Genomic DNA, 123479 nt, shown 5'->3' with positions numbered 1-123479 from the left:
CCTGCCCCCACCACTGCTGTCCCAGAGCCCCAACGCAGGAGCTGCTCTGCCTTTCTGGAAGCTGAGGGAGGCTGGCCCAGATCCCTGCTCTCAAGAGTTTCCTCAGTTCCCTTTACAGCGCTGAGGGGCTCCCACGGCTTGTGTCGCAGCTCAGTCCTCCAGCGCCAGCCTCCCCTCGGCCCCTAGCCACGCATGCTGCACACCGGGAAGATGCTGCACGGCACAGGACACGGATTGGCTCTTCCAACAGCATCGACTTGGGCTTGGAAGGAAACATTTCCATTGGCCCTGAGACTTTGACACACACTGATACACAGACACAGATACTCATATACAGGTACACCCACACACACGGATACACACACACACACACACACTGATACACAGACACAGATACTCATATACAGGTGCACCCACACACGGATACACACACACACGGATACACACACACACACACACTGATACACAGACACAGATACTCATATACAGGTACACACACACACTGATACACACACACACGGATACACACACACACACACTGATACACAGACACAGATACTCATATACTAATACACACACACACTGATACACACACACAGGTACACACACACTGATACACATACACAGATACTCATCACATATAGATACATACACACACAGAAATACTCTCATATACAGACACACAGACATAGATACTCTTATACAGCTATAGACACACACAGATATATATACACACACACAGATACACATCATATACAGATACACACACACTGATACACACATGCACACACTGATACACACATACACTGAAACACAGATACACACACAGATATTCATCATATATAGACACACACACTGATACACACACACGCACATGGATACATACACACACACAGATACACACATGCCCATGGACACACACACACACGCACATGGATACATACACACACACACACAGATACACATCTACAGATACACACACGGATACATACACACATACACAGATACTCATCATATACAGATACACACACATACTGATACATACACGCATATGAATACACACACAGATACACATACAAAGATACTCATATACAGATACACACATGTACTGATACACACACGCACATGGATACATACACACACATATTCATCATATACAGACACACACACACAGATACACACAGGTACATAGATACATACACACACAGATACTCATATACAGATACACACACACTGATATACATGCACACAGATACACATACATAGCTGCTCATCATATACAGATACACACACTGCTACACACAGATACACATACACACATATCAAGCCACATACACACTCATCATATACAGATACACACACACACAGACTTTGACACCTACCCACTCCTGCATCCACACTGCAGAGTGGTCGTGTTAGCAGCTGACAGGTTGGGCTCACTTGGGCTTTACCATCTAGCCCAGCCCGAGTGCCCAGCACCACTACACCCAAGGCAGGGGCTTGTGTGTGTGGACGAAAGGCGAGTTGCCAGACAAGCTGACTTTGCAGTGAAGCCAAGCGCACTCCCAGACGCAATCACACTAACAAAAACCACACACGTAAAACATAGAATCACACAAGTGTGCACACACAAACACACTCACATGCATACAATCATGCATGTAAACACAATCACACACATGTAAACACACAATTACAAGTGCATGCATGTACAATCAGATGCATATGTACACACGCACAAGTCACAGGTCTCTCTCGCTCCCTCTCTCTCTCACACTCACACACGACCCTGCCATGGGCACCAAACCCAGTCACTGCCCATGTGGGTGAAAGCCAAGTGCTCATATTCATTCCTTTCCTCCTCTCCAGCTCCGGGCCGTTTGCTCTGAGGTTCTCTGAGCTCCCCCCGACCCGCCGCCCATTTGGATCCTTCAGCCAGGCCAGGAGCCCCCAAGGAGACAAGCAAAAGGGACTAACCCAGAAGTCCCAGGGTGCCAAATGGGGAATTTATTTACAAAACCAGCAGTACATATAACAAAAAGAATAGGCATATACATCTATATACACATAGATAGGGAGCTCTATATACACACACATTTACAGAACATACACAGGACAGGGAATCCCCGCCACTAACTCCAGAGACTACCCCCAAACCCCTCGGAACCAAAAATGCAACAGAATTGCCCCTCTGAAATCGACCTGGGCCTGGGCTTTCAAACCTGGTTTAATTTCCTTTCCCAAGACAATTTGAAGGTAAGAACCACTCTCACGCTTTGGGCGCCAGACGGCAGGGGTCTGGAGGCATGGCACAGCTGGCTACACGCACAAGAGCTTGTCTTTAGCTGAAGGATCAGGTATTGGCCATTGGTGGAGGTGGGATGTGGGGCATGGAGTCTGCACCAATAGTCCCAGAAGTCAATGGAAAGTTGCCCAGTGACTTCAGTGGGCTTTGGATTGGGGCCTAGAAGAACCTGTGGCCTGATCCAATCTCACAGGGGGTGAGGAGATGGGATGAGACAGGCCAGGCGTCTGAGCCAAGGCAGCAAACCCTCTGTTTCTACACCGTGGAAAAGCCCCGTCCCTACTCCTCCACTTTCCCATCTCACTCAGATCCCGCAGGGCACAGCCCCGGCCCCTCTTCCCGCTGGCCAGGCGGATTGGGAGCATTACTTGCGTGCCAAGCAGGACTTTCCTGGAGCCCTAAATCCACCCCTGCGGGGGCTTTACTTCGGAGCCGGGTTAGGCCAACGCTCATTGCTTTAGACCTCGCCACTCTAGGTCTTTCTTGCCCTGAGAGTGGCCCATGGAGGGGCAGCAAAACATAGAAATAAACCATACATAAAAACGTTATAAATATCACCACCAGGGGGCAGCAGCATTCCGCACCAGGCCAGACTGGGCCTGGCGTATTCTTGGTCTGATTCCGGGTACCCCCTGCCCCCAGGGACCAGGAGCCAAATCCGTCCCCGGCACCCCTCCATGGATTTCACGCTGCAGGAGGTTCCACACGGCCTGACACGAAGCCCAGCCACTCCTCCGGGCCAGATGTGCTCTCCTGCTGTCGGGGGGAGGGGCGGTCTGCTCTGGAGGGGCCCTCCCCAAAATATTGGACGTGGGGCAAAGAGGACACAGAGCCTGATCCAAAGCCCTGGGGGATGAGGGGGGTGTCAATGGCAAGGCTCCGGTTGGTCCCTCCGTGGAGCCACGAGTTGCCCTCCTGTGCAGACCTGCAGCATCAGCGTCCCGTGGGGATGAACCAGCCTCTGGTTGCCAATGACCAGATGGGGGAGAGGGCTTGCAGCCCAGGAGAGGTCTGCCACTGACTCCGAGGGGAGCATGGTGGGGCCACCTTGGGGGAACCGTGGCCCAGCATCAGCTGAAGGGTCACCGGGCCGCCGTTCTGTTAAGGATTTAGACAAATGGCCCTACTCCTCCCTCCTGCCAAACCTTCACCCCCTGGTGAGTGTTGGGCCTGCAAACAGGCCCCTAGCCCAGCAGGAACGAGACCATTTCTGGGCAGGAACAGCCCTCGTGGTTCAACCCTAGCTGCTCTGCCAATGCCAACACCCTGCATGGGCACAGAGGAGAGCGTGACCGGGGGACACGATGATCTGGCCGTGGGGCTGTGTGGACCGGGACTGGGAGAATGCGCTGGGCCCAGGTTCAACCCTGCTGGGGTCCCACTGGGGCTCAGCCTGTTTGTACTCTGCCAAGGAGAGAAACCCCAGGGAAAGAATCAAACCCAGCCCAGCTCTGTAACCCAGCGGGTGTCACCCAAATCCAGCTGCTGGGCCCGGCCATGCAGCGCCTGATGCTGCTCAGGGGTCTTCTCCTTTTGGTTCGCACTCGGCCTGTTAGCTCTGCAGATCCCCAGTTCAATCCCTGCTCCCGAGCCCACGCTCAGCTGTGGGGGCTGGGGCCCCGGACATGGCTGCCCCTTTAACTAGAAACCCAAGGGTTTAAAATACTTGTGCATTACACTGAGGTGGGGGAGAGGGAAGCCCCATGGCTTTAAACAACCAGGAAAAAAACCTTTGGTGAACTTCAACCCTCCCGAAGTATTTGGAGACCCTCAGAGCCCCACTCCCTGCACCAGGATCCCAGTCGCCCCAGGACCAGAGGAATTTTACCTCCATTAAACCACCCAGGGCGAGAACCCCTGAACCCCGGCTAGGCCCAGATTAGCTCCTGGGGCCGGGCCCTGTGGCGTTGGGGAGCCGGTGAGGCCAGGGGGGCAGCGCTCTCTTGTGTAGCTGTGGGACCCAGGCTGGGACCTAGAGAGCGGAGAGAACCACAGGGTCTGTCTGTGTCCCTCAGTCTTGGTCCAGACCTTCTCACACCCCAGTGTTCATTGCAGCCCGGCCACAGGGGTGCCACACCCCTGCCTTACCAAGATGCCAAGCCCCATGGGGCGGGCTGTGTGCGTGGGGCTGAGGCAGGCGCTTGGGTTCCTCTTGCCCAGCAGGTGGCGCCGATTCCCCCACCCCAAGTGCCCCTGCTGGGGTGTCTCCGCGCTCACTTGCCCTTGACGCTAGTCCGCCCGCGGCCACTGGTGGGCACCACAGAGCACAGAGACATCCCAGGAATGGCACAGGAAGCCGGGGGCTCTCCAGGGAGGGCCTGTCCCTGGGGTCGCCCAGAGGACAGACTCGACAGAGGGCTGGGGTCCCACCCTCGCACCGTGCTGGGGGCGTGGCTCCGAGCGCCACCTGGGCCAGACGCAGTGGCTCTGACAGTGCCCCCTACAGGAGGCAGCGTGACCCCACAGTTGTTACCCCCAGTCGGGATGTAGGCAGCTCCCTGAGTCATCAGAGCCGCTTCCTGGCTAGTCCTGCCTCTGGGATAGACAGGACAGGGTAGGCAGGTACCACATTCTCCAGCCCCACTGCAGCGGAGGTCAGAGGGAGGAGCATGCATGGGGCCCTCGGGGCCAGCCGGGCAGGAAACATCCCATGCAGAAAAGCTAGGAGGCTTTTGCAGGAAGCAAGGACCAATGCGGGGGCAGGGGACCCCCTCAATTGGCCAGGGGCCCTTTTGCCCCACAGTGAACCAGATCTGCCCTCTCCAGAAATCCAGAGCCAGAGCAGGCTGTCTGTACAAGGGCTCAGTGGGTCAGTCCCAGCGGGAGGGGCTGGCAGGCTGCAGGGGGCATCTGTGTGTCCAGGGCCCGGCCCTGATCGGCACCAGGCCAGTCTGTGCCCGTGGCCCCGGGCTCACACCAGGTGGCCCCGCCCATTGATGTAGATGCCGTTGGTGGTGGGCTTGGCCCGCAGCGTGCCATTCTCCTGCACAAAGTGGGTCATGGCTGCCTTGATGGTGTTCTCCTCCCGCTCTTCCTCCTCCTCTTCCTCCTCCCTCTCTTTCTCCTTCTCCTCCTTCTCCTCCTCCGGGGCCAGCGCTGGGGCCGGGGGCTGCTCCGTCTGTGTCTCAATCTCCCGCACCGTCGACAGGGTGGAGTAGCTGCGCCCCTCTGCCTCCTCGCTCTGAGCCGGGGGAGACAACAACTGAGCTGGGGGGATGGGGGCAGAGCAGGGAGTTCCCCTTCCCAGAACACGTCCTCCCACACACCCACCCTCTGGCTGCTAGCTAATCCCTGGGGAGATCCCGGGGCAGCCACTGGGTGGTGCTGTGGCTAGGGAGAGGGCAGTCTAGCCACTGGCTGAGCAGAGCAGGTCAGGACTCAGAGGAACAGCATTTCCCCCTCACACACACACACACACAGCTGCTGGGAAACTTTCTCCCCTCCTGGGGAAAGCCATAGGAGCCTGAATATCCATTGTCAGTGCATGACTTGTGGTCCTCCCTGCCCAGGCCAGCAGGGGTCAGCGTAACCTCAGCCAGGAGACCTGCTCTCTGGGGGCTGGGTGCCCCGGCAGCTTCCCTTTGCTCTGCCGGGGTTCAGGGCCCGAGGCACCAGGGGTTTGCTCTGGGCTGAAATGCGATAATGGTGAGCGTGCATGCACATGGGTCAGTGTGGGTGTAGGCTGGGCGGGTGTGCGGGCACCAGAGGGCGGCAGGCTTGTGAGTGTGAGATGCACGAATGAGTCCCCAATCGGAGAGCTGTGTGTGTGTGAGCATGGATGAGCTAGCGGGTGTGAAGACGTGTGTGAGGAAGGGTGCGGGTGAGGGTGTCCAGGTGTGAGCTAGCAGGTGTGAGAATGCGTGAGCGCATCCACATGTGTGCCAGAGCAGGGAACCCGTCTCTGCAGGAGCCCACCCTCAGCAGCCTTGGCCAGGGGGAGCGGTGGGGGGGGGGTGCATCCTGGGGGCCTGGACCCTTGCTTTCCAAGGCAGCCTGGGCTGCAGTAGCTCAGGCCAAGCCACCGGCTGCAGGGGCTCCAAGGGGTGGGAGGGCCCCCCCCCGGATGCCAGTCCCCGTCCGACTGCTGACCCCACAGGACTCTGCAGGGGGCTCCCGCGGCCACCTCCCCAGGGGCCGCGACTCCGAGCTTCAAGGGAATCAGCACAGGACAGGAGCAACGGGAGCCGCCCTGCAAGGCGAGCTGAGAGCCCCGCCCCGCGCCTCACCAAGACGGAGCAGATGCTGGTGCCACGCAGGCTGTCTCCCCGCAGGCTTCCCTGCCGGCTGTCCCCCCGCAGGTGCAGGGTTTCCTCTGTCTGAAAAACGGAGAGCGAGGGCGGGTGACCAACCCCTGGTCCCGGCAGTCTCCCTCACGCCCCGCCAGGGCCAGCCAGGGCAGGATGAAAGGGGCAGTTTGCCCCAGCCCCATGTTCGAGAGGGCCCCCGAGCCCATGGGACAGGAATCAGTGGCGCTGCGGCACTGGGTGCCAGGGCACAAGGCTGCTCCGTGGGGCAGGGGCAGCCGGGCCAAAGCAGAGCAGGGCTGCGACCCCGCGTGCTGGGTCCCCATGCCCCACACAGGGAGCCAGGCCCAGGCCCGCAGGATGGGTGAGTCACCTCCCCTCACCTCCCGCCAGTGTCTTTGCACCCACAGCCAGAATTCCTTTTGTCTCCAGGGTCATTTTTGGGAGGCGGGAGGAGCTCAGTTTCAGATTTTGCCCTGGGGACCCAAAAACCTTTGTGCAGCCCTGCCCCCAGTTACCTTTATGGGGCTGAGTAGCTGCCCCCAGTGACCCTTATGGGCTCCGCATAGCCGCCCCAGCTATCCCCCATGCAGCCTGGGCAGCTGCCTCCAGTTACCCGCCATGGGGTTGGGTTGCCCCATCTACTGTCTCCTAACAAGCCCCAAACCTCACTCGTGTCTTTCCACACGTTCCCTGCAGGGGAGGCTGGGTTCTTCACTGAGCCAGCTCCCCTGCAAATCGGATGGGGAGAAAATTCAGCATAATCGTGGGAGGGGGAGGGGGCTAAACATCCCCACCAGGGCCCCACTCCCTCCCCATTGGGCTCCCCCCACTCTCCCGGCCCCCTCACCTGGTTCCGGGTGCTGGTGCTGTGGCTGGAGTACAGGCGCCGGATGGAATTCTCCCTCGTTATGGTCAGCTCCTCCTCGCTGCCAGGTAGAGAGACACCAGGGTGAGCAGTGAGATCCGCGTCCCGGTCAGCCCCGGGAGCCCCGTGGCCTGGCTGAGCTGTGTGCTCTCCTCAAACCCCATGGCTGGTCCTCCAAGGCTGCTCCTGAGACCCGCTCCCAGCCTCTTGTATCCTGGCTGGCAGAGGTTAGCGCAGTGATAAGGGAAGCCTGGGGCTCAATTCCCACCGGGAGCAGCCTGAGGCAGGATCCGGGTGCCAGAGTTTGGGTGGCTGCCTAGTCAGGGGCAAGGAGGGAGAGGAGTCTGTCTGCAGGGCCTGCATCAAGGTCTCTCTAAGCAGGGCCCAGGTCACAGTCAGTCAGCACCTTCTACATCTCCAGGCAGGGCGGAGGGGTTGTACGCCTGCAGGGGCTGAACCGACCCGGTAAAGCCGAGCGCTGGGTCGTCACTGGGGTGAAGGGCAGCATTTCAAACCACACAAGGCCCAGTCGGGGGCCAAAACGACTCCCAGGTGGCATCTGACGTGGTGCCAGAAACGCAGCACAACCCTCGCGGGCAGTTTTAATGTCACCTTGACCAGCTCGCAGGGGTTAAAACTATAAGTGCCTGGACCATGCTAGGACTTAGTGACGGGGGGAGCCCAGAGCTGCGATAGCAGGGGGCTGCGGGTTGGGATTGAGGGGCACCAGCAGAGCTGTAGGGAGAGCCCAGGGCTGGGATAGGAGGGGGCTACAGGTCGGGATTGAGGGGCGCTGACAGAGAACTGGGGGCAGGGCTGGGATAGCAGTGGGCTGTGGGTCGGGATTGAGGGGCACCGGCAGAGCCCAGGGCTGGGATAGCAGGGGGCTGCGGGTCGGGATTGAGGGGAATCGGCAGAGCTTGTGGGATGCGGAGGGGGGGCAGAAGCTTGCCCAGCCACTCTCTGCAGCAGACCCCGCTGTAGCCAGCACCATCCGTCCCACGCTGCCCACTCGGCCTCCCATCCTCTGCTGCTCGCTCAGCCCAGCCCAGCTCGGGAGCAGGGTCCCCAGGCCTGAGGCTCAGCACCCAGCGAGCGACGGTGACGCTGGGGCAGGCTCCCTGCTGTAATGATTTGTGCAGGAGCTCAGCTCTTCTCTATGTGGGTCCCGTGGATCCCGTCAAGGGACTCTCCGGAGGCAAGGCAGAGGGGCCAGGTGAGGGGGGTTGGTGTATCTCCAGGGCGGAGGGGGGCAGAGGGTGCACCAGGCAGCTGCCCCTCCCCCCTTGCTCCGTCTCTTACTATTTCTCGGAGATGCGCCTGGTTTTCCGTCGGTGGTAGAGGGTCATGAACACAACAACCAGGACCAGCACGCAGAGCAGCACGGCCGCGATGACGCCCACCACCACCACCGAGGCCGAGACCACGTTCACCTTCTGCAGCTCACTCTCTGCTGGGAGGGACAGACAGGGAGAGGCTGAGACTGTGGCCGGGGGGGTGGGGGTACGGCACAGCTGGTGTCCGAGCGACAAGGGTGGGCTGGCAGGAACCCGGACTCCGGGGCTAAAGGGGCATCTGACTGGATGGACAGATGGATGGACAGACAGATGAATGGATGGAGAGATGGACAGATGGATGGATGAGTCGACAGATGGACGGACGGATGGATGGATGGGTGGGTGGATAGACAGATGAGTGGATGGATGGATGGGTGGGTGGGTGGGTGGACAGATGGATGGATGGATGGGTGGACAGATGGATGGGTGGACAGATGGATGGGTGGATGGGTGGGTGGATAGACAGATGAGTGGATGGATGAGTGGGTGGGTGGGTGGGTGGACAGATGGATGAGTGGACAGATAGATGGATGGATGGATGGATGGATGGATGGATAGACAGATGAGTGGATGGATGGATGGGCGGATGGATGGATGGGCGGATGAGTGGACAGATGGATGGGTGGGTGGACAGATGAGTGGATGGATGGATGGGTGGGTGGATGGATGGATGGATGGATGAGTGGATGAGTGGATGGGTAGACAGATGGATGGGTGGACGGACGGATGGACGGATGAATGGGCGGATGGATGAATGGGCAAATGAGTGGACAGATGGACGGAGGGACAGATGGATGGCTGGATGGACAGATGAGTGGATGGATGGGTGGGTGGACAGACAGATGAGTGGACAGATGGTCACCTGATGTTTAGTTATCAGCCCCAGTTGGTGCTAGCTCTGAAGATCCAATCTGCTTCTGTATGGCTAAGGATTCCCCACCCTGCTCCCTGCAGCACAGCGCCCCAGCACCACTTGGGCTCAGCACTCGGAGCGCTGATCCCTGCCTCGTGCGGTGCTGGGCTCTCCAGGGCGGGCTCCCTGCACAGGTGCTGACCCAGCCAAGCCCTGACGCTCTCCTGGACTCCGGAGCCCCCCTGACGCTGAGCAGCGCTAGGCCCTAGAGCAATTGCTGGGCAGAGGGGACAAGACGGGCAGATTCCCCCAGGAGAGCTCAGACCCTGGTGAGGGGTGGGTGCCTGAACCCAACGGGGCTGGATTTGGACCCACATGAAGAGGGCCCAGGGCGAGCCCAGAGCCAGCACTCTGACTGCACCACCATCCGGTGGGCAGGGTAACCCACAGCCCCCTCTCCAGCTGCTGGCTCCAGGACGGGACTGAGGGCGCCCCCATGTGATGACACTGGGCATCACAGGTGGGGAGCTGGAGAGCCCCAGGGAGTGCCTGCATCCAGAAGCCCTATTCTATCCATCAGAGCCAACCCCACCATCGCAAGGGGCCTTATCAACCCCACCACAAGGGGGCGCTGCCACCCCGCCTGCCCCAGACTCTACCTTTTATGCTGATGCTGGCCCGAACCTCCTTGGCTGCAAACCTGTTGGCAACCTGGCAGATGTAGACGCCAGTGTCGTCGGGGGTGAGGGGTCTCTGGAAGAGGAGGGTGGCCCCCTTGACCTTCACTCCTTCGGGCATGGGGCCGTTGAGCCTGGGGAGTAGAGGGGCAGAGTCAGAGGGGGGAGCTAAGCGGGGAGGGCAAGGGGTTGAACAGGCAGGGGGCAGCGATCCCACTCGCTTTAACCAGGGTGCTCTGCAGCAGCTGTTCCCAACTGCCATCACTGCCCTAGAGCAGGGGTCTGCACGGGGAGGGGGGTCCAATGGAAGGAGGTGCTAAGGGGGGCCCTGTGGGACAGGCTGGAACCCCTGGAATAGAGGGAGACATGGAGACACAGCGAGACACATGGATGGACAGGAGGGAGCCACACAGAGAATGTCTCACGGCTCTCCCCCCCTCCCTGCGCCCCATGGCTCTCCCTGCAGCCCCATGGCCGCCGGTTGCCTCCCCGGGCCGACGTGCCTGGACGGGCGGCTGTGGTGGGCGGGGCGAGCCGGGACACCGTGAACAATAGGTGCTGAAATCAAAGGGCTCCCTGCCTTTTCCCACGGTTCCTGCGCGGCTGATCCGCTGCCAGAGCCCAGTGCCGGGGCCTGCCCAGACACAGCCCGGAACGCTGCGCGGCTCCTTGCGTCACCGCACGGGGGCTGAGTCGGCATGACCCGGGCCACCGGTTCCATCCCACACGCCAACACACGGACACACACACACATGTCAACAGAGGGACATGTGGACACACGCACACAACACGAACCCATGCCCAAACACACACACGTAAGTGCCCCAACACATGCACGTGTACACACACACACGTTCACATAGACACCCAAACACAAGTACATCTCCCCAAACCCATCTACACAACGTATAGTGTCAAGGTGCACAGAAACACATGCCTATCCAGGCACCCACCCTCCAATTTACACACCCACGGGCACAAACACAAGGCAGACACATGAGCACAAATACAAAAACACGTCCACACGGAGCCACACAACCAGACCCCAAAAACAAACGCACATGTTTGTACACAATATCACATCCATAGACCCAGGCGTATACACACACACAAACAGGTACATATAAGAATGATCACCTTAGCACAAACACGCCTGGGTACACACATACCCAGGTACACACACACACACGAACCCAGGTACACCCAAGAACGATCAAACACACACACACACACACACTCACACACTAATTCTTGAGTAGGGACCTGCACATACTCCTAGGCCCAAACACATGGGCCCACACACTAAGACCCCGTGGGATGCCACCCAAATAGGACCCTTCCTTTTCCCCTCTGCAGAGCTCGCTGGCTCCATTAACCATCTGGCTGCCGCTTTGGCTAGGAAGCACGTCCCTTTGGCCCCGTTTCAGGCCCCACAAAGCAGGATCCAGGGGTTCAAATCATAGAGTCTCCAGGGGCTTAGCCCCTCGGCCCCTCCCTCGGCTCGAGAAATTCCCCGGGGATGGGAAAATGCCTGTGGAGGGAAAAGAAAGGGAAAAGGAAAAGGGGGGAGGGGTGTTCCCCAAAGCCCCACTGTGTTTCGTGCCTGGCTTTCGGGGGGCAGTGTGGGGAGAAAGCTCCAACCATTGATTATGTAGCACGCCCAGTGCAGTAACACCTGGAGGCTGACCCAGGCCAGCGTCCCATGGTGCCAGGGGCTGGCACATGCCCTCCTTTTAATAGCAGCGGTGGCACTGTGCACAGGCCCTCCTTGCCAGCCTCTAGGCATCCCAGTCAAAGGCCCTCTCCCCGCAGGGCCTGGCCAGAGCCCCAAGGGAGCCTCGCTCGCCCCACGTTCCCCCATGCTGCCCCTTAGCCTCTCCTCCCTGCGGGTGCATGAGGCCCCGGGCTGCCTCCAGCGACCTACAGCATGTCCCAGCCGGTCCCTGCCGCCCCAGGGCTCCCAAGACAACAGAGATGGCTGGGCGATGACTCAAGTGTTTATGGAAGTTAAAACTTCCCTTCGAATGGCTCCGTGGGAGCTGTGCACTCCAGCCGCCTGGATTCCAGTCTCTGGGATCACGAGCGTTGTTGGCTGGGAATGCAGCCGCAGGTCTGGGACCAGGCTAATGGGCACCCAGCCTGGGCTGGCAGGAAGAAGACGGAGGTGAAATTGATTTTGTGGCCTGGAGTGGGAGGGCACTGCTCAGGGGAAGCTCGCAGCCTTGCAGTCCCAGCTGCCGGAGGCTTGCCCATGTGAAATCACAGCTGGTACAGGCAGCACCTGGCAAACCTCAAACTCAGCTGGGACTGACTGGCTGACATGCAGAGTATGCCACGCAGCTAGAGATTGTGAAGAGCAGGTTAGACAAACCCCTGTCAGGGATGGTCTCAGATCATACTTAGTCTTGCCATGAGTGCAGATGACCTCTCGAGGTTCCTTCCAGTCCTACGATTCTATGTCACCAACTCGCTGGCTTTGAGGTAGCCAGGAATGAAGACAGGCCTATGGCTTGGCCAGGGAGGACAGCCATCGACCGGCACTTTGACCCAGAACACAGCCCTTCTTGGAGCTCCGCCCCACAGCCCGAGCTGGTTGTCACCAGGATTCGAACCCTGGACCTCCAGAACTAAAACACCAGCTGCTGCCTCCTGCTGCAGGAGTAACTCCACTAACTGGCACCTGTAGTAGGCTCTTGTGTGGGTCACACCAGCTCCTCGTGCCCATATTCTGGCTGGAGGCGGGTGGGGAATGGGCACTCCCTTGGAGTCTGCAACCATGGCAAACTCCCCTATGAGACCCAGAGCCCGGTCTGGCTGACCCTCTGAGGCTGGGCGGCGAGTCCAAACCTGGGGGTGCTTCTCAGACCGGAACCCCCGCAACCCTCCAGCGCCAGCCCCCGATAGAGGCACAGGCCAGCCCTGCCCCCTCCTCTGCCCCCGGAGCTGTGCTGGGAAGGGGAACTCTGCCTGCAAACGGTGGGCTCACACTTACCGGGTCCAGTTGTAGGTGGGTGGGGGGTTGCCCTCGCCGAGGCACTTCAGCGAGACGCCCTCCTTGCCCGCCTGCCAGTCCTCCTCCTCCTCGTGCCCTCGCACTGAGGCGTCCGAGAGATCTGGGCGGGGGGAGGGCAACGACCGTGAGGAGGGGGAGAGAGAAACGCCCATCTGAGCCCCCTCTTCGCCCCCCAGCCTGTGCCCTTTCCATCACTGACCCCACGCTCACCTTGGTCTGTGCAAACATGTCCCCCGCCCCAAGCCCCTCAACTAAACCCCTGGGGCCCCATCTGATCTGGGGTTCCCCTTCAGCCCTCCCCCACCAGGGGGTACATGCCTTCCCACTCCGATAGCTGCTCCCCTTGGGTGTCTCTGCTCCTCCCACTGCTCCACAGCACCCCCCAGTGGGTCTCTGCCCCCCATGACAACCCCTCAGGGGCCTTTGCCCTACTCCATGCCCAGCCCTCCAGCACCTCCATGGCAGGCCCCTAAGGGTCTCCACCCCACCCCCATGGCACCTTCTGGGGGGATCTCTGCCCCCATAGCAGCTTCCCAAGGGGTCTCTGTCCCTCCCCCATATCACCTCCTGGAAGGGATCTCTGCCCCCCACGGCAGCTTCGCTGTGGGTCTCTGTGCTTCCCCATGGCAGCCCCCGCCCACCCCCCAGGGCTGTACCCCCCATGCCACCCTCCGGGCTGGGACGTACAGGCGACACTCAGCACGTGGGTGATCCTCTTCTCGTGCGGCAGCCCCGGGTGGCTGACGACGCAGGTGAGCGTCTGGCCATTCATGCTGCGCCCAGGCACCAGGAAGAACTCGCTGGTGACGGAGGCTGAGCGGGGGTGCGAGGAGTGGCGGGTGCTGTTGGTGCCACGCACCTGCGTCTCCCAGGTCACTGTGGGCATGGGGTTGCCCTCGGCCGTGCAGGAGGCGGCCAGCGTCCTCCCCTGCCCCTCCTCCAGCGGGGGGCCGGGGTTCAGGGTCGGCAGCGGGGGCACTGCGGGGAGGATGCAGAGCGGTGACGGGGGTGTAAAAGGCAGCCTCCCCCGGGACCCCACGCCGTCTGGAATTTGCACCCCCCCGCCCCCCAGGGCCCCACACAGCCCAGCATTTGCACACCCCCACGGGACCCCATGCAGGCCAGCTACTGTTCCCCTCCACAGGGCCCCATACAGGCCAGCTACTGCCCCCCACCCCCATGGGGTCCCGCGCAGCCCACCCCCTACCCCCCGGACCCTGCACAGCCCAGCTACTGCCCTGGGGATGAGCGGTTTGGGGTGCAGGAAGGAGCCCCAGACTAGGGCAGGGGTTTGGGGTGCAGGGGAGGGGAAGCTCCGGCTGGGGGTGCAGGCTCTGAGGTGGGGCTGGGGATGAGGGGTTTGGGGTGCAGAGGATAAGGGGTTTGGGGTGTGGGAGGGGGCTCCAGGATAGGGCAGGGGGTTGGGGTGTGTAGGGGTGAGGACTCCAGCTGGGGGTGTGGGCTCTGGGGTGAAGTCGGGTATGAGGGGTTTGGGATGCAGGAGGGGGCTCCAGGATAGGGCAGGGCATTGGGGTGCGTGGTGGTGAGGGCTCCAGCTGGGGGTGTGGGCTCTGGGGTGAAGTCGGGGATGAGGGGTTTGGGGTGCAGGAGGGGGCTCCAGGATAGGGCAGGGCGTTGGGGTGCATGGGGTGAGGGCTCCAGCTGGGGCTGTGGGCTCTGGGGTGAAGCAGGAGATGAGGGATTTGGGGTGTGGTAGGGAACTCCAAGCTGGGGCAGAGGGTTGGGGTGTGTGGGGGGGGGAAGGCTCAGGCTAGGGGTGGGGGGTCCCGGCGGCACTTACCGCAGCTCCGAGGAAGCGGCCGCCAGGTCCCCGCGGCCTCTAGGCACATGGGCGGGCAGGCGGCTCTCTGCACTGTGCATGTTGCCTTTGTGCCCGCAGGCACTGCCCCCCGGCAGCTCCCATTGGTCATGGTTCCTAGCCAATGGGAGCTGCGGAGCCGGCACTCGGGGCAGTGCACAGAGCCTCGAAGTCCCTGGCTGCCCAGTGTCCCAGCGCCTAGGGGCTGCAGGGACCTGGTGGCCGCTTTTCCGGAAGCCGCGCAGAGCCAGGGCAGGCAAGGAGCCTGCCTTAGCCCCAGGCCCCTGCTGTGCCGCCGACCGGTGCCAACCAGAGCCGCCAAGAGCCCTTTTCGACCGGGCGTTCCAGTCGAAAACCAGACTCCTGGCAACCTTAGGCCCCACGCAGCCTGGCTACTGCCTCCCCACAGGGCACCACGCAGCCCGGCTACGGCCCCCCCCACGGAACCCCACGCAGGCCCAACTCCTGTCTCGGGGCGCCCTGCCCAGGCCCTGCTCCTGCCCCGCGGGGGCCACTCAGGCCTGGCTCCTGGCCTCCAAGGGGCTCGCACTCCAGGGGGCCCCGAACAGGCTCAGCTCCTCCCCCAAAGGGCCTCACGCAGACACCCTGCCCACCCCTCCAGGGCCACCCTTGCATACCCAGCTCCCCCTACACTCACTGTATCGCCCCCACCCCTTCGGGGTCCCTCTCCCCCAACACGGACCTGGCCCGGAGACCAAGCGTTCAGGTCCCCTGAAGGCTGGGGCTCAGGGCTGCTCCCATCCCAATGGCCGGGGCAGCCCTGCGTGCCCCCAATCTCTGCAGTGGCCTAGCTGGCTGGAGTGGGGAAGGCAGCTCTGCCCACGGCTGGCCCAGCAGAGCCAAGGGCACCTGTAGGGCAGAGCAAGGCAGCCCCGGTGCCCCGTGCCCAGACCCTCACCCAGCACGCTGAGCGTCATGCTGCCCTCGAAGTTGCCCGAGGGGAAGGTGATAAGGCGGCATTCGTAGGCGCCCTCGTCGGCCTGCACGGCGTTCTTCAGCACGATGGCGCCGTCCTCCAGCGGCCCTGGCGCCTGCCGCAGCACCCGCCCCATGTAGGGCTCCTGGATGTGCTCCCCGTACTCCAAGTTCAGCACGGCGATCTCCACGTTCTGCCCCTCGGTGCCCTGCTTCAGCCACGTCACCTGCACCACCTTCTCGCCCTCCTGAGCCCGGTAGCGGCACGGCAGCACCACGTCCTTGCCCAGCACCGCCGTGACGCTGTGCTCCATTTCCAGCACCCCTGCCAGGGACCCTGTGGGCACGAGAAGGGGAAGGGTTAACCCACGGCCCCCAGGACGGGAAGACCGCCCCCCTCCCCAGCCACTCAGAGCCGGCTGGGACTGTGTCAGGATCCATGAAGGTGAAGTCCTCTCTTTGCCCACAGAAGAGCACAGGCAAGCTCCCCCCGCACACACAAGCCCCCTGCCTGGAGGAGCCCTACACACAGTGGGGTCAGCTCCCATAATGCCATGGGCACACCCTAAAGCACTCATGATAGATGGACTTTCCAGGGATGCGGCCATCTGAGCTGGTCCAGAGGCAGAGCAGGGGCCAGTCTACCCAACCTCAGGGGATGGGGACCCTCTGGGGTCAGCCCAGGCTAGACCAAACTGGGCCGGGGGTCCCGCTCCACAGACAGGATCCCAACCCCTTATGGGATCAGACGTGCCCCAGAAGGTCGGATCTTGCAGGACCGCAGCGGCACTGCCACAAGCCCACGGCTGTGAGTAGCAGGCCCCTGAGAGGAGAGGGCAGTCACTAGTTCCCCTTCCTGGCCACAGAGACAGTGGGGGGCCTCCTGGGACGTTCCCCCGTACTGGGAACAAAGCTCTCTCAGGCAGGCACAGACGGGACAGATAGTGCAGTGGACTAGGAGTCAGGACCCTGGGATCTATTCCTGGAGCTGCTACTGATTGGGTCCGAGACCTTGGGTAAGTCACATCGCCTCCCTGTGCCTCAGTTTCCCCTTCTATGAAACGTGGATGCCTCAGCCTTGCCTCCCAGCACCCTTACGAGGGATGAATTCCTGCTCCGAGCCCGTCAGAGGGCAGGCGGGAGAGAAAGGGAGAAGACTGTCATTTTGGGGCGCTTCTGTCCAGGGGAGACAGTTCTCTGAGGTCAGTATCATCATCCCCATTTGACAGTGGGGGAAATTGAGGCACAGGGCGGGGACATGCCTTGCCCAAGGTCACCCAGTGAGTTGGCAGCAGAACCAGGACTAGAACCCAGGAGTCCTGACCCACGCCTATGCTGTGCCCACAAAGCACTCCTTGCTCTTCCGACCCCCAGCACCATGAGCCCCTCAACACTATGCAAACACGCACCACTGAGCGGCTGTTTTGCCAATAACACTACGTGGGCATCCTCGCTGTTCCCTGGCACTGGGCTGAGTGGGTTCCCTGGGAGTCGCGCCAGCTACATGGTGGGTACTGTACCCCTGCGACCTGACTCCTCACTCCCCATCTCCTTCCCAGTCCTGGGCACCATGCCAGCGCTCAACAGGATGGGAAGGGAACGCAGGATGGGGGTCAGCGAGAGCAAGAGGGTCCCAGCATGGGTGGAAACATTTCCAAAGGATCCAGGATGGTCGCCTCTTCACCCAGGAATTGTTGCACCAGGTCAGAGCAGCAGTTCCTCCAGCCTGGCATCCACCAGCATCCAAGGCCAGAAGGGACCCTTGTGATCAGTGTCTGGCCTCCTGCCTGGGACAGGCCCAGTGCAGTGGGGGACTTTTTACCATTTTCCGAAGCGCCAGCTGGAGGCAGGATAATTGGCTCCATGCACCAACCGGCCAGTCTGATCTGACAAAAGCTGCATTCCTATTACTTGCCCTAAGGCCATGTAGTCAGACAGTCACCCAACTGGGACCGCTACTTGGGCCCCTCCTCTAATCACAGGATCTCCCTCCCCTACAGAGCTGGGAACAGAACCCAGGAATCCTGATGCCCAGATCCCTGTGTGCTAACCACTAGCCCCCACGCCATCCCAGAGCTGGGAACAGAACCCAGGAGTCCTGACGCTCAGTCCTGGTGCACTAACCATACTAGACCCCTGCAGCCATCTCAGAACAGACCAATGGGCCATTCAGCCCCCTATCTTTTCTCCAAGTTTCATTGACCTCCCCTCATCTGTCTATATCCAGCTGTTGTCTCTTGACTTACACTCAGATTGTCAGCTCTCGGGGCAGGGGCTGTATTTGTACAGCACCTAGCGCAGTGTGGTCCTGGCCTGTGACTGGGGTGCCCAGGTGCTACTGTGATACATCTAATAAATAACGCGCCTGCACCATGGGGCCTGGTCCACGGCTGGGGCTACGGTAATGCAAAGAATAAATAAATAATAAAGGATGGCAAAGAACCCTCAGTCCTTCCTGACCCCCAGCTGGTATCAGCCCCCTTCCCTGAAGCATGCTGGTGGATAGCCTATGCGACTGTGCGTCCTTGCTGACGAGTCTGATGGAATCACCTCCTGCGAGGAAGGCGCTGACTGCATTTCTGCGGGGCCAGCCCGCAGCGCACCCCTCTGCAAATGGCTGCCTTGAGCAGCGGGAGGGCGTGCTGTGCTCAGACCTGGCCTCTCTCCAGCCAGAGCCACGGGCTGAGGAATGCTGCTCCCTCCGCGGAAGCAGACGGGCCAGCGAGTCCAGATAAACCGGCCTGCTCAGATACCAAGGGCCGTGCAGCAGCTTGTGCAGATTCCACTCCCGTCCTCTCCCCACATCCTCCCCTTCACCCCCACTCGAGGAGGGGCTGGCGCAGTTGCCTCAGAGCTGGGCGAAGGCAGGGAGAGCCCTGCCCCACTGAAGGGGGCTCAGGTACTCCCCACCTCCTTGGTGGCTTCCCCAAGAATTTCGGAATGGGGCTTGATGCATTTCCTCTGGTTCCCCAAGGGCTCTCAGGGGGAGACCACAGCCTGTCCGACTTCACAGCCACCGGCACTGGAGTCTTGCCCACCCCCACCATTCCCAGCTGAGCAACTGACACACACAAGACGGAAAGGGACAGGTCCCATAGCTGGGCCAGTAGCTCGGGAGTGCTGGGGGCAGAGGAGTCAGAGCCCAGCGTCCCCCATGTGACCCTATGGCTGCTCGTGGGAGCTCTCTCCAGGCCAATGGGCCCCCAGGGAGGGGAGAAGTTGCTCTGTTACATTTAGAAGCCATTGAAAATAACTGATTGGAGAGTCACCTACTGGGAATCAGGGGCCAAGTCCCCAGCTGGTGTAAATTCAGCATCTCTAGCGCGATGCTCGTTGACACCATTCGGGTCTGGCGTCCTGGCATCCGGATTTACCCACTGAACAGCAGGGATTCGACATGGAACCCTGGAAAACATGCAGCTCTAGAATGATCCAGTCCACCAGCACGGGTTCTAGGTTTGCCATTTGAATACCAGGGGTTCTAGATTCAGAACAGCACACGAGCCTTTGGGGTTCCAAGACCCATTTTGCTTTGGAAAAACCTGCACTCTTAGCTGCTGCTGCTTTTATATTAATTATTGTTATTATTACACAGTGCTGACTTCCACTGAATTGGAAACTGGTGGGTTTTTAAATCTCCTTCAAAATAAGTTTTGATCAAGTGAAAAATGGCTCCAGAAAACTTCAACCAAACTTTTTTTTTTTTTTAAAGTACAGATTTGGTGAAACCCCAAAGGCCCATGCACCCTCCCATCACAACTCTGAAAGGCACTGTCATAGGAATGGGTCGGTCCCCTCGTCGGTAGCAGATGGTGGAATTCCCAGGTTGTAATTGTTATTCGATGCGATGGAGGGATTCCGTCTCTGTACATTTTGTGTGTGGAGAAGGGTCACATGAATCTGATGATCGTAGATTTTGAAGCTAAGGGAAGGTTAGATCCTCTCGCCTGAAGCTCACAGGCCAGTAAATTCCATTTCCCCCTGGACTGAGCCCAATAACTTGAGTTTGGCTAAAGCATATCTTCCAGAAGGCATCCGCTCGGCATCTGAAGACATCACACGATGGAGAATCCACCACTTCTCTTGGAAGTTTGTTTCACTGGTCAATCATCCTCAATCTCAGACATTTGGCTGCCTTTAAGTTCCAGCCATTCGCCCTTGCCCTGCCTTCCTCCACTAACAAGCCAGTTCGTACCCAGGGTTTTCTTCCAGGCTGTTACACCACAATCAAGTCACAAGGAGCGTAAATCAAACACACAGTTTGCGCTGTATGAATTAGTTACATAAATCATCCAATCAGCTAACAGCAACGAGGCCGTGTGACTTAGTGTAACCAGCTGACAGCACAAATTGCAGATTTCACGGGAATATAAAAGGGATCCTGATCAGCTACTCCCTATGACATTCGCTTTCAGGAACTCTGTGAGCACAGGTGCTAAAAACGATTCGCCCTGCCAGCCCAGGGGCCCGGGAACGGCCCCAGGCGGGGAGCGTGGAGGGCTCACGCTTGCACGGCTGGATCAAAGGAATAGAGCGTTCCTGGGAGCCAGCCGTGTGGGGCGAAACTGAAAATCTCCAAGTTGGAGGTTTTGGAACTGTGGCTACCGACATTCTGCACAGCCTGGAGCTTCCCATGGGAGACCTTACCCCATCCTGGGGCTTGAGCATGGGGCAGCTGCTAGGGTGAAACCCTGACCCCAGTGGCACAATTCCCCCTGACTCTGATGGGGCCAGGGTTTGACCCTAGCGGTGCCCTAGGGAGATGCCCTCCCTGGAGCCACTGGCCTGTGAAATTCACTCCTGGGCAGAGGGGGCTGCAGATCCTGAGGGGTTGGACTGCAGCCAGACTGGGGCCCAGCCAAGCCTTATACATTAGAAGAGAGCGTCTGCAGCACAGCCAGGGCCTCCGGCTGGCAGGTAACAGAGCCTAGGTAGCTACTACACTCGCTGGCAGCCCAGATCCCCAGCTCCTCCGTCAGGAGACAAAGAGGGAAATGTCCAGTGTTCCCATTGGCAGGCAGTGCCCAGGCCCGGTGCCCCCTGCCCAGCTGTGACCAGGTGCCCAGTATGAGCCGCCCTGCTAGTCTGAACTCTTGCCAAGGGACCAACTCAGCTGGGCACAGGTCCCCACTGTCGCTGTGCCCGGGGGCGTCGCCTGCGTCCGTGGGTACATTCATCCCCACGTGAAGGTGTGATGGAAGCAGGGGTAACAGCAGTAGTGTAGACACAGCAATACGGGCTTCAGTGCCGGCTAGCTCCCGAGCATCCTGGCAGGCGTGTTCTGGGGTGGCTAACCCATGCTGGAGCCTGTGCACCGTGGCTAGCTGTTACCTCAGCTAGACGAAAGCTAGGGCTTGCAGTGCAGATGTACCCTGTCTGCGGGCCGCTGTGCACGCCTGTGTGTGCCTCCTGGTGCGTAGCACGTGGCTTTACCGTGCCAGCTGAGTGTGTGCATGAGTGAGTACATGTGGGCATGTCTCTATGTCCCGTATGGACCCTGTGCCCAAATATATACACAGGGCCATACTCGGGGCAGCTCACCCATCCCACCACCCGCACGCCAGGACTATGGGGCTGATTTCAGTGGGAATTACCCCTCCAGCCGCAGCACAGACATACCCTATGTGTCTTTGTGTTTCTGTGTGCGTCTGTGACCATGTGACCGTGTGTGTCTGTGTGCGTCCATGTCTCCGCATGTGGGTGTCTGTCCATGTTTGTGTGTCCATCCATGTCCATATGTCCATGTTTCTGTGTGTGTCCATGTCCGTGTGTGTGCACGTATCCACATCTGTTTATGTCCTTCCATGTCCATGTGTGTGAACATGTGCAATCCCCCATCACACGCTGCAATCCCCCATGTCCCACGCAATCACACACTGCAATCCCCCACGTCCCACCCAACCACATGCTGCAAACCCCCACATCCCTCCCAATCACACGCTGCAATCTGCCACATCCCACCCAACCACACACTGCAAACCCCCACGTCCCACCCAAGCATACGCAATCCCCTCATCACACTCTGCAGTCCCCCACATCCCACCCAATCACACGCTGCAAACCCCCACGTCCCACCCAATCACATGCTGCAATCCCCCATCACACGCTGCAATCTCCCCATCACACGCTGCAAACCCCCACGTCTCACCCAATCACACACTGCAATCCCCCCATCACACACTGCAATCCCCCACGTCCCACCCAGCCACATGCTGCAAACCCCCACCTCCCTCCCAATCACATGCTGCAATCCCCCCATCACATGCTGCAAACCCCCACGTCCCACCCAATCACACACTGCAAACCCCCACGTCCCACCCAATCACACACTGCAAACCCCTCATCACACTCTGCAGTCCCCCACGTCCCACCCAATCACACGCTGCAATCCCCCCATCATAATCATAGAATATCAGGGTTGGAAGGGACCTCAGGAGGTCATCTAGTCCAACCCCCTGCTCAAAGCAGGACCAATCCCCAATTAAATCATCCCAGCCAGGGCTTTGTCAAGCCTGACCTTAAAAACTTCTAAGGAAGGAGATTCTACCACCTCCCTAGGTAACGCATTCCAGTGTTTCACCACCCTCCTAGTGAAAAAGTTTTTCCTAATATCCAACCGAAATCTCCCCAACTGCAACTTGAGACCATTACTCCTTGTCCTGTCATCTTCTACCACTGAGAATAGTCTAGAACCATCCTCTTTGGAACCACCTCTCAGGTAGTTGAAATCAGCTATCAAATCCCCCCTCATTCTTCTCTTCCGCAGACTAAACAATCCCAGTTCCCTCAGCCTCTCCTCATAAGTCATGTGTTCCAGACCCCTAATCATTTTTGTTGCCCTTCGCTGGACTCTCTCCAATTTATCCACATCCTTCTTGTAGTGTGGGGCCCAAAACTGGACACAGTACTCCAGATGAGGCCTCACCAATGTCGAATAGAGGGGAACGATCACGTCCCTCGATCTGCTGGCAATGCCCCTACTTATACATCCCAAAATGCCATTGGCCTTCTTGGCAACAAGGGCACACTGCTGACTCATATCCAGCTTCTCGTCCACTGTAACCCCTAGGCAGAACTGCTGCCTAGCCATTCGGTCCCTAGTCTGTAGCTGTGCATTGGGTTCTTCCGTCCTAAGTGCAGGACCCTGTATTTATCCTTATTGAACCTCATCAGGTTTCTTTTGGCCCAATCCTCCAATTTGTCCAGGTCCCTCTGTATCCTATCTCTGCCCTCCAACGTATCTACCACTCCTCCCAGTTTAGTATCATCCGCAAATTTGCTAAGAGTGCAATCCACACCATCCTCCAGATCATTTATGAAGATATTGAACAAAACCGGCCCCAGGACCGACCCCTGGGGCACTCCACTTGACACCGGCTGCCAACTAGACATGGAGCCATTGATCACTACCCGTTGAGCCCGACAATCTAGCCAACTTTCTACCCACCTTATAGTACATTCATCCAGCCCATACTTCTTTAACTTGCTGACAAGAATACTGTGGGAGACAGTGTCAAAAGCTTTGCTAAAGTCAAGAAACAATACATCCACTGCTTTCCCTTCATCCACAGAATCAGTAATCTCATCATAGAAGGCGATTAGATTAGTCAGGCATGACCTTCCCTTGGTGAATCCATGCTGACTGTTTCTGATCACTTTACTCTCGTCTAAGTGCTTCAGGATTGATTCCTTGAGGACCTGCTCCATGATTTTTCCGGGGACTGAGGTGAGGCTGACCGGCCTGTAGTTCCCAGGATCCTCCTTCTTCCCTTTTTTAAAGATGGGCACTACATTAGCCTTTTTCCAGTCATCTGGGACTTCCCCCGTTCGCCACGAGTTTTCAAAGATAATGGCCAATGGCTCTGCAATCACATCCGCCAATTCCTTTAGCACTCTCGGATGCAACTCGTCTGGCCCCATGGACTTGTGCACGTCCAGCTTTTCTAAATAGTCCCTAACCACCTCTTTCTCTACAGAGGGCTGGCCATCTACTCCCCATGTTGCGATGCCCAGCGCAGCAGTCTGGGAGCTGTCCTTGTTAGTGAAGACAGAGGCAAAAAAAGCATTGAGCACATTAGCTTTTTCCACATCCTCTGTCACTAGGTTGCCTCCCTCATTCAGTAAGGGGCCCACACTTTCCTTGGCTTTCTTCTTGTTGCCAACATACCTGAAGAAACCCTTCTTGTTACTCTTGACATCTCTTGCTAGCTGCAGCTCCAGGTGCGATTTGGCCCTCCTGATTTCATTCCTACATGCCCGAGCAATATTTTCACACACTGCAGTCCCCCACATCCCACCCAATCACATGCTGCAAACCCAATCACCCATTCCACTCCGGCCTCGTGCCATACAATGCCTCTCTGCCCCTATACAGCCCCTGGCAATGCCATGCCAATTACCACCCCTGTGAGCTTGCTCAGGATTGTCCTCATTTTACAGAGGCAGGGCTGTGCCCAGCAAGTCAGTGGCTGAGCCGGAGTAGAACCCAGGCGTCCTGCCTCCTCTGCGCTCTCCAGCGCAAGCCAATGTCAGCGCCCCAGCGACGCAGAGCCCGGAGCCGTGCAGCAAACATCCCGGGGCCAGCGTCAACAGCCCGTGTTTGTTCAGCTTCCAGGAAAGAAAACACCACTGTGAAGAAGCCTCCTGGACGACAGAGCCCCACCCAAGCCAGCGCCTCCGTCCTCCGCGCTCTTGCGCCATGGGGACGGGCGCCCTCCCCAGCAACACCGTGGAGGGAAACAACTGTCCAGCAACATTAGGACGCTGTCTGGAACCGCAGACACTCACTGGCCTCAGGACATTTTGCACTGAGGGGGCCCTGTTGTTGGTTAGGGTCGGGGCAGCGCTGGGCACAATGGGGCCTGATCTCAGTCAAAGCCAGTGCAGAACCTGGCACAACGGAGCCCTGATCTCAGTTGGGGTCTGGGCAGCACCGGGCACAACGGAGCCCTGATCTCGGTCGGGGCCTGGGCAGAGCCTGGCACAACGGGGCCCTGATCTCAGTTAGGGTCTGGGCAGCACCGGGCACAACAGTTCCCTGATCTCGGTCAGGGCCTGGGCAGAGCCTGGCACAATGGGGCCCTGAACTCAGTTGGGATCTGGGCAGCGCCTTGTGTACAGGGCACCAACAATAAATAGGCGACACAATTTTGTAATAAGCCCTAACCGGTATCTAGCCCTTTTCAGGGTAGATCTCGGAGCGCTTTACAAAGCCGGTGAGTGTAATTATTGCTATGTTACAGATGGGGAAACGGAGGCACAGGAGGGGAAGTGACTCACCCAGCAGGCCAAAGGCAGAGCCGGGAACAGAAACCTGTTTTCCTAGATCACAGTCTAGTGCTCTACCCACTAGACCCCGCTACTTCCCTGGGCGCTCTGGAGACACTTTCTCAGGACCCCGGGGGCTCTGCTGCCACTGGAGGATTAGTAATAAATATGCACCATGCTTTGCCCTTCCCTGGCATCTCCCCTGCTCCCGCTTGACACACCTTCATTCATCAGCCCCAGTACTGTTCTGCCCCCCCCAGGCATTCGGATGCCACCAGCTCCATGCGATTGGCTGGGAAAGGCGTGGCATGCCCAAGGATGGTGCAGGCACAGGGGAATGGGGAGTCACCTGGCTGGTACCCTGCCCTGCACACGCACACACCCACACCCACACCCCTGCACTCTGGGAAGCAAGGTCTCTGAATCAGCTGAACGTGAGCTCCCAGTGCGATGCTGTGGCCAAATGGGCTAATATCCTGGGATGTATAAACAGGGGAATCGGGAGTCGGAGCAGAGAGGTGATTTTACCTCCGTATCTGGTGCTGGTGCGATCCTGGGTCCAGTTCTGGGGCCCACAGTTCAAGGATGTTGATAAATTGCAGAGGCGTCAGAGAAGACTCGCAAGGATGATTAAAGGGTTAGAAAACCTGCCTTAGAGTGACAGACTCCAGGCGGTGATTCTATTTAGCTTAACAAAGAGAACGCTAAGGGGTGACTTGATCACAGTCTATAAGTACCTAGATGGGGAACAAATATTTAATAACGAGCTCTTCAGTCTAGCTGAGAAAGGTCGAACATGATCCAACAGCTGGAAGGTGAAGCTAGACACATTCAGACTGGAAATAAGGTGTCAATTTTTAACCGTGAGAGTAATTAACCACTGGATCAATTTCCCAAGGTCGTGGTGGATTCTGTATCACTGACCATTTTTGGATCACGACTGGCTGTTTTCCTGACAGATCTGCTCCAGGATGTTCTCTGGCCTGTGTCATGCAGGGGGTCAGAGCAGATGATCACAATGCCCTTGGGATCTGAGAATCTCTGACTCTCTCACACACGGACCCAACCCCCCCCGCCCCCCAGTTTCTGCTGCCCAAGCCATGTTGTTGCAAACTTAGCACAGCCCCTCACCCTGTTCCCACTGCCCCAGCCATTGGGGTCCTTCAAGCAGCACTAAAGCAGAGTCTCCTTCCCAGAGTGCTCCTGGCCGTGCTGCCTGACGGGGGTGGGATGGAGAGGGCTGCGGTTTTCCTGAGAACAAAAGGGACGCTGGGAAGGGGTATCGTCTGCTCGAGTGGCCTAACTTGCCCTGGGTGAGTCTGGGCAAGGGGCCTATGGAGCCACTTCCAGCAGTGCCCAGAACTGCAGGGCGACAGGGAATCAGGCTGTTCGTTTGGTAGAAAGGGACTCGGGACTTGCCAGACTGGGGGCCCATCTAGCCTGGCATCCAGTCTCCGACAGCATCCAGACCAGGGGACTAGAAATCCCCTAGCGGGGAATGGACGAATATCCTGCCCAGAGGGGATCCCCCGCCACACACACATAGCTCCTGTCCCAGGCTCCCGAACAGAGCACAGAGCGATCTGGGGCAGGGCAGGACCCCACCCCACAAGCTTCAGAGCATCAGCAATTCCCAATGACTTCCCCAGGTGCTTGGCACCTCTCAGGATCGGGCCCTTTGTACAGCCCCTCCCCACTGCCCCGCTGAACTGACCACCTGGCGAGCAAGTGACCTTGCCCCACTGACCCTGGAACATACCAGCCACCCCCAGCAGGGCAAAGGGGGCTCAGCCCAGAACACCTCCCTGCCACAGATGCCAGAGGCAAAGCCAACCCGCTGCGTCAGCCCCATCTCACCAGGGCATTAACAGCTGTGCTCAGCCCCCTAGTGGCTTCCGGAGGCTCAGCCAAGGGGCCCGAGGCAGGACTCCGATCCCATCAGCATTTCTGCTGGCTCAGCACTTCCCCCCAGCTGAGGACGCGTCCTGTAACTAAATGCCCTATTGTAGCAGAGGATCGTGTGCGAAAATGGGTGCAAACACTTAGCTCCACACATTACCCTTAACTCTGACCCTGCATCCCTTGTGAATCTTCCTCACTGGCGCAGAATCCCCAACCCAGCGCCACAGATCTGGGCACCCCAATGTCCTCCGATGCAATCTGGAACTCCCCTCCCAATGCTTCCACAACCTGCTGGTACTCTTTAACCTCCACACAGAGGAGCATGAATCCTTGCACTGAACATGAGATACTTCACTAGTGCAAGGATCCACGCTCAGCCGCAGAGCATGAGAAGAACCATGCACCACTACGCTAGGCTAAGGCCAAACCACAGAGCTTAGGGAGAACACCGGGCACATCAAAAATCTGCAGAGACAGGCCAGTGAACTGAGTGCAAAGAAGTGCACAGCAGCTCACCAGCTCTCCTGGGTCTGGCCCACGCACAAGGAACTGTGGAATCTGGCAGGTGTTTCTGTCACATTGGCCAGTGCACAGCTGGCTTTCTGAGGCCTTGGGATTTTGTTTCCAGCTTTTCACATCTTCCTAGGATCAATCAATAACAACAAAACCCCAGCTCCCAAACCATGACCACAGAATAGGCTCGATTCCACCAGGACCTAGGGCCAGATTTTTAAAGGTATTTCAGTGCCTGAAGATGCAGACAGATGCTTAGTGGGAGTTTCAAAGACACCTAAGTAAATCTGGCACCTGACACCCTTTGACTTACCATAGGAGTTAGGCACCCAACCTGAGGTGTTCCCCAGCCCCCGGAAGTTCCTTCAATGTGTGCATGGGGGGAGGAGACTTGCAAAGTGAAACCAGCACTCCTGTCACCCCAGGGCCCGCGGGCACCATCCCCCTGCCTACCCCTGTGGCTTCAATGCTGCATGGCGGGGTGGGTCCTGAAAGGCACTTTTCCCAATTGAAGCTTCCATGGTGTTAGCTTAACATGACCAGACAACAGCCCCCTTTCGGCCTCAGAGGGAGATTTCCTAGCTGGGCTAGTAATGGCGCTGATTGGGGCCCAAATGTCTTCAGCCAGTCTGTCGTCAATTGCACCAGCAGCCGCAAAAACTGTCAGGCAGCTAGGAGCAGGCTTAGGCTTCGGGGACAAGGGGCACAAGGGCCACCCGGCCATGCAAAGCTCCTGGCCCTGCGAGGGCCAGAACAAACAGCAATGGCCAAAAAGGTTTCTGGGAGATCAGCGCTGCCCTGGTCGAGCTGCCGGCTTCATGCGTCAGCAGCGCTGTATGACATCACTCAGCACCCGGGGCAGGAAGTGGCCTGCAGCGCCAAGCACTGGAGCAGGAACTGCGCCCCCCTGAACTCGGGTCCCGGCAAGAGCCAGGAATGAGCTCCAAACACTTGGCTTCTTCGGCACTTTTTATGCCCGAGACCAGATCCTGCCTCTGGTTTGAGATCTGGAGCAAGGAGCCCTTTGGGAGAGCCGGTGTTCCAATCAGCTGTGGAGCCAGCTCCCCTTGCAGCCTGTCCCCCCAGGGCGTCTCCACCAAAACTGGGTGAATCAAAAGGAATCACTCCCCAGTGCGTGAGAAAGGAGCTGCCAAACCAGAAGAACCAGATCTCCACCCGGGTCACTTTCCTTTAACCCTGTAATCCCCTGCAAGCTGCAATGCCGAGAAGCCTTCCACCCGGGTGGGGAGAGTCCGGAAGGGAATGGAAACTGGCCCAATCTTAGCCATTGTATCTGCTTCCTGGCGCTTTGGCTGCACCAGCAAAATCAGCCCTGCGATTCCCTCCTGGTCCGGCCCCAGTCCCTGCAGCACCCCTGCTGGGAGAGGCTGGAACTGGAGCAACAGCGGAAGAGTTTAGACAGAGCTCAGGTACTTCCAGCCTCTCCCAGCAGGGGGCGCTGTGGGGAGCTGGGTAGGAGCTCCCGGCTATTCCCTCCCGGCCTCCCCAGCAGGAGGCGCTGCAGGGAATGATGTCCCAGCTTCAGCACTCCCACTTTCCTGCAGCGGCAGGTCTGCAAGTGGGGATTGCAGCAGGCTGGGAGTGGCCGGAGTGGGGGTCGAGCCTCCATTTGTCCCTCGGGCCATTGACCCGGCCACATGCCCCACTCTGGGAATTGTAGACCAACGTGGCTCCTGAAGTCTGCCCTAGCCTTCCCATGGCAGGCGGCCCTCCCCGCCCAGCAGGGGAATGCGGGGCATGCCGCACACACGCCACACGCATGCATGTCGGCGGGGACCCGTGTAGGGGGAGACGGGAAGGCGACGACCAAGGAAGCTCCCCTGGGGGATCACCCCTCTCTCCCTCCCCCACCCCCATCACCTCTCTATGCCACGTGAAACTTGGTGAGGCCCTGGCTGCTGTCTGCAGGGAGCCCAGCCGCATGCCAAGGGCTCGCCCAGCCCATTCGGCCCTGCCAATCTCCCTTGCCTCCCTCGCTGTTGGTGTAGCCAGGGCTGCTGTAAACAGAACTGCCCTAACCTGGTAAATAAACAGGGGTAGGGCCGGGCGCCTGGGGATTCCTGGCTCTTCCTTGCCACCCCCGGGGAAGCCCGCAGCCAGCTGGGGCTCAACAGCCCCTGCACGTGGGAGTGGTGCTGCGGGCGTGACCCGGGTCCTCTCCCATCCCAGCAGCTAGGCATTAGGTTACGTCTAAGGGCTGTTCTTGGGCACAGGTGGCAGAGCTGGGATAGCCACAGGTCTGTGCTCCACAGGGAGGGCAAAGCAATGCCCCCTGCCAGCTTGGCAGAGAGCGGGCACCTTTGGACTGCTGGCTGCGCTGCCCACAGAAGCCCCCATTACACACCCCATGGCCCCCTCTAGTCCCGCACCCCAATCAGTTCCATCTCCCGTAATGCGCCTGGCCAATTGTGCTGGGCGGCACGAAGGAGGCAGTGTGGCCTGGTGGTTAGCGTGGGAGACAAGTCAGCGAGACAGCTGGGTCCCGCCCTGCTCCCACTGGAACCTCCCACGCCACGGCCCTGGCTTCCCTCTCCCTTACACCACTCCTGATTTACCCCAGGGCATGCAAGAGGAGAGACTCAGACACACACACACCTCAAAGACTTCACTGGGGGGCAGGTTGGAGCCCTGGGGTTCTGCTTCTAGCTCTGCCCCTGGCCACGCAGAAGTCACTGCACCTCACTGTGCCTCAGTTTCCCCATCTGTAAAATGGGGACAACATTCCTGCTGCACCTCCTTCCCTAGCAAATGAACGTCTGTAAAGTGCTTTGAGCACCTCACGATGGAATGTTCCGTAAAGAGTCTGGTATCACATGAAGGGAATCCTTCCTGTCCCCTGGGATGCTGCCCTGAAGCATGACAGTGTTACTCCTCCCTCCGCAGAGATTCTCCTGCAGACCAGAAGCACTGGTATCAGTTACATGCATTCTGGTAGCACCTAGGGGCTCCTACTGAGCTCAGGGCCCCGCCATGCCAGGCGCTGCACAGACCCCGACCGATCTCGGGGGCCCATTGTGCCAGGCGCTGCACACCATGCAACAGCATTGGCATCTGGGAAAAGGTGATGATGTAGAAAGATTCTCATTTTCATGCTGGACATTTTCACTCAAGCCCCGAGGCTCCCATGTCTCTATTCCCCACACCAGCTACCTGCAGCCCGTGGGATAACACCTAGAGTATTAATGTATTATTTATTATTATTATTATTTGTATTACAGTAGCACGTAGACACTCCATTCATGGCTCAGAACCCCACTGTGCCAGGTGCTGTACATTTTAGTAGGTATATTATGGTAGCACATAGGCATCCCGGTCCTACACTGGGACCCCATTGTGCCAGATGCTGTACATTATTTATTAGGTGTATTACGGTAGCACCCAGGAGCCCCAGTCATGGCCCCCCTGGTGCCAGGTGCTGCACAAACCCAGAACAGACAGACTTTCCCTGCCCCAAAGAGCGTCCCAGCTAGTCAGGTTCCTTCCGATCCTCCCTGAGCTCTCACCTTGGTTCCCAGCCCTGCCCTGCTTCCGCTCCGGCTGAATGAGAGCAATAAATAACCTCGGTAGCACGCTCAGCCCATCCGCATTATAACAACATCGCCTTGCTCCTACCCAGCGCGATTCAAAACCTCTATGGTGTCTACACGGCTCACTGCGCCCAGGCTCGGACACAGGTTTGAGCCCAAGTCACCCTTCTGTCCGCATCCACATCAGCAACCTGGGTTAGCGAGCACTCGGGACCCGGGTCCTAGGACCTGCTGGGGGGTGGATCAGAGCCGAGTCCTGCTGAGGCTCGAGGCCAGCCCTGCCATCCTGCAGTGTGGACGCAGCTCAAGCCATAGGCTGGAGTCAGAAGGTCTGCGTGGTGCAGTGTGGACGTGCTAGCACGGCTGTGAGACCCGGGGCCAGCCGTGGAAGCCCGGGTTTACAATGCAGGGTGGGTGCTCAAGCACGGACTTGGAAACACCGAGTCCACTTACCTGGGTCCCCTGCTGCTGGGACCGGTCTGGGCCCTGCACAGTCCCCGAATGTGGGTGGGAGGCCTGATTTGCCCACGTCCTGCCCCTGGTGCAGGGCGGCAGGGGAAGGGGGTGGGGGTTCTGTGTGATGCTGGTGGGGGAGGCGCTTGACAGAGACTGAAACATCAAGGGGCCTAAATCACGAGGCGGTACCATCCCAGTCCCAGGCTGCATGGAGGGGAACCAGGGAAGTCTGTGGACGGGGGGTTCCTGCCACGGCTCTTCCTTCTGCCCGTACCCCGGGGGGCAGGAGGGCTGCTTTAAATGCCTGCTCCTGGAACACCCCATCCAGCCTGGCACACCTGGGCAGCTCCTGGGCAGGTGTTGGCAGCCCTGTGGGACTAGCCTTAGCAGCAGAAGGCCGGATGCTGGCACGGAGTCTCCCCACTCCTCCCCTCTCTGTTCCCTGAGCCCCTAGGCTGGGAGGTCACCAGATGGAGCCAGACTTGGTTTCCTTGCCTCGTTGCATGGGAGTCTGGGAGCAGCAGCTGTGTGTGTTGCATGCATGTCCCCACGTCTGTGCTTCCGCACACACGTCCCAGGGTGTGCGCACAGGACTGCACATGCATGTAACTGTGCAAATGTGTGAGTGTGCATGCACATATCTGTGTGAGTGTGAGCACACAAGTGTGCCCACGCAAGTGAGCACACACATAGCCACACTCTCACCCATGTGCTTGCGTGAATGCACACAAAGCCCACCAGCGTGCGCACCTGCTTGGGCACACAGGTGTGCATGCAAGTGTGTGAGCACACAAGCACGTGTACCTGAGTGTGCAAAGTCCATGCACATGCAAATCTGCACTGGCGTGTCTGAGTGCACCCAGCAGAGACCCAGAACGCAGGCACGTTCAGGAGGGTGCGCTCAGAAGTTCTGCCATGCAGGTGTGCGAGTGGCACGTGCACGACGGAGGTTGTACTAATGAACGTGCGAGGGCACACAAGAGCACAGATGTGTACCCCTGTGAATCCATGCTCTGCGTGTGTGTGCAGATTGCCATGGAGGGGGGCAAATGCCACACAGCTGGGCTTAGCCCAGCCCTTGCCCGGGCCACTCTCTGCCCATGGACATATGTGACCTGGTCCCATTCCATATGGAGGGGCATGAAGCCATCTTTGGTATTGAGGGCTCAGCATATCTGGCTCCTCCTACCGGGGGGGAAGGGGGCCCTGCAGGCTCTAGACATCAAGATCCACCCCCCAGCCCTATGGGGCACAGCCAGCTCCTCACACCAGCTCCCACACACTGCGTGAGCCTGCCAAGCTCCCGGCTGAAATCCCCAGAGGCTGCATTCGCCATGGGGCGAGATGGGGGGTGGGGAGGCACGGAAACCACCTGCCATTGTCTGCAGCTCTCAGCCCCACGTCACCCTAATCCCCGCTCTCAGGCATGGCTCCCCACCCCGCCAGGCTCGCAGCTGCTGCTTGAATGGTTTAGCTGCTCCCAGACACCAAGCTGGGGCTCCGGGAATCCCCGAGGGTGGGGGTGCAGAGAGGTACCTGCCTCAGGGAGCCCAGAGCCACCGAGCAAGGAAGGGGGATGTCAGCCGGGCGTGTTATTTGCTCAGGAGCAAGGGGGGCAGTTACACCCTCCCCCCAAACTTGGTTCCCCCCACTTTTCACAAGTCTATATGCTCCACACCCTGCCCGTCCCCTCCCCGCAGGATGCAGTTTAACCCCACACAACGTCCCCCCCAAAGCACTGACACCATTTTGCCCACCCCCAGAGCCGTTCAGCCCCAGGGGGCTGGATACACAGACCCTGGAAGGGCCCGATCAGAGCCCGGGGCTGGGCTTCCCTCCTGACCCCAGCTGGCACATAAGCCCTGCAGGCTGAAGGTGGCCAGGCCTTGAAGCCGGCCCCCTTCCCCTGCTAACCAGCGTAAGTGCAGACGCTACTTCTGCCTCCCCCATGTTAGTTAGGACATGGCGCCCCCCAACCCCACCCCGCCACTGCTACCCTGCCACCCAGGATACGGGCGAGGGAGCCAGGCCGTGGAGCCCTAGAGCGCTAGTTCTGCCCTGGCATGGAGCCTCTGGGGGTGGCTGGGGCAGCGGGCATGCAGAACGGGGCCTGGAGGTCAATGGGATGGGGGAGGGATGGGGCACAATCACTGCCGACTCGCCAAGGGTTGGTCGAGTCTACACTGGGAACCTAGCTGCGGCTCCGAGGGGGTGAGAAATCCACTCCCCAGCCTAAGCCCAGTGCAGCCAGTGCTAGGTCAATGGAAGAATTTGTCTGTCCACCTTGAGGCTGGGAGACCGCCTCCGTCACTGTCGGGAGCGTCTACACTGAAGCGTCGTGCTGCAGCGTTTCACGTGTAGACAAGCCCGGAGGGTTTACACTGATTCGGAGCACGGAGCCTCCCAAATCCCCTCTCGTGGAGCCAGGGGAGGGCCCCGTGCTGGTGCTAGCATGGTGGGTGGGTGGTGTGGGGAGCCCCCAGCTCCCCTCAGCCCCGCCTCCTGCAGCAGAAGGAAAGTCACAGCGGCTCTAGACCCAGCAGGGGGTGCTGTGGTGAGTGGGGCCGGAGCACTCCCAGCTACGCCAGCCCCAGCTCTCCCAGCAGGGGTGCGCTGTGGGGATGGGAGTGGGGCAGGAGCACCAGCCTTGGGGGGAGCTCTGGGTGTGAGTACATCACTGTTTTACTTTCTCAGATCCTCTGAAGGCTTACAGAGAGTGAAGCCAAAAGCCCTCCCAGCAGGGGGCGCTAGGCCAGGGCGTGGTCCCTAGGGGAGCCCTTCCCCAAGGGCTCCTCCACGCTAGATCCCTCCTCTCCCCCCAAACAGCCAGTCCCTTTAATATCCGATGGGCTGATGGTGACAGGAAACAATGGGCGCCCCAGGCCCTACCTGCTGATTAATGTCATGCCAGGTCTTAAGGGGAATTAGCTGCCAGCTCAGCTCATGTCAGTTTGCCATTATTCTGGTCTCCGGATCCAGCCGGGACCTTCTGGAGCCCGGACCCTCTGCCTTTCACACCACAGAAGCGTCTCACCTCCATGCACCCCTGCCCCCCCACTAGCCCTCCGGCTCCCCTCACCAGCCAGCAGGGCTGCCCCGCTTCAGTGTGACTGCTGCCTTCTGAGCCTCCATCTCTGCTCTGGGATGGTCTGCACGGCCACGGGGAGCGGATGGAGTCCCAGATCAGCCACCGCTCCTGTCCCCGCTCGGTGCCTCAGTTTCCCCCCATGTAAGAGGGCTGATGCTGCCCTGCTGCACAAGGTTAATTTATCCAGGCCTGAGAGCCTCCCGGGGAGGAGCCTGGAGAAGGGCCAGGGCTCAACAGCTGCCAGCGTCAGACGCACCAGCAGGCTGCCAGCGCGGCCGTGGGGTAGCTCCCCGTCCAGACCCTATCCTGCCTCGTCCAGTGTAACCCCCCAGCTCTGCCCACCACCGGCCGCCCGGGCCTGGCACTGAGGCGAGGGGCAGCCACAGCTCAGCTGGCTTGTCCCCACCCCAGGGGCAGGCCGCAGCTCTCAGGGCTGGCAACCCGGCTGCTTGAGCCCTGAAACTGATGGGGAGCCAGAAAAGGAGAGAAACAGGTCCCTGATCCTGATCCCATCCAATGCGGAGGGGTCTCCCTGCGTCGCATGCCCCGTGGCACAGGGGCAGCTCGCTGCTGGCACAAAGGAGCAGCCTCTTCCAGCAGCTGCAGCCTTTGCTCTGTTTGCACCAGTAAAGCCCGACCACGGGGGAACACGCACTTACGGCAAGGAGCCGCCCGGCAACCCACAGGAGGCAGGCTGGCTCTGAGGGCTGCGAGCGGCACAGACTCCGGGGCTCTGGGGGACTTGGCATGCCAGGGTGCCGTTCTCCTCACCCGTAGCAGCGTTCCGGGCAGGGAACACCACCGAGGAGTCCCTGAGACCCGCCAGGACACCCCGTCCCTTCCAACCAGGTGTTCCCACAATGGGGCAGAGCCAAAAGCTGCTGTCGAGCCGTAGGGACGAGAGACACAAACCCCCTGGGAGATGGATTGCTCTCTGCCGACCACTTGCCAGTGCATTGATCTAGCTTGGAGCATCACAGGCTGGGGCTCCCTGCTCTTCCTGGCCGCTCTGCTATTCACTAGATCTTGGCGATCCGAGAACAGCTCCCAACACCAAGCAGCCAGCGCAGCTCCTGCTCATGGCCCTTGCTGCCTCCCTGGGGCATGCAACCCGCACACAGCTCTCCCCAGCAAGCGTTCTAAGCAGCCCCTCCAGATCCAATCTTCCAGCCAGATTTCCAGGAAAAACAAGCATGCAAAGGCCCCAGCAGGAAGATACAAGGGTGTACGCAGACATCGCCCACAATTGCATGCACAGCGATTTACCGCACAGCAACTGCATGCATTGTTTCTCAGCCTGCATTTCTGGGCTCCCCATCAGCCAGCCCCTTCCCCCCTGCCCTAGGAGCTGGCCCAGCTTCACAGAAGGGTTGGGCGTAGTGGGCCCTGCGTCCCATCGCTGGCACACGTGCCGACTGGCACTGCTCTTCGCACTCGCTGCACGCGGCCCGGAAACGCTCCTTCCCAGCTGAAAGTCAGGGAACAAGCAGCATCAAAGCCCTAATGCTGCTTACGCAGAGGAGAGCCTCCCCTGCTGCTCCCGGGGCAGAGGCCTGTTGCTTTGGAGGCAAAGATCCAGAGTTCTAGTCCCGGCTCCGCCAGGGTGTTAGTGTGTCTGGCGTCTGGCACACGTTACAACACCCCTGGCACTCTCTAGTGCCTCTGCAACGTGGCACCTGCATGGGTCTCCTCGCTGCCTACTGCTGCCCTAGTGAGGGGATGGCCTGGCCTCTGCAGGGGACGGAGGTACCCAACGCCCTTTGAGGTGCGGGACTCTGAGAGCTCCTGGCCTAGGCCAGGCGGTGCCAGGGGTGCTCATGGCAGCTATGCCCGGGCAGCTGGGTTGAGAGCGGCACAGTACCTGGGCGCCAGAGGAAGGAGGGTAAAACAAAACTAAAGGATCCCCAAACTGGCTCCACCAGCTCCCAGCTCCTTTGGTTCGTCAGCGAAACGCAGGGCAATTAGCCCTATATTCCTGAACGCTTGTAACACGAAAGCCCACGGGGCTGCAATCAAGTTAATTGGCCAAATGATGGCTGCAGCCTGCTGGCTTCGCTGCCTCAGTGCTGGTTGCCCAACCCGCAGAGGGGATGGTGGGGCCGGGTCCCCTCCCCGGCCCCCTCTCACCGCAGGGCCCTATAAACCTCTGCAAGGGCAGGGAATGAAAGGCATGGTAGCACCCATGGGAGAAGAGGGAGGAAAGTGGGCTAGGTCTAGACTTTGCAGAGGGGACCATGCTGGGGCTGGGGGGACCATGCTGCTGGCACCCGCTCCCTAGAACCCCTGGGGGCTTGGGGGATCTGACTGCTGGAATGAGAGATCAGACCCCCCCACATGCTGTGGGACACCCTCTGCCCCATTTTGGTTCATGGCCCCATTGCACAAGCACCTTTGTTTTGCTGCCATGGGGAGCCCGTCATAGGAAGAGAGGCATCCTGCCAAGGCGCAAGCTGGCAAAGCCGCTGAGCCTGGCACAATCCCCGAGAGGGCAGGAATGCTGCAGGCAGGAGACACCTGCAGCTGACTGCAACCACACGCCCTTCACAGCCCCTAAATGCCCTTCACGTCACCCCCACCCCTTCACGCCCTCCCACCCCTTCACGCCCCCACCACCCCCCGTCACACCCCTACCACCTCCACTGCCCTTCACACCACCCTTGGTCTCTCTGCCACAGCTTTCCAGGAAGAGAGGAAGGTCAGATGCCAAGCACAAGAGATGGGCATCAGTGGGCAGCCAGAAGGGGGCAGGGCCTTGCTGACTAGGGGACAGAGACAGCTGCTCTGGGTTACCTTGGGCAGGGTGTGCAGTTGGCGAATCTCACTGCACTGAAGGGTCACCTCAGCCTTTATGCTGCAGCAGTCTGCACCCTGTCCAACAGATGGACAGACAGACGGACAGACAACTGGGAGCCAGAACTCCTGGTTCTTTCCATCGTCCTGGCAAAGATTCACCGAGTGGCCCTGGGCAAGTCACTTTCCCAGCTCCGTGACTCAGTTTCCCCACCTGGGGTTAATGAGACAAACTCAGCTATGGGGTGGGTGAGAGGACATATTCCCTGACATTCTGGGGTCCTGAGACGGCCGGGGTTACAGACCCGGCTCCTTCCTCCTTCTCTTGTTTGACCCCCAAGGTCAATGCACAAAACCCAGAAGTCAGCACCCCCCAGCCCCTGCAGTGAGAGTGGGGGAGAGTTTACAGGGCCCCTCCTGCTTTTCGCAGCCCAGCCGGCCTGTCCCACCCCCAGTCCCTGCCTTGCGAGTCCCTCCCAGCTCATTATCTCATAAAGCTAACTGCACCCGCAGCCGAAGCCGGTGAAACACACCCACCCAACCAGAAAACCAGCCACCGCTTGCTCCTACCACCAGCCTGCTCCTCCCAAGCTCCATGCCCAGCGCTCCTTGGGCCTGCAGGCAAAACGCAGCACAAAGCCGCACGAAGCAGGGACCAGGAGTCGGCTGATTGTTGGCCTACGTGAGCCCAGCCCCGGACCGCAATGGGCCGCCTCTTTCGGACAGGCTCAACAGACAGGCCAGGCCGTGAATGAAGGCAGGACTTTCCCGGCTCTTCCAGCTCATGGAAGACGGGGAGCAACACGTCCGCAGCCTCTGTCCAACGGCCCCGACGAAGGGCTCCAACGGAACGGAGCGAACGGCTGTATCCACCCGCGCTAGAGCGGGGCGAGACATTTACGACAGGCCGTTGCAAACCGCCCATGCCTCGTCGCAACCGACACGTTCCAAACGAAACGCTTCCAAACGATTCACGCTGGAAACGGGGGCGCCTGTTTCGCCTTCCGCCTTCTGTTTCATTTCACTTTGGGGGCCATGCACCGGTTGTTGGATCTACCGGTAACAACAGTGGTTGTGCTAATCGCATGGCAGGGCCCCCACTCTCCCCCAATCCTCCCGCCCTTCCTGCTTTCCAGGTTTCCCCCACACCAATAGGGTTCCACCCACTGGTGCCTAGAACGTTCCCTGAAATTTTGGAATTGATCATCCGTGGCGTTGCAAAGTCGTCACCGTGCGACAGAGAGACGAGGCAGGTGAGGTCATCTGTGTTATCGGACCAACTTCTGATGATGAAAGAAGAGCTCTGTGTCGCTCGACAGCTTGTCTCCCTCCCCGAGGGAAGTTGGCTCGATAACAGGTATTCCCTCCCCCACCTCATCTCTCTAACATCCTGGGACCGACACGGCTACAACCGCACTGCATACATGTCACAGACAGACTGACAGACACAGAGATGCTGTCAAGTGGAGGGTAAGACCTTCACCAGCTCAGCCCATGAAATCGACTGTACGATACTATTGCAATATTACCGGCTCGTTTCATTTCGGTGATTCCGAACCGGAATGTTTCGTTCTGTCAAATATTTCGAGTTTTGGACTTTTCATCACGAAAAACAAACTCGGGACCGTTGGACTGTCCGCAGGAGATAGAAATTCTCTTTTCCTGCCAGCTCTAGTGTGCCCAGAGCCCCGGCTCAGCAAGCGGGCACCAAGGGGGAACGGATCCCCTTTAGACATACGCAGCATACATGGCTGCACAGGGCACCCAAAAATTATGGCACCATTATGGATCCAATTGATTCCTGAGGACAGGGGGCCGGCTGGCAGGCCTGGTGATTATTTGAAATTCTGCAGGAACTTTTTGGCCCAAGTTTTCTCGTTACGGGTGGGGCCTCACCCCCCTGTGCCATGCATGGGCTTTTTCTCTGGGAGCACAGTACTGATCTCTCAGGAGTAAAGCTACTCGGGGTGAGTTGAGGGAGCGGATTCATGGCCAGTGTGAACGTCTCTCAGACACACCACAGCCAAGAACGACTTTCAAAGCTCAGGCTACCTTGGTCAGTCACATGAGAGATGTGGGACTGGTTCTTATTATTACTGGTGTTACAGTCGCATCTGAAGGTTCAGCCGGGGGGGAGCCCGCTGTCATGCCAAGCACTACACAGATGCATAATAAGAGACTCTGGCAGGTCCATTGAGCTCACAATCCAAGTCCCAAAGTCAGATTAGAAGTTGCCAAACCCTATAGCGACTGGCCCAATGACTGTACCCAGACAGTCCTGGCCCTGGCAAGCTCACAGTCTGGGTAAACAAACCACACCCAGGGTGATGAGCAGGAGATATTATTGCCCCATTTTACAGAGCAGGAAACTGAGGCACAGAACTGGGACTTAAACCCAGGGCACCTGATGTCACCCCAGAGCCTTACCCCAAACCCATCCCCCTTCTCTTCCCTGCTCGGGCAGCTCTCACTGCAGCAGGTGTCTGTCAGGTGTGGGACTCAGCGTGTCACCGTGGGAGGCGCTGGGCACTTTGGACAATCCCCCCACCCCACCCAGCATAGCCTGCTCGGACCCTGGGGAAGGTGAACTAAGTGGGCGGGGTGCAGAGTTGCCAACCCTGAGTGAGCCAGACCCCTAGAGAAGCACCACTGAGAAATTACTGCAGGCAGGGCAGCATCCCGGGACCCCCAGCTCCGTGTCCCTGGAGCCTTCAGACACAGGTTGGGGCCCTCTGGCTTGGGCGGAAACTCCCTGGCTCATCCTGCTCTTCAGCTGGGAGCCCTGCGAAGGCTGGTGCCTGCTGGCATGCCATGCAGGAGTAGCTAGGCTTGGTCTCATCCCCTCGCCTGGTAAACTTAGTGCCCTGCTACGCTGGAGACTCACGCCCAGCCCTGGTCTCCTTCCTGCTCATCCCTCCCAGCACTACCAGCTGCTGTCTCCGCAGGGACCGCTTATGCCAGACCCGCTCCCCCTCCCACACACACCCCGCTTTCAGACCTGCCCCCGGGTAAGCCAGTAGCCTGCAGCTCTCCCAGCGAAGTGGACAGGAGATTTCTCCCTGGGAGGACCAGGCCAGTGGGTGGGTTGGGGCCCATCCCTCGTCCATGGGCTTTTGCTAGAGAAATTAGCCCGTTACCATATGCCCCTGGGCAAGGGGGAGAAGCGAAGGAATCCTGGGGCTCCGACCTTCCCAGATCTTTCTCGGGACCAGCTGAGCTGCCCGACAGGTGTAGGGGACGCAGGCCCAGCAGCCTCTTGCCCAGCACAATGCAACGGGGAAAGACATGGCTAATTGGCCTGCTCTGCGCAGTTACGAGCCTGGGGAGTCAGCGGCTCAGCAGTTTTATTGGTGGTGACAAACGACCAGCTCCAGTGGCTGGGGTATGAGTGGTTTTGCCTCCTGCCCACTCTCCGGCCACACAGGTCCAGTTAAGCTGGGTTTGTGCAAAGACTCCAGTCCCGGGGCCTCACATTTCCTCCTGCCCTGCAGGACGAATGCCGCTGAATCACGCAGAGTCCTGAGTCCTGGGAAACTGCTGGAGGTTTCAGGCTCTGGGTCTCCCCAGCTAGCCGTTCAGGGGAGCCCCAGGCTCTGGCCCTGCGGCGGGATCCACCCCAATTGGGTGCAGGGTCTGTACTAGGGCAGCCAAAGCGGGATGGAGCCCCTCGCAGTGACAGAGAGCCCAGAGCTTTTCCCGCTGGACCACCCATTCCACGTGGCCGGGGAAATGGGATCCAAAGCCCCCATCCTTACGCAGAGCCACTACGACAGAGCCGAGCGAGCCCCCTGGGAGGGAGCCTTACAGCCACGCTCCTGAATTCACTGGGCCGAATCCCAGCCCCATGGGAGTTTTGCTGTTGATTTCAATGGAGCCAGTTCACCCTAAGCTGTCAAGGCCAGACGGACCCATGCTGACGATCTAGTCTGAGCGCCTGCATATTCCAGGCCAGAGACCCTCCCCCAGGGATTCCCACACCCCCATTGCTCTGGTGCGAGCCTGAGCGGCTCTGTCAGACAGAGATGCCCCAGCTGGATTTAAAGATTCCAGGTGACAGAGGCAGCATCCTGCAGGGCAGCTATTCCACTGGCTCCTTCCCACCCTGTAAGCACCTTCAATTAGTCTGAATCTCTCTAACCCACTGACCTCCTCTGTTCCCTAGAGAGGGTGGGATGAGTCAGCCGGGGTGTAGGAGCCGGAGAGAGTGGGGCTGTACAGTGCCGGAGTCCAGGCTGGACTCCACAACAGCCATCGGGTTATGCCAGCAGACGAGGAAGTCTGAGCCAAGGGGACCTCCCTGGCATCGCTTCATAGACTCCAAGGCCAGGCAGGAACATTGTGATTGTCTTGTCTGACCTCCTGGTTAACCCAGGCCAAAGATCTGCTCCCCAAATAATCCCTAGAGCCGATCTGTCAGAGAAATGTCCGATCTTAACCAAGGGATGCTAGACACACAGGAATGGAGACAGATGAGCCCCAAACAACAGGAAAGAGCTGAGCATCTTTATACCACAAATCAGGGAGAATTATTTTCTGTATTACATCAGGGTCTTGCACAGACACCCAGTGAGAGACGGTCCCTGCCCCCAACGAGCTCACAGTGTAATCAGACAAAAGGTGAGGGGGAAACTGAGGCACAGAGCAGGGATGGCACTTACCCAAGGTCTGTGGCAGAGCCAGTAACAGAACCCTGGTGTCTTGAATCATAATATAGTGCCCCTGCCACTAGGCCCTTGGCAGTATAGTATAACAAACTCACTCCTCATCTTGAATCCCTCATGGAGCTGTAACCCCCACCATAGGGCACCAGCAGGATTTGAACAAGGACCTTCAGTAAAGAGATCAACCACTGAAGATAAAGGAGCAACTCCAATAGCTGGTAGCAGTAGTAGGTTGTTATCTGCTAGTGAAGTAGCCCCTGTTGTGGGAAACAACACGCACTGCCAGCGCATAGTCCGAGGAGCTAAAAGGTAAGCATTGCCTCATTATGAACGGGGGAAGATCTGGCCGCAGAGCGATTCCCAGGGGTGCAGGGCGTTGTTGTGACACAGACTTGTCCATCGCACCGCACATGCTCCTGCCCACCTGTCCACCTGCACTCCCACAGCCAATCGGCTGCCTCAATAGGCATGCCACATGCACACACACACTCGTGCACACACATACCTCTATCCCAGCTGGCTGCTGACTCCCAGCAGGGGGAGTGACTGACTCCTTTAGTGCTTGGGACCGGGGCTCATGCTTCTGGGGCCTGATCCAATCCCCACCAGAGTCAAAAGAGAGATTTCCTTGGAGACTGGACAGAGCCCCAGGGCTGAGGGGCCCCCGGGGCAGGCCACTTGCACACCTGCCTGCTGCCTCTCTCTCACCCACACCCACACCCACAGACACGCCTCCCCCGCACTGTTTACAGCCAGACCCATGCCGATCCTCACCAAGCACTGATCATTAAACAACTAGCAGCCCTCTGGCTGCTGAGAGCTGATTACGGAGCATGGCTTTTGGAGGAGACGCCTGGCTTCCCCTACAGCAGGTATTGCGTGTGATCAGAGTGAGGATGTGCCCGGACACATACAATAGGCAGAGAAACCAAGAGAAAGGGAATAAGGGAGGGGAAGACAATGAGTTCTGGAGCCATCCCCACGCCCAAGAGTCACTAACACTGGGAGAGACAAGCAGAACATGGGGAGGTGTCAGGGAATCCTGGAGCTGGAAGGAGGAAGGAGATTATAACCTGGCATCTCCTGCCCCACCAGCTTCCCTCAGCCCCTGCCAGGATCTCCAGGGAGAGTTGGGCTGGAACATTTGGATCCAGATCCAAACTGGTTCCTGGGAGCCGGGGTTTGGATTCAAAACATGCAGCTGGATTTAGGTTCTAAAGCATCTCCCGTGCTGGGCTAGTGGCTAGTGTCAGGCTGGCCCGGTCTGGGTTCCAGAACCTTCCTCCCTGGCACAGTCATGCCAAGTGAGCGAGTCACAAATTCTGCCCCAAATCTAGTTGGTTTTAACCGCCCCCTCCCTGCCCCCCACACACACACTGAGATGGAACGAAACACACCCAGGATGGCAGGTTTCATACGTGTCAAGTGGGAACAGGTGGCTCCAGGTGTCCCCCTCAGGCTCAAGCTTTGCAGTGCAGGGGCTAGCACATGAGAACCAGGAAGTGAAACTGACTAGGAAAGCATTTGTTTTCATCAGGCCAGCTGGGGGGAAAGGGTGAAAAGAAAACAGCAAAGAGGACCCATGATTTGGGGGGGAAGGATAGCTCAGTGGTTTGAGCATTGGCCTGCTAAAGCCAGGGTTGTGAGTTCAATCCTTGAGGGGGCCATTTAGGGATTTGGGGAAAAAATTGGGGATTGGTCCTGCTTTGAGCAGGGGGTTGGACTGGATGACCTCCTGAGGTCCCTTCCAACCCTGATATTCTATGATTCATCCCATTCTTTCATCTCAGAAGGGGACGAGGGGGGACAATCATCAAATCATAGACACGTAGGGCTGGAAGGGACAGGGAGAGGTCATCTGATCCATCCCCCGCACTGAGACAGGATCAATACCCGCAATAGCCGGGTCCACACCTAAACGCCAGATCCAGACAGCCTCCAGCCTGGAACCCAGATCTGAACTTGGAGGATCAGGCCCATCTCTAAATGAAAACAAGCAACGTCTCTTGACACAGTCTGCAAAAGCGCAGAATCTCCCATCCCCTGTCTGGAAAGCAGCTAATGACTGGGCTGTGATGAAATGGACGAGATTCTCGTCATGGGGCAGGAATGTACAGGCAGAGCTGGCTTATAACTCCAGCCTCCCACTAAAAGCAACAATATAGGAAGACCGCCTTGAAACTGATGAGGAAACACCTGCTCCGCCCCAAGAGCTGATAGAATGAAAGTGCTCAGAGATTGTTATCAGCACAGCCCCTGCCTCCCATCCTACCTGGGGTGAACAGCGAACCAGGTTAAACACCTCCAACATTCTTCTGCTGATAAACAGAGGAAACTGGAAGCCCTCCCCCATAATTAATAAAGGATCATCATCATTATTATTAATCTGTATCAATTAGAGTGCATTATGGAAGCAATGATTGAAAAAGGTGGGTGTCAAATAAACATGCAAATTAGCACTTCGTGGGCATCCGGGGCAGGGCTGTGAGCCCCAGAGAGTCGCAGATCGAAAGTTGAAGCTGGAGGCTCTTGGGGACAGCTCAGCAGCCCACAGGCAGGAGGCCGGGGTCATCCCCCCGTCCACTTTGCCCCTGGTAGGGTCAGGGTTGGAGGTTGTTTCTAGCTGCGGAGCAACCCTGAGCCTGGTGCCCAGTGGCAGAGACACAGAGAGCTGACACCCTGTTTAATAAGAGCCTGGTTGGCCAGGACCACACCTTGCCAACTTGCCACCTAAGAGTCAGTCACCAGCCACCGGGCCAGCCCTGGAGACAGGCGGCAACTGCATCCTGGTCACACAGCAGCTTCCACTCAGCTATGCGAGACAGGGAAGGCCCGAAGCCTGCCCTAAGCACACGCAGGGGGCCTGGTGCCCCAGCCAGGGCATTCTCTGGGCTCCCTCCCCCATATCAGCTAGCTCTTCCCCATCCCTGCCTTTGCCTACTGCAACAGCTGCTCTCATTGCTCCTGCTCTGCGGTCACAGATCCTGGGGGGCACGTTTTGGAGCATCCACTCTCAGCACACTCAGTGAAGCCAGACAAGCTGCCTGATCCGCCCTGCGCCACGTGCCCTTGTTCACACCACTGCAAAACGGGCATTGCATGCTACTCAATGGGCCGTGGGCACCCGCGAGGCCCAGCTGTGAATGACTGCATGGGCACAAGTGAAGGAGGCCTGGGCCCATTCTCGGGCCAGATCCTCAGCCGGTGTAAAGTGGAGTCGCCCTCCTGGCTTCAGTAGAGTTATGGGGACTGACACCAGCTGAGCTTCTGACCCATTTCCTACACCAAGAACTGAGACATCAGGGCGTCAGCATTTCCCATCTGAACCGCCATGGGGTGCAGAGACGCCGCAGCAGGTCGGGGCCCCATTGTGCCGGGCACTATACAGACACAGAGGACCTGCTCCCCTGCCCGGCCCTGCCCAGCTCGGCTTGTTATAATCCTGCTGTGCTCTGAGTCACGCGGGTGGTTCGGAGCCACCACCGAAGGGCTAAAGCCTGAGTCAGCAGCTCAGCTGACAGGGGGCAGGGCTGGGAAGTGGCAGCATTTGTCGAGTCACTGCGAGGCTGCCAGGGAGGGCGTGGGATGGGTGCCAAGCACGTAGTAATGGGGGTGGGGTGGGGGCAGCAAACCCCTGCTCGGGTGAGCCTGGGGAGCAGCTTGCTCTATGTGGCCCACTCTGGGGGGGTCACACGCACACACCCCGCTTCGGAAGGCAGCACCAAGGAGTCCATGTCTAAAGAGCCCTCTGCAAGGGGACAAGTTTCTTACCCCTTGGAAGTCCCTTTAGACAATGGCCCACTGCCTGCACCCCCCCCCAGAGCCAGCCACCCATGACCCCCATGGGGAGACCCAACAGCTCTGCGGCCAACAGCCCCGCAAGGCGCTCCCTTCGCTTGGGGTTCCCCCGAGTTCCAGGGGTGCATGAGCGGGTCAGGGGAGGGAGGAGGGGGATCAGAACCTTGACCAAGTGGGAAGGCAAAGGCAGGGACTTGATGCTAGTGGGCGGAGGAATGGCAGTGCCTGGTGCTTAGTTTGAGGGGGTTGCAATGGGGTGGGGGGGCCTTCTAGGGGGAAAGTGGGGGGGGACGACTCTCCATGCAGGAGAATGTTTGAAAACCCCTGACAACCAAAGGGCACAACAATATCACGCTGCACACGCACACGGGGCCCGATCCTGCCCAGGGGCCCGATCCTGCCCCGCTTCCCCCCTCTCCCTGCAGTGGGTTTCTTGCAGGATCTGAGCCGCAGGATGAACTGCAATCAGGGGGCGACACAAAGGACCCCCCCCCAAAACCCGAAGGGGCTTCTCGGGTAGAGATCTGGGACCCCACATCGCTGCAGGGGGCGGGGGCGGGGGGTGCATGGAGGGCAGAAGGCAGGAGCCCGGCAGGCAGCTCTGGATCCAAACCCGGATCGGTGTTTAGGGGGGGCTGCGAGGGCGCCGGGGAACCCCCGGGTCTGGCCCGCGCGCTGAGGCAGGACCAAGGCAACCTCGCCCAAAGTGGCTCAGGAGCCTGCCCCGGCTCTTTGGCCCGGGAGCCCCGAGCCGGGCGAAGGGACCGGGCGACTCACCGGAGGCTGCGAGGCAGAGCAGCAGGAGTTTCCAAGCCGCGGGGGCCGGGGCCGGGGCCGGGGCCGGGGCGAAGGACCCGCTCATGACGTCGCTGGGACACGCGTGGGGAACTCACAGCGGCCCCCCCGGGCCGGGATCTTCCTCCGTGAGCGAGCGGGTGCCGGGGGGGGGTGTCTCCTGGGGGGGGGGAGTCTCCTGGGGGGTGTCCCCGGAACCTGGGCGCGCGGATCCCCCGGGGGCCGGGCCTCGTGCGCTCAGGGCCCGCTGGGTCGCTGGCTCATGCCCGGCCGCTGGTTGCGCTCCCCGCTCGGCCGCGCTGCGCTTCGAGGCTCCCCAAGCTGCTCGCCCAGCATCGCCGGGGCGCGGGGGGGGGGGGGGGGGAGGAACTTGTCTGGCAGGTCGGAACAGGTGTTTCTCCAAAAGGGGGCGTGGCCTCGGCCCGGGGAAACCAGCCCGAGCCCTCCCCGCTTCGCTGGGCAGACGTGAGAGGCTCCGGCTCCGGGCCCGACCCGTGGGATCGGGGCCCCAGGTCTGCCAGGAGGAGGGGGTGGGGGGCGTGAGCTGGCTGACTGCCCAGCCTGGCCCGGCGGGCTCAGTGGCGGCTGCAGGACCCCCAAGAACTGTGTGTGTGGGGGGGTGAGGCCAACAGAGAGTGGGGTGGGAATACAGAGGAGGGGGTGAGTCCACTATGAAAGGGAGCGGGGTCCTGGACCAGCTGAAGACCCCCAGCCCGTGTCCTCGGTGTGCCAGGTCTGCCCAGTATTAATACCCACCTCTCGGCATCCAGAGCTCACAAAGGGCTTTCCTGAGGAAGTGTCACTGTCACCGTTTTACAGACATGGGGAAACTGAGGCACAAGGGCAGGGCGGGGTTTGCCCTACATCCCCCAGCAGCAGAGGCAGGAATATGGCCAACTCTCCTTGGTTTCTAGGCCAGACTGCCTCCCTGTGAGCTAGGGGAGGGTAGATTTCCCCCCACGGTACACAAGGCACAGGGTGGGCTATGTGATAAGCCCAAGGCCACCGGCAATGGAGGAGGGGCTTGCGCTCGGGTCCCATGAGTGCTGCTAGTGCCTTTCCCCCGGGCTGCCCCTCCACCCCTCCTGGGCCGTCTCCCGTGAGCTGGGCCTGGCACCATCCAGCTGCCTCTTAGGAGGGTGGTTTCTAAAGAGTGTGTCTGTTTCCCTGCTGTATCTCAGGGAGGTGGGGGAAGGGGCGAGGGTCGCCGAGCCCAGCCTGGACCCACATGCAGAGTCCAGCTCCAGACTAGGTCCCAGTGCATCAGCCTGGCATGTCCCACCCAGGCACCAGGGCAGGGATCCTGCCAGGCAGAAGGCAGCCTGGGAGAGGCATCGTGTGGGGAAGCGTGTGCGGTGGGGCACGGAGCCCTGATTCCAGCCCCCACTCTAGTATGGGCTCGCTGCGGGTTTGGACATGAGACATGGCCCCTCTGCCTCACCCTCCTCCTCTGGCTGGGATCCTGGCTGCCCCCCGGGCTGCCACCAGGGTTCATCCCATAGCCATGAAGGTAGGCCCGGGGGTTAGGGTGTGAGTTAAGAGCTGTGATTCAATTCCCTGTCCCGCCACAGACTCTCGGTGGGACTTCAGGGCTAGCTTCACGTGGGCTCAGTGGGCAATGCCAAGCTTCAGCGCCTGCCGCCCACCATGGTCCTCAGCCCCACGTCCAGCACCCAGCCCGGGCTCCCTGTACCATGCACAGGGGGAGCTTGGTGCCTGAGAATGGGCTGCACAGAAGCCAGAAATAGGAGCAGGAAATGCCAAGGAGAGGGATCTGGCCTGAACCCTGCCCCTCGAAGGGCTTTAGGCACCTCTGTCTGCTCTAGAGCCTCAGCCGTGAGCCCTCTCCCCGTGCCGAAGTCGGGACAGCCTTTGCTCACGGAAAACCATTGGGCTGTGGGGTACGCGGGGGAGCCTCTCTCAGTCTCTCCCAGTGAAGCTGGTTCATGTTGTAGGCAGTAGTTCAATGACAGGCGGCTGCCCCCTGGGCTGGAAGGGAGCCCAGAGACTTTCAAACACCAGCTGCAAGGTAAGTTCAGCTGGTGTAAAAGAGCCAGTCCATCCATTCAAACCAAGGTCTAGCAAAACCAATGTCATGAAAACAACAAAAGCAGAATTAGTATCTTCCCGAGGGCCCAGCAGGCGGGAAGTAGCCTGTTCACCAGCCTGCCCTGGATTTGATTCACAGGATGGGAAATCTCTCGCCTTGGCCAGCTGCCAGGGCTGCTCTTGGGTGGCTGGTGAGCTGGGGTTGGAGTTTGGATATTGGGGAGATAATGTGGCGAAACCAGCAGTTATTGGGCCTTGCAACAGGAATGTTGGATTCCAGTTGGGACTGCACAGCTCAGTGCGATGTTAGAAACTCCTGTGATATTTTGTGGGGGCTTTTTTTTAAGGCCTCAGCTCTGGGAGTCCCATGATGATGGGGCAATGTCTGCCTCACTTAAATGAAAAAGTCAGGTCCCTATCTCTTGTGGTGCTAGAGAAAAGCTTGAAAATGTGATTCCCCAACAGCTCAAACCCCAGAAGGCAAATGTTGGGGTTCTGTTAATAAATTTAGTCATGCAAAAATCTCCTGATTTTGAAGCTGCTCTCAGGATTTTGAGGGTGCTTGCTGATTCTGAGATAGACGAGATGATTGTAATTGTCCCATCTGGCCTTGGAATCTAGGAATCTCGGCAAATGTCTGAATTACAGCCTATTCTCCTCTCAGCCTCACCAGTGTAAATCAGGAAGAATTTCTCTGGCGCAAATGGAGCAAGGCGTGTGTGTGTGGGAAGAGAATCCAGAGCTGATTCCTTCTCTTGGCAATTCCAGGCCCAACAGGGCCAGTAGAAACTTTATCAGGAAAACAGCAGCTCCCAGGGAGATAAACAGTGGCTCCAGTCCTTGTATGTGACCACTGCTCACCTCACCTATGACAACTGAACTGAGCGGATCCCAAACAGAGCTGGGGAAAATGTCTCCTTGAAACAAGCAAGGCAAAAGGCTCCATCTGCAGAGGCAGTTCCTGGTGCACAGAACATGCCTGGTGTGTCGCAGTGGGACTTTTCTGTAATATTTTTAGGAACCCTATGTGTGCCTCAGTTTCCCTTATATTTTGCATGGCTACCCGGTGTGGGGAAAAGGCCTAATTTGCTCTCAGGGCAGGCTGAGAGAGACAAACATGCCCGTTGTCTAGCCGTCTGAGCCTCATTAAAAAGGACTGGCCGAGGCCACCGCCATATCAAAGGAGAATCTGAGCTGACAATGGCAAAGCCAATCACCAGGCATTGACACCCAGCAAGCAGTGCCCCAAAGGGAGATGGATTTCCCCACCTCGCAGCAGGGAGGCTGACCACAGACCCCCTGCAAAGGACTTGGAAGGTGTGAGGTGGGGGAGGGGGGTAAGAGTTGGCTACTGGAGGGAGTGGGGGGCTCTCACTGGGGAATTGAGGGGGTCAGACAGAGATAGAGCCTGAACATGGGGTTCACTGCAGCATGGCTGGGCTCTGGACCAACCAGACTGGTCTGTGCTGCAGCCATCTGTGCTAATCTAAGGACTTCCGCTGCTGGGTTCCTGGTGACTAATACCGCACACTGCGAATGCCGGGCAAGGTGCGCTGATCCCTGCGGAGTGGACATGTCTGTCCCGGGGGTCTGTCTCAGCCGGACTCGCTGAGCAGAGCTCACGGGGTGAATGAAGCTGGAGGGCTGGAGCCCCAGTGGTTCAGTCAAGGAGGTGGTGAGGCCCCTGGAGGAAGAGTGAGACCCGTTGGGGTCTCGCCCACTGAAGGATTCCTCTAAGAGACAGTTCCAAAGCTGGGGGGCGTAGCACTGGCCCTATGGATCTGTGGCACCCAGCTTGCTGCATTCCAGACCAGTGTTAGCTCCTGGCTCCCTGCTGTAGCTCCCAGGCCCAGCAAACCCTGCCCGGGCCCTGCTAACTCAAGGAATACAGTAGCTGCAGTATTAGGAGGATATTTGGCACCTCTGTTTCTTTAAAACGTTGTTTATTTTGCTGCCAGACTGGAAGATCCATAACCTGCGTCTCACTTACTCACGGTGAGCGTGAGCCAAGGTCAACAACACTCGCAGCAGCAAGCGGCGTGGCTGGGGGTGGGGGTGGGGGGTGCAGGGGAGTTGTGGAACACAGACACACAAAAGGTGAAATTCCCCCCAGCAGGGGCCCAGCAAACAGCCTCCGTGGAATCCAGACAGCCCTTAGCCTTCATCCTCTCCTTGCTAGAGAATCCAATAGGATAGTTCTAAAAACCTAGAGGATGGGTCTGAGCCTCTGGTAATTTCTGCAGGCTCTAGGAGTAGCTTGTATAGTGTCAGCAGCACTGTTGTGGCCAGCGTCACCAGGTGGCACTGCACCGCAGCCTTCCAAGTGTTTGCTTTTAGCGTGTGAGCACCTTTGGGCTCTTGGGAGACGTGATGTGATGGAGTTACTGTGTGGGTGACGCAGGGTTTGGTGCAAGCAGCAGGAGGGGTCGGAGTCAATAACTGAGGCAGTCCCACTCCCTGGGACCCCAACGGGTCTCACTCTTCCTCCGGCAAAATTTTTGACACGGTCTCCCACGGTATTCTTGCCAGCAAGTTAAAGAAGTATGGGCTGGATGAATAGATTATAAGGTGGATAGAAAGCTGGCTAGATTGTCAGGCTCAACGGGTAGTGATCAATGGCTCCATGTCTAGTTGGCAGCCGGTATCAAGTGGAGTGCCCCGGTCCTCGGGTCGGTTTTGTTCAATATCTTCATCAATGATCTGCAGGATGGTGTGGATTGCACCCTCAGCAAGTTTGCAGATGACACTAAACTGGGAGGAGAGGTAGATACACTGGAGGGTACGGATAGGATACAGAGGGACTTAGACAAATTAGAGAATTGGGCCAAAAGAAATCTGATGAGGTTCAACAAGGACAAGTGCAGAGTCCTGCACTTAGGATGGAAGAATCCCATGCACCGCTACAGACTAGGGACCGAGTGGCTAGGCAGCAGTTCTGCAGAAAAGGACTTAGGGGTTACGAGAAACTGGATATTAGTCAACAGTGTGCCCTTGTTGCCAAGAAGGCCAATGGGATTTTGGGATGTATAAGTAGGGGCATTGCCAGCAGATCGAGGGATGTGATCGTTCCCCTCTATTCGACATTGGTGAGGCCTCATCTGGAGTACTGTGTCCAGTTTTGGGCCCCACACTACAAGAAGGATGTGGAAAAATTGGAAAGAGTCCAGCGGAGGGCAACAAAAATGATTAGGGGACTGGAACACATGACTTATGAGGAGAGGCTGAGGGAACTGGGATTGTTTAGTCTGCCGAAGAGAAGAATGAGGGGGGATTTGATAGCTGCTTTTAACTACCTGAAAGGGGGTTCCAAAGAGGATGGATCTAGACTGTTCTCAGTGGTAGCAGATGACAGAACAAGGAGTAATGGTCTCAGGTTGCAGTGGGGGAGATTTAGGTTGGATATTAGGAAAATCTTTTTCAGTAGGAGAGTGGTGAAGCACTGGAATGTGTTACCTAGGGAGGTGGTGGAATCTCCTTCCTTAGAGGTTTTTAAGGTCAGGCTTGACAAAGCCCTGGCTGGGATGATTTAGTTGGGGATTGGTTCTGCTTTGAGCAGGGGTTGGACTAGATGACTTCCTGAGGTCCCTTCCAACCCTGAGATCCTATGATTCTATGAGGTGTGAGCACTGGGCAGAGATTCCTGGGAGATGCCTCGTGCGCTGTTTGTGGCCATCCGTGCTCTAGAACTGGTGCCTGTGTGTAAACCCACAAGTTACACTTAGAATAGCCCTGGACTCCACGTCACTAATTTCTCCTCCACTGGCCAGGCTGAACTGCAAGGCCCCAGACACCGGCTACTGCCCAGCAGAGGGGTGACCATGGTGTCAGAGCGGCACGCTGGTGACAGAATGGGCTCTTGGGTCTAGGCTTGGCTCCTGCAACGAAGCCCGCTCCTCACTGGCCTGAACCTCACTTTGGCATTTCCTGCCCGTGTTTGTATCACGGCTCTTAGCTCCTGCTTTCCTTTGACCTTGTCAATTGCATTACCGTGCTGTTCGCCCCATCCTCCGACCATTGACTGGAATCATAAGGATGATTTCTATTGTACGATTGAGTAGGGGCCCAACCAGAGATCAAGGACCCATTGTGCCGGGTGTTGCACAGACTCTGACCTCAGATCGGGTGTACATTTTAAGGCTGAGAATAATTAACCACTGGAACAATTTATCAAGGGCTGTGGTGGATTCTCCGTCGCTGGCTATTTTCAAGTCAAGATGGAATGTTTTGCTAACAGAGCGGGTCTGGGAATTATTTTGGGGCAGTTCTCTGGCCGGTGTTGTCCAGGAGGTCAGACCAATGATCACAGAGGTCCCTGCTGGCCTTGGAATCCAAGAACATGTAAATCTTTTGGCCAGACATAGTAACAGGTGTGGTGCACTGCACTGGCCTCACACTTTTGTTGTTCAGCAGAACAGTTTCAGTTGTTGGGTTTAGTGTGTGGGGCTGGGTTGTGTTGGTGGCCTGTGGAAGACGGGATCAGACTACATGAGGGGGTGGTCTTTTCTGGCCTTAAACTCTCTGACTTTATGACTGAGATCATGGTCTGATTGAGCCGCGGCATAGACCTCAACCAAGATCAGGGCCCCGTTGTGCCAGGCGCTGTACAAAACTAATGCTCACCCTCCGTTCTTCTACAGTACTTTTCATCCAAAGATCTCAACCCAGGGCCTGACGCTGGTCCCTGCCCTGCCCTGGACCCTCCTCCCCAGACATGATACAGTGCTATTTGCCATTTCCTTCCCATCGGCCAGTTGGGAACGTGTGCATCAGCATCTGGGACTGTCTACATGAGACAGATGCAGCGCTCTGATTCCAGGTGTGGTTAAACTGGTGCAGAGCCCTGCGTGGAGGTGCCCATTTCTGTTTCAGGAGGGTTATTTCGGTTGAGTTATTTCCTGACTCAGTCAGGAATCGACTTCAGCTAAACCACAAGGAGTCGCTGTTAACTGAAAGAGGAGCGTCCACACAAGGCCTTGCAGTAGTTTAATTCTAAATCAGTTTTAAAACGGACTTGAATTAAATCACTGGAACTTCCCCACATAGACCTGGCCTGGGAAAGAGTCAATGAATTTTGTGAATAAGGTTTGGTGAGGCGAAGACCTGATTCGAAAGCGGAAGCTTCTAGATGCTGTTTGGCTGAAGGTGGTGCAGCCAGGGGCCGGGGAGAGGGCAGATTAGATCGACTGTATCAATTTGGATTAGGAGAGAGAAGGTTAGGGCAGGGGAGATTAGATAAGAAGAGGCTGAGTGTATCCCGTGTTTACTAAACTCTGGATATGTTACATTTCCTCCACGTGGTGGGTAATTCTAGCCCAGATCCCATCAGGGTTATCGGGCTGGTGCTTTCATTGCTCAAAGCCAGCTATCGTCTGGGTGGGAACAGGCTGTGCTGGGTGATTTCACTGGGACTGATGAGATTTAGCCGGCGGTGATTGCTAGGAATTGCTCTCCTCTTCTCGCTGACATCTGGGTACCACACACACAGAGTTACTCTCTCTCTCTCTCTCTCTCACACACACACACACAGTTACACACACACACAGCCCCCTCCCCAGCTCTCTGTTAGTTTTTCAAACAGCTGGTGTTAGCGGTGGGCTGGGTTGGCTGTCCAACATCCAGCCCCACTGGTCTGTGCACATTCATATTTTCCAGGCATTCCTTCAGCTGTCCCCACCCCACGGCTCCTGGGCTCGTCCCCGCCGCTGTGGCCCCAGGACCCGCTGGATCATCAAAATGAGGCACCACTCCGGGCTGGACTGGCAGGGCCCTCTAAAGGAGTGGCAGGTACACAGAAACACACAACGATACACAGATACATATACACACAAATACTTGCTGATGCATACAGACCCACTGCTCCACACACACACACAGATCCATACCCAGAAATGCTGATACACACGCATACACCCATCCCATCCCCGCCTGCAGCGAAGTGTAGACACAGCAGAGGGCACTCCAGGGGTCCCAGGAGTCACCCAGGCTGGCAGGAGGCCAGTTTCCCTGCTGGTGACATAAGGGCTAGATTGACCAATCTTGGGTCTGAGTCCCACGGGGTGGGGTGGGGGAATTGGACCCCTGACATCTCAGCTTCCTGAACCCTGAACGGTGGAGACGGGCCAACTCCTGGCAGATATGGGGGGTGTTTGATGTGCACAGGGGGAGTTAGCTATGCACTGGGCAGGGCCATCAGTGCCAGCCCTGCCCTTCCAGGGGGGAAAGGAACCCCCCCCCCCAGCTCCCTGCTCAGCCCTGGGGATGCACCTGGCCAGCTTTTCCCCAGTTCTATGGCCCCTTCTTAGGGTACCCGATCGCACCAGCCTGGTGGGAGTGACAGGCACCCCTCCCTGCCCTGACCTCTGACCTCCAGGTCCCTCCCGCTGCTCATCTGATTCACTGTGAAGGAAGCAGCTGTCCCCAGCTCTCTCCAAGGACCGAGGCGAGGGGCGCTCATGGCAGCACCGGAGCATTTGCAGCCTCAGTGCCCCTGGGCGGGAGCAGGGCATTAGGGATCCCCCACACTCCCACACGGAGCTCAGAGACAGGCCCGAGGAGGCGATCGGGCCGAGCCCAGGCTGAGAGGTCTTGCTCCAGGACAGCCTGACAAACTGTGTGCCCGGTTGCCAGCTGAGCCGTGGCCCCAGGGCAGCCCCTGGGAGCGTGGGATGCAAAGTGCAGCCTCTGTCACACACCCTAATGGAGCACGTCCCACTGCCACTAATAGTAGGGCTTTTATCCTCCCTGGGCGCTGCAGCCAGCTGGCACCAGCGTGTGAGGGAGTGTCTGTTGCACACTCACACATCGTTTTCACTGCCCTTGTCCGGTGCACGCCGTGAACACCCCAGCGGGCTCATTGCCGGGTTCCAAGTGCAGCCCCCCCCCCCCCCCCCGTTAGCAGCTGGGACGTATTTCCCTGCCGTAAGGATTGCTGGGAGTGCCCCCTCCCGAGGGTGCCCCCAGCCCAGCTTCTCCTCTGGCGCCCCAGTGGAGCCATGGCAGCCCGAGGCGCACGGCTGGGGGCTGTTACGGAGACTGGCGCTGTCATGCCCAGACACCGAGCGCCCCAGCCCCTGCCCGGACCACTCACAGGCTACAGGTTATTGTCCCCATGTCACCGAGGGGAACTACAGCCCAGAGAGGCTCAGTGACGCCCAAGGACGCATCGGGTGCTTGTGCCATAGGCAGAGATTGAACCCAGAGCTCCAGAGGCCCTGACCGGCTGGGCCGTGCTGCCCAGGGCCTGGGCGGGGGTGGAGGTGGGGGGGCTCCTTACTGAAAGCCTGAGTTCTACCCATACTGATGGGATGCCAAAGAAGCACAGGCTCAGTCCCCCAGCCCAGCCCACACCCAGACCCCCTGCCCCAGCACTGCAACCCCAGCCTGCCCCCGCCCCCCGGTTCAGGCCCCTAGCCCAGCGCCACAGCCCTTGGCCAGCCTTCACCCAGCCCTTGGCCCAGCACCCCAGCCAGGCCCCTGTCCAGCCCTCCCCCGCACCCTCCAGACAGCAGCCCATCCCCCCGGACCAGGCCCCCCCCCCCGCACCTGGGCAGGCCCTCTGAGTCTGTCCAGCCCTCCTGGGCAGCAGCCATGAGTCAACACGAAACAGAAGCGCTCAAACCTTGCTGTTACTCAGCCCCGTGCTGGGCGAGTCGCTTGTGGCAGCCTGCAGCCATCTCACGCACTCTGACTGCGCCGGGCTGTCACTCAAATGCCGCTGACTAGTACCCGCGGCACTTCACCACCCTCCCTCCCCTGGGCACGGCCTCCCACTCCACTCCCGTTTCCTCAGGCCATGGCTGCTGGCACCTGGCAGCCCAGAGATGCTGCGTCTGCCCCACGATCTCCCCAGCAGGGCACCGGGGGGGCAAGTTCAGAGTTCAGCTTTAGGGCCCAGGAAGCCAGCTTGGGCTAAATGGCCAGCTAAACCCATTGCTGCTTGGGGGGAGGGTGGGGAACACCCTTGAAGGGCACAACTAGGAGCTTGAAGAGAGGCAGGAGGGCAAGAAGATACTGCAACAACCACCTGCCCCAAGAGCGCAGGCCCCTACTGCCCCCTGGACCAAGGAGAATCACCACTCAGAGCGGGCAGTATAGAGGCTATGAAACACAGCCCTACAGTTCCAATTCCATCGAGCAGAGGGCAGCAGAGACTCAGCCACACCAGCCAGGAGGGCACAGTCCATGGAATACATAGCGAGGCCGCCCCGCTTATACAGGGGACGCGAGGTAAGGCTGGCAGGCAGAGTCCTGGGTTGGGCTGGGGGGAAGGGCCGGGGCATTTCAAACCAGACCAAAGCCAGGAGAGGCGCCCCTGGATGCCGGGGATGGGCTGCCTGGCACCAAATAGCCTTTTCTATCTCTGGGCATAGACCCTCAGTGACTCCAATGGAGCGCCACCCATTGACACCAGCTGCAGGGAACGTGACACTGCCAGACCCATTCTGCACTGGGCCCCGCGCAGGCCAGGCAGGGTCGGCCTACAACGGTCACTTCCTTCCCTGTGCCCAGCACATCTGAGGTGGGGATGGCAGCGTACAGCTCGGGTTCCTGGCGCCTTCCTTTGCAGGACAGATCCCTCCTGGGATTTCACCCTCGCAGCCAGGGGGTGGGGATCTGCTTTTTAAGCCCCTTCGCCAGTGTCCCTGTAGAAAATGCCTGGCCCCCCCAGCTCAGAGTGGGCGCCATGACGTGGGGGAGCCTGCTAAGGGAGGGTCTGCACAGCAGGTCGTTGCATTGATGTAGTGGCACTGATGCACCAGCCTGGGGTCGAAGGCTGGGCTAGAGATGAGGCATTGGGCTGACGCCTCTTGGCCTTGGCCCCTGTTCTGCGGATGCTGCTTGTGGGCAAGTCCTTCAGGACCAGATTGATAAAGGAGTCTAGGCGAGAAGCACCCATGGGAGTTAGGCACATAGACGCTTTTGAAACACCTTTAAGAATCTGGCCCTACATCTCCCCTGTGCCCCAGCTCCCCCCTGCACAAGGGGGATGATGGCCCGGCCCTACTGCACCGTGGTGCCCACGCACCAGGTGATGGGCGTGGCAGAGTAGCAGGTCACAGAGTGATTTGCAGTGGTTGACTGCGGCGGATGGTGGGAGTTGCTCTGTACCAGACCGGCTTGTCCGCCCCAGGGCGCGGTGGTGCTGGGATCCTGGGGACAGGATTGGGCCCTTTGCAGCTGGAGCACCAAGGAACTGGCCCCATAGGAAGTTGTCAGCTTTAGAGTGAAACTCCAGCGGTGCCAGCTCTGGCCAAGCTGGGCTGGGAGGGAGCCAGCCCCACTCCCCCCCGCCCATTAGCTACAAGCCTTAGGCAACATGGCCCGGAACCGGCCGACTCCAGGGGCTGCCAGGAATCCCCTACTGCTCCTGGAGCTGTGTGGGGGAGGAGGGGGTGATCCCGGCCCCGTGTGGGCGTCGCTCCCGCTCTGCGTGTGGTTCCCGGTGCAGCCAGGGCCCTGCCAGGGTGTCGCAGCCTGAGTCACCTCCACTGACGAAATAGCGGGGTCAGCAAAAACTTGCCTCAACCTGTCTGACAGAACAAGCTGCCAAGCCCGAAGGGAGAGGGCGGGGGCCATGTGGGCCAGGACCCTGGGCAGGTAGGGAGAGAGGGAGGAGCCCCTCCCCCCACCCCCAAGATTGGGTTGGAGGGGACCTCAGGAATTTGGGTGCCTATAAAAGCAAGAAATGGCTCTCACCCCCCCATCCCAGCCCTGAGCCCCCGCAACCTCCCAGCTCTGCCAGTGCCCCTCAATCCCCGACCCCTCACTATCCCAGTCCTGCCCCCCCAGCTCTGCTAGTGCCCCTCAGTCCTGACCCGCAGTCCCCTAGACCTTTCTTGTGATCTGTCTTGCCAAATTTTTCCATCCCAAAGTGTTATCCCTCTGTGACCTGAGCAATATTTGCACCCAGTTCTGGGGAGACCAAAGAGACAAGGGCATCACTCACAGGGCCCTGAGACTGGCTCCCCCTGGCCATGCTCGGGCGAAGAAGCCGCTGAGCTCTGGTGGACCAGTTCCCTGCCAGAGTATCCTCCTCAGCCACAAAAAGGCCTTTCTTGGCTGGCAAAGCCAGTGTGCCTGGTGCTGAGAGGGTGCTAACAAGAGATGGGTCAGGAACCAGGAGCGGGAGCGTTGGGTGCGGGAGTTGAGGGAAATTGCAAGGAGCGGGCATGCTGCAGGGAGTGAAGGCACAAGAGAGAGATGGAGGGAGCTGGGGGCGTGGGGAACCCAGAGTGGGGGTACAGGGGCTGTGGGTCAGGATTGAGGGATAGCGGCAGAGATGGGCATGCCCTGGTCACAAGGTAGGGGGAGCCGGCCTGGCAAAGGAGGGAGAAGTGGGGCTGCGGGAGCCAGTCTCTGCCAGGAGTTGCCCCTGTGATGACCGTGGGATCTTTGTCCTGTTTATGAGCAACATTTATGTGCTGCTAGCTATAGCTACCTACTGGGTGGAAAGGGTTAATTCTCTCCAGGGCAGGATGGGGGGCAGGGCGATGGGTGCGGGACCCTGTCTGGGCTGGAATCGCCCTGCCAAAGGGAAGCCCCTGGAGCCTCAGGTGGGACATTCAGACCCCAGGCAGGGGAAGCAGAGGCAGCTGGGCACCAAGCACAGCCTGCTTGGGCAGCCAGACACGGGGCAGGTGCAACCGTGACCAGATGGAGCTTCTGGCTGTACTGGGACCCGCTGGTCCAGAGCTGGGAACTGGGAGCTCAGCCCCCTCCCCCTGCAATTCCTCACTGATTTGGCATCACTGACTACCCAAGGGACGACTTCGGGGAGACTCGGCGGGAAATGGGGCTGGCTGGCACCCCGTGGCCCTGGCTGGAAGCTGCTGAGGCTCGGGGTGTGTCCACACTGCATGACCTGGGCTCCCCGCTGTGCTAGCACCTCCACATGGCAGCGTGCAGCCCTTCTGACGCGGGGCTGTGGCCACACGGGGCTTGGACCCGCGTCTCAGCGGGACTCGGGCTCTGACCCCCCCCTCTCCCCCAGCAGTGTCCATGGGCCCAAGTCCAGAGGGATTCCTGGCCCAAGCCAGCCTGATTAGTGTGTGGGTGGAAGGGGAGGGGGTTAAGCTCAAACCTGACTCTGAGCCCGGGTTTACAGCGGTGTAGACAGACCCTTAAGGGGTTACTTCCAGGACACTCTAGGCAGAGACTCAGCCCAGAGCCTGGGAATTCAGGACACCCCCTGGTGGGACTGGTAGCAACCGTGCTGAGCAGGTCTCAGCCAGGAATTACCTAGAGGGCAGCTGTGGGGAGCCGCGCCGGTCTGCGGGGCCCCCCTGCCTGTCGCGCTCTTGGGACGCGGCAGCACTGGGACGCGGCTGAGGGTTCGGCTGGTTTATTGGCACATTCAGATCACTGGCACATCGGGATCAAGGCCAGCACCGGGCACCACGCCTGGCCCGGGGAGGGGAGGGGGCTGGGACAGGGCAGAGGACTCCACGCTGGGTGCCTGGAGGGTGGGGATTGGCCGGGGCCTGGCGGGTGTATCTGGAGAGCAGGGATTGGCTGGGGCCTGGCACGTGTCACTAGAGGGTGGGGATTGGCCAGGGCTTGGCGGGTATCACTGGAGGACAGGGATTGGCTGGGGCCTGGCATGTGTCACTAGAGGGTGGGGATTGGCTGGGGCCAGGGAATGTCACTGGGAGACAGGGATTGGCTGGGGCCAGGGAATGTCACTGGAGGACGGGGATTGGCTGGGGTCAGGCAGGTGTCACTGGAGGACAGGGATTGGCTGGGGCCAGGGAATGTCACTGGAGCACAGGGATTGGCTGGGGCCAGGCAGGTGTCACTAGAGGGCAGGGACTGATCAGGGCCCAGCAGATGGCATTGGAGGGCAGGGATTTGCTGGGGCCTGGCAGGTGTCACTGGAGGGCGGGGAATGGCTGGGGCCCAGCCGGTGTCACTGGAGGGTGGGGATTGGCTGGGACCGGCTGCATGTCACTGGAGGGCGGGATTGGCTGGGGCCCAGCGGGTGTCACTGGAGGGCGGGGATTGGCCGGGACCAGGTGCATGTCACTGGAGGGCGGGGATTGGCTGGGGCCCAGCGGGTGTCACTGGAGGGCGGGGATTGGCCGGGACCAGGTGCATGTCACTGGAGGGCGGGGATTGGCTGGGGCCCAGCGGGTGTCACTGGAGGGCGGGGATTCGCCGGGACCAGGTGCATGTCACTGGAGGACGGGGAGCCGTCAGAGCAAGGGCAGAGGGTGAGGGTGGGGAGCTGTCAGGACCAGGCTGTGCGTCCAGGCGGGCGTGGTGCCCGCTCAGCCACTCGCCGCGTTGGAGTTCTCTGGGGACGGGCTCTTGGAGACGGCGCAGACGTGGAAAATGCCTGGGGAAGAGAGCGGAGAGTCAGGGAAGGGAGCAATGGGCAGGGAAGGGGCAGGGGTGGGTTCCTAGGTAGAAGGGGCCAAACAGGGCAGGCAGGGATGGGGTGGGTGGGCGGGGACGCGGTAGGTGATCCCCCATGATCCCCCAGGCTTCTCCCTCTGTAGCGCAGCGTCTCCCTGCTCAGCCTCTCCCCTCACCCCAGGGGCGTCATGTCCACGGGGTAACCGTCAAACGGCCCCTGGTGCCCATGCAGCTCGGCTGAGAACGGCGCCAGTGCTGGGAGGCCTGCAGGGACTCCTCCCTGCCCACCTGTAGGAGGAGCCACAGGCCCATTCCCTGGCTCCAATGAGGGGCTGGATGGCGAGGCCGGGACGGGACGGGCTTGTGGCTGACAAAGCTGAAGGGGCAAAGAGATGACCCCTGGGGGCAGCCAGCTCCCTATGTGGGCCCATCCGGGGCAGGCATCTTCCCCCAGCCTCCCTCACTATCCCATGCTGCCCTGATCCCCACACTCCACCCTGCCCCACACTTGCACCCCAGGGTTCCATGTCCCCCAAGTCCTCCATCCCCCACATTCCCCCACCTCATAGAGCACAGCCCCCCCCACATTCCTTCCTCCCTCTGCCCGTACCCCCATGGCATCCTGACCCTCACCCCTCGCTCTTCCCACGCCTGCTGCCCCATGGGGCCCTGCCCCCTTCTCCTCCTTCCCCTCACCCCACACACCCCCTGTCCCACGGAACCCTGCCCCCTTCTCCTCCTTCCCCTCACCCCACACACCCCCTGTCCCATGACACCTTGCCCCCTTCTCCTCCTTCCCCTCACCCCACACACCCCCTGCCCCATGGCACCCTGATCCCCATGCTTCTTCCTTCCTGGATCCCTCCAGCAGTTTCCCTTCCCCACACACCTGCTTCATTCTCCTCTGCACCTGTGAGGTCCCCCCCACCACCACTGCCCATGGCTTGCCCAGGTTTCCCCCACCCTGCCCCTTGCCCTGGGATCTCGGCTAACAGCCTTCCACCTCCCCAGGCTTCCCAGCAGACCTCACTGGTCTCTGATGGGTAGGGCCCTAACAAATTCAGGGTCCATTTTGGTCAATGTCACAGTCATAGGATTTTAAAAATTATAAATTTCATGATTTTAACTACTGAAATCTGAAATTTCATGGTGTTGTAATGGTAGGGGGATTGCAAGGACTTGCGGGGGGGGGGGGGGTTGCAAGGTTACTGTGTGGGGGGTTGCGGTACTGCTACCCTTCCTTCTGCCCTGTTGCTGGCGGTGGTGCTGCCTTCTGAGCTGGGCGGCCGGAGAGCGGCGGCTGCTGGCCGGGAGCCCAGCTCTGAAGGCCGAGTTGCCACCAGCAGCAGCGCAGAAATGAGGACGACAATACTGTGACCCCCCTAAAATAACCTTGTAACCCCCCCCGCAACTCCCTTTTGGGTTAGGACCCCCAATTTGAGAAACGCTGGTCTCCCCCTGGGAAATCTGTACAGGATAGGGTAAAAGCACCGGAAAGACCAGATTTCCCGGGGGTAGACCAGGTTTCACAGTCCGTGACATGTTTTTCATGGCTGTGAATTTGGTACTGATGGACCAGACACCCCTGAAGTTCAGGAAAGCTCAGCTGAGTTCAGTGCTGCTCGGGCTCCTGGCAAGCACCCCGTGGCAGAGTCCCTGCTGGGCAGTGGGATGGAAGGAACTGTATGGGCGTCTGAGTCCAGCTCCAGGCAGCCAGGATCTCAGCTGGGGGTGGGTGGGGAGCCCAGGGCTGGGGCTGGCCTGGGCAGTCGGGGAACCAGGATCCGCAGTATGGAAAGGGGGATGGGGTGCCGTGCTGGGCACCCAGGGGCCTGGACGCAGAGAGGGGAGCAGATGGGGAGCTCCCAGGAGCAGGTACCTGCCGAGAGGGTGAGGATGACAGCGATCCAGCCCAGGATGTAGGACCAGGAGAAGCGCCAGTCAGCGTAGCGCTTACCGAAGAAATTCACAGTCACACCAGTGTACACCGACAGCCCCAGCAATGCAAAGAGACCTGCGGGGGTGAGCACAGGATGGGAGGGCGGGGAGGGAGCTGAGCTCTGACCCCACTCATCACAAGCAGGTGCCAGCAAAGCAGGGACCTGGCCCAGCACGGCACCCTCAATGTAGAGACCGGGCCTCGTTCAGCACCACAACGCAGGGACCTGGCCTGGCTCGGCACCACAATGCAGGGTCCTGGCACAGCTGAGTACCACCTTGTGTCAGTTTTACTGAGCACAACTCGTTACGGGGAGAAGTTTCCCTCCCTCCATCTCCCAGGGTCTGTGAGTGGCTCCCGCTTTCCGAGCCCGCTGCCCTGTCCTGTGCTGCTGGAAGGCCAGGTCGATCACTGACCTGATGGGACCCCGCCCCACGAGCCAGCCCCATCCCTAAACACTCAGCCAAACCCTTCCTAGCAGCGTGTTAGGAGCTGTACAGGAAAGAGCTCCTGCCCTCACCCCAGGTCTGTCCCCTCGCTGGGGCCATGGGGCTACTCTGAGCCATTCCCCCAGTCCTGCTTGCCCTGACCCTGTCCCGGGCAGCTTCCCCGGGGGTAGCCATGACACGTGCACTCACCCAACTCTGCCACCCTTGTCTCCCCCACCCTCAGCTCCTCCAGCTGTGCCACTCAGCCTGTGTGCCAGCAGGCACCATTGCCATCACCCCTGCCAGGGGGAGCCACACCCCTTCCCCCAGTGCCAGCGGGCTGCCAGGAATGGGCCAGCACAGAGCCGGCCAGGCAACTCTGGGGCTCCCTCTGCTGCACCCAACTGGGAGTGTTTTCCTGGCCCAATTCCTGGCACCTGCGGCAAAACCCTAAGATGGGTCTTTCCTTCCAGCGCGGATGCATCCTGCCCCCCTCCCCCCCTCCCCACAGCGTTAATCACAGAGGGGTGGTCAGACCGGTCCTTCTGGCCCAGCCTCGGACCAAGGGCAGGGCCAGGTGTGCCAGAGAAAGGCGTCAGAGCCACATGGGGGGCAGCCGTGGCTAATCTACCCTCCTCCCCCATGCTGGAGATGCTTTGTCCCCAGCTGCCCCTGCAGCATCCCCAGGAGCAGTGCCGGATCAGCCCCGCCTTTTGCCAGCCCAGCAACGGGGACTTGCACACTAGATCCGCACCAGGAATTATTCGGGGGCACTGAAGGGGTGGGCGAAGCGCCCAGCTATAACCAGGCTCAAGCTAGCTTTGCGGGTGCTTCTCCTTCCCGGCCTGGCCGCCTTGCTATCGGCTGCTGCAGGCAGAGCTGGTCCCAGTGACGCCCCAGCCCCTTTCCAGAGTGGCTCCAGAACCCAGGAGTCGTTCAAACTCTCCCCTCGGGGGGACACTGCCAGTACTGATGCTCGCTCGCCGGGCGCTGCCCACCCCCTAGCTGGCGTAGAGCCCGCTGGAGCTCTTCACAGTCTGGACCAGCCTTCTTGGCTCGCTGCTGGCCGCGTGGCACGGAACGGGGTGGGCAGGTGCGGGAAAGACCTGACTCCCTCGTGGCCTGCAGAGCTGGGGGGCTCTTAGCCACTCTCAGCTCAGGATGGGGCCCAGCCAGGAAGGGCTTGGAGAAAGGCCCCTCATCGCCAGATGCCCCCAGCCCCCCAGGCCTGGGGACTCAGCAAGGCAGCAGCTTGGCCAGCCCCGGGCTGCTTTTCAGTCCTCAGCAGCCTCCATCTAGCCAGGTGAGGATCAGAGGGGAGCAGGCATGGAGTCCCAGGCCACCCAGTGAGGTGCGGTTGTGCCCAGCCTCCTGCTGGCAGTTGGTGCTAGCCAGAGCGAACATGAGAGTCTAGCCGGGCACCCTGAGGTCCCAACCTGCCTGCCTGGGGGATTTGGTATGTTATTAAAGTGGGGACCGTGTGTGGCCGACGTGGGCAGTGCTGGGGTCCCAATGCCACCCGCTGCGGGTGCAGCTGGAGTTTCCTTGGCCAGCTGGGCCAGATCCCCAGGCAGCCCAAGCGGGTGACACATATTCCCTGCAGAGGAGCTGTTCCACCAGCTGCGGTGAGCCTCACGGCTCTCACATGCCAGCCTTGCATGCCACCTGCTGAGTCCAAGCAGGTGGTGCCCGCTGGCCAGATGACAGGGGTGTGGCAGAGAGCAGGGGGCAGTAGGGTAGGAGGAGCCATACCCTCTCCTTCCTATTGGCTACTTTCCCAGCTTTGCCCCTCCCTGCTGGCCTCTCACCAGGTGCTCAGCGGGCTCTGATGTTTCACCCCAGAGGTGGCTGCATGTGGATGGCAGAGGAGGAGACTCGTGAGCAATTTGTAATGGGCTGAGGAGTGCACGCTCTATAACGGGATACCCATCTAATATCTCATAAGCATTTCTCCCTTGACTGTTGCTTCCACCCTGCAGTGCCCACCCTGCCCCGTGGTGCCTGCCCCACCCCATGGTGCCCACCCTGCTTTGCTGATGGCACATCCCATTGGTTCTAATGATGCCCGGCATTTCCCCACCCCCCTCCCCTTGGCTTTGCCGGGGCCCACGTACCAGCGATCAGCAGGGTGATGCCGGCGGAGCGGGTCCGGGATGCCCTGGCGCTGCTGGAGAAGGCAGTGAGGCCCAGGATGATGCCTGCGAAGCAGGAGAGGATGGAGAGCAGCATGAATGCCCGGGTGGCGTCCCAGAAGGCTGCAGGGAGGGGACAGAGAGAGAGAGAGGAGCACTCATTGGGACCCGGAGATTGGCAAGGAGCGCCGGGAGCCGGATCTCGTCTGAGGAGCAGGGGAGGAAGCCGGCCAACGGCAGGGCCAGCACCTCCAGCGCTCAGAAGCGTCTGTCACTGCGCAGAGGGTGTGTGCTGAGCAGGACCGATGCAGAAGAGAGAGACGCTGGGTCTGAGGGCCTAAGCTGCCCCTCCCCCCTCGAGCCAATCCCCATGCAATCCCTTTCCCTGGGGTGAGCTGCTGCCCCCTATCTGCCCCCCACCTTCTCCCTCAAAGGCTGCACCCTAAAACTGTGTCTTTCTTTGCAGCTGGGTTGGGGGAGGCAGGTAGGGCTGTAATGAGACTGGGAGCTGGTCACCTGGACTGCCCCCCACCCACTGCCCCACCTTGTTAGAGGGCGGGGACTCCCGGAGCCGGGCTGCACAGTTCCAACGGGGCCAGGAGTTTGGGGGCAGCTTGCACAGACGCTAGGGCTGGCATTCAGGAGGGCTCAGACCTCCCCAAACTAGGGCCAGATTTTCCAAGGAGCTCACTCCTGCCCTGAGGCCCGATTGGCAGGCCAGCCCTGCATGCCGGGTGCTGATCAATGAGAATCTGCCCCTGAATCCCCCTAACCCGCACCCCAACATGGGCCCTGAGCTGAACCCCATGACGCCAATGGGAGTTTTGCCTGAGCAAAGTCTTTGCAGGGAGCCAGGCGGGCACCTGAGGGCCGAGGGATTGTGAAGGCACGAAGACAGCGCGTGGGGAAGAAGCAGCCCACAGACAATCAGGGCCCTGGAGGGGGCGTGGAGGAACCCGGGGAGTCAATGCAAAGCCTAGGAAGGAGCCAGCACAAGGAGCAGAGCGGAGCTGGGATGGCCGGGTACCTGGCAGGAAGCGAGTGGCTGCATTTTGCATGAGCTGCATCCTAGATATGACCCGGAGAGTCGCTCCTGAAAATAAAGAATCACAGTGATGCAGCCTCCAAGAGAGATAAGGCTTTCACGGGAACTAGGATGCAATGTGGGCCCAGCGCTGGTCCCCCCAAGGGGCAGGGAAGGGGGCTGGGAGTGGAGGATCCCAGCGAGGGCTCCCCAAGGGGAAGGGGAAAGGGCTGTTTGGGGGGATCCCAGTGAGAGCTCCCCAAGGGGTATGTGTGACAAAGTGGGAATTTTCTGTAATATTTTTATGACCCCTATGTGTGCCTCAGTTTCCCCACAAGTTTCATGGTTACCTAACTAGGGGGGAAAGGGCTGTTTCCTCTCAGGATAGGCAAAGAGACATGGGTGTGAATAGCACCTGGCGGTCTGAGTCTCAATGGGTCATTAAAAAGGACTGGCCAAGGCCACCGCCCTGTATCGCTGGAGAATCCCAGAGGACTGTGGAAAACCCAGTCACCAGGATATCCACACCCAGCAAGCAATGCCCCAGAGAGATGGATTTCCCTGCCTCGCCTCAGGGAAGCTGAGCACAGACCCCAGCTCGAGAACAAAGGACTGGAGCGGTGTGAGGTGGGGGGATGAGAATTGGCTGCTGGAAGGAGTGGGGGGCTCTCACCTGGGAACTGCCCAATGGGGTCAGATAGAACCTGACCATGGGGCTCGATACAGCATGGCTCCGAGCTGACCAGACTGCTTTAACTTTCAGTTCTCTGGGCTGACCTAAGGCCTTCCTGGGCTGGGTTCCAGCTGACCCATAAATCCGACTGCTTTGACAGCGCTGGTTGAGTGTCGCTGCAAATGGCACCTTGGTGAGGTGCGTTAATCCCTGCAGAATGGCCCCGTCTCTCCCAGGGGTCTGTCTCAGTTGGACTCGCTGAGCAGACTGCATGGTGTGAAGCAGGAGGGCTGGAGCCCCAGAGGCGGTGAGGCTGTGGACCTTACCCTGTGTAGAAAGAGTGAGGCCCCTCAGGGGTCTGACCCACTGAAGGGCTTCCGCCTAGAGACTGTTCCAAAGCTGGAGGCGTAGCACCGATCCTGTGGAGCCACAGCTGGTGGCAGCAGTGGGATGCTGAATACACCAGTAGTATATTTTGCAGTAAGTGCCTTGCAGCACTAAATCAAGGGTACTTAAAGGAAACAGCAAGAAAATGGCGTATAACCGCCTCCCTAAGAAGGACATCGCAAACCTGTGCAGGGAGAGAGGGTAAAGTGCTAGGAAGCTCAACAAGGCGCCGCTGATTGCACGGCTGGAGAAGGACAATCAGACCAAGAAGCAGGTTCCGGACCTGAGTAGAGTTCCAAGAGGGTCCAAGAGTGACCCAGGCAGCAGCAGGGTGCCCTCACGACCCAGTTCCCTGCCCAGCACAGTTCCCCATCAACAGATTTGAAGCGGTGGAAGTGGGATCTTAGGGCGAAGGACCTAGCAGACCATGAGAAGTGGCAGAAGCATGAACTGGAAATGGAGAAGTGGGGGGGGGGGCAAGAGGAGCCACTGAGGGGTAAGTGAGGAAAGACACTGAGATACTAATCCCGCAGGGAACCTAGATACCAAATTGTTGCCCCAGTTTAAGGGAGGGGGGTATAGACAACTACCTCACTGCCTTTGAGAAGGCTTTTGATTTGAACCTGTTGGCCCTGTGGACAGGCTCGGTCCCAAAGCCATAGAGGTGTACAGCCAGAGGGACGGCGCTGATACTGGGGACTACGAACAGTTCGCAAAGGCTCTACTGCTTAGGTTTGATTTGGCACTTGAGGTTGCGGGATGTGCAAAAGAGCCAACGTGTGACTCTACATGAAAGCCTGCCAGGAGAGTCTCTCCACAAATAGGGTACAGGTGCAGGTGTTGCTATGCTGGGAGAATTGTGTAACCTGGTTGGGTTGGAGCTACTCTGTGAGATCTGTCCCCACAAGTTGGAAATGTGGCTAGTGGACAGGAAGCCGAAAGATCTGCGTAGCAGAGGCCGGTTAGCAGATGAGTTTTGGACAGTAGGTCCAAAGGGGACTGACCTAAGTGTGGGTCCTGGAAAAGGGAACCAGTGAAGGCTGCCCAGAAGTGGGACTCAGGGAAACCCAGAGCAGGGGGAGCAGCCAAGGGACCTCAGTGGTGTGATGTTTGTAGGAAAACAAAGCATAAGTGGGCAGAATGCCCAAGGCTTGATGAAATAGGGGCCAGACGGGACCCATGGAGGGTTCATTTGGCGAAAGCCCAGGACCGAGGGGCTAACTCATACCCTGTTCAGCTAAGGCTGCCTGTAGCTCAGACTCAGAGACTGAACCGTGAGACTGACCCTTCAGAGGGAAGCATTCACCCAGCCAGCCCCTCGAGGGCACAGGCCCCCGCTCCTGGCACCGGTGCACGTGTCCTGTTGTACGCTCCTGGGCCCAGACACATCTGAGCCCCTTTGGGAGCGGGAGGTGGTAGTCAGTGGGGAGACGTTCGTGGGGTGGAGAGATTCTGGGACAGAGAGAACCTTGGTCAAACCATGTGTGGTCAAACCCTGTCGGATTAAGGTTGTTGGCCACCTGGGTTAAGGTTCCCATTGGGAGCCATTTGCCCCACCTATGGCTCAGAGCCCTGTGGAGACACAGGAAGGATCCTGGGTTAAGACCAAATGCTCAAGGGGTCACTCCCGACTCCATCCTAGGGGCCAGGACACCCCAGGCGGCAGCCCGGATGGCTGACACCTGGAGGAATGAGGGTTCCCTACCCTTCTCACTCCCTGGCAGAGGAAGGGGTGCAGGACCCCAGCACATTTCCCAACCCTAGGAGCCTAGGGTGGCCATAGGGCACGGGGCTGCCTGAAAACTCCTCATGTGCCCGTTGCTAGTGACGTCTACCAGCCCAGCCCTAAGGGAGGCCGTGAAACTGCCCTGAGCTGCGTATTGGAAACTGGGTGTTTGCCTGATTAGCAGAGGGGCTGTGAGAACCGGGGCAGCACCGGGTAGGACAGCGACCATGGGGAGGGGAACGACGCAGCAGGGCCGGTGGAGGACGTTTGTGGGGTATAAGGGAGGCTGAGCAACCCCTCCCGCCTTGAGAACAAAGGACTGGAGCGGCGTGAGGTGGGAGGTCAGAGCCGGGTGCTGGAAGGAGTCAGGGCTCCCACCTGGGAACTGCCCAAGGGGGTCAGACAGAGACAGACAGAGCCTGACCCTGGGGGTCACTACAGCTCCACTGGACTCTGGGCTGACCAGACTGGTCTGTGCTTTAACCTTCAGTTCTGGGGGCCTTCCTGGGCTGGGTTCCCGCTGACCCATAAACCCGACAGCTTTGAGAGCGCTGGGTGAGTGTCACTGCAAATGCTGGGCGAGGTGCGTTAATCCCTGCGGAGTGGACATGTCTCTCTCAGGGGTCTGTCTCAGCCGGTCTCGCTGAGCAGAGCTCATGGGGTGGAGCAGGAGGACTGGAGCCCCAGAGGTTCAGTCTCGGTGGGCTCAGGCTGCATGGCTAACCCTGGAGGAAGAGACACCTCGGGGGTCTGGCCCACTGAAAGTTTCCTCCTAGGGACTGTTCCAAAGCTGGGGGAGTAGCACCAACCCTGTGGATCCCTGACAGCTGGGAAGGGGGCTGGGAGTGGGGGACCCCAGAGCGGGCTCCCCAAGGGAAAGGGGCTGTGAGTGGGGGATCCCAGCGAGGACTCCCCGAGGGGCAGGGAATGGGGGATCCTAGCAAGAGCTCCCCGAAGGGCAGGGAGTTGGGGGTCCCAGCAAGGGCTCCCCGAAGGACAGGGAGTTGGGGGTCCCAGCGAGGGCTCCCCGAGGGGCAGGGAGTTCGGGGTCCCAGCGAGGGCTCCCCGAGAGGCAGGGAATGGGGGGTCCCAGCGAGGGCTCCTCGAGGGGCAGGGAGTTGGGTGCCCCAGCGAGGGCTCCCCAAGGGGCAAGGAGTTGGGGGTCCCAGTGAGGGCTCCCCGAGGGGCAGGGTACAAGGCTACGTGCGAGGATCCCCAAGGCAGCAAGCAAACCATGCTGAGAAGCAGCAGCAGCTTCCACCCCGCTGCGCCATCCTAGGGGCTCTCGGGCCTAGCGGACCCAGGGGGATTCCTTGCTGCTGGTCGCTCCCCGTCACCCCCGTCCCGCTTGGATCTGGACTCAGACTCAGCCAGATTCTCTATTGGGTTATACCCGTGTAACCCCAGGGCTCAGACCTGTCGGTGTGCTCTCCTGCCGGTGGCGCTCCGGCTAGGCCAAGCCCCAGGAGATTTCCATCAGCTGCGGATCGGCCTCCCCGGCCTTGGGTGACAGCTGCCATCCTGGGTCCTCCCGTGGAGTCACTGTTGGGCCCTCCATGCTCCTCACGCCCTCAAGCCCCCCCAGGCAGCACCCTTAGCCAGCAGCCAGAGCAGACCATCCCCTAAAGTGGGCACGGCCACGTCTTTGTGTGAAACGCTCCCTGGTCCTACGCTTTCTCTGCCCAGGGTCAGTGGCAGCCCCAGCCGGGGAGACCAAGGGCCGGGAAGGGAGCCACAGGGCTTGTTTCTCTTGCCCCCCTCCCCACCCCCAAGGGCAGGCTGGGTTTCAATGTCCCACTCCAGAATTTCCCACTACCCAGGTACAGGCCAGCTCGGGAGCTCAGCCGCGGCCGGGGCTGCAAAGCCGCTGGGCTTTATATAGGCCCGACGGAAACTCTCCGCCTCCCTTCGGACTGGCTGTGTCTGAGAGGGGAGCTGGGACGTGTCTGTGACCGGCCCAGAGCCCACCCCGACGGCCAGTTCTGATCCGGGCCTCACTGGGGAAGGTCAGACTCCGAGTTGGTGAGATCAGGAGAGGCCAGATCTGCCCAGGGACTCCAGGGCTGCCGCTGGGGCCGGGTGGTGGCATCGAGCCCCGCTTTGTCCTCTCCATATTATGGGGCCAGGTCCTAGTGTCAATCAAAGCAGCCTAGGCGGGAAGCGTGTCAGCTGCACTGCACCTCCTGGCATCCAGGAGAGGGCCGGGACCCCCCCGACTCCAGCGCACGGGAAGCTCCAGGGAACCTCCACCCATCCGTGGCTGGTGGCCGGGGCAGGCTGCAGCCACAAGAGGGCAGCTGTGCTCACACAAACCAGCAGCCAGGATGCCGGGCAGGGGCTCTGCCGGAGAAACCCAGCAGAAGATTCTCTACCCACGCCGCTGGGCACAACCATCAGGCCATCTCATCGCAGCATCTCTCCCTGGGACTGGGTCAGACGGGGCACCCCCGACCAAGCCAGCAGGAGCCACGCTGAACCAGACCCGGCCCGGTGCCCCTACCTGTACATCTACAAGCCACAGCCCGTTCGGTCCCGTCCAGGCCATTTCCCGGGGCCCAGAGCCGGACTGTCTGTCCGCGCAGCCATCACCCTCCTGGTCCCTGTCCCCGCTGCTCACCAATGCTGATGGTGTGGGGGTGGCACTTGCCGCTCATGCAGAACCTCCAGAGCCCCTGGTTGCTTAAGTTCCCCGAGTAGCGATATTGCATCCAGAAGTCAGTCGCTGTGGCAACGATGAGAAGGATCAGGCCCGACACTGCACACAACAGCCCGCCTCCCATCAAGGTGTACATGGCTGGCAGCTCGCGGGTCCTGCGGGTCGGGGTGCTCTTTCTCCTGCACTGGGACAAGAGGAGATGGGGCCTCCTAGGAGAAGGCCCGGCAGAGAGTTACCACTGGCTGGGCTGTGTGGCAGTCATGTCTATTGCCCTTTGCGTCATGCAGACCTGGGGAACTCCCTGCTGCAGGAGTTGCAGAGCCAAGGGCTGTGGCTGGATTTCAAAGGGGGCAGGATAATTCTTTTCGGGTATCTGAGGTGAGATAGGAGTGAGTCAGCCTCATGCTTCAGGGCATAAGCATCATGCAAGGGTCAGGAGGGAATGTCCCCCCTCCATGTGCAATGTTGTGCCTGTGGCCAGGGAGTCAGAGTGGGGAGGTCCAGGCCCTGCTCTGACCTGTTAAGCACTGGCCGCTGCTGATTGCAGGAGAGTGAGCCCAAACAGGGTGATTGCCTGACACGGCGTGCGAAGAGGTGGGCTACAAGATGGATCAAGCCCCGATCCAGAGCCAGGGGGATGGATACCGGGGTAGATGGACCATGGTTCTGATCCAGTCCGGCAAACCCTCTGAGCCAGCGCTTAGAAATAACAAACCCACTGGGTCTCAGCCCATTCTGGAGTTTGGTGCATGACACAGCCAGGCTGGCTGCTCCCCTGGTGCCAGGGACGGTGCAGCTACAGGCCTGGACAATGTGTGCTCCCCTTCCTCTTGGCTTCACCCAAGCAGCGTGGGGGCCCCACGCCCAGCTCAGCCACCCTGGCAGAGCCTGTGCTTGTCCTTGTGTCCCCCCACCCCCCCTTGTGGCTCCCAGCTGGGGGTTGCCACTCATGGGAGAGCCGGAGGCAGAACTGAGGGACAGGCCTGAAAGCCACCCTGGTCAGCAGATGCGCCAGGCTCAGGCCAGGACCGGGAGCCTCCAGCGGGCAGTGTGGGGAGAGGTGCAGGGGGAATCTCCTGCGTCAGGCAAACCGGGCCCTTTTGTTCCCAACAATGAGCTGAGCTTGTGATGTTTTCACCGGGAGAAGGGACCCAGCTGAGTCAGAGCTGGTGTCAAAAGGGCCCCTGGGCAGCACTTGGCACGTGCTCCAGCCAGCGCTGCAGGGAGCCGGCTGGGCTGGCACGGGCCCCTGGAGGGAGGGGAATCAGACCCAAACTGAAGCAGCAGAACTGATGGTCCGACGGGGCTGGGACTGAGTGGCGTGGGCAGGGCGGCATGGGGGAAGGTGTGCGGTGCAGGCCCACCCTCGCCCTGGCCCGGGTCAGAGCCCTCAGCTCTCCCCATGCAGCAGAGGAGCCAGCGTTGACCAGAACTCCTGCCTGGGAGATGCCCAAGGGAAGCAAGTCGAGCTCTGGGTGGCTCAGATCCATCCCTCTCCCCAGACTGCCAGGGCCGTGTCCTGCGAGCCTGGCAGGGAGCGCTGGAGAATGCCCGGGGCAGGGGGCACAGGGCTGCCGGCAGCCATCACTATGGCCCATGTCGTCGCTTAGCAACAGGAGTCCAGGAGACCCTCCGGGCGCTGCCAAGCGAGATGCCAAGTGTGCCAGCGCTGCGCCCAGAACAGGGCAGTGGCCGGAAGCAGGGTGCCAGGAGTCAGGGTGCTGAGTCAGACTAGCTGAGCTGGACCACGTGGGCTGTGAGTGCTGAATGGGTGCCCAAATCTCAAACCGGCCCCTGGAACCTTTGCCCCAAACCCCAGCCCTGCCCAAGGCCCGGTCAGGTCTGGGCTGGCGTCGTTGCTCGGCTGGCAGCAGGTGCCAGGTGCCCTGGGGTGAGCAGCAGGTGCAAAAGGAGGATGCTCCCCGCACAGGGTAGCTTTGCCAAGGAAGATGCATTATCAGAGGATATATTCCTCCATCCACTGCATCCAGTATTGACTGCTGGGATCTCCGGTGCGTCTACACTGCTACCTTCACTGCTGCTTAGTTCTTTCTTGCCCCGTTACTGCTCTGGGGGGGCACAGGCCGTCCCCCTCTCTCCTTCTCCCCGCTCTCCCTGGGGTATTAGGGCTGGGCTGTGGGGCAGAACAGGTAGGTCGACATCACAGGTCGGCAGGTCTCCCCATTGCTTCCCAAGGTTCATGAGGAGCTGCCCTGGGCACTGCAGCGGGAGGCCGAGGCCGGGACAGCCCTGGGGTCTGGTACACCCGCGTCTCCTTGGGAGGGAGGTGCCAGCGGCTCCCCAGAGAAGGGAAGGGGCAGGAGCCACAGCAGCAGGACCGCCCCTTCCCCAGACCTGAGGGGTGGCAGGAGCAGCAGCCACGGGGAGCCATCCCCAGACCACAGGGGGCTGCCCCTATATCTGAGTGGGGGGGCAGGGGCAGCAGCCACAGGGGGCCGCCCCCAGACCTGAGGGGGGCAGGACTTTGAAGCCTGTGTCTGAGACAGTAGAAACAGCTGCCTCCCCCGGGCAGAGCAGAGGGAGCAGCCAGTGACCCAGACGTGGCTCTTCCCCGCCTCGCAGCACCATCCAGCCGCCCGCCTCCAGGGCTGCTTATAACCCCCTGCCTGGAGCCCTGCCCAGCGCACTCCCAGAGCCATGGGTGGACTGGAGACCCCTGTGCCACAACGCATGGGGGCAACTGCCCACCCACCTCAATGGTGCCCCTGATTACACCTCCAGCTGCAGTGGGACCAGAGAATTGATAGATAGCTAGATAGACTCATGGAATATCAGGGTTGGAAGGGACCTCCGGAGGTCATCTAGTCCAACCCCCTGCCCTGGGTTTAGCAGGCCAATGCTCAAACCACTGAGCTATCCCTCCCCCCCACCCCGATAGATAGATAGATTAGATTAGATAGCGAGGGTGTGTGGGGACAGACAGGCAGCCAGATCAATCGAGGGGGGACAGTGGGGAGAACTCAGGGCTGCTAGAGAGGGACTAAAGGAATTTACCTTCAGTGCTGGCCGGCAGAAGAGGCCATGGCTAATGAGGGCTGACAAGTCGTTCAGTGGATCAACTTTTGCAGCGGCTGGGTTGTGTGCCTGGGGATCTGCCGGAGGCAGCGAGGGTGCGGGGTGCTGGGGGGGACGGGGCTTTTATAGAGTCGCCCCCACATGCTTCTCTTTGCTCCATTGTCCGGGGGATGACAAAAGGCCCACAATAGAGTGGAAGCATCTCGCAGCCGCTGGCTCCGGCCTCCGGCAGCTCCAGCCCCGCCGTTCTGCTGATGCAGGGGGCCGCTGGCCCTCTGTGCGGGGGCAGAGAGGGAGCCACGTTCTTTCGGGAGGGGGCTAAGCAAAGCAGTTCCTGCACCCTGCAGCCCGCTGGGGAGCAGCAACTCTCTCGTGGGGGGAGGCTCCAGTGGGGGGTGGGGACATTAAGTGATTGGGGGGGTTGTTTTTTAACTAAAGGAATGAAAATAAAAAATAGGGGAGGGAAGAAATAAGACAAGGAGGGTGACTGCCCAGCAGGGTTGTGGGGGGCATGGGGGGGCAGGGACTGGGGGGAGGGAGGATCAAGTTGTGACAAATTTTCTGAAAGACTTCGATGAATCCTATGTGGGCCTCAGTTTCCCCTATATTTTGCATGGCTGCCCAGTGGGGGGAAAGCAGGATAAGGGACAGATGGGAGGGTGTGTGGGGGGGTGGGGGGGATCGCCTGGCTGTCTGAGCCTGAATGGGTCATTAACAAGGATTGGCCCAGGCTGACCCCCTATCAGTGGGAAATCCCCGACTCGAGTCCTCAGGACAATGACACCCAGCAAGCAGAGCCCCAGAGGGAGCTGGATTTCCCCTTTTTGTGGCAGGGAAGCTGAGCAGAGACCCTGGCTGGAGAACCAAGGACTGGGAGGTGTGAGAAGCCACCACAGAGGGGGACTGGGGCAGAAAAGACCAGAGATCAAGGCAGAGGGGCAGGGCATAGAGGCAGCTGCAGGAGCTGAGCTGCCACTTGGACCCCTGGCACAGCCTGGAGGGCAGGGGTCGGGGGGCTTGTGTCCAAAGCTGCCTCTGGAACTGGGTGTCAGCTGGGCCTGCTGAAGGATGGACCGAGGTGCCAGCTCTCCGATGCTGCCACCCCACTGACAACTTCTGCCAGCCCCCCCGTCCCCTGCTCCCGCTAGCTGGCTCCTCGGGTGCCGCTCCCTTTGAAGGGACCCTGTGCACCTGCCCAGACTGTCAGGTCCCTCTCTGTCCCTGCGGCTACAGCTGGGGGTGGGCTGGGACTGCGTCCCAGGGACTTCTGTGTGGCAGGGAGTTGGGCTGGGAGCTGCAGGGAGAATGGGGCTCCAGGCATGGCCCCTGCGGCTCCCTCTGACTCCAGCATCTCCCCACTGGGAGGCTGCTGGTCCCCAGGACTTTCCCCTCCCTGCTTCCTCCAGCTGCCTTTGTCATCCTACTCTTGTCCCCTCCCTGGCCCCAGGATGGCTACAGGAGCCAAGGAGAGGGGATAGACCCCACTTCCCCCATGTTGGGTCCCACACCCGCTTCCTCCTCCCCACACCTTGCCAGAGGAGCCGGTATTGGGGGTGCAGTGGGGTGCTGGATGCAGGAGTGGCTCAGAGGGGCCAATTTGGGGATGCAGTGGGGTGATGGATAAGGGAGGCGCGCCCAAGAGGCCAGTGGTGGGAGTGCAATGGGCTGATGGATGGGCAGGTCCTCAGAGGGGCCAATTGTGGGGGTGCAGTGGGGTGATGGATGGAAGAGGTGCCCCAAGGGACTGGTGTTGGGGAGCAATGGGGAGGAGGTCCCAGAAGGGCCAGCATTAGGGGTGGGGAGCTCGGGATTGATGGCAAAGGCACCGCAGGCCTCACTCGAGGAATCACTCACCACACCAGCGGTCTCTGTTTTGGAGCATATAAAGACCCCTTTGGGGGTGTTCCGCATCTGAGCAATAAAGAGGCAGAGGCAATCTAGGCCAGATTATGGTTTATCTCAATCAGACGGGGGTGAAGCAGAAATCAATTAAGTAGGGTATAATTACAAGTAAATCAGAGTTTGTTGTTTTCACAGAAGCTACTGCTTCGGCCTACACCGTGAACACTGTGACCTACCACTGTAATCTTCCGTATATTCACGACTATTAGCTTAGGTGAACTCACTGTTTAGGTAACAATTTACATTTATGAAATAGCAGAATTTTTGAATTAGACAACACCGGGCACTAGAACGTCCCCCCCATGGTGTTATCAGCCGGCGTGCGTGCGTCCTCTCTCAGTAAGCTGTCCCAGCCCTGTGCGCATAGCTGGTTCGGCAGACCTCGATAGCAGGACCCAGCAAGAATGACCACCGGCACGGTTCGGTGACAAAGGCACTCGGCCAGGTGTATTGCTCTCAAGGCACTGGTTACAGGTACACTAACACGAGTGCCCAGTCCGCAGCAGGAGTCTCTGCTGTCCCCTAGGCCACACGAAGGGTTACGGCGAGGTAACCTGACATTTATAGATGGAGACAAACAACTTATGTGTCACCTCACGTTTCATGACAGCTGCTTGTTACCTCCCCTGGTATCATGTCTCGGACAAAACACCCCATCCATCACTTCTGTCAACTCCTCTTATCTGGTGCTGGTCAGGATGTCCCTGGGCTATTCTTCTGGAGGGTGTTCACCCACATATCCAGGATCTGTTGCAGGAGTGCCTGTGTTTTAGCCACACTAGAATTACTTTTGCCAAGGTCACGTATCAGCAGGGGTGAAAGTAACTTAAAGGATTTACCGGTACTCCGGAGTCCTGAGCAGGGGGCGTGGCCTCAACCGGAAGAGGCGTGGTCTCAACTGGAAGAGGCGGGGCCTTTAAATACCCCGACCCTTTAAATCAAGATTTAAAGGTCCCGGGGTTCCGGCTGTGGCTGGGAGCTCCGGGGCCTTTAAATCACCGCCGGAGCTCCCAGCTGCAGAGGCGGCTGGGAGCCCCGGGGCTCAGGGGTGATTTAAAGGGCCCGGGGCTCCCCGCAGCGGCTGGAGACCCTGGCCCTTTAAATCACCGCTGGAGCCCTGCCGCCGCTACCCCAGGACTCCAGCAGTGGGGCTTGGGAGGCGATTTAAAGGGCCTGGGGCTCCAGCCACTGCAGGGAGCCCCAGCCCTTTAAATCACCAGCCCGGGGAAGCCGGTCCAGTCCTGCACGGCATACTGGCTCTTGCCAGTACGCCGGACCGGACCAGCTTACTTTCACCTCTGTGTATCAGACAGTGAACTTGTAAGCATCTGCTTTAATATATGGCCTGACTTTCATGACTATGGTTAAGCCCTGAGGTCTTACACCAGGCCCAGTGCTCCCGGCTCTCTCTCCCTCTCCTACACCCATATACTTCCCCTTTTCAGTTTTCAGCCGCTGTACGCCGCTAGTTTGGAGGACAAGGTTTTTAGGATGTTGGGTTATATCTTGAGCAATCCTCTTGTGCACTCTTTGTTCACTGGTTTGAGTTCCAGCTGAAATAAAGACAGAGGTTCCTTCATGCAATGGGCTGGCTTCGTGATGGAATAATTATCCCTATGCTACTTTCTGGCTTCAAGTCCCTTTGCTCTCTGCCAGTTTTCTTTGACTGTCACTGACTTCACCTTGTATACCTTACAATGCTGTCCAGATGTTTTGTTTTACAATCCTTCCTAATCTCTCACTTCCACGGCAGCTCACTTCCTCCTCATTTCCGAAGTCTTTTTCTCTGTCTTCACAGTTGATCTTTCATTACAGCTGTTTCCCTTTACATTTCTTTCTTGCTTTCCTTTTCTCCCAGTTTGCTAGTTTCTTAGTTTATTTGGAGACTCTAAAGTTATTTCTTTTCTTGTTTAACTTCCCTGTTCTTCCTTCAGTGTTTCCTCTTTCCCCCTTGTACTGCTGGCTCGCCTCTTTCCAGGGACTGTCCCTGGCTATCCCTCCCATTCCTACTGTCTCTGTCCCACCTGCACTGGACTTTCTCCCTCTCCGCTCCATTCCTGCCGCTCCTTGGCCCCCTATCCGCTGGCTTCCCACTTACTGCACCCCTTCCTTTCTGGGGCCAGTTGCTGCCTCCTCCCTCTCTGCTGGCCTCTCTCTCGCTCTCTCCCGAGGCTAGTCCAGCTATTTTGGCCATGGCCTGTTTCTGTTAGGCCTGCAAGCAGCCACGCTTGCGGGGAGGGAGCTGCCACCTGCTCCCTGACACACACTGGGTTTTTTTCTTGCTCCCTGCAAAAAAGACCCATCCAGGCTCAAGCTGCACCCCCGGCTTCAATTGCCTGGAATCTTTGCAGGTCTCCAAATCCACCCCCATTTCGAGCTCCCCTTTTCTTTTTCAAAGAAACCCCCCCATTCTAGACCCCATGAGGCTGCTTCTAAGGGGCCACCTCACACTCCTACCCGTGCTGTCGGGACCCCGCAGCCTCCAGCACAGGTGGGGCGGTTCAGTGGCAGGGAGGCTGCCAGGGGGCAGGGAAGGGTGTTGAGAGGAGCAGGTGCATAGGAGGCACTGTGTGGGGTGTAGGGGGCTCTCAGGGCAGGGAAGGAGCATGTGTGGGGAGAGACATGGGAAGGCCTGGGAATTTAGAGGCAGAGAAGGACACTTGGGGCAGGTGAACATAAGGGGAGAAGAGACTCTAGAGGGGTGGGGAAGGAGGCCAAGGGAGCTGGGGCAGAGGGGGAGACTGTGGACAATAGGGGAATTGGTCTGGAGGGGCAGAAAACTGAGGGCAAGGGGAAGAAGAATCTGGGGAGCACAGGGGGCAAGGCAGAGGGGGAGACAGGGCAGGAGATGGAGAGGAGCAAGGAAAGTGATAGGGGAGGGGACGGAATCCTTCTGCCAGCTGCTATCTAACGAGGGCCGGGTGCGATATCGAGGAGTTCCTCTTCACATTACAAACCCAACTGAGCCCAGGTTTCACTCCCCTCCTCCCGCCCCCCATGGCCCTGGGCACCCTTACCAGGGGACACTTTCCCACTCCAAGCACTGAGTCAGTATACACACAGAGAGCCCTTTTACTGCGGGGGGGGGGGGGGGGAGGGAGGAGAGCCCTGACCTGGGAAAACCCAGCAACAGTGGCTCAAACACAGGCAAAAATTAATTCAAATCTCCACCCCAGGCTCTTTGCCTCAGTTTCCCACCTTGCAGTGTGAAAACCCAATGGACGGACAAACTTTTACCCCCTTCCCCTTCGCTCCCATCCTCGGTGCACGGTTGTCCCAGCGTAGCGAAGTCGCAGGGTCCAGGCATGGGGGGGTCCAGTGCATAAACCTCCAGGTCCTGGGTGGGAGGGTGAGCGGTGGCTGGCTCCCGACACCTGGCAGCCTGTCTCCTGGCTTGCCACTGCCACTTTGGTGGCTTATCTCTGCGGCTGCTCCTCCGGCCAGTCACACGGCCACCCAGCCCGGCTAGATCCCAGCTCTCAGACTGCTGGGCAGGAGGGACCTGGCCGTGCTGTGCTGTGTCCCACCACAACACTGGCTCCAAGCCAGGAATGACGCTGCTTGGTGAAGACAATGGGAACATTTGCTAATGCCCTTTAATGCGCTTTCTTCAAATCCACATGAACAGTGATTGGTCTGAATTCTACCGTCACAAACACATAGACGCATGCACATGCATTCACATGGGTGTGCACACATCCAAACACACGTGTGCACACACGCACACACATCCACACACAGAACTACACACACCCACATAACAACACATGCATACACACTCACACACAAACACATCCACACACATGGATAATAAAACAGAAAATATCATATTACTTGTATATAAATTGATGCTACACCCACATCTTGAATACTGTGTGCAGATCTGGTTGTCCCATCTGAAAAAAGATATATTGGAATTGGAATAGGTACAGAAAAGAGCAACAACAATGATTAGGGGTGTCAAGGTTCCTTCCCCACTCTGAACTCTAGGGTACAGATGTGAGGACCTGCATGAAAACCTCCTAAACTTACTTTTATCAGCTTAGGTTAAAACTTCCCCAAGGTACAAACTATTTTACCCTTTGCCCTTGGACTTTTGCTGCCACCACCAAATGTCTAACCGGTATTTATTATTATTAGGAAAGAGCCCCTTTGGAAACGTCTTTCCCCCCAAAATCCTCCCTTACCTTTACACCCCCTTTCCTGGGGAAGGCTTGATAAAAATCCTCACCAATTTGCATAGGTGACCACAGACCCAAACCCTTGGATTTTAAGAACAATGAAAAAGGAATCAGGTTCTTAAAAGAAGAATTTTAATAGAAGAAAAAGTAAAAGAATCACCTCTGTAAAATCAGGAGAGTAAATACCTTACAGGGTAATTAGATTCCAAACATAGAGTATCCCTCTAGACAAAACCTTAAGTTACAAAAAGACACAAAAACAGGAATATCCATTCCATTCAGCACAGCTTATTTTCTCAGCCATTTAAAGAAATCATAATCTAACGCATATCTAGCTAGATGACTTACTAAATTCTAAGACTCCATTCCTGTTGTGTCCCCGGCAAAAGCATCACACAGACAGACACAGACCCTTTGTTTCTCCCCCACTCCAGCTTTGAAAGTATCTTGTCTCCTCATTGGTCATTGTGGTCAGGAGCCAGCGAGGTTATCCTAGCTTCTTAACCCTTTACAGGTGAAAGGGTTTTTCCTCTGGCCAGGAGGGATTTTAAAGGTGTTTACCCTTCCCTTTATATTTATGACAAGGGGAACGGCTTCTGTATGAGAAGAGGTTAAAAGTAGGGGGACTTTTCAGCTTGGAAAAGAGACAACTAAGGGGCGATATGATAGACATTTATATAATCTTGACTGGTGTGGAGAAAGTGAATAAGGAAGGGTTATTTACTCCTTCTCATAGCACAAGAACCGGGGTCACTCAATGAAATTAACTGGCAGCAGGTTTAAAACAAACAAAAGAAAGGAGTTTGTCACACAATGCACAGTCAACCTGTGGAACTCCTTGCCAGGGGATGTTGTGAAGGCCAAAACTATAGCAGCGTTCAAAAAAGAACTCGATAAGTTTCTGGAGGATAGGTCCAGGATGGACAAGGATGTAACCCCATGCTCTGAGTGTCCCTAGCCTCTGTTTGCCAGAAGCTGGGTGTGGACAACAGGGGACTGATCACTCGGTGATTGCCTGTTCTGTTCATTCCTTCTGAAGCACCTGGCATTGGCCATTGTCAGAAAACAGGATACTGGGCTAGATGGACCATTGGTCTGACCCAGTATGGCCGTTCTTACGTTCTTAGAGTCTTAAATCTAATCTATCTATCTATCACCACTGCAGTATCTCAGTGCGTCCCCAGGAAGTTGATATCCATCAGGCACCGCGGTTCCATTTCCCAATGCATTTTCTGTGATGCTTGCTTTATTCTGGCATAATTTTTATTTAAAAAATACAAAATCTTTCTTGACTAATTTCCCCCCCTCCCCCTGCCCAGTGGGCAAGACCAGCTGTCCCACAGGAACTCAGCCAGTGGCTGTAGCCTTGTTGGTTCTCCAGAAATGCAAACAGAGTAGCCTGTGGCTTCATGCTCTCAGCTTCCCTTTGCTTTCTTTAAATGTTGACACTGAGTTTAGCTTGTTCCTAGCGGCATTTTCAGGCTGGGTCACGGGGGCAGCTCCAGGTCGGTATCTGCCTTTTCATGGAGGGGAGAACCTTTTTTGCATTGGTTTACCTGTTGCTGGATTTGAACCCGGTGTTCGCCATGGATTAGCGTAATTGAATATTTGCTATGGAGGCTTGGCAGAATTCGATTTTCATTTTTTGGCCATTTCTGTGGATAATATTGATGGTTATTTTAAAGCAATTTTTAGGTTTATTGATTTAGATGGTCACAGTTGCAGGAAACTGCAGTGATTAGAAGTCGCAGGGTCCTCGCCTCAGCACCTCCCTGTTCCTAAGATGAACACGTTATACGGAGTATGGGGGGGGGAGGCGCCAGCTCCCCCCTTCATCTAAATAGGGCCCTGCTCCAACTCCAGCAGTGCTGACGAACATGGTGATTTATACTAACATATCCAATACGTCGTTAAGCAGCATTTTTCTTACTTTGCCTCTCTGTCAATGTCGGTGATTTATCGCTGGAAATGTTTTTGCATTGTTTTGTGAGTATCCGGTAAAAACAGCATTTGCTGACATTTACTGATAACAATAAAAACTTTCCAAGCCTACTCATATGGTCTGTAACCTGTTCAGACAGGATAAAAATTGAGACAGATGCCAGCTGGATGGAATTTCTCTGTGTAGCCATGCTGGGAACTTCCTTAAGGTCAGGGACTTCCCTACACGCCCCCCTGAATTTCCTCAACACCCCCCAGTTTTGTGAACTAGTTATATGCAGTGTTGCCAATTTAGTGATTGTTTGGAAATTTGAATTGAAATTGAAACATTAATACACACTTTAAAAGCATATACAGTGTATGATAAAATATGTGTATCTGAAAAAGTATAATAGATTTGAAAAGTATGAACATAGACTAGCTTTCTTACACAGCTGTTGTTTTTTATGATAATGTCAGTGCATTCATTTTGGTGATGTTGACCAACTGAATGATTTCAAATTATGATTTGTAAGCAAAGTCTAAATGAGCTCTCCCTGACAGCTAGTGATGAGCTCGGGGCTGGGGGGAAAGGCTTCAGGACCAGATTGTATTTATATTCACACCTAATCTACCTAGAAAAAGAAAAGGAGGACTTGTGGCACCTTAGAGACTAACAAATTTGTTAGTCTCTAAGGTGCCACATGTCCTCCTTTTCTTTTTGCGGATACAGACTAACACGGCTGCTACTCTGAAAACTAATCTTCCTAGGTATCCAGCAAACAGAGCTGTGTTGCCCAAGTGATAGATTTTGACTGAGGTTGAGTTACAAATCATAGAATCATAGACTATCAGGGTTGGAAGGGACCTCAGGAGGTCATCTAGTCCAACCCCCTGCTCAAAGCAGGACCAATCCCCAATTAAATCATCCCAGCCAGGGCTTTGTCAAGCCTGACCTTAAAAATCTCTAAGGAAGGAGATTCCATCACCTCCCTAGGTAACCCATTCCAGTGCTTCACCACCCTCCTAGTGAAAAAGTTTTTCCTAATATCCAACCTAAACCTCCCGCACTGCAACTTGAGACCATTACTCCGTGTTCTGTTGTCTGCTACCACTGAGAACAGTCTAGATCCATCCTCTTTGGAACCCCCTTTCAGGTAGTTGAAAGATGCTATCAAATCCCCCCTCATTCTTCTCTTCTGCAGACTAAACAACCCGTTCCCTCAGCCTCTCCTCATAAGTCATGTGTTCCAGGCCCCTAATCATTTTTGTTGCCATCCACTGGACTCTTTCCAATTTTTCCACATCCTTCTTGTAGTGTGGGGCCCAAAACTGGACACAGTACTCCAGATGAGGCCTCACCAATGTCGAATAGAGGGGAACGATCACGTCCCTCAATCTGCTGGCAATGCCCCTACTTATACAGCCCAAAATGCCGTTAGCCTTCTTGGCAACAAGGGCACACTGTTGACTCATATCCAGCTTCTCGTCCACTGTAACTCCTAGGTCCTTTTCTGCAGAACTGCTGCCAAGCCATTCGGTCCCTAGTCTGTAGCAGTGCATGGGATTCTTCCATCCTAAGTGCAGGACTCTGCACTTATCCTTGTTGAACCTCATCAGATTTCTTTTGGCCCAATTCTCTAATTTGCCTAGGTCCCTTTGTACCCTATCCCTACCTTCCAGCGTATCCACCACCCCTCCCAGTTTAGTGTCATCTGCAAACTTGCTGAGGGTGCAATCCACACCATCCTTCTGGTCGTTAATGAAGATATTGAACAAAACCGGCCCCAGGACCGACCCTTAGGACACTCTGCTTGATACCCGCAGCCAACTAGACATGGAGCCATTGATCACTACCTGTTGAGCCCGACAATCTAGCCAGCTTTCTATCCACCTTATCGTCCATTCATCCAGCCCATACTTCTTTAACTTGCTGGCAAGAATACTGTGGGAGACAGTATCAAAAGCTTTGCTAAAGTCAAGGAATCCCCTCATCCACAGAGCCAGTTATCTCATCATAGAAGGCAATTAGGTTAGTCAGGCATGACTTGCTCAATCCATGCTGACTGTTCCACAGTATGCATCCGATGAAGTGAGCTGTAGCTCATGAAAGCTCATGCTCAAATAAATTGGTTAGTCTCTAAGGTGCCACAAGTACACCTTTTCTTTTTGTTCCTGATCACTTTCCTCTCCTCTAAGTGCTTCAGAATTGATTCCTTGAGGACCTGCTCCATGATTTTTCGAGGGACTGAGGTGAGGCTGACTGGCCTGTAGTTCCCAGGATCCTCCTTCTTCCCTTTTTTAAAGATGGGCACTACATTAGCCTTTTTCCAGTCATCCGGGACCTCCCCCGATCACCATGAGTTTTCAAAGATAATGGCCAATGGCTCTGCAATCACATCCGCCAACTCCTTTGGCACTCTCGGATGCAGCGCATCCGGCCCCATGGACTTGTGCTCGTCCAGCTTTTCTAAATAGTCCCGAACCACTTCTTTCTCCACAGAGGGCTGGTCACCTCCTCCCCATGCTGTGCTGCCCAGTGCAGAAGTCTGGGAGCTGACCTTGTTCGTGAAGACAGAGCCAAAAAGAGCCCTTGAGTGCGGGGGTGTGGGAGGTGGAGAGCAGGAATGAAATGTTGTTATTCTTATTGTCTGAGTAAAGGACAGTAGAACTGTACTTCGTCTCTGCTGATTGAGGGCAACAGGAGAGAGGGTGGGGACAGGTGTTTTGCTTGATGGTCTGCCTGAGTCACAAGTACTGTTTGATCTTCCCCTCTCCACTGTTTAAAGACAGAGCTGATTAGGCTCCATAGAGAGCCCTTTGTTCTGTTAAGTGATCACTACAGCTGAAATCACTGAGAATCAGGTCTCAGTGCTTAGACCTGCTGTGGGACAGTGTTTCTGTGGAAGAGACGCCCCAGCCTGCACTACCAGCGAGGTTCCCCCACTGAGAGCTCAGCTGAAATCCCTGAGAGCTGGGTGGAAGCTCAAGAGATCAACTCGCAGAGGTCACAGTGGCAGGTGGCAGCAGAAGGTGACGGCGCAGGGCCATTGGCAACAGAGCGGTGGAGCGAATGGCGGCACAATGAACAACAGTGGCCAGAGCGAACAGTGAGCAGCTGGAGGAACGAGCAAGGTGCCCTCTTGCCCCCGACCTGGGAGGTGAACGCATGTGAAAACACCTCTGAACTCTGAGTCTCCACTGACCAAGGACAACACCGGTGAGTGAGGTGCGGTGGAGGAAAAAGTGAGGGGCACACTAAATCAACATTTGTTTGTTGAACTGTACTTTAGTGACTTTGCTCCAGAATGCTAGATTTGTGACTGGGAATGGAAACTTATAGAAATATGTTTCCTAGTAGGCCAAGATTTTTAAAATGCATTATTTGCCAAGACTGTTATCTCACATTGTTGCTATCTTGAGAGGTCATTATGTTGGGGAGTTTCTGTACTAAACATTTTTATTATTATAATTAATTTTTACATAAGAACGGCCATACTGGGTCAGACCAATGGTCCATCTAGCCCAGTATCCTGTCTTCCAATAGTGGTCAAGGCCAGGTGCTTCAGAGGGAATGGACAGAACAGGTAATCATCAAGTGATCCATCCCCTGTTGCCCATTCCCAGCTTCTGGCAAACAGGCTAGGGACACTCACAGCATGGTGTTGCATCCCTCCCCATCCTGGCTAATAGCCACTGATGGACCTATTCTCCAGGAATTTATCTAGCTCTTTTTTTAATCCTGTTATAATTTTGGTCTTCACAGCATCCCCTGGCAAAGAGTTCCATGGGTTGACTTTATGTTGTCTGAAGAAGTATTTCCTTTTGTTTTTTTAAAACCTCCTGCCTATTAATTTCATTGGGTGACTGCTAGTTATTGTGTTGTGTGAAAGATTAAATAACATTTCCTTAGTCACTTTCTTCACACCAGTCAAGATTTTATAGACCTCTATCATATCCCCCCTTAGTTGTCTCTTTTCTAAGCTGAAAATTCCCAGAATTTTAATCTCTCCTCTTGTTTCATACCCATCTCTGTATCTTTTCCAATTCCAATATATCTTTTTTGGGATGGGATGACCAGATCTGCACACAGTATTCAAGGTGTACTCGTACCATGGATTTATATAGAGGCAATATGATAGTTTCTGTCTTATTATCTATCCCTTTCTTAATGATTCCCAACATTCTGTTTGCTTTGTTGACTGCCTCTGCACATTGAGTGGATATTTTCAGAGAACTATCCACAATGACTTCAACATCTCTTTCTTGAGTGGTAACAGCTAATTTAGACCCCATCGTTTTGTATGTAGAGTTGAGATTATGTTTTCCAGTGTGCATGACTTCGCATTTATCAACATTGAATTTCATCTGCCATTTTGTTGCCCAGTCACCCAGTTTTGTGAGATCCCTTTGTAACCCTTCACAGTCTGCTTTGGACTTAACTATCTTGAATAGTTTTGTATCATCTGCAAATTTTGCCACCTCAGTGTTTACCCCTTTTTCCAGCTCATTTATGACTATGTTGAATAGGACTGGTCCCAGTACCGACCCCTCAGGGATACTACTATTTATCTCTCTCCATTCTGAAAAGTGATAATTTATTCCTACCCTTTGTTTCCCATCTTTTAACCAGTTACTGATCCATGAGAGGACTTCCCTCTTATCCCATGATGGCTTACTTTTCAAAAGTCAATTTAAATTAAATAATTTTTTTAAAAAAAATTATATTTGTTTTAGAAATCTAGAACTGTCATGTGTTTTGGTGTATTTTGCATTATCCTAAAAAAACATTTAATTTATTCATATCTCTTTTATATGTTGCAGGTCAAAGTAAAAATGAAAAGACAAAAAACAATGCAACAATTTTTCCACTTAAAGGCCTCAAAAACTAACCAAGGTGAAGACCACATCAAGAACCAAGACTATATCAACATGTCGTCTGAAGGTTCAAGAGGCGTATCTACATCCTACCAGCCCAAAGCACAAATACAGCTACCTACTGAAGAAACGGTGTCTCCAAAACCTAAAGGCAGTTCCCCATGTTTGTTGGTCAAAGTGTTCCCATTTATTGAAGTTACAAAAGATGGCTACTGGTGCACCTCTTGCCAAAAAGCGTACGAAGAAGGAAAGCTTCCCAATGCTATAACTGGTAAAAGTGGAGGAGCTTGGTTTGTCAGACCGATCAGCAAAGCCAATCCTGACAAACTATGTGAAAAGGCTGCAAAGCAGCACGCCTCTGGAGTGCATCGACATGCAGAAAGCCTTATAAGCCCTCTTTCAAAGCCAGTTTTAGAAGTACTGAATGAGGCTGTTAAGAATGCTGGAGACATAACACAGTTCATGCGAACAAACATGGCCGTGGCATCCTACTTTCTATTTAAGCAAGAGATGCCACACACTGCAAACTGGAGGCCAATGTTAAGTGCATGGTCACTTGTTCATCCGGAAGTTGAACACTGGTTCCGAACAAGACCAGCAAATGCTCACTATGTTTCTGCAAGAAACTCAGCTGACTGGCTAGATGCATGGTGTACAACAGTGAAAGACTCAACAGCTGAAAAAGTGAAGAACTCTCTCACCACATTCAAAAATTTGCATACATGGCTGGTGAATGCACCGAAGCAAATGGGCATCAAGTATTAAGTCATTCGCAAAAAGAAAAGGAGGACTTGTGGCACCTTAGAGACTAACCAATTTATTTGAGCATGAGCTTTCGTGAGCTACAGCTCACTTCATCGGATGCATAAACTTTATGCAAACTGTAGCTCACGAAAGCTTATGCTCAAATAAATTGGTTAGTCGCTAAGGTGCCACAAGTCCTCCTTTTCTTTTTGCGAATACAGACTAACACGGCTGTTACTCTGAAACCTATTAAGTCATTGTGTACGTTATCTTGATGTCAGGGGTAGGGCGGTAGATGCATTTCTAGATGTTCGAGTTACAGAAGACACATTGGCTGTGTCTGTGACAACCCACATCTTAGAAGAGTTAAGTGCTTGTCAGCTGGACCCCAAACAGATGGCTGCTTTTGCATTTGATGGAGCTGCAAACTTCTGTGGAAGACATGGTGGAGCACAAGCTTTGCTCAGAGAAAAGTGTGACCCTAGTCTCTCCTATACACGCTGCAGAGGCCATCTACTCCAACGAGTGCTAGTACGAGCTGCAGACTCTTCAAAAGACATTTAAAAAGCTATAAATGTAATGTCTTCATTATATTCTTTTTTCAGCAAGAGTCAAAGAGACTGAATATCTTGGAAAATACACTGGGACTGGAGTTCAAATTAGTCCAACCTGGGAAAACCTGCTGGCTTTCTCATGAGTGATCCTTGGCTGTTGTCTTAAAATGACTCCAGCTGTTATTACTGGCTTTGGAAAGTATCTACCAAGATGGGGTGGATTCAAGTAGTGAGGCTGGTGGATTACCGGTACTTTTGCTTCTACGTTCAGAGAAGACTATTGCCATTCTCTCTCTCGTAAGTCTACTGTTGAAACCTCTTGGGTCATTGAACAATGCCATCCAGGCATCTGCTACAACAGGAGTAGATCTTTGTCCAGCAATAGAAGCTACCTTTGGATCAATCCGAGAGCTATCCATTGAAAAACTACTGGAAGAAGCAAAGACTTCCGTCCAGAAGTTGACTAATGAAGGCATTTATATTGAATCCTTAAGTGAAGAGGACAAGAAGTGTTTGTTAAGACAACTGAAAAAGTACACAGACTTGATTCTTAAAAATCTACAACAGCGACTTCTAGATTCTACTCAACCTCTAGGTAGCTTTTACAGATCCCTGTCCCATAAAACACGGACAGTTGAGTGGAGTGAGGCACGACCAGCAACGGGGCTGCATTGTGCTCAGGACAGAACAGAGAATTTGAACACAGAGTGGAATATCATACAACGAATGAAGATTTGACTTCAGCTTCTTTTTTATCATCACTAGTGGCTCGACCCGATCTTTATGTTATGTTTCCTGGGCTGAAAGAAGTAGGAATTCATCTCTCGCTACTCCCAATCACAACGGCTACAGTCGAGCGTTCTTTTTCATCATTGAATAGAATTTTGTGTTCTGAAAGAACTCGCCTTCTGCCTGATCACGCGAATGAACTAATGAGCATATCAGCTGAAGGAATGGAAGGACCGGACACACTGGAAGCCACCAAAGATGAATTCGTTGTATTCAAGAAGTTCATTAACAGAGTTGTGCAAAATTATAACAAGAAACCAAGAAGGATGTAGATGTCGTGTTTCATAGAAGGCTTGAGTAGCCAACTTTAATTTGTGCGACGATTTTAAAATCTAATAAAATGGTCATGAAACATTTGTCAGTTTTTACTATGGTGCCATACAGCCCACCCTCACAGTCTCACCCCTCATCAGCCCCGACACCCCCCCATGTAAATTCGAACACCCCCCCCCTTTCAATTCCTGGGGAAAACACTGCTTATGGTAACAAACCATCTCACTTTGCCAGGTAGGAAGGAAGCAAGGAGAATTTGCCCCCAATCAGCCTCTGCTGCATTGAGAGGGGAGGAAGGTGGTAGGGGCCAGAGAGGAATCACTGCCCTTTTGGAGAGTGTGGTGGCAGGGAGTGAATGATGATGGGCAGTATGGGGAAAACTCCCACTGCTCTTTCCAGATTCTTCTAAGGATCCAGATATGTCCTTCCCCAGGCTGCGTCTGAGCTTTGCAGCTGTCCCCGGTCTCTGATCCTGGAGGGAGGGGCTCACCCCTCTAGACTAGGACTGCTCCCTGGTGCAGTTTGCTTGGGGTTTTGCGGGCTCAGCCAGGTTCCCCTCCTGTTGGCATGTAGGGACCCCTTCTGCCTTTCTTTTCCCTCTCTCAGGTCAGGGGGAGCGGAGCTGCCATAACAGCCGGTGGAGATGGGGCATGATCTGCTGCACCTGGGTTTCCTCATCACAGTTGTCCAGCAGCTAGGTAAATACTGGGAGTGTCACCGCATGGCTGTTCTGTCTGTGTGGGATCAGGATGGAGGTCCCATGTGGGTCTGGGGCCTTCTCTAGAGCCCAGCACGCAGGGATCTCAGAGTGCTCTGCAGACAGTAGTTAACAGCGCCTCTGTTCTATTCTATTCTATTCAGGTCCGTATGCGGTGCCCATCACCGTGGTACCTGATCAACTCACAACCTCCCTGGGAAGCAGCTTAATATTAGAGTTGGTTGACATTTTGAAACAGAATTTTTTTGCTGTTGTCCAAAACCAGCCCGGTCACGTTCTTCTCTACCAGACCTGGCCTGGTCACAGAGCTCACTTACCCAGCCAGAAGCTGGGAATGGGTGACAGGGGATGGATCACTTGATGGGTGACAGGGGATGGATCACTTGATGCACCAATGATACTGCCAAGAATGACCTTGAGCGGATCACTGCAGACTACGTGACTCTGGGAAGGAGGATAAAGGAGTATGAGGCGCAAGTGGTGTTCTCGTCCATCCTCCCCGTGGAAGGAAAAGGCCGGGGTAGGGATCGTCGAATCGTGGAAGTCAATGAATGGCTACGCAGGTGGTGTCGGAGAGAAGGCTTTGGATTCTTCGACCATGGGATGGTGTTCCAAGAAGGAGGAGTGCTGGTCAGAGACGGGCTCCACTTAAGGAAGAGAGGGAAGAGCATCTTTGCGAGCAGGCTGGCTAACCTAGTGAGGAGGGCTTTAAACTAGGTTCACCGGGGGAAGGAGACCAAAGCCCTGAGGTAAATGGGGAAGCGGGATACCGGGACAAAGCACGAGCAGGAGCGTGTGAGAGGGGAGGGCTCCTGCCTCATGCTGAGAATGAGGGGCGATCAGCAGGTTATCTCAAGTGCCTATATACAAATGCACAAAGCCTGGGAAACAAGCAGGGAGAACTGGAGGTCCTTGCACAGTCAGGGAATTATGATGTGATTGGAATAACAGAGACTTGGTGGGATAACTTGCATGACTGGAGTACTGTCATAGATGGGTATAAACTGTTCAGGAAGGACAGGGAGGCCAGAAAAGGTGGGGGAGTTGCACTGTATGTAAGGGAGCAGTATGACTGCTCAGAGCTCAAGTATGAAACTGCAGAAAAACCTGAGAGTCTCTGGATTAAGTTTAGAAGCGTGAGCAACAAGGATGATGTCGTGGTGGGAGTCTGCTATAGACCACCGGACCAGGGGGATGAGGTGGACGAGGCTTTCTTCCGGCAACCCACAGAAGCTACTAGATCGCACGCCCTGGTTCTCATGGGTGACTTTAATTTTCCTGATATCTGCTGGGAGAGCAATACAGCGGTGCACAGACAATCCAGGAAGTTTTTGGAAAGTGTAGGGGACAGTTTCCTGGTGCAAGTGCTGGAGGAACCAACTAGGGGTGGAGCTCTTCTTGACCTGCTGCTCACAAACTGGGAAGAATTAGTAGGGGAAGCAAAAGTGGATGGGAACCTGGGAGGCAGTGACCATGAGATGGTCGAGTTCAGGATCCTGACACAGGGAAGAAAGGAGAGCAGCAGAATATGGACCCTGGACTTCAGAAAAGCAGACTTTGACTCCCTCAGGGAACTGATGGGCAAGATCCCCTGGGAGAATAACATGAGGGGGAAAGGAGTCCAGGACAGCTGGCTGTATTTTAAAGAATCCTTATTGAGGTTACAGGGACAAACCATCCCGAAGTGTAGAAAGAATAGTAAATATGGCAGGCGACCAGCTTGGCTTAACAGTGAAATCCTTGCTGATCTTAAACACAAAAAAGAGGCTTACAAGAAGTGGAAGATTGGACAAATGACCAGGGAGGAGTATATAAATATTGCTCGGGCATGTAAGAATGAAATCAGGAAGGCTAAAATCACACCTGGAGTTGCAGCTAGCAAGGGATGTTAAGAGTAACAAGAAGGGTTTCTTCAGGTATGTTGGCAATAAGAAGAAAGCCAAGGAAAGTGTGGGTCCCTTACTGAATGAGGAAGGCAACCTAGTGACAGAGGATGTGGAAAAAGCTAACGTACTCAATGCTTTTTTTGCCTCTGTCTTCACGAACAAGGTCAGCTCCCAGACTACTGCACTGGGCAGCACAGCATGGGGAGGAGGTGGCCAGCCCTCTGTGAAGGAAGAAGTGGTTCGGGACTATTTAGAAAAACTGGACATGCACAAGTCCATGGGGCTGGATGCGTTGCATCCGAGAGTGCTAAAGGAATTGGCGGATGTGATTGCAGAGCCATTGGCCATTATCTTTGAAAAATCATGGCGATCGGCAGAAGTCCCGGAAGACTGGAAAGAGGCTAATATAGTGCCCATTTTTCAAAAAGGGAAGAAGGAGGATCCTGGGAACTGCAGGCCGGTCAGCCTCACCTCAGTCCTTGGAAAAATCATGGAGCATGTCTTCAAGGACTCAATTCTGAAGCACTTAGACGAGAGGAAAGTGATCAGGAACAATCAGCATGGATTCACCAAGGGAAAGTCATGCCTGACTAATCTAATTGCCTTCTATGATGAGATAACTGGTTCTGTGGATGAAGGGAAAGCAGTGGACGTGTTATTCCTCGACTTTAGCAAAGCTTTTGACACGGTCTCCCACAGTATTCTTGTCAGCAAGTTAAAGAAGTATGGGCTGGATGGATGCACTACAAGGTGGGTAGAAAGTTGGCTAGATTGTTGGGCTCAACGGGTAGTGATCAATGGCTCCATGTCTAGTTGGCAGCCAGTATCTAGTGGAGTGCCCCAAGGGTCAGTCCTGGGGCCGGTTTTGTTCAATATCTTCATTAATGCTCTGGAGGATGGTGTGGATTGCACCCTCAGCAAGTTTGTGGATGACACTAAACTGGGAGGAGTGGTAGATATGCTGGAGGGTAGGGATAGGATACAGAGGGACCTAGACAAATTGGAGGATTGGGCCAAAAGAAATCTGATGAGGTTCAACAAGGACAAGTGCAGAGTCCTGCACTTAGGACGGAAGAATCCAATGCACCGCTACAGACTAGCGACCGAATGGCTCGGCAGCAGTTCTGCAGAGAAGGACCTAGGGGTGACAGTGGACGAGAAGCTGGATATGAGCTGGGATTTGATAGCTGCTTTTAACTACCTGAAAGGTGGATCCAAAGAGGATGGATCTAGACTATTCTCAGTGATAGCAGATGACAGGACAAGGAGTAATGGTCTCAAGTTGCAGTGGGGAGATTTAGGTTGGATATTAGGAAAAACTTTTTCACTAGGAGGGTGGTGAAACACTGGAATGCATTACCTAGGGAGGTGGTGGAATCCCCTTCCTTAGAAGTTTTTAAGGTCAGGCTTGACAAAGCCCTGGCTGGGATGATTTAGTTGGGATTGGTCCTGCTCTGGGCAGGGGGTTGGACTAGATGGCCTCCAGAGGTCCCTTCCAACTCTGTTATTCTATGATTCTATGATTGCCTGCTCTGTCCATTCCCTCTGGGGCACCTGGCATTGGCCACTGTCGGAAGACAGGATACTGGGCTAGATGGACCTTTGGTCTAACCCAGGATGGCCATTCTTATGCATCCCTTTCCTAATGGTTCCTAACATTTGCATGGGGATAGATAGATAGATTAATCTGAATTCTACCAACACAAACACATATACGCATGCACATACATTCACGTGTGTGCACACATAGAAACACACATGTGTGCACACATCCACACACACAACTACACCCACCCACCTAACAACACATGCATATACACACACACCTACACACATGTGCACACATAGAATCACACACATAGACCTACACACACCCGCACAAGAACACACGTATACACATGCATATACACTCACAGACACACATACGCACACACATCCACACGTGTGCACACATGCAAACACACATACGTGTGTCAGAGGGCTTTCCCTCAACCCTACCACTTCCCCGCTTCTTGTCACGCAGACAGCAAGCAGCAAAAGACCAGAAGGCTGAAGTGCAGACAATGTGATGTTTATTGGGGTTAGTTTCCCAGCAAGCATATTCTGAAGCCCTTCACACCAGTCGGGCTTATCTCTATATGGGGATAGAGCCTGTTCCTCAGTGTTCCCTTCCCAGCTCCGAAGCCGCAAAGAATTTACCTATTTCCCTTCTTCTTCCTGTTTGACCCCAGTTTGTACAGTAATATTCTCAGCTATACCTTAACCAATTATTTCACTGAAATTCAACTAACTAATCCTATTATATTGTAACATAATTCTCTAACCAAGTATATCCCACTATCCTAATTAACTTACACCTAGCCAAATTAATTATACGGCAGACAGAAACAATTAGAGAACCAGACAGATTGACAATAGAAATGTGGGGGCTATAAAGATAAAACATACAGAAATGAGGGTTTCACAACCACAACTATTGATAAGTGATTTCTTCCAGACAGGATGCTATCAAACTAAGTTTTCTTTAACCATCTTAAGACCTGTTTCTTTATGTGGTGGTGATGGGCACTATCAGGACGGGATCGTCTTCCTAACAGCCCAGTACCACCTTATTTCAGTGTGACTGGTTTGGGATGTGAGGACGTGACCGTTCGCTTCCCAGCTCATGGCTGCCTCTGTTGCTTAGCCAAAGGCCTCAGCCTAAGAACAAGGCCTCAGACTAGCCTAGTGAGAGAAGGCCCGTACACAGGCGGACTGTGATTTTGATTCTTTGTTTTATATGCCTGTAACTAGTTAAGTGATAAAAACATACAAGTTCTTAAAGTATAGGCTTTACAGGCAGACCTGAATATCTATTTTCTAACAATGTGCACACGTCTACACACAGAACTACACACACCCACATAGCAACACACGCATACACATGCATATACACTCACACACATCCATACGCACACACATCCACATGTATATGCTGTGACGAAGTGGGACTGTTCTTAATGTTTCCTCTGAATAGTGTGGGGGTGCCTCAGTTTCCCCTATGCAGTTCTTAAGTATCTAGGTGGTGGGGTAAGGGTGTATGATCATGGCAGAGCCCTAGAGGGCAGGTGTGTGCAGGGGTCTGGACACAGAGAATGGCCAACACCCTGTTCCCTGGCAACTGATGGCCTGGGCCCTTCCCCGCTGCAAGGTGAGAGCTAAAGGTTTGGAGAACAAAGGGATCAGGTGACCTCCTGGCCTGGGAAAGGGGAAAGCCCAGAGGAGGAGGGGCTGGAGGGCGTTTCAGTTTGGGGCTGGCTGGCTCATGCAGTGAAGGGCAGACGTGGTTGTCTGGCTCACTGCCCCCCAAAATGGACCCAGCTGAGGGGTCCTGTTCTCTGCACCTGCAAACTCTGTTTTAGACCATGTCCCTGTCGTCTAATAAACTTTCTGTTTTACTGGCTGGCTGAGAGTCACGTCTCACTGCGAAGTTGGGGTGCAGGACCCTCTGGCTTCCCCAGGAGCCCGCCTGGGCAGACTCGCTAAGGGAAGTGCACGGAGGGGCAGAGGATGCTGAATGCTCCGAGGTCAGACCCAGGAAGGTGGAAGCTGTGTGAGCTGTGTGTTCTGAAGACAGTCTGCTCTGTCAAAGTCAGATTCAGGACTCACATAATTTGTCAGACCACTCTGTTTATTAGCAAAGCGCCTTGCTAATGCACCCAGATGTGAGCCCCCCTCTGAGGCTCAAGATAACTTATTTATACAGCTAAGCCAAAGCCAATTTAACATAAGAGACAGAAGAAAGCAGAAACTGACAAATATACATACATATCTTATTTGCATACTAACATTTACCAATCTCCTAGCTCAGTAGGAGCTCTAAGTTAATTAGTTTGAGGACCCATTGTCTCACACTCCTTAATGTTTCTCTTCCTGACAACTATATTTCAACAAACCCTTCAAGTAGCATTTCTTTAATGAATTATAATTTCAATATAATTCATTCTACTTTCACAATCCCTCCTTTGCGACTGGGTTCCACATATCAAGCGTTCTTTATCTCTTTGTTCATCAGTGATATTTAAAATAATCAAATTAGCACTCTGGTTTGGGGCAGCTATCTGTGTAGCATGCCTGACACAATTTTGGATACAACAGGAAAGTAACTGAAAACGTACAAAAATTATTAGGATTCCAAACAGGAGAGTTAGGGCTCCCTGAAACAACCAGTTTCCTATGCCAGAGAAATTGAAAAGGTTACTTAGCCACTTCCATAAAGAACTTGGCTCTTCGGGGGGAAGATATGTGATTTATTCTAAGTGGCTAGCACGATCTATTACCTCATTGGTGTTGTCTGGTATATACACACGGCAGTCTTTTCCAATGAGAGCACAAGTCCCTCCTTTTGCCGCCAGCACTATGTCCAATGCCTGACGGTTTTGGAGGGCCATCTGTCGGATTGCCCCTGTTTCTTTGGCCAGGGCTCTTAAACTTTCTCCGGTTTCATTTGCCATTATTTCAACTACTGCTTGTAACCTTAGGAGCCTTTTTGCATGGTGTATTACTCCCACTAATGGTATTAAGGAACCGCCAATGGCCGCTTCCCAGGTTAAGGGGCTTATGTTATTTACATACCATTGGGCATCTGTTAAGTCCCTTCTTTTTCGCCTGAAATTGCGGAGGCGTTCTCAAGGGAAGGTTCCTAGCACTCGGAATTGTGGGAAGAGTCGGGCGGGATAACAGATTCCTGACCAATTAGCTGGTAGTACGGTATAAGCCCTGGTCCCACACACCCAGTGATGGCCTATTAAGGCCGGGAAGGGTCGGTTGCACCCATTTGTCATATAGGTGTTTGCAAAGGAGGAGGAGTATCCCTCAAAGGGTACAGGGTCATTCTCCTTACGAGGAGTGGTGTTATTTGCATGACATTGAAAGTTTGTATTGTTTTCACTAAGGTTACTGTAGGGGGAACATGAGATTGATTTCTCTGTTTGATCCCAGGTTGAGAAAAAATTCATATCTCCATACCCGGCCCGCCACTTTTTAGTTTTGTTTGAATAATCCCATACACCATTGGCCACAATATGCTGAAGGCAACGGCTTTTCCCCAGCTCCAGCCCTGTCCCGTTACACACCCAACACCAACGACCTTTACCGTCCACCACACTTATCCATTTAGATGCATTTATTCCCACCGCTTCCCAAGTGTCATTGCTGTTCCATATTTTGTTAAACGGACGAGGCCCTCCAGTGAGGTCTGGGGACTTGAGTGGGATAGCCAGGACAGGAACACCAGTTTGAGAGTGGGCTGGGATGTGGCTGCAGACTCAGCAATTAGAAATATTAAGGGTCTGAGCTATCCACACCTACTGCTGGATAAAAGAATTGTCATCGTGGTCTCCCCAGACCGTAAGATACCAGCAGCCGAGGAACAGGCCGAGGCGCGTGTTGGAGGCAAGGCTCTTCTGGTTCTGACAACCTCAACTGAGGGAACCGCAGTCATGGTTTTACGCCCACCAGGCAGTAGGCGCTAGGCTCGCTACTGCCTGTTTTCTTGTGTGTTTGTCGTCTGCTTCCGGCAACCCTTACGAGAGCGTAGATTGTAAGGTATTGCAGACTGTTCCTCTACGTCTTCTTCTGGAGTCAAAATTATCTCTGCGTTGTCCTGAGGTGATGATTGGTTCTCTGGGGATGGTGCCTTCTTACACTGTGAAGCATGTATCCACGCTGCGATGCCAGATAGTCTAACAGCCATCTGTGTAGTAAGCAGTATCTGATGAGGACCCTTCCACTGGGGCTCCAAGGCGTGCTTTCGAGGATGGCGCTGTACATAGACCCAATCTCCTGGCTCGAGGTTGTGGCAAGCGTCGGAGGTGGGTTCCGTGGGCCAGGCAGCTCGAACCTGTGAATGGAAGTGACTTACAGCTTGCATTAGTCCTTGCAATACTGAAGGAGCGCACTGTGAGTCAAGTTCAAACCTGGAACGGGAGTAATGGTAGTCATAGCTCGCATAGGGCGTCCCATAACAATTTCAAAGGGACTTAATTTATGCCTTTGGGATGGAGTGGATCTCATGTCCATAAGGGCTAATGGTAAGGCTACTGGCCAGCTTAATCCTGTAGAGTCACAAATTTTAGCAAGCTTACTCTTAAGGACACCATTTCGTCTTTCAACTGCACCTGCACTCTGTGGGTGGTAGGGACAGTGCAACAGGTGTTTGATATGCAATATATGGTCCAGGTGTTGAACAAGTTGTCCGGTAAAATGTGTACCCCGATCACTGGACAGAGTAGCAAGAATTCCCTTGGCAGGCATAATATGATTTAACAAACATTTGGCAACAGACAGTGAGTCAGCCTTGCGACAAGGAAAGGCTTCAATCCAACCGGAGAATAAACATACCATAACCAATATAAATTCATATTGTTGACACTTAGGCATTTGTACAAAATCAAGTTGCCAATGCAAGAACGGTGCTTGAGGCAGGCCCTGGAACCCCTGGGCCACTTTTACAGGTTTACCAACATTATGGCTTTGGCAAATGGTACAGGCTGCACAGTGGCAGGCTCAAAAGAGCTAAAATGGGGGGCCCACCATCCTGTCTTTGTTACAGCAGAGACCATCCCCTCCTTTCCGACATGCAAAACACCGTGTAGCAGGGCGGCCAGAGACGGGCAGAGTGAAAAGGGAGCTACAAAGGCGCCAGTAGACGAGCGCCAAAAGGAATCGGGATGCAGAGAGCAACCTTGGGCAACCCAGGATTCTTTCTTGGTTTCTGGGGCAGAGTCTTGGAGCAGGGCGAGGTCAGTGAGGGACCAGGAGGGTAAGAGGAGAGCGGAGAACAAGGGAATCAGACATTTCGACTAGGCGCCCTGCAGCAGCCACAGCATGCAGGCAGGGGGGTAAGCCTTGGGCAACAGGGTCTAAAGTGGCAGAGAAATAAGCCACTGGGCGGTTCTTTTCTCCGTGCATCTGAGTGAGAACTCCAAGCGCACACCCAGATGGTTCTTGGCAGAAAAGGGTAAAAGGCTTAGAATAGTCAGGCAGCCCTAAGGCAGGGGCAGAAGCCAAACTCTGTTTGAGGGAAACAAAGGCAGAATTGGCCTCAGGGGGCCACGGCATGGGGTCAGGCACAGAGAACCGAGTGAGTTCCTGGAGAGGTTTTGCAAGGGAGGCATACTGGGGAATCCATTGTCTGCAAAATCCAGCCATGCCTAAAAACTTCTGGACCTGGCGTGGGGAGTGGGGTCGGGGAAAGCTAAGGATAGCTTGGACGCGGGTGGGAGGAAGTGCACAGGAACCCTGGGAGAGGAGAAAGCCGAGGTATGTGACAGAAGCTTGACAGAGTTGTAGTTTAGAGCGAGAAGCTTTGTGACCCTTATTTGCTAGGGCAGTAAGGAGCACTAAAGAGTCAGTTTCAGAGGCAGACAATGAAGGGGAACAGAGGAGTAGATCATCTACATATTGGACTAGTGTGGACCTGGACAGGAAAACAAGGTCAGCAAGATCTCGGGCTAATGCTTGGGAAAAATATGACGGGCTGTCAGTATACCCCTGGGGCAATGTGGTCCATGTGTACTGTTGCCCCTTGTAAGAAAAGGCAAACAGGAACTGGGAGTCAGGGTGAACCGGAAGAGAAAAGAAAGCAGAGCACTAATCAACAACAGTAAAATGAGTTGCATCTGGTGGGATAGAAGCCAGAATCTTTGAGAGAGGCAAGTTTTGATTCTGTCCACCTATGATTTGCCTCTTCCCACCACTGCATGAAACAATCAACCTCTCCTTTTGCCAATTTAGTTGTAGGTTGGCCGAGTTTGTCTTTTAAGACATCTACTCGGTCTTTGTCCCAAGATCCTAACAGTGGCCACTGAATTTTGGGATTCTCCTGAGTTAGCCTTTTGCATTCCCATACACATCTTCTCTCCCCTGCCCCCAAGGTCAGCCTTTTGAAGCCATCCCCCACCCATGTCATGAGGTTTTCTGTTCATTAAAACACAACAATGCTAGCAACAAGACAAACACCACAGACAAACAACACAAAACATAGATCCATGGTATTCTGAGTTATTCTTCCGGTGGCGCCAGCTTGCTTGTAGAGTCTAAAAACAAAAGAAACAATTTCCACCCCCCTGGTGGGGACAGATTATTGCTTAATAATAATACCACTTTCTTTTACAAATTTCCTTGCTAATTGCAGGAAAAATAGAAGAATTACCTCCAGGCTGTACTTATTTTGTTCTATAGTCAGGCTGTTCTATAGTCAGGCTAGTGAATTACCCCACTCACACCTCCTCATGAATTTCATAAATTGTCAAAGTCAGATTCAGGACTCACATGATTTGTCAGACCACTCTGTTTATTAGCAAAGCGCTTTGCTAATGCACCCAGATGTGAGCCCCTCTCTGAGGCTCAAGATAACTTATTTATACAGCTAAGCCAAAGCCAATTTAACATAAGAGACAAAAGAAAGCAGAAACTGACAAATATACATACATATCTTATTTGCATACTAATGTTTACCAATCTCCTAGCTCAGTAGGAGCTCTAAGTTAATTAGTTTGAGGACCCATTGTCTCACACTCCTTAATGTTTCTCTTCCTGACAACTATATTTCAACAAACCCTTCAAGTAGCATTTCTTTAATGAATTATAATTTCAATATAATTCATTTTACTTTTACAGCTCACAGAAAGGAGACTTCCCCAGAGTCCTGACTGGCTATGTAGGGAGCAGTTCCAGAGCATCGCCCAGGGACTCCATGACATATGCACATACATATATACACACATACACACACATATATAGAATCATAGGACGGGAAGGGACCTCGAGAGGTCATCTAGTCCAGTGCCCTGCACTCATGGCAGGACTAAGTATGATCTAGACTATTCCTGACAGGTGATTGTCTAACCTGCTCTTAAAAATCTCCAATGATGGAGATTCCACAACCTGCCTGGGCAATTTATTCCAGTGCTTAACCAGCCTGACAGGTAGGAAGTTTTTCGTAATGTCCAACCTAAACCTCCCTTGCAGCAATTTAAGCCCATTGCTTTTTGTCCTAGCCTCAGAGGTTAAGAAAAACAATTTTTCTCCCTCCTCCCTGTAACGACTCTTTAAGCTTTTGAAAACTCTTCTCATGTCCCCTCTCAGTCTTCTCTTTTCCAAACTAAACAAATCCAGTTTTTTCATTCTTCCCTCCTAGGTCATGTTTTCTAGACCTTTCATTATTGTTGGCGCTTTTCTCTGGACTCTTTCCAATTTGTCCACATCCTTCCAGAAATGTGGCGCCCAGAACTGGACACAATACTCCAGTTGAGGCCTAATCAGCGCGGAGTAGAGCGGAAGAATTGCTCCTCGTGTCTGGCTTCCAACGCTCCTGCTAATACAGCCCAGAATGATGTTCGCTTTTTTTGCAACATGCACTTACACCAATGCACATGCACACACATCTACACACAAACGCCAAGCGTGACACAGAACTAGTTGGGAAATTGATTTATTTCCCGCCCCCACCCCCAAAGGAATTCTATTAAAACAAGACATTTTTTCCACTTTTGTCCGTCCCCCAAAAAATCCTTTTTTTATTTTTGACAATATTTTTGACAAAAATGGAAATCTGGGGGTGACATTTCCATTTTGTAAACACAAAGAAACTTTCAGCCTGCCTGGGCACCACACCATGGTGAGGGCCTCTGCCCACCCAGGGAACGCACATGGCAGGGGGTGGGGTGGAGCTGGCATGTGTCCCCCTCACCCTGACGCTGTTGCCAAGAGGCTGAACCATTCCTGGTTTGGCCGGTTCTTTCATGAGGTTTCCTGCTCCGGCTGTCTCAGTTTATCTGTCTGGTGTCTTTCTCAACTACAGACCGCAGGGGGTGACGCTCCGATCTCAGCACATGGCTCCTCACTCCCGGGGTGTTATGGCAGTGGGACCAAGTCAATCATTTCAACCCTGCTGTCCATCCCCTCGTGGGACGGAGCAGACAGACTGAGCTGGTCCCTTTAGATCCCAGGATATAGGAGACAGCCAGAATGAGTGGGTTCTTGGGATCCCGCTGGTAGATAGAGCAAAAGCCAGGGAGACTGAGTTTCCCCCATTACATCTCCCCCTCAGTATCAGAGTGGGGGGCAGTGGAGAGCTAGTGAATCCTTTTAGATCCCTCCATCTCACCCCCCTGGCATGGAGCAGAGAGGAAGCGGACGGTCCCCTGCTGTACGGATCCACAGCACAGAAAGCAGAGGAATTCGCAGGTTAGTGTTCCTGTGGCAAGGACAGCAGCTCCCAAGAGCAGCAAAGAGACAACCCGGCCTGCTTCATCATGCAACGTCCCGCTGTCTCGAGAACGCCTCTGGGGACAGCTGGAATATCCCAGGTTTTCCCCTCGCCCATCGGAACGCCTGGTAACTACAGACGAGCCGCTGCCTTGGCACAAACCCCCGTCCCTGGCACACTCTCAGCCCGCAACGTGCAGCCAGCACATTTCCAAACTCCAGAAGGTCCTGCGGGGGGTGAGCTGGATGGAGGGTGTCGAGGCTGATTCCCCACTCTGGCACTGCGAGTGCAGAAGGTGGGGGCCTGCAAGGACTCTAAAAAGTAATACTGGCCACTCCAAGCGTTAAACTCCCAAGGTTACATCTTCCCTCTGACCTTGGATGGGTAGATGCTGCCACCCCCCAAGTGCAGAACCCCTTTGAGAGCCCAGGAAGGCTCACTTGGGCGTTCCTTCCTGTGGGGTACCCTCAAGCCCTTTCACCTCCCCTCCGGGGAAAAGCTGAGAAAGAAAAAAAAAGGGGGGAAATTAGCTGTTGCCACCTGCTAATTTAAACAACATGGGCACAAACCTCTTAGGACACAAAAAATTCAATTCTGTTCTTAAAAAAGGTAAATTTTATTAATTAAAAAAAAGAAACAAAATACATCTGGGAACTCGGGCATTTGCTAGATTAAAAAACAACAACCCTAGAAGGATTAACCTCAAGAATAGCTCTCTTGAGGTCCAGCTGAAAGGTTACAAGCAAAACAAAAAGCACCTGGGGTTAGCACAGAGGAATCCACAAGCCATAACGAAATAAAAGGGATAAACCTAATCGCGTCTTCCTGGACATTTCCTGGTCTACTTACATACCTGAGGTTTTTAAATGAGTAATTTCTAGGTATGATACTGATTTTTTTTTCATACCTGGCCCAAGCTCTTACAGCATAGCTCTGCCCTGTCCACCCCTCCCCAGGGAACAACCACAGACAGACAAAAGGGGAGCCTTGTTTCCATTTTCAAAAGTTCTAGCCTTCCCATTGGCTCTTTTGGACAGGTGCCCACTCACTTCCTTTTACCTACGCATAGCACTGAGACTTTTTAACCCTTTAGAGGTAGAGCAATTAGAGAACAGCTCCTAAGAGGGATTTTATAGCTATTGGCTGGCTGAGTGTCCATAAAAGGGAGCTTCATTTATCACAGAGGGGCACTCGCTGATAAAGCCAGCTGAGTGAAGAAGTCTGTCTGAGAGAGAATAAATGAGTGGCAAGGGACCAGTAAATCTTGGGGCATGCCCTTTAACGGCTTGGATTTGGAGACGGGGCTTGTGGGAATACTGTGGGATTCGAGTTCGCTCTGGGTTTACAAGGAAGAAATGGTCCCGTGGGACAAGCACTCAGTTTCTGGCTGGAAGAGAAGCTGGAAGAGAACCGCCACCCTCCGAGCTCTTCGGGACAACGTGACCCTCAATGCCGCTTGTCCAGTTTTGCATAATAATAAATTCATTGAGGCACAGAGTCATTTGCAAAAAAACCCTTCATGCCGGGAAATACTGGACGCTGGTAAGCCAGCAGTAGCAGCATATGCTGGCTGCCTCTGTGCCTTGCTAGGAGCAATGCAGGACCCTAAGGCCTGGTCTAAAAAAGAAATTTAGGTTGGCATAATTACGTTGCCCAGCTATGTGAAAAATCCACAGCCCTGAGCAGCACAGTTAAGCCAACCTAACTCCCCGTGTAGACAGCACTAGGCCAACAGGAGATTTCTTCCATCAACCTGGCTACCATCTCTTGGGAAGGTGGATTACCCGAGCGATGGGACAATCCCTCCCGTCGGCACAGGTGGTGTCTACACTGAAGCATAGCGGCGCCAGGGTAGAGTTTCAGTGTAGACAAGCACTCAGTGTCCCAGCTGTGTATGTTTCATGTACCAGCCTGTCTTGGAGGGCCCCGTGCCAGCTGCAGCGCTGAGATGTGAGAGAGGCTGGCGTGTTCAAGGAGGCGGCTGTCCCCTTTGATCACCCGGAGGCTTCCGAGTGTTTCACAGCCATGCCCCAGTTGGGGCCTAGCCCCCGTCCCTGCGCTCACACGCACAGGGTAACTGCTGCGGCAAGGGGAAGCACCAGGCCAGAGAAGCAGATGGCAGCGAGCCCGCAGTTTAGGTCCAACCTAGACTCTTGATGTTCTGCAAAGAAGAAGGAAAAGGTTTGATCCACTCGAGGCTTCCCAGATTGGTGGGGAGCAAACTGGTCTGCTGGCTCATGGGGAGTCCCCGAACCCAGAATCTACGCCAACAAAGCTCCTGTTTAGCAGACGTCTTATGCCAGCCAGCTTGCTCTTCAGCCGCTGGGGCTTCACTGCCAGAGCCCCCGGCAGACGCTCTGCAGGCACACGCAGAGGGCTGTTTGCACAGGGTGGTGGCCTCTGGGACTTTGCCTCCGACCCGAGTCACTGCATCTGGGGGCTCTGTGTCTGCACTGCCATGCCACGTTGCGCTGGCATCGCACAGAGCTGAGGCTCGTCCAGAGCTGCCCCTCGCCAGGCCCTGGGGATTCGTCTGATGCGATGTCACACTATTGGCATGTCATCAGCCCGCGCGTCAACCGGGCATCATGGTGCGTCGGTGCCATGTCATAGCATGGGGCCCGTGCGGCCACGGACCCACCACGAGCAGGACGAGAGGCAGGTTCGGACACTAGCCAGAGACTTGGGAGATCAAGGTTCAATTCCCTGTTCTGCCACAGACCCCCTAGGGTAGGGCTGTCCTGCCATCAGGGGCAGAACTGCAGCACGCGTTGACACACCCAAGGGAGCTGACTCTAGCTAGTTCACGTCCTGGCAGCATGGGCTCACCACCCAAGTTGACCTGCAGGGTCCCAGCTTATACAGCCCTGGCTGCCGTTGCTTCCCCACTAGTGCGGGGATCTCTCCAGGGGCTGCAATCCCGCACACTGCGTGCAGTGCAGACATCCCTTGCGTCGCTCTGTGCCTCAGTTTCCCAGCTGTGCAATGGGGGAGACAGCCCGGCCCACCCTCACAAGGGGGCTGGGATTAAGGATGGGGAGCAACTCAGATACTCTGGGAAGCAGGGGCCGTGTTTGTACATAGAAAGGGCCTGGCTCCCTGCTACACACATGCTGCCAGGTTCAGACAGGCCGTATGGCGCCCACTGGGGGTGGGGATGAGCCCAAATGGACACTCAGCTCTCAGATTCTCATTCTCTTCTCCCCGAGGCTGAATCCGAAAGCCGAGGTGGCCCGGAGGCCTCTCCGCCGAACACGTGCCTCCTCGCCTCTCCCTCCTACTTACCGCTGACCCAGAGCCACACCTCCGCAGACACACAGTCGTAGCCCAGACCCACATAGCAGGAGAAGTTCCCTTGGTCGGACGCTGTGACTCCGGCAAGGTGCAGGGTGGCGTCGCCATGGGCCAGCCCTGTGGCGTTAACCCAGGTCCTGCCCTTGAAGCGTGGCCTGTAGTGCGAGCAATTCTCGCTCCCATTGCTGCTCATGTAGAGGTTGGTTTCACTGGTCTGGCTCCGATAGTTCCACATGACCGTTGAGACCTTTCTGGGATCGGAGACTGAGAAGGGGCAACTCATGGAGATGTTCTCCCCGACCTGGGCCTGCAGCTGGGTGTGGGAGGTGTTCCCACATGGCTCCGCCGGGCAGGCTAGGGAACAACAGAGCAAAGTCACACCCCGGTGAGCAGGAGCCACGTCTAACGCTGTCGGTACTCACCTGAAGCTGATCCTGACCCGGGCCTCTGGCTACTACTGAGCCTGTCCTACGGCCTTGTCACCACCACCACCACACACCAGAACTAAACCATCCCAGCGAGCCCATCCTATGGCCTTGTCACCACCACCATATGCCAAAACTACACCGTCCCAGCACGTCAGTCCTGTGGCCCCCAGCACTATGCTCCCAGACCTATGCCATCCCCGCCGTCCTCTGGCCTCGTCACCACCATGGCACCAGAACTGCAACATCCCAGTAAGCCAGTCAGCCCAGGGCTGTGCCCCTCTCCCCTCATCAAATAACTCCATGGAGAAGACACAGATGAAGGGATTGAATTAACGGCCATAGGATTTAATGCAACAATGCAAACAGAACAGAGCTTACTGAAGCACTCCCGTTTCACTCGAAGGAGCCCTCCGTGCTTTACCAACCATGCACCCAGCCTGAGAGTCACGCCAACCACTCCAGACAGGCAGCCACCCCTGGGTGGGAAATGATCGCTGCTCATCAGTGCACAACACCACCGAGCAAAATGAAGTGTAGAAGAAACCTGGGTCCAGATGGAGATGGGGGTGGGGGAAGGAGGCTGAGCTGGGAATCAGGGCACTGGCGTGAAGAGCCTGGCCTGGAGGAAAGGCACAAGGGGATCTGCAATGACCAGGGCCCACGTTCCTTGTCTCAAACCAGATAAAAAACGCTAAGAGAGCTTAGGAACACGTATACAACAGACCTCGCTCAGTTAGAGAACTGCCGGGTCTAGAACCTGGTGACCATATTCATGCCAAATCGGATGGAGAAAAAGGATGCACAACGCCAGCTGTCCTAAAGAAAAAGAATTCTGTGCCTAGATCATATGTGATCAAGACGGACGGTGGAGAGTTCAGCGGAAACCACCAACACCCACACTTTGTTCCTCAGCAGGAACAATCAACAGAGTAAACTCTACAGGTGGCAGATGCAGGACACGAAGAAGGCTCAAGGATTCCAAACCGACCAGAGCCAGTCGTAACTAACGGACAGCCAGATGACCAAGTTGTTCCATGTTCAGGTTCTGTAATTAGGAAACCAGCACGATTCAGAGACACTCAAAGGCCTGATCCGTACTGAACTTCAAAGAGAGCGTGGCCGGGAAACTATGGGAAATGGTGGGAATGTAGACCTTAGAAGGGGGAGACGTAATGGAACGTTAAACCGTATTGTAGTGTTCAGCCACTAGGTGGCGCAGTGTGTAAAACACCTTATTTCAACTAGCCCCAGCCATACCTGGCAGAGCATTAAAAGATCTTATGCTGAGGAGCACAGCTGGGGTGGGTAAGTGAGCTCTGTGACCAGGCCAGGTCTGGTAGAGAAGAACGTGACCGGGCTGGTTTTGGACAACAGCAAAAAAATTCTGTTTCAAAATGTCAACCAACTCTAATATTAAGCTGCCTCCCAGGGAGGTTGTGAGTTGATCAGGTACCATGGTGATGGGCACGAACCTGAATAGAATAGAATAGAGGCGTTCTTAACTACTGTCTGCAGAGCACTCTGAGATCCCTGCATGCTGGGCTCTAGAGAAGGACCCCGACCCATTTGAGACCCCCATCCCAATCCCACACAGACAAAACAGCCGTGCGGTGACACTCCCAGTATTTACCTAGCTGCTGGAGAACTGTGATGAGGAGACCCAGGTGCAGCAGATCACGCCCCATCTCCACCGGCTGTTATGGCAGCTCTGTTCCCCCTGACCTGAGAGAGGGAAGAGAAAGGCAAAAGGGGTCACTACATGCAAACAGGAGGGGAACCTGGCTGAGCCCGCAAAACCCCAAGCAAACTGCACCAGGGAGCAGTCCTGGTCTCGATGGGCGAGCTCCTCCCTCCAAGATCGGAGACCAGGGACAGCTGCAAAGCTCAGACGCAGCCCGGGGAAGGACATATCTGGATCCTAAGAAGAATCTGGAAATAGCAGTGGGAGTTTTTTCCATACCGCCCACCATCATTCACTCCCTCCCACCACACTCTCCAAAAGGGCAGTGATTCCTCTCCGGCCCCTACCACCTTCCCTCCCCTCTCAACGCAGCAGAGGCTGATTGGGGGCAAATTCTCCTTGCTTCCTTCCTACCTGGCAAAGCGAGATAAGCGAGTTTCCAGCATGGCTACACAGAGAAATTCCATCCAGCTGGCATCTGTCTCAATAGCTTATCAGTGATTTTCATCCTCTCTGAATAGGTTACAGATCATATGAGTAGGCTTGGAAAGTTTTTATTGTTATCAGTAAATGTCAGCAAATGCTGATTTCACCAGATACTCACAAACCACTGCAAAAACATTTCCAGCGATATTAACAAAGAAGCAAAATAAGAAAAATACTGCTTGAGAATGTATTGGCCACGTTCATGTAAATCACGATGTTTGCTGGCATTACCAGAGTTGGAGCAGGGCCCGTTTAGATGGTGGGGGGAGCTGGCTCCGGCTCATGCTCCCTATAATGTGTTCATTTTAGGAGCACGGAGGTGCGGAGGCGAGGACCCTGCGACTTCTAATCACTGCAGTTTCCTGCAACTGTGACCATCTAAATCAATAAACCTAAAAATTGCTTTAAAATAACCATCAATATTATCCACAGAAATGGCCAAAAAATGAAAATCGAATTCTGCCAAGCCTCCATAGCAAATATTCAATTACGCTAATCCATGGCGAACACCGGGTTCAAATCCAGCAACAGGTAAACCAATGCAAAAAAGGTTCTTCCCTCCATGAAAAGGCAGATACCGACCTGGAGCTGCCCCCGTGACCCAGCCTGAAAATGCCGCTAGGAACAAGCTAAACTCAGTGTCAACATTTAAAGAAAGCAAAGGGAAGCTGAGAGCATGAAGCCACAGGCTACTCTGTTTGCATTTCTGGAGAACCAACAAGGCTACAGCCACTGGCTGAGTTCCTGTGGGACAGCTGGTCTTGCCCACTGGGCAGGGGGAGGGGGGAGGACAAGTTGGTTTGAGGATGTCTCTTGAAAAATAAGTCAAGAATGCTTTTGTATTTTTTAAATAAAAATCATGCCAGAATAAAGCAAGCATCACAGAAAATGCATTGGGATGCCTGATGGATATCGACTTCCTGGGGATGCACTGAGATACTGCAGTGATGATAGTTAGATAGATAGATAGATTTAAGAATATAAGAACATAAGAACAGCCATACTGGGTCAGACCAATGGTCCATCAAGCCCAGCATCGTGTCTTCTGACAATGGCAATGCCAGGTGCTTCATTCAGAAGGAATGAACAGATCAGGCAATCATTGAGTGATCCATCCCCCCTTGTCCACTCCCAGCTTCTGGCAAACAGAGGCTAGGGAGGATGGGGTTGCATCCCTGTCCATCCTGGACCTATCATCCAGAAACGTATCGAGTTCTTTTTTGAACGCTGTTAGAGTTTTGGCCTTCACAACATCCTGGGGCAAGGAGTTCCACAGGTTGACTGTGCATTGTGTGAAAAATGCCTTTCTTTTGTTTGTTTTAAACCTGCTGCCTGTTAATTTCATTGAGTGACCCCTGTTCTTGTGCTATGAGAAGGAGTAAATAACCCTTCCTTATTCACTTTCTCCACACCAGTCAAGATTATATAAACCTCTATCATATCGCCCCTTAGTCGTTGCTTTTCCAAGCTGAAAAGTCCCCGACCTTTTAACCTCTTCTCATACAGAAGCTGTTCTATACCCCTAATCATTTTTTTTTTTACCTTTTCTATACCTATTCCAATTCCAATGTATCTTTTTTGAGATGGGACAACCAGATCAGCACACAGTATTCAAGATGTGGGTGTACGATGGATTTATATAGAGGTGATATGATATTTTCTGTCTTATTATCTAGCTTTTGTTTGCCAGAAGCTGGGAATGGGCAACAGGGGATAGATCACTTGGTGATTGCCTGCTCTGTCCATTCCCTCGGGGGCACCTGGCACTGGCCACTGTCGGAAGACAGGATACTGGGCTAGATGGATCTTTGCTCTGACCCAGTGTGGCCGTTCTTATGTATCCCTTTCCTAATGGTTCCTAACATTTGCATGGGGATACACAGATAGATAGATAGATAGATTAGATTAATCTCACCTGCAGGATGTTGTTCTCCGTTTCTCACAGATCAGCGATCTCCACTGTGCAATGTAAGTTTCTCTTCTTTCTCTCCATATCACACAGCCCATTCACCTCCTTGCCTCTCCTGGCGTGCAAGTTGGCAAGTGAGTCCAGCTTGGCGGGATTATACCGGGCGGGCATCCTGAGTCACACCACCCACAGCCCCTACTCACATCCCAAGTGCCAAATCCATCATATGGGTTATCTGAAGTGCCAACCGTTGTGGCCCACAGCCCAGCTGCTGGAGCAAATGCAGCTCAGGCTGTTAGGAGCAGAGAGCTGTTCCCACCCGATGGCAGCTGACCAGATCACTTGAAATGAGCTGCTGGTTCTCAGCCCAGTGCCTTGTGAACCCAGGGACCTCCTGCCCCTGCACAGAAAAGGGTGATGAGTCAGACACATCATGGGTATGGCTCAGCTTGGCCTCATCTGCTTTCAGCAGAGTGGAATTTGCCCCTTTGTGCGCCTGGTTAAGCAGACGTGGAATTTATCATAGTCAGTAACTGGCTGTTTTGCAATAGAGGCTCCTGCCTGAGACCAGGGCCCAATTGTTCTGGCCCTGCACAGACCCCCAACCAAGATCAGGCACCCATTGTGCCAGGTGAGAACAGACCCTGGCTGAGATCAGGGCCCCATTGTACCAGGTGCTGCACAGACCTTGTGCAAGATCAGGGCCCCCATTGTGCCAGGTGCAGGACAGACCATGACCAAGATTGGGGTCCCCCATTTTGCTGGGTGTTGCACAGACCCTGAGTGAGATCAGGGCCCTGTTGTGCTGCGTGTTGCACACACACCATGGAAATCCAGGCTGCAAGGTGCTTCCAGTCTATAAGAGGAGACAGCAATCTGCTGGGGCAGACCACATGGAGGCACTGTAGCTAGAACATACTCAGGATGAACTTTACCCGATGTAGATCCAGACGGACCCCTAAGGGTGTCAGGAGAGAGGGTGGGTTTTTTTGAGGGAACGGGGCTTGGAGATCAACGTCCCCGTAAACAGGAAAATGACGCAGAGAGCCTTGAACAGCTGCGAAGGCAGCCCCCAAGCGTGTGACTCCCAGGTGTTCGGGATCACAGCCCAGTGGAGAACCCAAGAACAATTCCATGGCTGACGGATCAAGCAGAGATCAAGGCTCTCCACCCGCCCGCTCACCCACCGGCCTCATGTCACTTTCGTGCTAAGGTTGGCTTGTGGGAGGAAGGAATCTGAGCCAAATCCACTTTCCTCTCATCTGGTTCCACAGCAGGACTCTGGAGTTGATTAGCCGATTTCACAGTGAAACCACTCTGCTCGCTCAGCGGACAGCCTGGGATCAGCACTCTCCCGACTGCAGCAGGCTCTTGCAAGTGACGCTGAGCAGGCGAGGGCCTAGAGGCCGGTGGACGAGTGTCCTCTGAACCACAGAACTTGGACAATGTGACCTCTAAGCTGTCGCCCGAGGCGAGGGCTAGAGGGAACGGATGATCGCAAGGGAAGTCGAGGTGCCCAGACAAAGGGGAGACGTGTGTCCATCTGCGATCCAGAAGGCAGGTTCTCTAAACCAGTGCTACTCAAAGTGGCGGTCCGCGGACCAGTGCCGGTCCGCGCGCCATCGGCTGCCAGTCTGAGTGCACTTTGGGAAAAAAAATTGCTGACCCCCCACATCAGAGAGCTCGAGAAGCACAATGAGCGTTCACAACCACCACAGCAGCGTTAGAGCTCCGCCGGGTGCCTCCGGGGTAGCTCAGGTGGGACTTCCACCTGGGGCAGCCGGCACCATACCAGCAGACCAAGAAGCCCAATCCAAAGCAGCTGTGCTGTGCCAGCTAGTGCCACACCATGGCTGGGCTGGGATTTGTGAAGGGGTTGATGGAAATTTGGGCACCTAAAGTTCTTGGGCCCCTTTGAGTGCCAGTGTCAAGGTTTCTTCCCCACTCTGAACTCTAGGGTACAGATGTGGGGACCTGCATGAAAACCCCCTAAGCTTATTCTTACCAGCTTAGGTTAAAACTTCCCCAAAGTACAAACTATTTTACCTTTTGCCCTTGGACTTTATTGCTGCCACCACCAAATGTCTAACAGATATATAACTGGGAAAGAGCCCGCTTGGAAACATCTTTCCCCCCAAACTCCTCCCAAACCTTTCACCCCCTTTCTGGGGGAAGGCTTGATAAAAATCCTCACCAATCTGCATAGGTGACCACAGACCCAAACCCTTGGATCTTAAGAACAATGAAAAAGCAATCAGGTTCTTAAAAGAAGAATTTTAATTGAAGAAAAAATAAAAGAATCACCTCTGTAAAATCAGGATGGTAAATACCTTACAGGGTAATTAGATTCAAAACATAGAGAATCCCTCTAGGCAAAACCTTAAGTTACAAAAAGACTCAAAAACAGGAATATCCATTCCATTCAGCACAGCTTATTTTCTCAGCCATTTAAACAAAACAGAATCTAACGCATATCTAGCTAGATGACTTACTAAGTTCTAAGACTCCATTCCTTTTCTGTTCCTGGCAAAAGCATCACACAGACAGAGAGAACCTTTGTTTCTCCCCCCCACAGCTTTGAAAGTATCTTGTCTCCTTATTGGTCATTTTGGTCAGGTGCCAGCGAGGTTATCCTAGCTTCTTAACCCTTTACAGGTGAAAGGGTTTTTCCTCTGGCCAGGAGGGATTTTAAAGGTCTTTACCCTTCCCTTTATATTTATGACAGCCAGCCTGAAGAACTGGGGCATAGCAGAGTCAGAGCTGCTCCCGCCCGACTGGAGCCAGGGCCTGGGGCTCGGTGGAGACAAGGGGCACAATCCGTTGCAGGTGGGGAGAGAGGCAAGGGCAAAAGCATGATGGAGTTAAGGGGCGAGAGCCAAGGGGCAGGAAGGAAGCCTGTGGATGCAAACATCTTTCAGCCTGGTGCACTGAGCCCATGTCTCCCTGCCCCTTGCACCATTCACTCACCCAGTGCAGCGTGTGGCTGCCTACCTCCACGAACGATATGGCGCGTGCAAGTGCCCCCTGCACCTTACAATCCAATGCATAGGCTGCTTCCACCCGTGCACCCTACGACATGTGGTGTCGTCCCTTTTTTCACAAGAGCCAGGCAGATTCCCAGCTGCTCTGCCTGTCTTATCCCCTCCCATCTGGCCCCCAGGCTCCCCAGCGCAGGCACCACTAATGCCACGTTGCTGTATTTTACTAGATGGGCCAGGTCCAGGGCTCGGCTGACAAACAGCTCCCGCGCCGTGTGGCACAGCCCTGGAGGCTCCCCCACCATGCAGCATGGCCCCAGACACTCACGTGCCATGTGGCATGCCTCCAGATGCTCCCCTGGCATGTGGCGTGGCCCCAGCACCAAGGCCAGCTGCTCACCCCCCTTCGAGGCACTTGGATGCTCCCAGGCTCCGGCGCAGAGGCCCCCCCACCCCGTGTCTCTGTGCGGATCTCTGGCTCCGGCGAGAAAGCGGCTGCCCAACCCCAGCTGTGTCTGGGTGTTCTCTTGGCTCACTGCCTGCTCCCAAGGCCCAGCTGCTCACATTAATGCAGCCAGGGGACCCAGGCAGCCCAGATTAACCTTAGCTAGTGCCCTCCGGGGACACAGCACAAACCACGCAGCCCCTTCAGAGCCCTGCCCCATGGCCAGGCACCGGGGTGAGACAGGCACAGGGCAGTCGCAGCTCCGAGTGCCGACGTCTCTTGGGGAGACTGGTCACTGGTGTGAACCCAGCCTCGGCTGGTGCCATGGGGCTGCTTGGCAGCTGTCTGTGTGATGAGTTTGGTGGGTCTCAGTCTGCGTCTCAATGGATGAATGCCCCTCTTGCTAGAAGTACACCCTGCCCCCCCAGTGGGCACTAGCTGGCAGAGAGCCCAAGGCCTGAGCAGGCTTCGGAGCCCGAGCCCCATTCTCTACTCCAGGGACTGTGTCCAGGGCACATCCAGGCTGGCCTGGCCCCTTTCCATAGAGCTATTCAACCCCCCCGCACCACCATGTAAGGCCTGCCCCGGGGGTTGGCTGGGCCAGAGCAGACGGGGCCGGGGGGCAGTGCCTGTCCTGGGACGGGGAGGCTGGGCTGGAGCAGGCTGGGGGAGCAGGGCCTGTCCTGCGGCAGGGCCTGGCTGGAACATTCATGGGGGCCAGTGCCTGTCCTGGGGGAGCTGGGCCGGAGCAGACTGCGGGGGGGCAGTGCCTATCCTGGGGGGGGCAGTGCCTGTGCTGGTGGGGGGCAGTGCCGGAGCAGGCTGATGGGGCATCCCTGTCCTGTGGGCCGGAGCAGGCTGGGGGAGCAGGGCCTGTCCTGCGGAGGGGCCTGGCTGGAACATTCAGGGGGGGCAGTGCCTGTGCTGGGGGGGCTAGGCTGCAGTGGGGGGGAAGTGCCTGTCTAGAAGGGGGCAGTGCTGGAGCAGACTGGGGGGTAGTGCCTCTGCTGGGGGGCTGGGCCAGAGCAGACTGGGGGGGCAGTGCCTGTCCCGGGGGGGCAAGGACAGAGGAGGCCTGGGGGGGAATGCCTGGATTGGGGGGGCTGAGCTGGAACAGGAGGGAGCAGTTCCTGTCTGGGGGGGGGGCTGGACTGAAGCAGGCTGGGTGGGGGGAGTGCCAGAACCCCCCCTTCCCCCTGAGGCCCTGCCCCACCTTGTCCCCCCACCGCCCAGGCTCCACCCTGTCCCAGCCCTTCCTCCAGGCCTCACCCCTGCCCTGCCTCTTCCTCCTGAGGCCCCCTCCCAGTTCGCTCCTCTTTCACCTTCCCCCTGTCACTCGCTGCTCTTCCCCTCTTTCCCACTCCTAGGGTTGCCAGGTGCCCAGTTTCTGGCCAGAACGCCCGGTCAAAAAGGGACCCGCTGACCATTAAAAAATCCGGTCTGCAGCGCAGCAGGGCTAAAAAGGGCTCCCTGCCTGTTGTTGCTCCACGCAGCTCCTGGAAGCAGCAGCATGTCCCCCCTCCAGCTCCTAGATGTAGGGGCAGCTAGGGGGCTCCGCACGCTGCCCCCGCTCCAAGCACTGGTTCCGCAGCTCCTATTGGCCGGGGTTCCCGACCAATGGGAGCTGGGGGGGTGGCACCTGCAGACGGGGCAGTGCGTGGAGCCGCCTGACTGTGCCTCCACGTATAGAGGATTTCCTGAGATAGGGCTGCAATGCATTGGTGGGAAAAAGGGGGAAAACTTGCCTTGCTTCCGATCATGCCACAGCTTTTGTAACTAAACAGAGAACTTCAGTTTCTAGGACCGTCAGTCTGGCACTTTAAGCAGCACTTCACTTACTTAGTGGTTAAGAAAAGTTATACCCATTTGTTCTGAAAAATGGAAACAGCAAAGCCATTTACTATGAGTAAAATACACTTGAAAAGTGAATTGCAGTTGAGATTTGAGCTTATTGCCCTTTCTGAAGTGGCATGTGTGAGACTGGACATATGGACAGACAGTATCAGAATAAATAATCTGTCTTAAAGCAGGACAAATTTAATATCAATGTTTAAATTTACACATTAAGGGTCCAATCATACAATCGCTTCCTTACTTTAAGTAGCCCCATTGGCTAATCATGTGAGCAAGAATTGTGAAGTTCCCATCCTAAATACTGTCTCACCATAAAACACTGATTTTAAAAAGAAATCTACTAGAGAAGATTGAAACCTGCTTTCATAAAGTTTAATAGAGTTACTACCAATTCCAAAATGTGACTTTTCACCAGGATGATTTAGGCATCAGGCAATCAGGGATCATAGAAATGCTACCTTTAAACACACTTCAAATAAGTTTTATAGCGAAAAGTACTTCTGACTTTTTGAACTTTTAGACTGCTGAGCCAAGGAAAATGTAAGTGTTCCTTTTAATAAATGGTTTGTATAGGCTATAAAGTTTCTGATTGCAGTGTTTCATCTTCTCAAGAATGTAGGTAAATCTAGTCTCAAATATATAGGAATTACATTCTCAAATGAAATCTCATCTGATATTCTGCTTCTAACAGAGGCCAATACCAAATGCTTCAGAGGAAGGTGCAAGAAACTCCATAATGGACAGATATTGAACTGCCCATGAGGGTACTTTCCCCTTAAACACTTGCAGAAAGTGACTGCCTGAAGAATGAGGAGTTATAGCCTTCATTTTTTATTCTAGCGAATGTAACCAAGAATATTTTCATTATCCATTTTTAATTCTTTTTATTCTGCAAAGCTCTTGGACTCTGACATATTGTGACAATGAGTTCCTGTGATAAATGAATGGGGGCAAAGGGGTAGCTCCCTTTTATGGACACCCAGCCAGTAGCTATAAAAATCCCTCTTAGGAGTTGTTCTCTAATTGCTCTACTTCTAAAGGGTTAAAAAGTCTCAGTGCTATGCGTAGGTAAAAGGAAGTGAGTGGACACCTGGCCAAAAGAGCCAATGGGAAGGCTAGAACTTTTGAAAATTGAACAAAGACTCCCCTTTTGTCTGTCTGTGGTTGTTCCCTGGGGAGAGGCGGACAGGGCAGAGCTATGCTGTAAGAGCTTGGGCCACGTATGAAGAAATCATCAGTAGCATACCTAGAAACTACTCATCTAAAACCCCAGATATGTAAGTAGATCAGGAAATGTCTAGAAAGATGCAATTAGGTTTATCCCTTTTATTTCTTTATGGCTCGTGCATTCCTCTGTGCTAACCTCAGGTGCCTTTGTTTTGCTTGTAACCTTTAAGATGGACCTCAAGAGAGCTATTCTTACTCAGCATTCCAAACTTCCATCTTGCTTGGATTGAGAACTTTGTGGCTCAGAGATAAGGTGACCAGACAGCAAGTGTGAAAAATCGGGACAGGGGACGGAGGGCAATAGGAGCCTATATAAGAGAAGACCCAATAACTGGGACTGTCCCTATAAAATTGGGACATCTGGTCACCCTACTCAGAGAGCCATCGGCAGAATTCTCTGCATCAGAAGATCTGTTTGAGTCCTGCAGTGGCTGTCTTCATTGTATTTGGTTTAGTGTAAAACCTTCCTCTTCAGATCAGTTTATCCTTGAATTATTTTAAGCTTCCTCTCCTGATCTGCCTGAGCAAATTTTATTCGACAGATATTTTTGTTCATGGCAAGAACAGCTGCATCACCACAATGGGAGTATTTTTATTGTCTGTGTAATAACCCTGATGTTTTTGTGATTTAAAAAAAAAACAATTCTAAATAAAAAGTATTAGCCTCTATAAAGTCCCATACGCTGTTTTCAAGTAGACATGATCCAACCCCAAAGGATTTACTGTATCACACCTACAAGTTTTTAAAGGAAGAATTTGCATTTGGGTCTAATTTCCATACTAAATATAAAGAAAACCTGAAAAGTTTTTTTTAATAAGATTTTGTGTTAATAGGCTAAATAAAAATCATTTCTCATTCCCAGTTAATCAGAATTTAATGCAAACATCTCCAGTGTCAATCTTACCAGTTCTACACTTGTCATAGGGAGTAAAAGACACTAGATTTTTTGCCCAAAATACCCCACCCATAGGCGCCAACTCCGTGGGTGCTCTGGGGCTGCACCCACCAGCAACTCCCCGACACACCCCCCCGCCCAAGCTCACCTCCGCCTCCGACTCCTCCCCTGAGCGCGTCACCGAGTCCTGCTTCTCCCTGCTTCCTCCTAGCGCTTGCACCGTGAAACAGCTGTTTCGCACGGCAAGTGCTGGGAAAGAGGGGGGAGGAGGAGCAACGTGGAGCGCTCGGGGAAGAGGCGGGGCCGGGGCAGGGATTTGGGGAGGGGTCCAATAGGGGCAGGGAGGGGGCGGAGTTGGGGTGGGGGCGGGGAGGTGCAAGCAGCCACCGGCACCAAGGAAAGTTGCGCCTGTGATCCCACCAAAGCTACCACCAGTACAGTCCCACTGATGATGATAGACATGTTAATGTACACAAGGATCTAGACCGGGGTGGCCAACCTGTGGCTTCGGAGCCACATGCGGCTCTTCCGAAGTTAATATGTCTAGGCACTGACGCCGGAGCTGGAGTCCAGGCTCCAACTTTCCAGTGTGCCGGGGGGTGCTCACTGCTCGACCCCTGGCTCTGCCACAGGCCTTGCCCCCACTCCACCCCTTCCCACCGCCTCCTGTGACATTATTGGCTTGAACTGGGACCATATAGAACATTGTTGCAACCAAGGTACTGTAGTGGCACCAAATCTTGTATAAAGGGGGTCAAATAAGGTATCTAAGACAAGGTTATGGTTTGCTGGTTAGGATGGTACTATCTTGTGCATGTATCATTTTTGCATTTAAAGATATAAGTATTGGCTCTATACTGTCTGTATTGCAAACTTATGCTATGCTTCTGGGTGACACCCCAGCCAAGTTGGGGTCAGCTCTGCCTAGCCTGCTTGATGTCCCATTAAGGACCATCAGCTATACAAGTGACCCACTGAGAGAAGGCAGACACACCTCGTGACTCAGCAAGGTATGCAGGGACCTGCCTGTGGACAGAACTCTGAGGTTTTTCCAGGCCATGTGAAGGACAGCTTGACCTTGGGACAAAGAAAGAAAGACCACATGGCAAGAGAGTATAAAGAGCTGCTGCAGCTCCTCCATCTTGTCTTCAATCCTGCTTCTTACCTCTGGAGGAACTTTGCTACACTGAAGCTTTGAACCAAGGACTGAATGACCCATCCCAGCTGGGGATGTTCTCCAGAGACTTGATTTGAACCTGCCGTTTATTCCATCACTGCTGCAAGCCTGAACCAAGAACTTTGCCATCACTGTAGGTCATTGATTCCATTGAACCGATTCCAGCTCTCATCTGGATCTTTTTCCTTTTATGAATAAACCTTTAGATTTTAGATTCTAAAGGATTGACAAGAGCGTGATTTGTTGGTAAGATCTGATTTGTATATTGACCTGGGTCTGGGGCTTGGTCCTTTGGGATCGAGAGAACCGTTTTTCTTTTACTGGGGCATTGGTTTTCATAAACATTTGTCCCCATAACAAGTGGCACTGGTGGGGATACTGGGAAACTGGGGCGTCGAAGGGAATTGCTTGTGTGACTTGTGGTTAGCCAGTGGGGTAAAACCAAAGTCTTCTCTGTTTGGCTGGTTTGGTTTGCCTTGGTGGGCACAGAAACCCCAGCCTTGGGCTGTAACTGCCCTGCTTTAAGCAATTTGTCCTGAATTGGCACTCTCAGTTGGGTCCCGCCAGAACCAGCCTCGTTACACCTCTCCTGAGCCTGCCATGCCCTCGCTCCTCCCACCCCAGAGCCTCCTGCACACCACGAAACAGCTGATCGGGAGGTGTGGGGAGGCGCTGATCGGCAGGGCTGCCAGTGGGCGGGAGGCGCTGGGAGCGGGGGCGGGGGAGGGAGCCGCTGGGGGCTGCTGACCTGTTACTGGGGCTCTTTGCAATGTACATTGGTAAATTCTGGCTCCTTCTCAGGCTTAGGTTGGCCACACCTGCTCTAGGCTGCTGTCGCATTTAAAGCACCATATTGGCTAACCCTGCTCAGAACTGATACCCTTTAAGTCTGTTGTGTGTATGTCTACAGTGCAATTAAAAACCAGTGTCTGGCCTGTGCCAGCTGACGTAGACTCATGGGGCTTGGGCTAAGGAGTTGTTTAATTGTGGTGTAGATGTTCGGGCTGAGGCTGGAGCCCTGGCTGTAGAACCCTGCAAGGTGGGAAGGACTCAGAGCTCGGGCTGCAGTCCAAGCCCGAACTTCTCCACCGCAATTAAAGAGCCCCTTACCCTGAGCCCAAGTCAGCTGGCACGGGCCAGCTGCGGGTTTTTAACTGTAGCATAAGCATATCATATAAGGCCAACACAGCATTCCCACCAAGTCTGGTGGCCGCATTGGGCAGTTCAATTAGTGCCTGCCGTACGGGCTAGCTGGTCAGAGCCAGTGCACCACCCAGACAGAACAAACACGCAGCCAACGACTAACTACACAGGTCACCCCCCAAGGAGCTGGGTAGCCAGAGCCCTGGGCCAGTAGCTCTGACACCAACAGCCTGTCAGCACACACCAGCCACGCTCTGGTCGCTCCTTTTGGGGTGACCCCAGCACACTCCCGCTCCTGTTCGTTCCCGTGTGTTCTGTGCTGCACAGCTCTCTCCTGGACAGTCCAGAGTTATCAGGTCTGTTGCCCCTCTCAGGAAACCAACACACAACAAACAGTCTGATGCCTTAAACGGAGTCACCAAACAATTCACAATTTATTTGAAGAATAAAACACGTTTATTTCACGACAAAGAGCGTGGTTGGAATTGCCTGAAGGTAGAAGGCCTTGAAGGCTGAACTGGTTAGGAGAGAAATGACGATAAAACACTTCGTCCCTCACCACACATTTCTAGCATGTGGCTAACCAAACTCTCAGGCCAGGATCTGCTCCCAACGGCGGTTACTTTTGTCTTAGGTGAAAAGAGCGAAAGAGGGCTGGAAAGAACGAATGCGGGGTGTCTTTGCCCCTCACTTTGATAGTCCAGTCCCCCTTTGAAAAGCATTTGCCTGATGGTTACCCCTAGATAAAGTTCATTTCCGCTGTGAGGTTGGAGTCAAGGAGTTTCATAGTGAAAGATATTCTGTACTCTTGTTTGCAAAGCCAAAGAATGGCCACTCAGTGGGTGATGGCCCATCAGCTTTGATGACACCTGGCTAGAGACATCAGCTTTGTCCTTGAGAAACAGGTTGAGCTCCTCCCCAGATGTGTCTGGTAAACACACTTCAGCCAGGATTTCAGCTAATGTTCATAACTTTCCAGTGATGTTGCTACACACATTTCACGGTGGTATTACTGACCAGCAAGTTATTCGCTTTCAAATGATGCCTCAAAACGCAGATTTTGTACAAAGATTATTACAATGGGGTGGAGGGTGTGAATGCAGGGGTGCATTCCGTCACAGGCACCCAGACATGAATTGCAACTGGCTTGCCCTGCTCCAGCGTACCCCAATTCGTTCGTGTCACAAATCGTATCTGAGCAGTGTCGGGCGCGATGCCAGGGACAGCTCCTGGTGTTCTGGTGATTAATATCATCCCAAGTGGCAGGCGCATGCAGCCGCTGCAGAGTTATAGCCATAAAGCGCCAGGAAAATCTTCAGCTGTGTGCGTCGGCTGATCAGGACTGACCCTGCCTGAGGAACGGGAAGGGGTTTCGCCACCCAGGAGTGACTGCCCATGAACTTGGAAAAACAATGAGAATGGATTTCTGTATCATGGCAACAGACCCCTTGAGCTAACAAGGGGGGAGGCAAAAACCTCTCAGGACCAGAGCGGAGGAGGAGATGGATGGTCAGACGTCTAATGTATTCAGCTGCACCCGCATTGTCGCAGCCACAAATCCAGCATCCTTGGAGACAGACCCCACCTTGCCTGGGCTCTGAGCTGGGAATAGGCTTGTCTCTGGAGGTCTCCTTCAGACAAATCCCTATCAAAGACTCGATGCCCTAGAAAAGACAGGGCCAAGAAACCCCAGGGGATCACCTAAGACAACAAAAGTACCAGCTCTTTGACTTTGGGGGACCGATCCTGGCCCAGGGGTACCAGGTCACCCATCTGGGTGAGGATTTTCCCTTGACCCAAGTCCAGCTTGAGAACTTGGAGTGTCTAGACAGCATTTTCTCTCTGCTACTCTTGCAACCGTTTCTGACTCGAATCCTTGCACTGGTACTCACCTGAAATCTCCTTCTTTGCAGTTAAGCGGTGTTGTGTTTTCAATCTAGCTCAGCCCAGTGCTGCGAAATGTTGGGTGACTCCAGTGACACTGCTGGATATTTCCATGGGCCCACGTGGCTTCCACATGGCCTCTTTGCTGCCACAGAGGCAGCCCTGGCATCTCCGTCAGATGCCACAATCAGCAGCCTGCGCTTGCGGGGTGAGGCCCCAGACCTGGCTTGAAGGGCAGGGCAGAAGGTTGAGGAGTGCAGGGCAGGACTGGCAGACCCTGCAGAGATGGCCGGGGCAACCACCAGGGCCTCTGACCCAGGGGGCACCAGCAGCGAGCAAGTTGGGGGGGCCCAACACCAGTGATGGGGCCGGGGAGAGGATCTGACCCCAGGGAGGGGATCCCTCAGTGGGGTCAGGCTCCGTGGGGGTGGGAAGGGAGATGACAGAGGGAGGGGAAGGAGCCAGTGCCATGGGGAGGGGCCCAAAGGGAGCAGAGCTTCCTCCAGTTGCCCTGTGTGGGGCCATTTCCCCCCCCCAGGAGAAATGGGCAAGGAGGGTGCTGGCCAGAGGGGTCACCTGGGCCATGGGCACCCCAGGGATCAAAGCAGCTTTGGGGCCAGCGCTCACCACTGCCTGCAACAGGATGAGCTGTTCCCAGTCCCAATGGAGACGGCTTCTCCCAGCACCAGCAAGCCCTGTTGGGGAC

General features: G+C 55.7%; 3 protein-coding genes across 4 annotated transcripts; all 3 read right to left on the bottom strand.

Annotated features, from left to right (window-relative positions):
- Nucleotides 1-5114: 5114 nt before the first annotated feature.
- NECTIN4 (nectin cell adhesion molecule 4) lies at nt 5115-46900 on the bottom strand. The gene is made up of 9 exons (XM_074938495.1): nt 46853-46900; nt 16036-16389; nt 13985-14275; nt 13277-13397; nt 10267-10418; nt 8720-8870; nt 7400-7478; nt 6532-6621; nt 5115-5486 (listed from the first exon to the last, which is right to left on the bottom strand). The coding sequence occupies exons 2-9, from the start codon at nt 16364-16366 to the stop codon at nt 5217-5219; spliced, it is 1485 nt and encodes a 494-aa protein (XP_074794596.1). The 5' UTR covers nt 16367-16389; nt 46853-46900; the 3' UTR covers nt 5115-5216.
- Nucleotides 46901-61024: 14124 nt separating this feature from the next.
- LOC141977344 (lens fiber membrane intrinsic protein-like) lies at nt 61025-72374 on the bottom strand. Its single transcript, XM_074938782.1, has 4 exons — nt 72200-72374; nt 65755-65895; nt 63153-63287; nt 61025-61253 (listed from the first exon to the last, which is right to left on the bottom strand). The coding sequence occupies exons 1-4, from the start codon at nt 72372-72374 to the stop codon at nt 61186-61188; spliced, it is 519 nt and encodes a 172-aa protein (XP_074794883.1). The 3' UTR covers nt 61025-61185.
- A 31647-nt stretch (nt 72375-104021) lies between these two features.
- Nucleotides 104022-111640, bottom strand: LOC141977100 (coxsackievirus and adenovirus receptor homolog). 2 transcript variants are annotated; one of them, XM_074938410.1, is made up of 4 exons: nt 111176-111640; nt 108724-108815; nt 106657-107019; nt 104022-105532 (listed from the first exon to the last, which is right to left on the bottom strand). In XM_074938410.1, the coding sequence occupies exons 2-4, from the start codon at nt 108776-108778 to the stop codon at nt 105432-105434; spliced, it is 519 nt and encodes a 172-aa protein (XP_074794511.1). In that variant the 5' UTR covers nt 108779-108815; nt 111176-111640; the 3' UTR covers nt 104022-105431. The 2 variants fall into 2 exon arrangements, with proteins under 2 accessions (XP_074794511.1, XP_074794510.1); XM_074938409.1 differs by lacking the exon at nt 111176-111640 and adding an exon at nt 108907-109014.
- Between the last annotated feature and the right edge of the window lie 11839 nt (nt 111641-123479).

This window comes from Natator depressus, chromosome 24 (assembly GCF_965152275.1).
Source record: "Natator depressus isolate rNatDep1 chromosome 24, rNatDep2.hap1, whole genome shotgun sequence".
NCBI classification, from domain to species: Eukaryota; Metazoa; Chordata; order Testudines; family Cheloniidae; genus Natator; species Natator depressus.
Note: the sequence above shows the minus strand (reverse complement) of the source record. Positions and strands in the feature narration are given on the sequence as shown.

What these genes read in the sequence shown, in the direction of transcription:
- NECTIN4 (XM_074938495.1), bottom strand. Translation starts at nt 16,366, where the DNA reads ATGGAGCACAGCGTCACGGCGGTGCTGGGCAAGGACGTGGTGCTGCCG. An exon ending in GGCCAGCATCAGCATAAAAG is followed by an intron (nt 8,871 to 10,266) that starts GTAGAGTCTGGG and finishes TGTCCCTCCCAG; the next exon opens with CAGAGAGTGAGCTGCAGAAG. An exon ending in AGGCGCATCTCCGAGAAATA is followed by an intron (nt 7,479 to 8,719) that starts GTAAGAGACGGA and finishes TCTACCTGGCAG; the next exon opens with CGAGGAGGAGCTGACCATAA.
- LOC141977344 (XM_074938782.1), bottom strand. Translation starts at nt 72,374, where the DNA reads ATGTACACCTTGATGGGAGGCGGGCTGTTGTGTGCAGTGTCGGGCCTG. An exon ending in CCCCCACACCATCAGCATTG is followed by an intron (nt 65,896 to 72,199) that starts GTGAGCAGCGGG and finishes CCCTCCCTGCAG; the next exon opens with CCTTCTGGGACGCCACCCGG. An exon ending in CATCCTCACCCTCTCGGCAG is followed by an intron (nt 61,254 to 63,152) that starts GTACCTGCTCCT and finishes TCTCTTCCCCAG; the next exon opens with GCATTTTCCACGTCTGCGCC.
- LOC141977100 (XM_074938410.1), bottom strand. Translation starts at nt 108,778, where the DNA reads ATGGGGCGTGATCTGCTGCACCTGGGTCTCCTCATCACAGTTCTCCAG. An exon ending in CACAGTTCTCCAGCAGCTAG is followed by an intron (nt 107,020 to 108,723) that starts GTAAATACTGGG and finishes GTTGTTCCCTAG; the next exon opens with CCTGCCCGGCGGAGCCATGT. An exon ending in GGTGTGGCTCTGGGTCAGCG is followed by an intron (nt 105,533 to 106,656) that starts GTAAGTAGGAGG and finishes TCTTCTTTGCAG; the next exon opens with AACATCAAGAGTCTAGGTTG.